The 144,179-nt window shown below is 33.8% G+C and overlaps 9 protein-coding genes, 4 long non-coding RNA genes and 2 pseudogenes across 24 annotated transcripts in view; 7 read left to right on the forward strand and 8 right to left on the reverse strand.

Annotated features, from left to right (window-relative positions):
- The first annotated feature begins 4,110 nt into the window (after positions 1-4,110).
- On the forward strand, positions 4,111-5,643 carry Ccdc58 (Coiled-coil domain-containing 58). Of its 3 annotated transcripts, none has more exons than XM_083038165.1 (2): positions 4,111-4,486; positions 4,805-5,643. In XM_083038165.1, exons 1-2 carry the CDS (start codon positions 4,484-4,486, stop codon positions 5,189-5,191), a joined length of 390 nt encoding a protein of 129 aa, XP_082894291.1. In that variant the 5' UTR covers positions 4,111-4,483; the 3' UTR covers positions 5,192-5,643. The 3 variants fall into 3 exon arrangements, with proteins under 3 accessions (XP_082894291.1, XP_082894288.1, XP_082894290.1); XM_083038162.1 differs by having other exon boundaries at positions 4,125-4,393; XM_083038164.1 differs by having other exon boundaries at positions 4,410-4,564.
- A 1,960-nt stretch (positions 5,644-7,603) lies between these two features.
- Positions 7,604-12,673, reverse strand: LOC145936212 (UPF0389 protein CG9231). Of its 3 annotated transcripts, none has more exons than XM_083038167.1 (4): positions 12,591-12,673; positions 10,885-11,033; positions 8,445-8,538; positions 7,604-7,927 (listed from the first exon to the last, which is right to left on the reverse strand). In XM_083038167.1, coding segments are annotated over exons 1-4 (432 nt in total). In that variant the 5' UTR covers positions 12,593-12,673; the 3' UTR covers positions 7,604-7,740. The 3 variants fall into 3 exon arrangements, with proteins under 3 accessions (XP_082894293.1, XP_082894294.1, XP_082894292.1); XM_083038168.1 differs by having other exon boundaries at positions 12,522-12,644; XM_083038166.1 differs by lacking the exon at positions 12,591-12,673 and adding an exon at positions 12,112-12,467.
- Positions 12,674-23,922: 11,249 nt separating this feature from the next.
- LOC145936574 (uncharacterized) lies at positions 23,923-25,115 on the reverse strand. Its single transcript, XM_083038857.1, has 3 exons — positions 24,667-25,115; positions 24,318-24,519; positions 23,923-24,231 (listed from the first exon to the last, which is right to left on the reverse strand). Exons 1-3 carry the CDS (start codon positions 24,751-24,753, stop codon positions 24,023-24,025), a joined length of 498 nt encoding a protein of 165 aa, XP_082894983.1. The 5' UTR covers positions 24,754-25,115; the 3' UTR covers positions 23,923-24,022.
- Positions 25,116-25,710: 595 nt separating this feature from the next.
- On the forward strand, positions 25,711-27,770 carry LOC145936298 (uncharacterized; annotated as a pseudogene).
- A 4,207-nt stretch (positions 27,771-31,977) lies between these two features.
- LOC145936321 (uncharacterized) lies at positions 31,978-32,951 on the forward strand. The gene is made up of 2 exons (XR_014425374.1): positions 31,978-32,547; positions 32,846-32,951. It is a non-coding gene; the product is annotated as an uncharacterized LOC145936321 (long non-coding RNA).
- A 303-nt stretch (positions 32,952-33,254) lies between these two features.
- Positions 33,255-34,000, forward strand: LOC145936320 (uncharacterized; annotated as a pseudogene). Its single transcript, XR_014425373.1, has 3 exons — positions 33,255-33,368; positions 33,569-33,725; positions 33,821-34,000. The product of XR_014425373.1 is annotated as an uncharacterized LOC145936320 (transcript).
- On the reverse strand, positions 33,918-36,541 carry LOC145936322 (uncharacterized). Of its 2 annotated transcripts, XR_014425376.1 has the most exons (4): positions 36,231-36,541; positions 35,529-35,900; positions 35,213-35,452; positions 33,918-34,611 (listed from the first exon to the last, which is right to left on the reverse strand). It is a non-coding gene; the product is annotated as an uncharacterized LOC145936322 (long non-coding RNA). The 2 variants fall into 2 exon arrangements; XR_014425375.1 differs by lacking the exon at positions 36,231-36,541 and having other exon boundaries at positions 33,931-34,611; positions 35,529-36,224.
- A 6,108-nt stretch (positions 36,542-42,649) lies between these two features.
- On the reverse strand, positions 42,650-57,735 carry Ltn1 (E3 ubiquitin-protein ligase listerin). Its single transcript, XM_083037862.1, has 9 exons — positions 57,505-57,735; positions 56,902-57,111; positions 52,882-56,825; positions 52,667-52,813; positions 52,406-52,536; positions 50,021-50,232; positions 49,747-49,938; positions 43,008-43,175; positions 42,650-42,931 (listed from the first exon to the last, which is right to left on the reverse strand). The coding sequence occupies exons 1-9, from the start codon at positions 57,547-57,549 to the stop codon at positions 42,872-42,874; spliced, it is 5,109 nt and encodes a 1,702-aa protein (XP_082893988.1). The 5' UTR covers positions 57,550-57,735; the 3' UTR covers positions 42,650-42,871.
- A 4,750-nt stretch (positions 57,736-62,485) lies between these two features.
- On the reverse strand, positions 62,486-64,409 carry LOC145936284 (uncharacterized). The gene is made up of 4 exons (XR_014425362.1): positions 63,951-64,409; positions 63,251-63,387; positions 62,936-63,107; positions 62,486-62,852 (listed from the first exon to the last, which is right to left on the reverse strand). It is a non-coding gene; the product is annotated as an uncharacterized LOC145936284 (long non-coding RNA).
- A 17,004-nt stretch (positions 64,410-81,413) lies between these two features.
- On the forward strand, positions 81,414-82,878 carry LOC145936533 (uncharacterized). Its single transcript, XM_083038775.1, has 4 exons — positions 81,414-81,432; positions 81,577-81,830; positions 82,356-82,515; positions 82,724-82,878. Exons 1-4 carry the CDS (start codon positions 81,414-81,416, stop codon positions 82,876-82,878), a joined length of 588 nt encoding a protein of 195 aa, XP_082894901.1.
- A 9,697-nt stretch (positions 82,879-92,575) lies between these two features.
- LOC145936314 (uncharacterized) lies at positions 92,576-94,792 on the reverse strand. Of its 5 annotated transcripts, none has more exons than XR_014425371.1 (6): positions 94,582-94,792; positions 94,072-94,183; positions 93,783-93,983; positions 93,446-93,664; positions 92,971-93,320; positions 92,576-92,719 (listed from the first exon to the last, which is right to left on the reverse strand). It is a non-coding gene; the product is annotated as an uncharacterized LOC145936314 (long non-coding RNA). The 5 variants fall into 5 exon arrangements; XR_014425370.1 differs by having other exon boundaries at positions 92,971-93,347; XR_014425369.1 differs by having other exon boundaries at positions 93,414-93,664.
- A 2,941-nt stretch (positions 94,793-97,733) lies between these two features.
- Positions 97,734-99,375, forward strand: Pig-f (phosphatidylinositol glycan anchor biosynthesis class F). Its single transcript, XM_083037815.1, has one exon. It carries the CDS (start codon positions 98,035-98,037, stop codon positions 98,731-98,733), a length of 699 nt encoding a protein of 232 aa, XP_082893941.1. The 5' UTR covers positions 97,734-98,034; the 3' UTR covers positions 98,734-99,375.
- Positions 99,376-105,712: 6,337 nt separating this feature from the next.
- LOC145936260 (uncharacterized) lies at positions 105,713-111,573 on the forward strand. Of its 2 annotated transcripts, XM_083038292.1 has the most exons (7): positions 105,718-107,256; positions 107,459-107,653; positions 107,767-107,853; positions 107,949-108,158; positions 108,242-108,435; positions 108,853-109,012; positions 109,142-111,573. In XM_083038292.1, exons 1-7 carry the CDS (start codon positions 107,040-107,042, stop codon positions 109,252-109,254), a joined length of 1,176 nt encoding a protein of 391 aa, XP_082894418.1. In that variant the 5' UTR covers positions 105,718-107,039; the 3' UTR covers positions 109,255-111,573. The 2 variants fall into 2 exon arrangements, with proteins under 2 accessions (XP_082894419.1, XP_082894418.1); XM_083038293.1 differs by lacking the exon at positions 109,142-111,573 and having other exon boundaries at positions 105,713-107,256; positions 108,242-108,322; positions 108,853-109,007.
- Positions 111,574-141,493: 29,920 nt separating this feature from the next.
- On the reverse strand, positions 141,494-143,452 carry LOC145936535 (uncharacterized). The gene has a single exon (XM_083038776.1). The coding sequence runs from the start codon at positions 143,450-143,452 to the stop codon at positions 141,494-141,496; it is 1,959 nt and encodes a 652-aa protein (XP_082894902.1).
- Positions 143,453-143,509: 57 nt separating this feature from the next.
- LOC145936536 (uncharacterized) overlaps positions 143,510-144,179 on the reverse strand; it is an 819-nt gene continuing 149 nt past the window's right edge. The window contains exon 1 of the mRNA XM_083038777.1: positions 143,510-144,179. This exon is cut by the window's right edge and continues 149 nt beyond it. Coding sequence (XP_082894903.1) covers positions 143,510-144,179 — 670 coding nt within the window.

A 144,179-nucleotide genomic window follows, 5' to 3' on the forward strand; every position in this document is an offset into this window, starting at 1 on the left:
GAAATTTCATAGAATTGTAGAAACACGGACCTTGTTTTGCACTAAAGTATTTTTTATTCCTTCATCTCTAGGAATTGGATTAAATTAAGTTAGTTTTGTTAGGGTAGGTGTGAACGGGGAGAGGGATTCCGCTCACACCCATCCTACGGATTTTCGCAATTTTCAGTATTTTTGCTTATAACTATGGAATCATTCAAAATTCACATGTACGACCTTGACACAATTATAGACCTCGTTTCGAGCCATAAGCACGAGAGATATGAGGTAAACTTAGCTTCGCGGGAAAAGTCGAAATCCCATGTAAAACAAAACAACAATAGACCTCGTTCCGTGAACTGTGGGTCAAATAACAGCGTCGGTCAAATATACTTGTCGGTCATGTGAACTGTAAGTCAAATAACTATGTCGGTTAAATATACTTGTCTGTCATGTGAATTGTAACCGTGTTATTTGACCTACGTCGGTTAAGTGTACTTGTCGGCCATGTTAATTGTCGATTAAGTGATATTGTCGGTCAAATGTATTGTCGACCAAATGGTGTCGGTCAAGTAAATTGTCGGTCAAATGATTGTCGGATAAATAAATGCGACCCTTGTATGTGACATGGGTTCAAATAACATTGCATTGTGTAATTTATTAAGAATTACACCTGACAATCCATACTTTTTTGTTGGCAATCAAAAAATATTTTATGCTTATGATACATGTCATTTATTTAAAGCAACAAGAAATAATCTATTATCACATACATATATTTTTGAGAACGATTTTACTTCTTGGACGTATGTTTCAAAGTTTTATAATTATGACAAAACGAAGGCAAATCGATTATGTCCTAAATTAACTGATTCTCACATACAACCGACAAACTTTGAAAAAATGAAAGTGAAGTATGCCGCACAAATATTTAGTTATTCACTTTCTTCTGCAATGTCTACATATGTATATTTTGGACAATTACCTGAAGAAGCTATGGGAACAATAAAATTTATCGAAAAATTTGATAAGCTTTTTGACATACTTAATTCATCAGGATTAAAATCAAAAAAAGAATTTAATAAACCGTAAGATACATTAGAACAAAAAAATTTTTTGCTAGAATGTTTAAACTTTTTAGATAATGTAATAGTTAAGAAAAAGACAACTGATGGGAAAGATATAACTAAATCTATAAAGTCGATCAAGGGTTGGAAAATAACGATAAATGCTATTATGTTATTGTGGGATTATTTGCATGAAAAAGGTTATCAATTTCTTTTAACCCGTAGAATCAATCAAGATGCTCTTGAAAATACATTTGGTTATATACGACAACAAAATGGAAACTGTATAAATCCAACACCAATTCAATTTATCAGATCATTCAGAAAATTGTTTTGTACTAGATTTTTTTACAATGGTAATCAAAATTGTGCTGCAGATTTTAGTGAAACACTTTTACAATTTCATAATTTCCATCAATTTGATAATGAAGAAGAAATTGATGACATATTATTAGAAAATTTGCTTGTCCAAAGTAAAGATCATCAAGAATGTGACATTTATGAACAAAATTCTATTCAATATATATGTGATTTTCTTATAAAAAAATGTCTTGAAAAACATTCTTGTGACGTTTGTACTTTATATGCTAAAAGTCAACAGCATATTGACGATAGAACATTATATACTCATTTTAAAGCTTACACTGGTAATACAGATACACCGTTTGGGTCATTGTACATACCGCCGGAAAGTTTTGTACATTTTGTTAGCCAAATGAACAAAATTTTTTATAAAAGATTCGAGGAATTTGTTATACAAAACAAAGTTCTAAACAAATTTATTGTAGAATTTAAAAAAATTAATTGTTCACATCCATGTAGTCATTTTCCATATAATTATATGATCCATTTATATGCGCGTATGAGATTATATTTTACTTTAAAATTTATGAATAGAAACTTTAAAAATAAAAACAATAGAAATAAATTACTTATTTGGCGAAATGAATAATATAAAAAATTATTTCTATTCTATTTTCTATTTAACAGAAAAAAGAATAGAAATGCTATTTTTTATATAATAGAAAATAAAAACATGAAAATATGTGTTGAGCATTTAACATAAAGAATTATAATAATTTTTTTTATATCTTTATTTTATACAGCAAATTTTTGATTTAATGAAAATTATTTATTTGACTAATAAAAGATGCATTTTTTTTAAGAAAATAAAACATATATAATCATAAATATCACATTTTTATTATTTATTTTTATTATTTGTTATAGCAATATAATACATTTTTATTTATGTTGGCAATATATTGGATATATATTATTTATATGTTAGCAACATTTGTAACAATAATAATGTTACTTTATAATTATCTATTAAAATTTATTTAAATTTAAAATTTTTTTGGCAAATAAAAGTGCGATAATGTGTAAAGTAGAAAATTAATTTTTCTATAAAACTGTATGCATTATCATCTGTGTTTGGCTCTTATTTGCCAAAGGATTAGAAAATTTGATTTTCACATTAGAATTTATAATTTTCGTTTTAATTTATTTTACTTTATATTTTCATTTATAAAAAAATTATAATTTGTAAAAATTAATAAAAAATTGATATATGACAAGGGTTTTCGATATTATTGATACTGTACTGCAACCTAAAAACATGGCGGACGGCTAAAAGATCGGCTGAAAAAGATCAAAGGTGCCGACGCTGTGTGTCCCTACTGTATACTAAGTATACTGTGACGTGATTATCGATCCTTGTCTCTCTACCGTGCGTCCGCGTGAGCAATGCAATGGTGTGTGTACGTGTACAGACATACACCACTACATAAAGTCTGGGAATTAGTTTCTCAGCGTTGGCAACACTGAAACCGGAGTTTCGCGTTGTCACCGCGCGAGGTCTCCAACATCAATTCGGAGTCTGCCCGGTCCGCCTGCCGACCCTTAAGGTGCCTTTTCATGCTGACGCTCGACGCTCATTTTTAGCGTCAAAAGACGTCACGTGACCAAAAATAAAGATACCAATTCGTCAATTTTGGTCACGTGACGTATTTTGACGCTAAAAATGAGCGTCGAGCGTCAGCATGAAAAGGCACCTTTAAGTTTACGGTTACGGCAATTCGTGTGCGAAGAAAGGCTGGATTAGAGAGGCCGTAAATTTTTTCCGTAACCGTAAATTTAAGGATTTAACCAATCACGTTGCCGAATCAAGCAACGCGATTGATTGAATCCTTAAATTTACGGTTACGGAAAAAGTTTACGGCCTCTATAATCCAGCCTTTTAATGCGGGGTCTACAATAGAGTCGCAAAGTCATAAGTCGTAAGATATTAACCAATCACAGTCGATTATTCTCCTCACATTCAACTGTGATTTGTTAAAAATACACGTTAGTATAAAATGATATCTTTGGAATGCTATTGAAACGCTTTATGGAAGATCAAATAGAAATTTTATAATTCCGAAAAGTCAAATACCACCCATTACTTTTCTAAACTAAAGGTATTAGAAGCGAAATCGGAAGAAAAAATCTATGTATAACAATATCACATTTCGAGAACAAATATGTCGCCAGAATATCTCTAAAGGCGCGGTCCCATGGTACGGAACGTATGCGCAATGCGGAATTGGCGGAACGAAGTTCGTCCAATCGCAGACATTCCGTCAATTGCGTTCCGCTGAAATGTATTTTCTAATGTCCCATGGAGCGGAACTCGCGAAAGCGCAACTGACGCTTGCCAATCAGAAGATTCTTTCCCATAGATCCTTTTGTTGTATCTATCGGAACAGTGTATATTATTGGCACACGCAGATTACGGTTCCACGTTTTCCGCTGCATGGGACAGTAGAAACACAAATTCATGCGGATTGGAATCACACATATATGCACTGGTCAGAAAATTCATACATAACCTTCGAAGCTGACAACTGTTAATATTCAATATGGATTCAGAAAAATTGTTATTATTTCCATGTTATTAAATAAATTAAAACATAGTTGGTGTATATTTCAAAAAAATGAATTACGCCGCAAGATTGTAAAATTATATTCATTTTTGCCTTTTTGATTGACACACACATATGCACAAGTAATTCCATACAATAAATGCGCATAAAATGAAAACTTGCGGACAAAAATCGACGGAACGAACGTAAAAAAGATTGAACCAATCACGAGCGTTCCGCCAATTCCGCATTGCGCATACGTTCCGTACCATGGGACCGCGCCATAAATGCCAAGTAGTGCGGCCAAAATTTTGCTTCAATATTATAGATTTGAAGCGAAAATAATATCAAATGGAACGTATCTATAGTTTTTATGTTCCTACCATTTCTAACCTAAAAATGGCAGCCGCGAGCGTGGAGTGCGGCGATTTTTTAGAATTTCAGGTATTTCCGAAAATATAGAAGTAACACTTGCATATTCTTATACTGCATTATAAGATAGCAAATATAGATATATTTTATAATATTCAAGTTATGGTAAATAAAAAATACTATCATAAAAGTTTTTGATTGTTATCAACTGGTAATTTTACATTTATATACTGTATGAAAAAGGTATATATTATGTATAACACAAAAAGATAAATATTAAATATATAGAATCTCTTAGCATTATTATGAAAATTGTCTCATATATGTATATATATATATAATTTATATATATACATATATGTATAATTTAGTATAATATACACACAATATATTACATTATTATATCATTTAAAATATAGAATATAAAATTAAAATATAAATAAATAATTATTTAGATATGACTATAGTAAAATTATATTTCAGGATACATTAAAAAAAATGCGACTGTTAGATGACAAAATAATTTATATGTTGAACACTACAATTCCAACGGAATCCTTCAAAGGCCAAGTGGATCCCACTGCGCAATGTAAAGACTTATTCCAACAAATAAAATCCGTGCATACACAAAGAGAACAAGCAATCACAAAATGCTTGAACATCGCTAAGGAAAAAATAATACAATTAAAAAATTTGAGAGACAATGGTGATGAGAAACCATCATTAATAAAAAATTTGAGAAAAGAACAGACTACATTGAGATTATTACAAGCTGAGCTTAATATAGAAGAAGTTCTTAAAAAACGTACAGTACAAGTTTATTATGAAAGATGCCGTGCATTTTACAAACCACCACATATGAACACATAGAGTTAATGAATAAGTATAACTGAAAATATATTGGTATAGGATTATATAATTGCTATAATATCTGAATTGTTACAATACAACATAGTAATTTTATAAATATTAATAGATATTAGTAATAATTTGTTTATCTCCAGAATTATTGTTATTTTGTAAAATGAAGATATACAATATATACCAATACTTTTACGAGCGAGAATTCTTTTTATTCTAATTGTACTATCTCAAGAATAAATAAAAATATGATAGATATAAATCATAGATTGTACACATTGTTGTGTATTTTGCAAGTAATTTGAGTGCTGAAATTGAGTAAATGAAAATCAAATATCCATAATATATAATACATACATGGTGATAAATAAAAAATGCCGAAACTAAACCGTTATATCTCTTCTCTGTCATTTTAAGTATACTTGCATCAGTTTTATGAACTAGAGACGTATCAATTTTATTCTAACTGCCATCGAAGTCATTGTATGCTATTAGTCTTGTGCAGAAAAACAGTTATTTTTTAAAGACTATATTTTCTTACATTAACTGATTTAACTCATTCTATACGTGTGCAGAAAATTATTAAGGTAAGATTATTGAAAAATGAGTATTACGATTTCATATTTTTTGTCAAAATGTGTTAAAATGAAGCATAAAATATCTCGTAAACCATTCGCTTTTCAACTATTCCACTCCAATAATTTTATACACCCAATATTTTGCGAGAAATCGATTTATGTAAAAAAATTATGATAATTCCGAATTATAATAGATTTCTAAATCATTAAAAAAAAATAATTTCGAAATCTCAAAAATATCTCCACCTGGAATAAAACTATGTTTAAGACAAGACGTTCCCCTCGAAATCCTACAACTTTTGTATGAAACATTTTTCGATGAAAGCCTTGGTTTTTGAGTTTTAATCCGAAAGTTAAAATGGGACAGCTTGTGTATTTACAGGGTGTTTTGAAAGTCTGGAAACGGTCGAATATCTTATAAACAATACATTTTAGAAAAAATGTTTCAAATAAAAATTGTAGGATTTAAAAATATCTATTCACAGATTTTATCATTTTGACCTCGGGTGGTGTTGTCAAGATAAAGGCAAGATCACCTTTTTTAAATCAAATTGTTATAATTTTTTATATATGTAAATCGATTCTCCGTAATATTCTACATAAAAAGTTATAAGGTAGAATGGTCAAAAAGCGAATAGTTTACAAGATATTTTATTTGATATAACTTTAATTTGATATAAAGAATCTTACATAAATTATGAAATATCTCGTAAAATATTCATTGTGTCCGATGATCTTACTTCAATACTTTTTACATAAAATAATGAGAGGGATCAATTGGTGCAGAGAAAACACAAAGTTGTTTTAAAAAAAAGTACGTAATTTACAACTAGCAGCTACATACTTTTTCTTCATCAGGAAATGAATATTCGACGAAATATTTCATAGTTTATGAAAGATGATGTAAAATTAAAGTATAAAATATCTCGTAAATTATTCACTTTTTGACCATCATACCTTTATAATTTTTTATACAGAATATTGCGAGGAATCGATTTATATGTATAAAAAAATATGGTAGTTCGATTTAAAATATTCAAGGTGATTTTGCCCTGACCTTGGCAACGTCACTCAAAATCAAAATGATAAAATTTGTAAATAGATATTTTTAAACTCTACAATTTTTTATTAACTTAAAGGCTCTCTATATTAATAAATAAATTTTTGTGACCCGTGCACATTATCAAAGTTCTAGAAAAAATTCGCTATAACGCACCAACATCCGCGTACGGCTCTTATAGCCAATTTATTTCTTAATATGTATTTACAATTTGAAATATTTCTTTCTAAAAGGCATTGTTTATGAGATATTCGACTGTTCCAAACTTTTAAAACAACCTGTGAATATATATATATATATATATATATATATATATATATATTATTAGTTTATTCCACGAAAGCATTTAATTAACAATTATTTTGTACAAATGGACGGAGCTTTGTTTGCAGTACAAAGCCTGTCGTGTTTACACGTAAGCCTGTCAATGACCTTCGATTTTCAAAGCAAAAAAGAAACATTTCGATATTATTTATTTCTATAATTTTATAACTTTAAAAGTCATCTCTTTAGCGAAGCGTTTGCGAGCATACTTCCAGAAGAAATTTTTCTTTGTTTTCAGATCCTAAATTTATATTTCAAGTTTGGCCATTTAACCCGGGAACACCCTGTATATGTGTGTATACATATAAACATTATATAATATATAAAGCAATTTGATAATTAAATTACACACAAGATGAAATTCAACTAAAAATGCTATAACAGAGTTCTCGAAAAATTAAATAAAAAAATTGATTTTTATTCCAAGTATATTATTTTAAAATATTAATAACAACAAAATAATAATAACAATTGCTAATATATTTAATTTATTATATATGTTTATGCTTTTCAAAAAAAGTTTATATATATTTGTATTATATCTATATAAATTCTAATTTATTTCTCTACACACATATTTTCCTATATTTATATATTTATTCATTTTTTTCTCGTAACATTTCCTTAAACCAATCCTTTCTTTGTTCAGTTAAAGTTTCTCCTCTTGCAGCTTGTCTTTTTCCAAGTATTACAGCACCTATACAACCAATTAAAGTGGCAACAATCATGTAATTACAGACCTTAATTCGTGCTTTACTCCTTGCAGCAAGTAAACAATCCACTCTGTTTAAGAAAATATTTATTTATCAATGATAAAAAAATTAATTACACAAGAAGAATAAATTAATATAAATTTACTTTTAAATAAATTAAAAATTTTTATTAGAAACGGGTAGTAAGAACGAGATGCGAATAGTATATATATATGTATAGTGCGTCAGTTTCAAAGAAGAATTACTTTCTCGTTAAAACTGATTCGTCGTGCATAGCGCATTAATTTTCTTTGTACAATAACAAGAAATTAAATAAATCATATATATATATAATTCGATATTTTATTTTTAATTAACCCCTCTGTTCTCACTAAAGAATTTTTGATAAAAATAATTTGTTAGATTTTTTTATAATTTTGCGATTGCAATGTTAAAATCTCAGCTTTAAAGAAAGACAATCAGTTTTGAATTTATTTATATTTATTTATTTTTATTTTGTTATTAAGTTATTTAATCAAATTTATATTTTAAATGTTTGTGTTTTTAATAGATAATTACAAATAAGAAAATATAAATGTAATACATACGTAACATCTACAGGAACATCTGCAATACTTGGATATCGTTTTACCCAAACCAACACTCTTTTATCAAGATTAGTCACACGATGCATGCGCGATCCTAAAATATAAAAACTATAAAAATATATATATATAAGTAAAATATATAAAATATTTAAGTAAAATTATATATACAGGGTGTTTGTTTATAAGTGTCCGAGCAAATATCTCGCAACTGATCAAAGTTACAAGAAAGTTTAATAAGAGAAATTTGCACGGCTTTGAGTCAGCTACAAAGTGCATGCAAAAAATTTTTTTTTACTCGTGACCTTTTCGAGTTATAAAGGTCAACATAGTTTTTTTAAATGGATACCTATAATTTTTTTTACATATTTACATAGTAGAGGTTATTTGCAATCAAAATCATATCTAGTAAAAAATTGCTACTATGCATCGTTTACGAGATAATCGACATCTTTAGTATGCAAGTAGTAAACTGGATTCTAAGGATTTTTGAATTTAGATTGATATTCGAAGAGGTGGAAAGACTGAAACAACTTTTTTATGAAACATTTATTAACCCATAAATTGCTCAAAATTTTGCCCATCATGTTCGATACAGCATTCGACGCGTTTTATAACATTTCTCATTGTTGACTGCATTTCTGCTGTAATGCCGATTTTTTTCTTTGGGGTTACATTAAGGACATTGCCTATGCAACTGTTCCTGAAAATGAAGAAGATTTACGACATAAGATTACTAGAGCTGTTGACGGCATTACAGCAGAAATGCAGTCAACAATGAGAAATGTTATAAAACGCGTCGAATGCTGTATCGAACATGATGGGCAAAATTTTGAGCAATTTATGGATTAATAAATGTTTCATAAAAAAGTTGTTTCAGTCTTTCCACCTCTTCGAATATCAATCTAAATTCAAAAATCCTTAGAATCCAGTTTACTACTTACATACTAAAGATGTCGATTATCTCGTAAACGATGCATAGTAGCAATTTTTTACTAGATATGATTTTGATTGCAAATAACCTCTACTATGTAAATATGCAAAAAAAATTATAGGTATCCATTTAAAAAAACTATGTTGACCTTTATAACTCGAAAAGGTCACGAGTAAAAAAAATTTTTTTACATGCACTTTGTAGCTGACTCAAAGCCGTGCAAATTTCTCTTATTAAACTTTCTTGTAACTTTGATCAGTTGCAAGATATTTGCTCGGACACTTATAAACAAACACCCTGTATACATATATATAACTATATTATACCATTAAAGTCTGTTGTCACCCTTATAATTCGCAAACGGCTCAAAATTATGAAAAACTGCGAAATACGTGTATGAACGTTTCGAGGGTCTACTCTTTTAAGAAAGTTGGAGGAGATGTCCTCCCCAAGGGGAGCGTATTTCGCGTATTTCGCAGTTTTTCATAATTTTGAGCCGTTTGCGAAATATAAGGGTGACAACAGACAGACTTCATAGAAACCCTGTATATAACTATATTAATCTATTTTCAATAAAATATTTTCTTTGTAATTAAATGACAAAGATAGTAAAATATAGCAGTTACTAGTTTTAAGAATACACAGATTATTTATAATATTACTTAAAGATAAAATTATTTAATTAAAGTTAAAATATTAATTGCTTTAATTGTTAGCTTTGTATTCTATAAAGTATTTATATTTAGTAAACCTTCCATTGACAGATGCTGATCAATTATGATCCATATCTGAATATTTTAATAAAACTCTTATAACTAACTTTTATAATTAACTGTTATGTGTACGTTTTTTGTATAAAAATATTTTATTAAAAAAAAATATTTTTCTTATTTTAATTGACACACACACACACACACACATTTAAGCACTATTTAACAAAATTTAAGAATAGTGTGTATATATATATATATACACACATATACGTACAGGGTATTAAAAAATTAGACTGATGAACTTTGAAGGAAAAAAGAAGACTTCGAAATAAACATTTTTTGTTAATACTTATAATTTTCTTTACAACTTACTTAAACGATAAAAAAACACATAAGTGGAAAAATTAAGTTCAAAACATATACATATAAAAGTGAATCATTCTTTTTATAGTAAATGTTCAAAAATTTCATCATTAACTTCAATACAAAGGTGACAAAAATTCAATACAAAAGCCACAAATTCCTATTTCATATCATGTAGTATAAAACTAAACGTTATAAAGAAAAATAGTATTAACACCAAAAAATGTTTATTTTGAAGTCTTTTATTTCTCCTCAAAACTTGATTTAATTTTTTAACACCGTATATATATAAAATTTAAATCTAAGACATGTATAAAAGAAATTTTATTATGGGGATCAAAATAGATCCAACTGCATTGATCCACCATCTGTGGTCATATCATCTGCTATTTAAAGATTAATTAGTTTATGTAAGAACTTATAAATCCTTTACCCAGAACATTAGTTTCCTTTATATTTTTATTGGTTCTTTGCTCAGAAATTTTATCTGTTTTATTAGTTTCTTGTATAATACTGCTACGAGTAAACCATCTCGCTTTAGTATGCATCTTGGCACTATAAATAATTTTTTTCAACAGCATCCTGTAAAAAAAGTAAGTATAATATAATAAGGGGAAAAACTATAAAACATTTAAAGTTTAATCAATTGTTATACATCATCACATAGTATTTTTAAAATAAATAGGTTAAATCCTTTAAGCTCAAGACATAAAGCCTTTTATTATGAGAAACTTATTACGATATGTAGATAGAATTGTGAAAATATATAATACGTAAAGAAATTAAAAAGTTTGTGCCAAGTATAAAGATTTAAGAATAAACATAAGAATATAAATAATAATAATAATATAAATAACGAAAACATTGAATTGAATGAATTAAAATACATTATTGTATATTACTAAATATTGCCATAATTTCAAGTCAATTTTTTATATTTATAAAAATCTTATTTAAAATGTATTTTTTAAACCAAATTTAATACTGTATTAAAAAATCACAATATATATATATATATACACACTGGGTGTCCAATGACTCGAGGTCCATATATTAAGGGCATGTTATTAAAGTCATTTAGAGTTGAAATTGTTTAATAAACTTATGTGCCAAAATACTTCCTAACAGAACAACTATTGAAAGTTGATATTTAAGAAAGTTGATGATTAAATAAATATTTGAAATATTTTCTGAGTCTGGTATTGTTTATATTTTCTGTCAGTCAATAGTTTATACAGAACAATCTCGCAATAGGGATGAACTTGTGAATAGAATTATGGTTGTGAGGCAATGCAAATAAGAAATTCTCTTAGCATGGTGGAGCGAGCTGTTAAATCACTGTTACGCAGAGTAAACTTTTGCATCTGCAAGGGATAATTTTGAATAGAATTTGTAATATATTTATAAATAAACAAGTTAAATTAAATGTCTTCTTTCCTTTTTCAAATATTTATATTAACTTTCAATGATTGTAGTACTGTTAGGAAGCATTTGCACAATGTTTATTGAACAATTTCAACTATAGATGACTTCAATAACACGTCTTTAATGTATGGACTTTGAGTCATGGGACATCCTATATACAGTATTTAGTTTCTCTGTACAATATACACTCAATAGTAATACACACAATATATACATAAAATCTTATAATTATTACATTATTCTAATCATTAACGTTACAATGCTATATTTTTCAAAACAAGCAAAAATGATTGATGCTTGAAGGCGCGGTTTGATGATAAATTCGCATTCATAATTACTGTGCAGTTATTATTCAACTGTGATTTTTAGGTTACTTATCTATTAATAAAAAAGATATTTATAAAATTTTGATGTGCCTGATTTCTGGTATCTTTAGAAATTGATATTACATTTTATTCTATCCTATATATGTTTTATGTTTATGTGTATTCTGTGTGTGTATATATATGTGTGTGTGACAGTGTGCGCCTCACACATATATAATTGTTAATAAAAGCTTTGTTCTTCAGAAAATATTTATTGCATTATTATGGAACTATTTAATGCATATGTTACATATATATTACTATATAGAGTTATACACACTTTGTACTCGATGATAGTTTATAATGAATAAACAAATCATATCGTGATTATTAATAATAATGTACTAACATATATTAATTAATGCTTCGTCTATTTTATATATAAACAACCTTGATTTTGACCATAGACTTATACAATAGCACAGAGACCCTCTAATAAAGGCCGGTATTCATAGTCCGTTCTTATATTTAAGATCGTCTTAAGACCTCGTTTAACCAATCAAATGCTCGCATAGCATCTCTTGATTGGTTGAACGAGATCTTGTAACGTCCCGTCATTTTCGCGAAACCATATTTTTGCGCGCTACTGTTTTTCCTGCGCCAATACTTAAAATTTAAGGATAATTAATGATTTTCCTCTTTACATATAATTGTTTAGACTAAAATCAAGCATTTATATTATTAATTACTAACCATACCAAATCTAGGGTCTCCAGTTATCTAGTTCTAACTAGCCGCTACCAGGAACTAGCGATCCGACCAATCAAACGTCATCCGAGACCCCTGAGCGTATACTTCAACTAACCAGTTATTATTAAATGAAACTAACCCTTAGCAATAAGAATATATTTTAATCATGACTAACCCACTTATATATGAATATTCAATATTAATTAAACAATATAATAATATTATTTATGGAATCAGAAACATAATAACTTGTCGAACTTTACTTAACAATTTAAGACTTATAGTAATGAGTTTTAGAAGTATTTTAATCACTGACAGAATTATTATGAGGAAGGTTCCATAAATCCTTATCTTGCGATGCATTGTAACGACAAGCCTGCGACAAGCATTCGATGAATTACTAAAAGTGTTCAAACACTTAATATTTTAAGATTTCATCCGCAATTATATTTACGAAGCCTTATTTCAGTCATTAAATGATTTCGATAACGAACCCAAGATTATTAAGATTTATTGAGTAAATTATTAAATGAAGAGACTTATAAATAAGGCTCAAGTGGATATAATTGAAGAGAATATTTTATTACAGAATTAAGTCAAACGAGAACAAGAAAGTCTCGATATTACGTTATGGAATCATAATTCTATAATTTAGAAATAACCTAATCTTACCCTATTGCATTAAACTCAAGTTTTATTATAAATTATCAATCATTAAGAATTCTAACTAATAATATAAAATAAATTATATAAGAAATGATTCCATAAAAGTACAAATGAATATTTGGCGAACTACAAGAAACTTTAACATGTATCTATGCGCAGACCTCTCTAAAATCAGCTCATAATCAGCAAGTAATTAAGTGCCGATCGTAGGTGACAAGCCGCTTCCGTCCGTTATCTCCCTCGCGTTATCGGATGCTAGCGTTCAAACCACAAAAGAATAATAAATTAGACACTTCTTGGAATCGTCGCTCCTCATCTCAAGCTCACCGCCTAACTTCGATATCCGGTCCAGATTATCTAAAACTCGTAAATTGATAGTTGACACCTAGAGCGTTCGCTCCTGCGGGTCACCGTATCGTGACCTCTTAGTACAATTTATTGTGACATATTCCAAGAAAACGTCTTTCTTAGAAATCCCCACCAAAAGGGAATTGCACACGACACTCAGATTTTTCTCGATTTGATGGGTATATAAACCCTTAATTCTTAACTTCATTGCGGCATACCATCATTATCATCTCACCGTAACTCTACGGCATCTCATTATCGAGATCCCACCGTAGCTCTACAGTACATCATTTCTGTAGCCTTACGATACTCTGTATAAAGTCACGCGTTTGCCGTCAACTGCGTCGACATACCCAATTTGTTAGTCGCGCATAGAATTATAAAGTAAAAGTTAAATAAAGAACTCTTGTGCTTCAAAACTCGAATACGTTGATTTTGCCAAACATCCCGCGACCGAGGTCCTAGAGAAGGGAAGAAGGCGAACGAGCGTATTACGATCCACTGCCTGAAGTTCACAGTCTATCACAAGGTAAGTACTTATAATTACCCAGACTATTTAACACGCCAATTTTAATTCTAAGTTACTATAGACTGACAATTCTCTTTCAATCACTACCTTCTCCTAAAACAAATAAACGAAATTCACTGTTAAGCATTGCATGCAGCTAACAGTTTCCCGTTGTCAATCAGTATTTATCAAATCAGAATCCAACTACCTTTTCATAATTATTCAAGGTATCAATATCAGAATTTAGCAACATTAACGTAGAAACAATACTCCTGGTATCACTCGGACGTCGTCCAAACCCGCATTTTACCTCTAGCCGTTGGACGTACCTTTCGTAGGTCCAGACGACTCTTTACCATTTCCCCAACTTCCCGTCGTTGTCGAGGCATCCATCGTACTTGCCCGACGACAACTCCTCATTACCTTTTCTCACCTAATAAAAATCGATAACAGGAGAAAGATATCGCATAAGGATTCTTAAACAGAATTCCGGAACTAATTTCACTCTGGACGTGGTCCAATCCTCATTTTACCTATAGTTGCAACGCATACTTTTACCGTAAGCACACAAGCAACTCTCTGCCTTTTCCCCTACTTCCCGTCGTTGTCGAGGCATCCATCGTACTTGCCCGACGACAAACCTCCCATCAACACCCTGCGTATCTCCATCGTCGACGAGGCATTCATCATACTTGCCCGAAGACATTCTCCGTACCCCCAGACCTTCCTTTTGAATTCATATTTAAAACCAAATGAATAGACGTATCGGATATTGATATCTCACTCCCTCTAGTTCCCCTTCATGTTATCTCACGATAATCCTTATCTAACTCATTATAAATATATTATTCTCATCATTGCCTCTACCAATTAATTCAAATGCTACCCAGATCTACTGAATTAGACGTCCAAGGATTAACAAACGATGATGCAAATTCAATTATAAACATAATTATCGGGCTACTAACTGACGTTTTAGAAGGAACTATTGATATCGATCAATTCATAGTCTGCTTAGATAATCTTCATATCCCTGGTGCTCAAATAAGCGTCGAATTCACAGACGATTAAATAAATATCAAATTCATTTTATTAATTAGCCCCTGAATTATTATTATCCAGATGAATAAACAACTTCAAGGCTTAATTTGCAATACAATTTACCAATTAATACTCAATTTGATCTATGAATATTTGAATGGTAAAATAACTTTCGATCAAGTCATAACTATTTTAAACGACATCGAAGATATCGCTAATAGATTCGATACTCCCAACTAGTAACTAATACCCCACTCCTGTGACCTACAACATTCCCTAGATCCGTAACTTCGGTCCTAGCTCTCGGCGTCCCAGAGGTATAGCCGGTGTAAGCAGGTTGCCTCACAAAAATAGAGAGCGCCCGTTTTCTCACTAGCCTAGGCATAGAGAGAGAAGGAAGATCACCCAGACGTGACAATCCAAAAACTTTGGTGGCAGCGGTGGGATTGCCTAAAGGACTGATAAGGATCCTCCTGTGTAAAGGTCTCAGGAATTAATCCTCTTTCGCGTTAAAATTCTAAAAATTTAAATCGAAAGTGAATAACGAGTGTAACTTGAAATTTGATCAAATTGTCGCTGACAAGTGTGGCAACAATTATCGCTGTCGCTGACGAAGAGGGTGGCAACAGACGATTATGATTGAATTTTCAATTATATTCAATTCCTTTCCTAAATGATTATCTTGATTTGAGATTCGACTTAGTTGTCGCTGACGAAGTGTGGCAACAACACCAACTGTCGCTGACGAAGAGTGTGGCAACAGTTGAGAAATAAGTTAAAATTTCAAATACATTTTATTTTCCCTCATGCCCAGGAAAGGCGGGCGTCGAGTTCAAATTAAAAGGATTAATTTCCAGATCAAAGAAACCATCTCCTCTTTCCAAAATCCCCTTCCCTTATTTACCAAATTATACAATTTAACTAATAATACAAATGACCCCGAACCACTATCTAACGAAAATAAGAGTATCGATTACAACCCAACGCCAATAGAATTCGAATGCAAATATCCTGATTACAAAACAATTGAACGTACAGATCCCCGTCGCAAAATCTATAAAATTCGACATCTATTCGGTCCCGATTAAGCGACCGAACACTGTAACTAATCTTATTAATATATTTTCTTTCAGCCTCTTATTTCTCTCTAAGGTAAGTGCGCCATGCCGACTACACGATCGCAAAGTTCTAATCCTCCCTCCGAGGCTGAGGAAGGTGTATCACGATCCGAACTTGAAATTTTTAGTCAAATGTTAACGGAAAAAGAAAAATCACTCAAAGAACAACACAAATTACTGCAGGAAAAGACAGACGAATTTAAAGTACTATTACGAGGACTTGAAACCAAAAAATCAGACGACCAGCATGACTCAATATTAACTACCTTAGTTGAGCAAATCTCTCACCTTAGTGCTTTACCCAGACAAGTAGAGATTTTAAATCAACGTATTAATAATAGTCTGACTTCTGATGCATCCAATCAAAGAAGAGCTCATTTTGATTACCTCCCTTCAGAAAACACTCATGCGACTAGCCCCGTCGACATACCTTCTCTGATCCGTTTTAAAGACGTAGTCGATTCTATCCCTAAATACGACGGACACAAAATGTCTGTTTTTCAATTTAGTAAAATCTGCGAACGTGCCCGCGAATTAATACCACAATATCACGAACATTACTTAGTGCAACTTATAATTAATAAATTACAAGGACATGCTTACTCCGCAGTAGAAGGAAGAGAATATAACTCTGTTTTTTCATTAACAAAACAGTTAAAAGCTATTTTCGGTCCAAATAAATCTGTAGATCAGTATCGCGGTGAACTCGCAAACATCTATATGAAACCTAACGAGGATATTTTCGATTATATAGCCAGAGTAAAAGAATTACGTGCAGCTATAATCGACGGAGAAAGCGACTGTTACGGAGAAATCGACGAATCCACCAAAGATACCATCGACCGTAGTGTTAGTACTAGTTTCGTTAACGGTCTCCCTACTGATTTGTTGATTAGAGTTAAATTAGAAGGAGCCTTCTCACTCGACCACGTCCTCGAGACTGCTATAAAATTATCAAAAACTCTAGAAGCAGAAAATGCGCGCAAACGGGCTACTTCCATGCATAGAGCTAACATTCCTCGCGCTGATTTCTCGAATAGATCCGGACCATTGCAACAAACAATAACTCATGATCCACAACAATCCTCTCTATCAAAATCATCACGAAATAATATCCCCTTTATAAAACCTCTTATCCCAGGACAACCCGGACCTAATTACCCTACCGAGAAAATCTGTCGCTACTGTAAAAACCCCGGACATCTTATTGACGAATGTCGCAAGCTCGCGTACAGACGCTCCCTCGGAAATAATTCTTCCCCTCCTCACCCTTCTACCAGTAACAATAATCAGGGAAACGCCCAGAGCGTTCCGGTAACAATTGGCGCCCGCCGGAACGATGCTCAACCGGGACGCCCTTCTCTTCTCCAACGCGCACCAGTTACTACAGTGCGACCTCTAAGCCCGACTCATACCTTATCACCAGTATTGGAAGAATAGAAGAAAAAGCAAAACCCCATAGCTTACCCACTGTTGTCCTTTCATCCCCAGACCTTCAGGGAGACTGCCTCTTCATGGTCGATTCAGGCTCTGGAGTAAATCTCATAAAACGACACTGTCTTGATCGAAAAATAAAAATTCGCGAAGAAGATGTCCTAGCTCTTCAGGGACTATCTTCAGAAGTGATGCCGACTTTAGGCTCCGTTGTTATAAATTTTCTTGGTCTCCCTACCTGTTTTCATATAATTCCCGATACCGTCACTTTTCCTCAGGATGGAATTTTAGGAAACACCTTTTTGAAAACACGCGCCGCTACTATCGATTATAAAAATCGATGCTTACATTACGACGATATTAGAATTCCATTCTCAGAGGCAAGTTTTCTCCGCGTCGGACCGCGATCCGTCTCGCCCTTTTTTATTAATATCACTAACCCAGATAAATCATACGGATATATACCTCGCTTCGTGTATAACAAAGATGTATATCTCGGAGAAGCTATAGTCTCTAATATTAACGGTAAAGCTTACCTACCCATTATTAATACCTCTGACCGTGCTTATCACGTAGAGGTCCCTTCTGCCGAATTAGAAGATTTTGACTTTGCGGATACGTCTGGATCCACGATCCCAGACGGTGTCGTCAAAACCCGAGGGAATGAGACGACCGACGGTCCTTCTTCTGAATGCAATGAAAAGGTTAGATACGAAAATATCACTGCAACCTTAGGGCACCCAGTGATTCATAATGATCAATTAGATTTTGAAGACAACTCTACCCAAGTCGTTGCAACCCGAGGGCTCGTAACGACTTCTCCTTTATATATTAATAACCCTTCATATCTCGAAGAAGTTCGCAATGACGAAGCTTCTCGCGATCGCACATCTGCTACTATGCAGCTTCTACGATTAGAACATTTAAACTCCGAGGAGTTCAATAATGTCAAATCATTAATTCATAATCATGCCGACAGATTTCATCTTCCTGACGATAATCTCGGAGCTACTAACGCCACTCAGCATTTCATACCCACTACTAATGAGATCCCTATCCATACGAAACAATATCGATTTCCTCCTGTCCACAAAGACGAGATCAATAAACAAGTTAATGAATTATTATCCAATAATTTAATCGAATATTCTACATCCCCTTATAATTCCCCCGTGTGGATAGTACCCAAAAAATCAGATTCGCAGGGAAATAAAAGATGGCGAATGGTCATCGACTATCGCGGTCTCAATGAAAAAACCATAGGAGACGCATACCCTCTCCCAAATATAACTGATATTTTAGATCAATTAGGATCCGCTAAATATTTCTCTGTTCTCGATCTAGCCTCCGGTTTCCATCAAATCCCCATGGCTCCTAAAGATGCCCCTAAAACCGCATTTTCAACTCCATACGGTCATTATCAATTTAAAAGAATGCCTTTCGGTCTAAAAAATGCTCCAGCGACTTTTCAAAGATTAATGGATAACGTTCTTTCTGGATTACAGGGTAATGAATTATTCGTATATATGGACGACATAGTTATTTACGCCAGATCTCTAGAAGAGCATGGAATTAAATTTAATAAATTGATGCAAAGATTAAGAAACGCGAATTTAAAATTACAACCCGATAAATGCGAATTTCTACATCACGAAGTAGCGTACCTCGGTCATATTATCGGAGATGACGGAGTCAGGCCCGATCCAAAGAAAATAGCATCTATAGTTAGATTTCCCCCTCCGAAAAATGAAAAACACATAAAACAATTTCTAGGATTAGCTGGATACTATAGACGATTTATCCCTCAATTTTCCAAGGTCGCTAAACCACTCACAGACCTACTAAAGAAAAATAATACGTTTAATTGGCAACAAAAGCAAATAGAGGCTTTCGACATTCTAAAACGCTCTTTATGCTCTGAACCTATACTTCAATATCCCGATTTCACTCTACCTTTCATTTTAACAACCGACGCATCCGGATATGCTGTCGGAGGAGTACTCAGTCAAGGGCAAATCGGAAAAGATTTACCTATCGCTTATACCTCCCGCGTGTTAAATAACGCCGAACAAAATTATTCTACTATCGAAAAAGAATGCTTAGCCATAGTTTATTGCGTCAATCATTTTCGACCTTATTTATACGGAAAGAAATTCACTATTATTACTGATCATAAACCCCTCGTATGGTTACATTCTATTAAGGACCCTTCCTCCAGATTATGGAAATGGAGAACAAAATTGGCTGAATACGAATACGAAATACAATATAAGAAAGGGAGTTTAAATAATAATGCAGATGCTTTATCCAGAAATCCACCTATTAATCTCGCCATTCCTCTATTCGTAAATCACGAGTATGATGAACCTCCAAACGAATCATTAGTCGAACCTGTTTCTAGTAACCCTAATATTTATTGCGAAGTTATTAAGACTCCTCCACCTAATCCACATCCTCAGGAACCTGACGTAATAGTAGAAGAATATTCCAGTGACGACGACAGCAGCGAAGACGGCGACAATAAACGAAGAACAGTTATTGACCTACGCGAAGGAGATCACATATATGAAGAAGTACTCCAACTCGCAGAACCACGGGAAACAGATTTAATTCTAGTAACCGAAAGCCGCGACTGTTTATTAAGACAAAAAGACGATCACGTAATTTTTATTCAAATGGATGGAACTCCTTATGATAACGGCGCTAAAGAATATCAACAAGCAAATTTACTACCTGTATATGAGAACCTCACGTTTGAAAGAGTAAATGTACAAACAGTTAAATCAAAAACATTAATATCCATTCCTATAAGATTAAATAATCGTTCGCGCTTAGAACAACAAACGTTAAAAAATTGTATGCGTTCCCTTTTAGATGCCGTAACCGAATTACGTTTAGCTTCCTTTAGTATCAGTAAAACTGATCGTTTCGACGATATACCATGGCGATACGTGATTAGTCAAATTCAAGAATTTTTGAGAGAATTACCCATCCACATTACAGTCTGCGAAAACTTAGTTCGAATTCCCCCTGCCGAAGAACGCGAAACGCTCATTATCGAGAATCATTCTTCCGCTCACGGTGGTCATAAAGGAGTAACTAAAACTTATAACCGATTAAGACCTTATTACCATTGGAACACTATGAAAAAAGATATACAGCATCTTATTCAGAGGTGTCGTCAATGTCAGTTAAAGAAATTAACACGTGTAAAAACAAGACAACCCATGGTAATTACAGATACACCTAGGGCCGCATTCGACAAAGTAGCTCTCGATATAGTAGGTCCTCTCCCTATAACAAATTCTGGAAATCAATATATATTAACTATGCAAGATTTATTGACTAAATATTCTGTAGCCGTTCCTTTAAGAGAAGCTAATTCTTTATCCATTGCTATTGCGCTCACTAGAAATTTCATTTGCATATACGGCGCTCCTAAAGCCATCCTTACGGACCAAGGAACTAATTTTCTCTCTGGTCTCATACGAAATTTAGCTAAAATGTTTAATATACAACACTTTAAAACTACCGCCTATCATCCTCAGTCTAACGGTTCTCTTGAAAGATCACATCATGTACTGACAGAATATCTTAAAATTCAGGTCCAGAAAGAGAGAGACTGGGATAGTCATATTAACATGGCAATGTTTTCTTATAACACTAGTGTTCATGAAGGAACTAAATACCCACCATTTGAGTTAATCTTCGGTAGAATAGCCCGATTACCCTCCGCTCACCCACCTGTCGAAGGAAATCTAGAGACTACCTATCGAGATTATCTGACTGATTTATTTAACAGAATACATGACACACAAGAAGACGCACGCAAAAACCTCATAAACTCTAAAGAACGAAGTAAACATTATTACGATCGAAAAGTTAACGAACAAAATTTTCAAGTAGGATTACGTGTATTTTTACTAAAGGAACCTGCAAAAGGAAAATTCGCCGACCAATATACCGGACCCCATGAAATTATAGAAGTTCTACCGCAGTGCAACGTCAAATTATTAGTCAAAAATAAACCCAGAATTGTTCACGTTAACAAGTTAAAAATTGCACATGTTGAACCAGGATAAAATAACATGTATCATCTTTGTTTACAGATGTTGGCAGCGCCAACGAAACATTATTCCAGGGCCTAAAGCAGTTATCCTCTTTAACAGCTCTCCATCGTCTGTGACTACGAACTGCCCCTAAGGCCCCGGATCAACTTCAGGTGGAAACAGTTCTCCTTTTTATCAACACTGTTTTACGGATCACCTGACATCTTTTATTAATTAACTAATTAACAAATTTTCCATTTCTAATAAACCATCTTAATTTCTGCTTAAATGCAGCAACCGTACTAAATATTTCTACTTTATACGCATAAAAAAAAAAAACTTTAACAACAATAAATACTAACGCTATACTTACTAATTGCAAAATGTGCATCGGGAAGAATTTTAAATACAACCCACATCCCTTGTTAAAGCACTTTCCAGAATTATATGAAATAAAATGCCTACGAATATCTGGCTACCAAGCTGAAGAAAGTGGCAATAGACTTTGTATTAAATGCTATAACCGCACAACCCCAAAGGGTTATAAACATATAATTGGTCACGGAGTTATAGACGGAGATATGAGCCCTGCCGACTGTCAAATCTGCAGCAGCGAAATAGCCATAGAAAAACGCTCTGTTTTACAATGTAACGATTGCTTTATCGCTTATATAGAATTCATGAACGCCTTTAAAACATACTATTCTAACAAAATCGCACTTCTAGTTCTGGACACTGCTACCCTGGATGTTCTTTACCTCTCGGTGTACGATAACAACACTGGCTTCGAAATTGAATTGAGAACCCCAACCTAATAACCAAATAATCTATTTACTAAAACAAAATCTATTTTCTAACATTTACATACTCCTATGTAACCTATATTCTAACCTTGATGAGTTATCTAGTCATAACTAAAACAATTCTATAAACGGTCTCTAGCTTAACATTTATTAACCAAATAAATCACTAATCTATAACAAAGTATAGAATAAATTATATCTTTATTATAACCTTATAAATACTTAAGTCTAAGGCAAATGCAATTCCGCGTAATTAACTAAAATTAGGAGATACAGTAAACTAGTTATACTACATTTCGTTAAACGTACAGTCTAAAACGTAATATGAAAATTATACGCAGCATTTAATCATTATTAGTGTTCAAATTTATAGAGATAATACATATATATATTAAATGATAATATATCGTTAAAATTATATAAAATATACTATACTTTAAGTAACGATAAAGTGTCCTATCTATTTAATCTTATATATAAAATGATAAAATGTCTCTTTATAGCTTCCTTCGATCTTACTACTATAATTATTCTGGCGAAACAATTACATTACGACAAATAACTAGTCTTAAGCAAATATGGCTGACAAATATCTGATTTATTTAATCTTGATCGTAGATAATAAAGTGCTCGTCCTATTTAATAAATAAAAAAAATAAAAAAAAATAAAAAAAAAAACAAAATATATATATACGATAATTAATACGATAATAATATAACAAAGTGCATTCTTAGCTTCTTACGAATCATATATATATGGATTTAAATCATAAGAATATATATATTTTAATTAATGAATCTTAATCATAAACAATAAAATGCTTCTACGGTGTTTCCTCTAATCTTACGAGTATATAAAGTACTTATGAAGGCAGTATGAAATAAAATAACGCAGTTTCTCGATAAGCATAATTTTAATAATTACGTAAAATACATACGATAATAATTATTATAAAGGAACTATTAAAAATATATACGAACATTTGCGATCGCGCGCGCGCTCTTCAGAATAACCTGAATCGATGACGCTATCAAGGCAGTTCTGAAACAATGCACAAAAATAATATAATGTCAAGCAATGAGATAAACCCAAAGCAAAACAAAGTAAAAGAAAGCTTACTTACCTAATTCTTATAGAATCCCGCTTGGCGTAAAACTTCTTCACGGTACTCCGCGTCTTCAAAATCATCGTACCCCGCGTCCTCACACCTCCTCACCGGCGCCGCGAAATCGATCATTCTCTGCACCCTTCTTTCAGCACGTAGTCTACTCATCTTCACTACGTTCTTCCACAAGCATACCCTCCACGGTGGTCCACAATCCCAGTCGTCCTCTAACAAACAAATAAAGGTTACATACATCGAATTATCAATTATATATTAACAAACCGCGTCATAAAAAAAATTTAAAAGAACTTACTGAGCATCTCATCGGTGATCAGAAATCTCTCTCTGAACAATCTCTCCTCCTCGCTCCATTCCTCAAATAATTTATTCAGGGAGAAAATATCATCCCCTTCCTCCTCCAGGAAAGCCTCCCAGCGCCGTCTCTCTTCGGCTCTCACTCGCCGATCTTCGCGATCCTTCTTCGTGTATTGATACACAGAAAGAATAACGTTGGGCTGAGAAAGAAAACCCTTAATTATTATATTTCCCTATCTCGATCGCCCCGTTCCAAATTATTAAGCAAATATCAAATATCATTAATATCAGAGGTAATAGCATTAATAATAAAACAGACTCATACACATTCATGAATAACTACTTACGTTCTCCTTATCAAACTCCATCACCAGAATTATCGGTAATCGCCTGATCACCACCCTCGTTTTCGAATACGGGACTTCAATTTCCATTATAAATTTTTCTTTTCTCACAACACTCTTACCACTGCAAAAACTAAAGTGCGACTGTACGATTCTTCTTCGTTGACCTGCACGTGGAAAACCATTTTCTTTTTCCTCCCATTCCCCCTCTACTCACATACACTTCTACCTATGATATGTTTACGACTTGACACGCCCTTTCTAACTTACCAAAGACGTTAAAACACAACCTTTCCCAGCGAAAAACTACACATATGGATGCAATATCAGACCCTCGCAGCTTGGCGGCCTGATTCAGAGAACTAGCAAAATACGAAAGCGTCCTCGAAAAAAATAATAACAAAAAGAGAGAAGAGAATTTTTATTTATCATTAAGCATCTATGTAAGTTAATATAGTATATATTCCTCGCTACGATAAGCTTCACCCTAAATAATTAACATCTACGCATTGGTTCTAACTGACCTAATTAAAGTAATTTTAATGAAATATATATATATCTTAAGTATAGAACGTACATATATACCCAAGTACAATTCTTATATCTTACTCAGTTGCAAAATAAAGTTATAAGACATATAGCATATATATATAAAAAAAAAAAGAAAAAAAATAATTTACATATTCATAATTTTAGAATAAAACGTGCATATAATCTATTATAATTCCATACTTTACTCGGTGACAAAAGAATACCTCATATACTATATATATATATATATATATATATATATATATAAAGAAAAAAAACCCAAAAAGCACACAAAAAATAATAATAATAAAACAATATATATATATTTACGTATAATTAGAATAAGAATATATATATATTCAATAATAATCACATATATATATATCCTACTTGATTACAAAGCTATAGGAATACAAACATACACATATAACCATAATTTTAAAGCAATATCACATACACGAACAATTAGATTAAGAATATCTATATATATATACTTCACTATGCATTATTACAGACATGTTGTCGTACTTCGCGATTCTCGTTCTCGTTAATCCGATTCACGCTCTTATTGGATTCGATTGTGGCGGACAACACCTGAATATTACTTCGGTATCGTTGCTCGATGTTGGAGAATGCAATCTTGATATACGGAAACCCAATTCGACTGACGTCTACATGCAACTCTTACAACTCTCGGAATACAATCATGCAGAAGTCATCCAGTGCAAGGTGGAAATATCACGGACAATTTACCACTGCGGAATGCACTCGCATGTCTCCATAGTCCATAACGGAAAGGCAGATTATATCCACGAAACCGGATATACAGTGTGCCGAAGGGCATTCCAAGATGGAACATTCTCTCTCGGAGATAGCAATATCATTCACGGACTAAGAGCTAATCAGACTACTTATCATAGTCTCACCTTAGCCGGACGCACTAATAACGACGGAACCTGCAAAGGCACTCAGTACTCCGACCCTTACGGAACCTGGGACAACGTCGTTGTTCAAGCCATCGTCAAGATCTCCTTGAGGACATCGCACGTTCCCGTACAATTAAACTCCGGAAAAATAATATTAAAATCCGGAACCATTTGTCTCTTGAGCGAAGGATTTTGCATCGATTCCGAAAACGGATACTCGTATTGGAAATCCTTGCCAACATCCGCTTGCAATTTCCATCAATATGACGTTCTTTATGAGGGTTTAGCAACTAAAATTACAGATAATTCAACTAACCCTCTTTCTCCGATTATTTATAGTCTGACTACGCAGGACGTCACGTTCGCACTTACGAAGACAAAAGAACAACCCTTGTGCGGATACACTTTATTTCGCACAGAGCACCCTAAGCTCTTTATCCTAGAGACAAAGCAAGGCGATACCTTCGCCAGCCGAGGTATCATCCCCGTGGACAACCTGGATATATTCACATATATGAATTCTAAATTCGTGTATGTGGAAAAACACATCCGACAACAAATGACTTCATTATATTATAATGTTATGCAACAAAAATGCGAATTAGAAAGACAGGTAATAACCAACGCCCTGTCTTTCGCTACTCTTCAACCAGATGAATTCGCATATCGCCTTATGAAAGGACCCGGCTATATGGCAGTTACAACCGGGGAAACTACGCACATCGTCAAATGCATACCTGTAGATGTTGTAGTAAGGAAAACAAAGGAATGTTACACGGAATTACCTGTAACCACCCGCAACACTTCCTTGTTTCTCACCCCGAAATCCCGGATAATTTCTAAATATGGAAATCAAAGGGAATGCAGTTTTGAATTACCAACTATGTACCGTATCGAGGATACATGGGTTCAATTTACACCTGAACCTCAAATCAGACAGTTACCTCCGCAACAATTAAAACCAATGACGACATTAACCTGGGATTATTTGACGCCAGGAGCCCTCGCTGTCAGCGGAATATACTCCGAAGAAGATATAGAAAAACTGAGGGATCACATTATGTTCCCCGCAGAGAAACCCGCTCTTCTAAATACAATTGCAAGAGGAATTACGGGATACTCCATTAACTCCGACGCTGTCTCCATGTATAATTTATTGGACGAAGCCTCTCTCAATAAAATTGCCGAGAGTGCCGCCTCACGAGTATGGACCGGATTTATTTCATTCGGATCAGCAACCGCTGGAATCCTTGGCATTCTAATAATTATTCGCATCATAAAAGTCTTCGTCGATACAGCTATTCACGGTTATGCCTTACATTCCGCCTATGGATGGAGCATGCATTTGGCTGGAGCCATTTGGAGCTCTCTCACTCATCTACTACTTCATCTCGCACGAGGACCTGTCGATAGGACCGATAATAAAAACCAGCCAAGGGACCACCGTCACCTTCTGCTCCTGAAGACCTCTCCAGGGAACCTACCGTAATCATTAATGGGTTTTCAAGACCAAATGATAATGCCTCATCCAACATCGAATCAGCAACTACTAATAATGTTTCTGATATTAATTCATATCAGAATTTAAGAGATCGTTTAAAAGATCTCGAACAAATTCCTTCGAATACATCGCAATTTGTTCTTAAATAAGGGGGGAGGTGTAACGTCCCGTCATTTTCGCGAAACCATATTTTTGCGCGCTACTGTTTTTCCTGCGCCAATACTTAAAATTTAAGGATAATTAATGATTTTCCTCTTTACATATAATTGTTTAGACTAAAATCAAGCATTTATATTATTAATTACTAACCATACCAAATCTAGGGTCTCCAGTTATCTAGTTCTAACTAGCCGCTACCAGGAACTAGCGATCCGACCAATCAAACGTCATCCGAGACCCCTGAGCGTATACTTCAACTAACCAGTTATTATTAAATGAAACTAACCCTTAGCAATAAGAATATATTTTAATCATGACTAACCCACTTATATATGAATATTCAATATTAATTAAACAATATAATAATATTATTTATGGAATCAGAAACATAATAACTTGTCGAACTTTACTTAACAATTTAAGACTTATAGTAATGAGTTTTAGAAGTATTTTAATCACTGACAGAATTATTATGAGGAAGGTTCCATAAATCCTTATCTTGCGATGCATTGTAACGACAAGCCTGCGACAAGCATTCGATGAATTACTAAAAGTGTTCAAACACTTAATATTTTAAGATTTCATCCGCAATTATATTTACGAAGCCTTATTTCAGTCATTAAATGATTTCGATAACGAACCCAAGATTATTAAGATTTATTGAGTAAATTATTAAATGAAGAGACTTATAAATAAGGCCCAAGTGGATATAATTGAAGAGAATATTTTATTACAGAATTAAGTCAAACGAGAACAAGAAAGTCTCGATATTACGTTATGGAATCATAATTCTATAATTTAGAAATAACCTAATCTTACCCTATTGCATTAAACTCAAGTTTTATTATAAATTATCAATCATTAAGAATTCTAACTAATAATATAAAATAAATTATATAAGAAATGATTCCATAAAAGTACAAATGAATATTTGGCGAACTACAAGAAACTTTAACATGTATCTATGCGCAGACCTCTCTAAAATCAGCTCATAATCAGCAAGTAATTAAGTGCCGATCGTAGGTGACAAGCCGCTTCCGTCCGTTATCTCCCTCGCGTTATCGGATGCTAGCGTTCAAACCACAAAAGAATAATAAATTAGACACTTCTTGGAATCGTCGCTCCTCATCTCAAGCTCACCGCCTAACTTCGATATCCGGTCCAGATTATCTAAAACTCGTAAATTGATAGTTGACACCTAGAGCGTTCGCTCCTGCGGGTCACCGTATCGTGACCTCTTAGTACAATTTATTGTGACATATTCCAAGAAAACGTCTTTCTTAGAAATCCCCACCAAAAGGGAATTGCACACGACACTCAGATTTTTCTCGATTTGATGGGTATATAAACCCTTAATTCTTAACTTCATTGCGGCATACCATCATTATCATCTCACCGTAACTCTACGGCATCTCATTATCGAGATCCCACCGTAGCTCTACAGTACATCATTTCTGTAGCCTTACGATACTCTGTATAAAGTCACGCGTTTGCCGTCAACTGCGTCGACATACCCAATTTGTTAGTCGCGCATAGAATTATAAAGTAAAAGTTAAATAAAGAACTCTTGTGCTTCAAAACTCGAATACGTTGATTTTGCCAAACATCCCGCGACCGAGGTCCTAGAGAAGGGAAGAAGGCGAACGAGCGTATTACGATCCACTGCCTGAAGTTCACAGTCTATCACAAGGTAAGTACTTATAATTACCCAGACTATTTAACACGCCAATTTTAATTCTAAGTTACTATAGACTGACAATTCTCTTTCAATCACTACCTTCTCCTAAAACAAATAAACGAAATTCACTGTTAAGCATTGCATGCAGCTAACAGTTTCCCGTTGTCAATCAGTATTTATCAAATCAGAATCCAACTACCTTTTCATAATTATTCAAGGTATCAATATCAGAATTTAGCAACATTAACGTAGAAACAATACTCCTGGTATCACTCGGACGTCGTCCAAACCCGCATTTTACCTCTAGCCGTTGGACGTACCTTTCGTAGGTCCAGACGACTCTTTACCATTTCCCCAACTTCCCGTCGTTGTCGAGGCATCTATCGTACTTGCCCGACGACAACTCCTCATTACCTTTTCTCACCTAATAAAAATCGATAACAGGAGAAAGATATCGCATAAGGATTCTTAAACAGAATTCCGGAACTAATTTCACTCTGGACGTGGTCCAATCCTCATTTTACCTATAGTTGCAACGCATACTTTTACCGTAAGCACACAAGCAACTCTCTGCCTTTTCCCCTACTTCCCGTCGTTGTCGAGGCATCCATCGTACTTGCCCGACGACAAACCTCCCATCAACACCCTGCGTATCTCCATCGTCGACGAGGCATTCATCATACTTGCCCGAAGACATTCTCCGTACCCCCAGACCTTCCTTTTGAATTCATATTTAAAACCAAATGAATAGACGTATCGGATATTATCTCACTCCCTCTAGTTCCCCTTCATGTTATCTCACGATAATCCTTATCTAACTCATTATAAATATATTATTCTCATCATTGCCTCTACCAATTAATTCAAATGCTACCCAGATCTACTGAATTAGACGTCCAAGGATTAACAAACGATGATGCAAATTCAATTATAAACATAATTATCGGGCTACTAACTGACGTTTTAGAAGGAACTATTGATATCGATCAACTCATAGTCTGCTTAGATAATCTTCATATCCCTGGTGCTCAAATAAGCGTCGAATTCACAGACGATTAAATAAATATCAAATTCATTTTATTAATTAGCCCCTGAATTATTATTATCCAGATGAATAAACAACTTCAAGGCTTAATTTGCAATACAATTTACCAATTAATACTCAATTTGATCTATGAATATTTGAATGGTAAAATAACTTTCGATCAAGTCATAACTATTTTAAACGACATCGAAGATATCGCTAATAGATTCGATACTCCCAACTAGTAACTAATACCCCACTCCTGTGACCTACAACATTCCCTAGATCCGTAACTTCGGTCCTAGCTCTCGGCGTCCCAGAGGTATAGCCGGTGTAAGCAGGTTGCCTCACAAAAATAGAGAGCGCCCGTTTTCTCACTAGCCTAGGCATAGAGAGAGAAGGAAGATCACCCAGACGTGACAATCTTAAGACGATCTTAAATATAAGAACGGACTATGAATACCGGCCTAAGAGTCTAGCCAACAGATAGAGTGAAAGTATATGAAAAGCGCGTTTCGTCCATGTTTATACAGAATCCTGCGAGAGAGAGAGAGAGAGAGAGAGAGAGAGAGAGAGAGAGAGAGAGAGAGAGAAATAAAGAGCAATATAGACAGGGACTCTAGATTTCACTTAACACGAGTGTGACATAAATAGGCTGCGTTCGGAAACGTTACCCGAGTGCATTCCCTCTCTTTTATATCACTACTCTCTCAGTGATATAGAAAGAGAGGGAATGCACTCGGGTGACGTTTCCGAACGCAGCCATATATGCGTTTACACCTTGAGTTGAGTTAAAAATTGTATAAAAATAACATTTATTAATAGAAATACTGTAAAATTTATTTGGGGTGAAAAGTGGCCCCGCATACTCAGTAACTGGCTGGTATGCGGAAGGTCCCGGGTTCGAATCTTGTTCGAACCAATACACCCCATATGCCTGCTTGGAACTGGTGGAAGAAAAAGGAGATACGGAGTCGATGAGGAGAGGGGGAGCAGGATGAGCTAAGGGAGTGGAGGAAGGAGGAAGAAGGAGAAGGAAGGTCGGACGAGTGACGAAGGAGGATAGGAGAGGAATCGGGATAGAGGTGTTCAGGAGGATGATGGAAGGAGGAAAAGGGAGGATGCAAGGAGTATGGAGGAAAGGGAAAAAGAGGCAGAAGACGGTTAATGTGTATTGGTTACTGTTACTGTAATGGATAAGTGGTATATGTATGATATGGTAAAGAGAAGGGGAGATTGTAAGAGGTTTGGGAACGCTCCTCGGAAAAAAGCGCCTTGTAATCCTCAATTGGGGCAGCAATAAAATTATCTAATCTAATCTGTAAAATTTATTATTATAATCAATATAACATTCAAAATAGAGTAATTAAAATTTGAATATGAGCGGGAGTTGCATAAACATGGCAGACCAATCAAAAGTGGCCCCCTGATGGCCAGACTTTTAGGGCGCAGTCCCAAAGAGTAAAGAAATACAGGAGGGAATGTACCGGTGGTGGGGCTAGGCAAATCGCTAACGGAAGTACGTCATCTTGAGTGTCCACTTTTTTGACGTTTATTAGCGTCGTCTGCAGCTATAGTTGTCGGAGCCTGCCATGGACGTAAGAATATCTGGACGGAACGCAATACTGGGGGGGTGAAGCACAAAGGGTGAAGGGAATGAAATGTCTATTGACACGGATATGAGGCATCTAAGATGGCGGCGGCGGATAATTTCACGGAATGTTATCGTTGTGAATGTGTATAATATCTCAACACAGATGTCTATACAAATCTGTGTGTCTCGATTAACGTCGTGCGACGTGAAAATAGACGCTAAATCTGAGGCATCTAAAATGGACACAACCGTAGACCTCTCACCCCTCAGGAACTACTCCCCGCGTCTAAAAGGGTACTTTACGTTCCGTCCAGGTATTCTTACGTCCATGGAGCCTGCAGACACGTGTGCGTCAAAATATTATTTTATGTACAACCATTGTAAAAAAATAGTGAAATAGAGCATCATGGTGCATTGTCAGGCCTGTGGCATAACAATAACAGCGCGAAATTATGGGATAACATTTCACCGGTTAGTAATTGTTATCAGTAATATAATAACAAGAATTTTATACCTACTGTTCTAATTTTCTAAATAAATAGTAATAAAAAATTTTTCGATCTATAAACGCTTTTTAATCTATTAAACGCTATTAAAACCTATTTATAGTCTGGCTATGGTTGTCTTTTATTTTCTTGATTCTCATGCACGAGATAACTCGCTGATAAAAATTACGAATAAAGTATAATTTCCAAAGCAAATTATTTCGGAAATCATACTTTACATAACAAATTGCTTTCTAATTACCGTAATTTTGAGGTTCTTCCAGTATCTCCGAAAAGCCATTCAATATTGCCGCCCATAAGCAGCCATTTTGGGCTGTGTTCAGATTTTTTACTCCGGGTGCGTTCGGTTTGGGCGCTCACGCGCTGTGAGCGCTCAGGATGAAAACCCATGGACTGATATTTTCCGTGTAATGGCTCCTGCAGACCAGCGCGATGACGCGACGCGCGACGCGCGATATCCAATGAGCGTACAGCTTTTCCGCACGTCATATCCGTCGCACTATAGAGTGCGACGTCGCAATAAAAGTTGACCAAGTTTGAAGATTTGTCGCGCGCGACGAGCGACGAGCGATCAGAGTACTGCGATTCTGTAGACTTTATTTTAACATGTCAAAATAAATGTGCAACGACATCGATCCGTTAACGATAGTGACATTGTCGTTAAAAATCATAGAATTGCAGTAAATGTAATTGTGATGATATATATCAGCAATGGCACAAGACTATGAAGATTGTGAATACCTTGAAGATATAGATGAGTTAGAACTTGAAACGGAAAATATAATTGTAAGTATAAATAATTTTATTAATCAATTTACAGGATTAAGTTAATATATCACTATATACGTAACTAATAACATGCATGTTACATGTAACGTACATGTTAGTTACGTATTATATATACCAATTATGTATCTGTATTTGCTGGGAATACTTGTTTTACAACAGTTATTTTAAATAAATATATTTGAATATAAAATTTTCAGCCTGATGATTCTTTAAAACTTAAGTCACAAGTATTTGAAGAAATTTTAATATTAGAGGTGCAAGAAAGACCATGTTTATGGGACCAAAGATTGGATATTAAAATGAGAGGAATGAACCTAACTCGAAAAGCTTGGGAAGAAGTGGATCGAGCTCTCAGTATGTATATTTGTTTTTTTACATTTTATTTGCCATAAGTTTATAAATTGTTACATATAACTTAATATATTATAATGTCATTTCTTTTTAAAAAGATGCAGATCCGAAAATTTGTCAAAAAAAAATGGAAAAATTTGCGAGATACATTTCTGAGGAAATACAAAGATGAAAAAGGTTATATTGCAAGTGGCAGTGCAGCTACAAATAAAGTAATGACTTGGAAATATTATAAGCAAATGGAATTTTTAAAACCTACTACAGAACACAGAAGGTAAACTGAAAATTTTGAATACAATAAATTATATGATATTGGGCATGTTCCGATATACACTGCCAGTATTAAAAATCTATAGTTTACGTTATGTATATTATAAATTTTTAGTGCTGGGGCAGTATATCGGAACATGCCTATTATATCTTATAATTGAATTGTATGATAAATGAGATTCAAAATAAAAGAGTTAACAAATTCATGTAGAGATAAGTTATGTAGCAAGAATATTTTTATCATTCTTTCTAGAACATTCAGTAATGTACAGATAATCAAAGATGAAAATGAAGAATTTTGTACAAAAAAGAATACAGACACACAGATATGGATAGAAGACAGAACTTCCCCGTTATTAAGTAAGAGTTTTATATTAATTAATTTATTATATATTAATTATATTAAGAGTTTCATATTTGTTTTTTTATGACATTACTTTCTCTCTCTCTCTTTCTCTCTGTGTGTTTGTGAGAGGCTTGTTACGATGTTACTATTATTACTTTTTTGTTTCTTACAGTTGTGCAGGATAAAAGGAAATCTATCAACACATCACCAATGTGTCAAACTTCGCCATCCAGTCGAAGTTCAACTCCTTTGTCTTCTATGTCATGCAGCTCACTAAAAAGAAAAAATTTTAAAGAAACTATTAATATTACTTCTCCAAAATCTAAAAAGACACGTACAGAATATCCTGATAGATTTGAATCGTTTATTATGGAACAAGTTGCACAACCTCAAAGTGAAGCAGCCATGTTTTGCAATTTTCTTAAAACACGATTGGAAAAATTAAATCAACAATACTATTTAGAAGCAACACATAACATTATGAATGAACTTATGAAACTCGAAACACAAACGGAAAGAGAAACGTCCGCCAGAAAATAAATATTTAATTTTCGCTTTTTTCTTTAATAAAATAAAAATATTTAATAATTTAACAAAAAAAAAGTACAAAAGGAAACTAAGTGCAATTAAGTGCAACATAAAAGATTTTATATTTTTTTATTTTATTAATAAAGATAAATTTTTTTAATTTAAATATAATAAGTTTCGTTTAATTTTTAATTAGTTTAACTTCGTAAATATTTTACTTTTTTATATTCTGCCTGTAAATTTAGAAAATTAACTTGGCACTTTACGAACAAATTCAATGAGTAAACAAAAAAAATAATTGCAATAAATGTAAACAATATAAGATAATAAAGATATATATACTTACAAAATTCTCTGTTTTATCTGTATTTCTTCATCCTCTATGAAACATTTGCATTTCTTTTTCAGCTATTAATACCTATATTAATTGCTTCGCATATTTAACTTTCTGTGGATCTCCTGTTATTCTTAAAGGTTTTTCTTGTTCCTGATGGCCCTTATTGAATAATTATTTTAGCTCCAGGTTTCTTTTAAAGTTGCTTTATGGCATCCTCTTTTTTGTCAATTATTAGACCAACTTTAGGACCTGGAATCATTAACTCAATAAATGTTGGATGTCACATTCCGCTACTGATTTTAGGAATTACTTCCTTGCTGATTACCTTTTGCTTTTCCTTGTTTTTGATTATGTTTGCTTCTTTGATATTTATAATATATACAATATGTATAATTTATATTATAATGTTATTTACACTACCATCCGTGGCATAAAACCTATTGCCATGGAACTGCTCCTTTATTTAGGAAGTAATTTTTGAAATCTTTCCTTATACCAGCTGCAAAGCGAGAGTGAGTATTACTGCCGTCGTTTTGTAATGGTGCTATGCCAGAATTATTTTGAATCATGTTTCTCCATTCCCCACGAATAGGTTCCTTATTACAAAGAAGTTCATCAGCAAAACCTTTGCTACAATATCCAACTTTATCCATACAATAATTATGTAAAACCACACAAGCTTTCACGATACTTTCGGCTGTAATTAGGGATGTATTAATCGGTTTTGTAAAAATATACCATCGTGCCACCATAATGCCAAAAGTATTTTCTATCACTCTTCGTGCGCGACTCAACCGATAATTAAAAAAGGCAAATGTCAAATTTAGAGCAATTGAATTATATGCTAAATATGTTTTCCACAAATTTCAATTCATCTGATATAACATCACAATCATTATCTGATATAACAAGTTTTGTATAAAATCTGCAGTTTTTTTGCTGGCAAAAATATATAGCACACAGTTTTAATACATGCTCTTGACAGATTTGGCTATCTGGGGATATATCAGCAATATTATATACTAACCTTAATCGTACTAATAATTCGACTATAATTAGAATGATGAATAAAATATTGTTATTATATATACTGTTACTATATTTACACACTATATACACTGTTATTATTATATACAATATATATACACTATATGTACATACACGATATGTATCATATAATTAATGATACTATTTTTATTTATTAAAGATTACACGGTTATTAATAATGATTATACGGACACAAGATTATAAGGTTAGGTCTCGTAATCGCGCATCGCGTTTATGTGAATAGGTAGAAAATCCTATTCTCGCGATTCGTCGCATATCGCGCATCGCGTGTCGCGCCATCGCGCTGGTCTGCAGGAGCCATAACGCGTACCGCGTAACCAATCAGAGCCGTTCCACGTTTCCTTTACGCGGAATGTTCTGATTGGTTACGCGATACGCGTTACGCGGAAAATATCAGTCCATGGGTCTTCATCCTCACGCTTATAAGCGCTGTTTTCAATCGTTCGGTTTGGTATCTGGGGCCCTATTCTCGAATTACTCGCAAACTTGCGCATACGCACGATTCGAGCGGTCTAAGTTGCAAATACGCTCTTTGATTGCTATTCTCGAACAGAAGATTCGTGTGCTCGAAACTGAGGGTGAAAACCCATGCAGTGGAATAGCAGAACGCGGAACCAGCGGATCGCCAATCACGGAATTATTCCCATAGAGCTCGACGAAGAGTTCTATCGGAATAACTCGGTGATTGGCGATCCGCTGGTTTCGCGTTCTGCTATTCCGCTGCATGGGTTTTCACCCTAATGGCATAACCTAACCTAACTGAGGCCATTATTAAATAAAGACACGGCGCATTCTCTCTTTATGGGTACTTTCCGATTCACGCGTTATGTGTATAAATAAACGATAGAAAATCTATATACATAACGTGAATTACATTTTTTTTCACTTATTTATGTGCATCATGCGTGAATCGGAAAGCATGACACCGTGTGTATGTCACTAGTAAAAAATAAAAAGAGGTTAGGGTTAGGGTTAGGTAAGGTTAGGTTAGGTGCAAACTTTTGGAGTTGAAAAATATGCTTTAATAGAAAACGTAATCCCGTGTAATTTAAATTTTAAAACATATAACACTTATTGTTTTAAAATTTAATAATTAAAAATAATATATATATTGTATATATATGCATGTTTCTTAGAAATCTTAATATGTTTGAGATATCTTTAAGATGTATAATAGATATCTTTTAATAATGGTCTTCAAGACATCTTTTAAAAGAAATCTTTTAGATATCTTTAATATGTCTATTACAATGTTAAAGATATCTTTTAAGATGTCTTTTCGAACGTTTGTAGATATCTTTTAGAAATTCTACAAAGACTCTTCAACAAAATCTTTTAAGACATCTTTTAGATGTCTTCTAGATATCTTTTAGAAATGTCTTATAGTAGATGTCTTTAATAAGACATCTTTTAGATTTCTACAAGACCTTGATGTTATTTGGGTATTTAATCTATATTTTAATAAGATGTCAAATAAAGACTTTTATATAACATTTATTAAATATTTATATATTTCAAAAAAATATATATTTATAAATATTTATGAATATTTATCATAAATATTGTGTGCTGTCTGGAATGTTACAAAACCTGCTGACATAATTTGGTAGCAAGTCAGCAGCAGAAACCAAGTAGGATTTGTATAAAATTATCATAGCAGATTGGCGGCAGAAACCGAGCAGGATCTGCTGGGAATCTGCGCAACGCAGTTTGATATCAGATTGGCGGCAGAAATCGAGCAAGGTTTGCGTGCGCACAATCATGACAAATTGACAACAGAATCTGCATTTTGCAGTTATTTAATAGTTCCTTCGCTTACCGCTATGAGATGTATTTTCTCGCAATCAAATTTCTGTTAAAAATATACATATAAAGTCTGCAAAAGTCGTGGCTTATTAATAAAAAAAAAATCAAAAGTATATTTCTATCAGTTTTAAACTAATTAGAATCAATAGGATAAATGGAAAATTATCCATTTACTTCCTATACAGGGTGTTCTAAAAAGGTGCGGCCAAACTTTAGGGAGATATTCCTCACACCTAAAGGATGAAAAAATGTTATATAAACATAGGTACGGAAACGCTTATTTTAAGAGTTAGAGCTTCTTTCCGGAATATGCGACGAATGAGGGACCTTATCTGCCAGGTAAAAATCAGAAAAATATTGACCTTTAATGTTATTAAGGGATCATTTTTAATGTTATTAAAGGTCAATACTTGTTATTCAAAGTCAATATTTGTTGTTCTGCCAACTTCAAAAGATGCGCATCCCTTGAAGTTGGCAGAACATTGTGATCACATTTTAATTCAGTTCTGTACTGTATATCATCCGTGAAACAACCCATACAGCATCAAAACCAAAACATGTCTGAAATCAAGACATAAGACATCTTTAAGACGTCTTTAATACGTTTTTAAGACATTTTATGACATAGGCCGGTATTCAAAGTCGGTTCTTATATTTCAGAATGTCTTAAATACAATCTTAAGATGTGATTAACCAATCACAGAGCCGTATTTGCATCTTAAGACATTACTTAAGACGGTCTTGAAATAAGAACGGACTATATATGAATACTGGCCATAATGTCTAAAAGACATCTTAAAGACGTCTTATGTCCCGATTTTAGACATATTTTGGTTTTAATGCTGTATAGGAAAGTTTATTGTAATTGTACAAAATCACAGCCATGGTTATGTACATACACAAATGCGGAACTTGCAGACATGCATTTTATTTATGGCTTGGCAGATAGTAATGGCCGGAACACGCAGCATTTATACAACCGTGTATTCAGGCGAATGGTGGACATTTTCAACATTAGTTGTAATCGTATTCACGGTCACTTAAAAAAAAATATAAATAAACCTACTCATTAAACGATTGTCGTCAACAAACAATGATTAATCCTAAATTGTTTCTTGTAAGTAATACAGTCAACAGTATTTTCAACATAACTCCTGAAATAAGCGTTTCCGCACTGATGTTTATATAACATTTTTTTCATCCTTTAGGTGTGAGGAATATCTCCCTAAAGTTTGGCCGCACCTTTTTAGAACACCCTGTATATTGATTTATTTCCTATTCATTTAAAGCATAAAGCAAGAATTTAATTCTTATATATAAATAATTATATTTTAAATTTTAAAAATTAATTTATTTTTACAATTTATTTCATTATTAAAATTTAATTAAATTGAACATTTGTTATATGAGATATAACTACAATATAACATATATGTATATGTTATACATTAAATGTCATATTTATGAAAAGAAAATTATAATTAATCGATAACATCTTATGCATCTGTTATATTTATTTAAAAATATTCAATTTTATTAATATATTTATGTTCAAATTGCAAGAAACTGCAGGTCCTGCTCGATTTCTGCCGCGAATTTGCTGTCAGATTGTGTTTGACAGATCTGCTCGGTTTCTGCCGCCAATCTGCCATCAAACGTATTGTGCAGATCTGTTCGATTTCTGCCGCCAATCTGCTGTCATGTTATGTCAGCAGAATCTGTTGACAAAACACAAGCTCAATGCGGACGCAGTTGATGTCAATCTGCCGCAATACTCTGATTGAATTTGCTGCCAATCTGCTTTTTTAATTATCTCAATACGATGATTTTTCGCAGAGTTATTCGCATTTAAAATAAAAAGTTGCCTTTTTATTCAAATGTGAATATCTCAGCGAAAAATTATCGTATCGAGATGATTAAAAAAGCATTTTAAGGCTCCTGGGTGCTCACCGCGGCCATATTGGAATCGTGACGTCAGAGGCGAGAAAACACACGCTAAAATGTTTTAGATGCCATTTCTAAATAAAAACATATTTGCATAAAATAACACTTAAGATCTCTTTAATACACTTCTAAAAAACGCCGAAAACTATTCTTTTCCCTTGACAGTCAACAACCGTAAAATGATCGAGTTATTAGACTTTGACATGCGGAATGACTGTGCATGTGCAAAGACAAGACGGACTGTGGACCTCATAATATTACATTTTACAGCTGTTGATTGATTATAAAGGGAAAATGATAGTTTTCGGCGTTTTTTAGATGAAATTTTTTTAATGAAAAGATATTTCGATTAAACAGCACTTCAGATGGCTTTAGCACACTCTTAAAAACCCCCGAAAACTATCCTTTTCCCTTTATAATCAATCAACATCTGTAAAATGATCGAGATATCAGACTTTGACATGCGGAATGACTGCGCATGTGCAAAGACCAGATGGACTGAGCTTCATAATATTACATTTTACAGCTGTTGATTGATTATAAAGGAGAAAGGATAGTTTTCGGGGTTTTTTAAGAGTGTGCTAAAGCCATCTGAAGTGCTGTTTCATCGAAATATTTTTTTATTTTGAAATGGCATCTAAGAAATTTTAGCGTGTGTTTTCTCGCCTCTGACGTCACGATTTCGACATGGTCGGAAAGGAGCCAGGAGCTTAAGTGTTATTTTATGCAAATATGTTTTTATTTAGAAATGGCATTTAAAACATTTTAGCGTGTGTTTTCTCGCCTCTGACGTCACGATTCCGACATAGTCGACAAGGTACCAGGAGCCTTAAAGAGGAGACTCTGTACTATCATATGCTTTTTATCCCATTAAGTTACGACATTTGACTCACGCCATGTGCCGTGGCGAACTCGGACCACTATTTTTCAATTTTGCATGCTCTCGTTTTGTCATCCGCCATTTTCAATAAATTTATCTCGCAACATTAAAATGAATAGATTCTTGAAGTAGAGATTCCAAGCTTCATTTTCGTTTTTTATAAACTTTTCTATCTTTATTATTTACGAAGTTATTGTCATTTGAAATTTGATAATTTTTTCCCAAATTTTAAGTGTACCGCTTTTTTTGGAGTGAGTGTATAATGTCTGATTGCTGGAAAGCATATAACTATTTAGAAAATGAAGATTTTATACATTATACAGTCAATCATTCATTAAACTTTGTTGATCCAGATACCGGTACGAAATTTTAAATATAAAATAATATTAATAAATTAAATTATTAAATGTTATAATTTTAATATTAGGTGCACATACCCAAAATATTGAGCGACTTTGGCGTGAAGTTCGTGCAAATATATGGTACAAGAGAAAAATACTTAATTGGATATTTGGCTGAATTTATTTTTAAAAGAAAATTTAACATAAATGAACGAATTGTACAATTTTTTAAAATAATTAGTGAATTATATCCTCCTACTTCAACTTAATTTATATTTTTAAAAATTATTAATAAATTCCTGAAATTTAAAACAGAATAATTTTAATATTTAGACAAATATTTTCTGCTTTAAAACACAAACTCTCATATAGAACTTAAATTACAGCAGAGAATTTTTGTTGAAGCAAAAGCATTATGAATAATACGATATTAAAACTATAATTTACCTTTTTAATATTTTTTTGACGTGGATTAAAGTTTAAATCCAACATTTCGTTAAAATACACGTTAACTATAAACACGGCTACGTCTCTCTTGTCCAAATTCCTATAAATTTTTAAAAATATTCAATAAATATTATAATTTAATTAATTTGTTAATTAAGGTTAACAAAATTACTTTATGATTTAAATAGGAAAATCTATCTTTGATCTCTCGTCTTCTAGTTTTTGTATATGACTTTTTTAGAGTAAAAATTAAGATATCGTGCAAAAATTCTTCCGAGATAGCGTTTAAATAAGCAAAATTAATTAAAATCATCTGATTATGATCGTTCAAATTTCGATCCCAAAACATTTCTCTAATAAATTTAGGCCATAATTTAATATCACCAACTACGTCTTGAACTGCAAGCCACGGATTATTATTTATTTGTTCGACTGAATATGCCATTTTCTTTTAATTTATAAATTATGACATAAATATGTTGGTATTTTAAGTGACAGGCATTACACTATTAAACATGCGCAGAAAATGAAGCGGATCTTACAGCCATAAATTATCATTTTTGTACTTACCGACATCATAAAATTTTTAAATTAAATTAAAAAAAACGGTACATGAGCGACAAATTTTCCTTCTCCGAATATATTCTACACATCCAAATACACCAATTTTTAAAATTAAAAAAAATCGGAGGTGAGAGCGTTATACTGAAGATTTACCACCTTATATGTCGATGAGTACTATATATCGATGAGTACGCTGCATGGTCACATGCGTTTTGGTTATTTTTCGCTAGAATGTGCGAAATTTAAACGCAATGATATGTATATGTTATTATTATGAGATGCGAATAATCGTCTGATGCTTTCAGTGCAAAATAAGATCTATATTTATAAAATTTGGGTTGAGACATTGAAAACCGAGTACGATCGGTAAAGAGTATTCAACAATGTTTATTTATTATATTACTTTATACTTGTCGTACATTATGTTATTGTCGTTGACATTTCTTTTTAATTCTTATTAAAAATTCATTTATAATTAATATATAATTTTAATTTTTATATCATTATAATTATATATATATAATTTATTTCACATACTCTCTTTCTCTTTCATTGCTTTTAATTTGTGTTTTGTACTGTCAATTTTGTTTCTACATATAAATATCTTATCAAATTAAATTAAAACACATTTCTGCAAATCGGGCAAGTAGATTTTTGACTTGTATTGAACCATTTATACTGAAATATATAAAAAAATAACATATATAATAATATTACTATTATAAATCTCTTTAAATTAATAATATGTACTTACCAAACAAAGAGTGTGAAATTTCTTACGACAAGTATGGCATGATAGTTTTGGTATTTGATATGTGTTAATATGAAAAATACTAAAGCATATGTAACACTCTTCGACGCCAGCAAATTTCTTATCCAAATTACGTTTCCACATTATAAGACCATCCCAAACCGAACCATTCTATAAAAGAAAAAATATTTCAATTTTAATGTTAGACCTCTGTTGTAGATTTTATTTTTATCGAAAAGAAAACAGCACAAATATGTGTGGAAAAAATGTCTGGATACAATTAGAATACATACACACATGCACATATGCGCGCAAATTTAAAATAATTTAAAACAAACTTAAAATTAAAATGATGTAAAAATAAATTTAAATCAAAAATAATAAAAAATAATAAGTATTATATATAAAATTTATCACAAAAGAATCTTTTTTTAAATATAATCCATAATATCAATTCCACAAATAAAAAAATAATACTGATAATGAAATGATAAAACTTTAGATAAATGTTAATATCAATATAAAAATTGAAGTAAGAAATGAGCTAATAATTGTTAAGTACAGAAATATTACTTTTGCTGATGATAGTTCAATTCAGGAACCGAAACGTGTATATTTATAAAACGCCTAGCTCTTAATAGTCCAGTTTCCATTAGTTTCCACTAGTTAGTGTTATATATTAAATACCAAAGCCTAAAGCTTCGTTTTTTCTTAAATTTTATTTTCATAATATTTCAAAGTCTCACATCTCACGGATGAGCGCCACACAATTCAAAGCATTATTTAAGGATATATTTTTTATAACACGTTAAAAGGAAAAAATACTCATGATATATAAGTTAATGTCAATAGCGACTAAACTTTGATTTAAATTATAAAATGCACAAAATTTAATATACGAATTAGACTTTCAATAACACCTTGCTTTCTTAAACACAATTATAAATATGATAAATATGATTATATTATAATAAAGTAGTTTCATATATTTATTTTTAAACTAGTTATTCTTACATAAATTATTTTTAAGTTATCTATTTTTAAATAAATCTATTTTTAGCAATTCTATTTTCAAACTTAACAAAGAATTTTTAATAAAAAAGTTTTTTAAAACTATGTTATTTTTATTTTGTGCATAAAAGTATTGAGATCATTGAAAAACGAATATTTTATGAGATATTTCATATTTAATGTAAAGTTATGTCAAATTAAAGTATAAAATATGTCGTAAACCATCTGTTTTTGACTATCCTATTTTTAAACATTTTATTCAAAATATTGCGAGGAATTGATTCATGTAAAAATAAGGTAGTTTCACATAAAAAAACTAGATTGATTTTTAAATGACCTTGAAAATGCCATCCAAGGATAATTCTAAGTCAGATATTATGTCCCCCTCGAAACCTTACAACTTTTGTCTCTAATACATATTTTTATATATAACTCCTGATTTTCAAATATTTGCCTGTTAAGATTAATTAAAATGAATCATCCTGTATACACATGTACAGGAGGGTGTATCATCTAAAGTGTTACAAGCTGTTTTCTCCGCCACTACTAGAGATATTAACTTATTAATATTATCCAGATATTAACATTTATTTTTAAATGGGACAAGGTGCCTGAAAATTTGATAAATAAAAAAATGTTGAGAGCCTTTAAAGAACAAAGGGAAACCTCCCTCATTTTTTAAAATGGAATCATTAAAATTTTTTCATATAAATCAATTTCTTGCAATATTTGACATAAAAAGTTATAAGAGTAAGATACCCAAAAAGTGAATAGAGAAAAGATTGTAGTATACATTCCGTGTAATTAGGATATTTTAATGTTGCCACATTGATATATTTAGTCTTTTACTTTTGTGACAAACTATGTGTGTATGTATACATATACATATATACAAGGTATCCCATTTTATTTTTGACAGTCAAATATTTCGATATTATGTAATTTTAGAAAAAAATATGTCAAACAAAATGGCTTTAAGGAGGACATACGATAGTGGCGAAGATTTGACCTTGGATAGTCGTTTGAAGGTCACATAAAGGTCAACTTCAATTTCTTAAATGGAACCTATTATTTTTTATTGCATATTCTTGTAGCTTATCTTAAGAGCTTTCCAAAACGACTTCAGTCGACTTAAGTCGTTTTTAAAAATTCGCTTATCACTGTGTTACAATTCATCTAAACAATAAATCTGTTCAGTTTCGCTAATTTCCTAACTATTTTAAGGTCTTAAAATAATATTTTGTATTGCGCGATTTCAACGGCGCACCGTCACCAACGCGCCAATAGTGCGCTGTCGATGTCATTGCGCGTTAAGTTCACACAGTTAATCGCTCAGATTTCTGTATATAATGTATATGAGCCGTTTGCTCGAAAAACGACTTAAGTTGACTTAAGTTTTTGCACAAAAAATTGAATTAAAGATTTAACTGTATGGTTCGAATTATTAAACATTATGTACCTCAGCTTTTATATTTTTTAATATAGAAGTATACTATTTAGTAATGATTTATTGCCATAAAAACAAATTATAAGGCAATATAATTGTTTTTACCATGGATTACATAAAATATGAGTTAAGTTGTTTTTCTGACGATCGACTACAACAACATGTAAAACATCTTTTGACGTCCGAAAAAACTATTAATATATAAAAGTTGCTTTTTGGCATCAATTTCAATTACACAAAATAAAACATTAATTAATTTAAAAGAAAATTTTGTATCTCGATGGACAAAAATTTATTTTATTCTATATTACATTAATCTACTGTAGTTTTCTTGAAAAAAATTGTAAAACTTTTTACAAAGAAGTCCCATACCATTTTGCTAAATTCGAAATGATTGTGTTATTAATTAAAATATCTAAGTAAATAAGCGGGTGGAATCGGTATGTAAGATGAGTTACTTGTTTACGTCTCTTACAATTAGTAATGAAAGCATTATCTGAGCGAGAGGTGGAGTCATGCAGCGAGCGACGAGCAATGTCATCGTGTCGAAAAATATGATAATGCTTTCATTACTAAGAGACATAAACAAATATACTATCTTACATGCTTACCGATCCCGGCCTACCGATCACTTGCCACATGCAGATTAATTATATTAATATTAATTATTTTATTAATATATTAATATATTAATATATTAATATATTAATTATATAATAATTAATATTATATATTAATATTAATTATTTATATGTTAATATTTATTATTTTATAATTATTTAAATTATTGGAGACTACTTATTAGGCGTACAAAAAATTTTTGACATTTTCTTTGTAACAATGATAAAGCAATTTAAATTCAAAATATCTATCGCCATTTTGTTTTATATATGGTATTGATTGAAATTAAGAGAAATAATGTATTATTTGTCGGAATAACAATCTCAAATTTCATTCAATTACATAGTGGAGAAAATGCAACAGGTGAACTTCACGTTCGACATTGCATTATTTAAGAGTTTCAACAAGGAAAGAATATTGTAAAAACATGCAAATGAATTTGTTCTTTTCTTAATAACAATATTATGTTGTATGGTTGTATTAATATTGCATATTAATTTAAATAGGGTAATTTTGACCTACGTGATCATGAACAAAGGTCTTCAAAAGTGCAAGGGTTTTATTATTATAAGTGTTAGGTTTTATTCAGTAAACTGTTTCCAACCCTTTACGAAAAATGGAAAAAAAATCAGGAGGAAAATTGATTGTTGCATTAACTAAATTAGAGAAAAATTTCGAAACCTTATTAGTACACATCTAAGAATAATAATAATCATAATAAAAAAAATTTAATTGTTCAGATTTGTCTTATATATTTATTACAATTACACTACTAAAAAAAGTAGAGAATACTCTTTTCATACATTAAAAATTAGATTTTTTTCAAACCACTGAAATTAAAAAGCATTTTGAAGCTTGAAGTTTCAACTTCAATGGAACCAATGGTTTTAAAAAAATTATTTATCTTCCATGTTCTGTTTTAAAAAAGAACACATTATTTTGTATCTTTAAATTACATATTTTTGAAACTCTGCAGTTCGATAAAAAAATTTCTCTCGAAAAATTTTATTCAAATTCCATAAACTTCAAAACGCTATTTTTTAAAAATTTTTAATGATTTTTTTTGAACGAGTTACAGATTTTGAAACTAAATCTGTATTTCTTTAGAAATGATGTTGATACTTGGCGAAAAATCATAGTAGACAAAAAATTAAAAAAACATTATTGTGAAGCTTAAAAAGTTTCAACTTTAACGCGCTATCGGTAATTTATCGTTTTTTTATTTTCCTTGTTTTGAAAAATACAGATTTAGTTTCAAAATCGTATAACTTGGTCAAAAAAAAAAAAAAATCGTAGGAAAATTAAAAAAAAAACGTTTTGTAGACAAAATGTATATATAGTTTATGGAACTTAAGTTGAATTTTTGAAGAATTTTTTAAATTTAATTTTTTATTTAACTGCAGAATGTAAAAAATACGTAATTTTAAAGAACAAAATGTATTGCTTCTTAAAGCACAGAACAGGGAAGATAAAAAAATTTTTAAATCACCAATAGCGTGTTTAAGAGAAACTTCAAGCTTTAAAATCCTTGTTTAATTTTTAGTCTATAAGAGATAATTTTTTGCCAAGTTTCAGCGGTTTGAAATAACCTAATTTTTAAATAGCTTAATTTTTAATTTTGAAAAGTGTTCTCTATTTTTTTTAGTAATGTATATTTTTACGATAACCGTTCCATAACCGTTTTTTTAGTAGAACCGAAACTGTAAACCGTATTGAAATTTTATTAAATTTATAACACCGGAACCATAACCGGACCGTTAAATTATTTTCGGTTTACGGTTCTTTTCGGTATTTTTTTCTGTTTTTGCGCATATGACGGAAATGTCATAACTGTCTCCTCGAAGTGCAATACAATTATAATTATTTTTTAAATGTTCTGAAACGTGTATGTATTATCGCAATAATGATAGCTGTGAGGATATTATATTTTCCGTTTTATATATACAGGGTGTCCGGTAATAGTCGCATCAACCGTCGTGTGCAGGTAGAACTAGTTAAACCGAGTAGAAAAGTCCTTTACCATTTTGCGATATTTTCAATAATAAGAGAGAAATAAATTAAAGAAAATCAGCCAATTCGCGCGATGATAAGCGTTCGGCGAGAAGAGACAGCCCACTCGGGGGTCCAGAGTTAGCGCTACTCGTATGGAGTTACTGTCTTTTGTAAAGCGCTCCTCCCCGCTTCATCGCGCGCTTAGCAACCGTGTAACATTATACTGTTTCTTTTCGCCGCATGCTTAGTAACGACATAAAACTGGGCTGTCTCTTCTCGCCGCCGTCACGCGAATTGGCCGATCTTTATTAATTAATATCTCTCTTATTATTGAGAATATCGCAAAATGGTAGAGGACTTTTCTACTCGGTTTAACTAGCTCTACCTGCACACGACGGTTGATGCGACTATTACCGGACACCCTGTATATGTATATATATATATATATATATATATATACATATATAAAGTATATATAAATTATATTACTTTAAAAAATTATTAATTTTTATGACATATGAAAATATATTTATATATGTACCTATCTATATTATATATACCTATATTATATATACCTATATCTATATTATATATACCTTGTTTAAAAATTCGACTGGCAAATCACATCTTACATATTGTTATTTACACACCTGGACCTAATAATGGTGTTGATTGAAATTGTTTATCAAGGCAGAGAAAAGTATAGAATCGAAGGGTCTGAATAGCTCAGTTGGTGAGAGCAGTCGCCCGGCAAGCGAAAGGTCTCGGGTTCGATTCCCGATTCAGCGACTTTCGGATCTATATTTTTCTCGCCTATAATTTTATAGGGGGGTTAGAGGGGAGTCGGGAAATAAATCTCGAATTGAGATTATTCCCAAATAAAGTCTTATAATATAAGAATTAGTCTTAGTCAGTGTTGGTCAATAAAATCTTAAACCTTGTTTAAAAATTCGACTGGCAAATCACATCTTACATATTGTTATTTACACACCTGGACCTAATAATGGTGTTGATTGAAATTGTTTATCAAGGCAGAGAAAAGTATAGAATCGAAGGGTCTGAATAGCTCAGTTGGTGAGAGCAGTCGCCCGGCAAGCGAAAGGTCTCGGGTTCGATTCCCGATTCAGCGACTTTCGGATCTATATTTTTCTCGCCTATAATTTTATAGGGGGGTTAGAGGGGAGTCGGGAAATAAATCTCGAATTGAGATTATTCCCAAATAAAGTCTTATAATATAAGAATTAGTCTTAGTCAGTGTTGGTCAATAAAATCTTAAACCTTGTTTAAAAATTCGACTGGCAAATCACATCTTACATATTGTTATTATATATACCTATATCTAAATATATTTTCATGTATAATATGAAGTGTTGTTTATTTATATGTCAAAAATTAATAATTTTTTAAAGTAATATAATTTAGAAATTAATTTAATTAGAAAAACGAAAAGTAAAAATTTTAAAAAACCGGAACCGTAACCGAAAAAATCATAATTTAAACGATTTCGATTTTTTTATTTATCAAAAAACCGAAACTGGAACCGGAACAGTTATTAAATATTTTATTAAACCGTAACCGAAACCGAATCCTAATTTTGTTTCGGTCCGGATCCCTGCATGGCATCGAGCACACTATTATGTTCCTTAATAATAAATTTATTGCAATACTTACTTGATGTGTGAGAAATATAGAGAGTTGCATATGACAGTTTCTCCAGTTTGCTGTACCACCAACATGTTGACCAGGTTCTACCTTCACTGTACCTAAGGGATGATTTGATGGTAGCACTATACTTAATTCCAGTTTTGTGTCATCCATTTGATACAAGGCTACTACTTCCCTTGCTGTTGGATGCACTTTTATCTGTAAAAATATCACATAAAATTAAATTATCACATAAAATATATAAAAATATAATTCTATAAGTAAATCTTAATGAATATACCTGCATATTTTCAACATTAATTAATCTGTTATTAAGAAGCTCTTCTTGACAAAGCATAGGGCTGATATAATGACTCGTAATCTTGTCTACTATTGCACTGACTTTGCTATCAGCTGTACTCAGCCATTGTCGAACTAATACTGGCAAATGTCGTAAGCAGTTTGTATATAACCAACATACAATATGATCTAATCTCCATTCTGTCCAACTTTCTATATTACAATAATGAAATTAATAAACCGATAATGTATAATATACATACATACATACATACTTATTATACAGAGTGTAACTAAACAAACATATGTATACGGAGCACACACTGTCAAATTCTCTGACCAATTTGAAGACAATTTTTCTTCAGTGAAAATGTCAAGGCACCAATAATTTTCAAGTTATCAATGATTAAAAAAGAAGAGCTTCTCACACACAAACTAAACTTTGTAAAGTTAAAATATTAACAAAACTACATCCTTCAGTTAATTTCAGGTAGAGTTCACTTTAAAAGAATTTTAATTTAAGGCTTATTGTTAGTTACAAATATACGAGATGGCAAAAATTGGAAACATGCAAAAATGATGATCCTCGACATTTTTGCTGAGAAAAAATCATTTCCAAATTGGCCACAAAATCTGATGGTGTGCTCCATATATGTTTTTTCAGTTACACCGTGTATATATATATTAATTAGTATAGTCAAATATTGCTGAAACTATAGCTATAACAAGAAAATATTTCATACAAGAGTTAAAAGATTTCAAGGGGAAAAAGTTGATAATCTTGAATTTTGAGGTCATTTTCTAAGATCATTTGAAAATCAACCTAATTATTTAGGAACGCGATTTATATAAAAAAAATATATAATATAATGGTATTCCATTTAAAAAATTAGATTGACCTTTAAATGATTTTAGTTTAAATTCAAGATTACTAATTTTTCCCCCTGAAAACCTTTAACTTTTGTATATGTTTTTGTTACAGTCGAAGTTTTTACAATATTCAATTATATTAATTAAAATAAGACACCTTGTATAATATAGGATCCGTTGACGTTATTTTCACTTCGAAGAGTATAATGGACCAATCAGGGCAAAGAATCTTACACTTTGAAGTGAAAATAGCGTCAAGTAGGACGTATTTATTATCTTTACAATGACTAACAAAAATAAAAAGTAATCTCATGTATGAACTTGGTTTGCTTCATACAGTTGAAAGAAAAAATATATTCTAGATTTTTTCGCTAAAATTAAAAATTTATTTATTAATTACACGTTTTTAATAAAAAAAATAAATTTATTTACTTAATGTATAATGTATTTTATTTTTAAAAAATCATGCATTTAAGGCTCCTGGCTCCTTGCCGGCCATGTCGAAATCATGACGTCAGAGGCGAGAAAACACACTCTAAAAATTCTTAGATGCCATTTCAAAATAAAAAAATATTTCGATGAAACAGCACTTTAGATGGCTTTAACACACTCTTAAAATACCTCGAACCCCGAAAACTATCCTTTTTCCTTTATTATCAATTAACAGCTGTAAAATGTAATATTATGAGGCCCAGTCAGTCTGGTCTTTGCACATGCGCAGTCATTCCGCATGTCAAAGTTTGATATCTCGATCATTTTACGGTTGTTGATTGACTGTCAAGGAAAAAGAATAGTTTTCGAGGTATTTTAAAAGTGTGCTAAAACCATCTGAAATAGTGTTTAATCGAAATATCTTTTCATTAAAAAATGACATCTAAGAATTTTCAGCGTGTGCTTTCTCGCCTCTGACGTCACAATCTAATATGGCCGCGGTGAGCACCCAGGAGCCTTAGGGTCATTCCACAATAGGTTGCAAATACCCCCGTTACCAGTTGACAGTTGCGGATTGACCAATTAGCTGACAAGTTGCTTTGCTCTGATTAATCAATTCGCAATTGTCAACTGGCAACGAAGACATTTGCAACCTATTGTGGAATGACCCTTAAGGGTGATAAACATTAGTTAAAGTGATATTAATATCTAAATTTTAAATATGCTGTGAGTTTGCAAAATTTAATTCAAAGTATACCAAGATTTCAAAAAATTATTGGGACTAAAAGGAAGTCATATAAATTATTAATTAGAATATTTTTTTTTTTTAATTAAAATGCTATATTACTTTAACTAGCTTTTTTATTTTATCACTCTTAAATGCATAATCTTATACAAATAAACATAACACATTATACATAAAAAATTAATTTTTTTATATTAAAAATGTGTAATTAATAAATTGTAACGAAAATCTATCTTCTTTTTTTCTAATAATACTATATGAAGCAAACGAGTTTTATAAATAAGATTTTTATTTTTACTCATCATTATTGTGTATATGCAAATTTATAATCAATATTACCTCCAAAATTAAATGATGGCATAGTAGTAAATGTTTCCAGTAGTTTTCCAGTTTTATTTTTACTATCCTGTAGTATTTCCACGGGGATTAATTTGAAAATATTATTTAACAGACAAGGAAAAAGATCATCTCTAAAATTTATGGCATTTGTTAAAAATATGTACAAATATCATGTAAAGTTATTAGTAATATTAGTAATTAAATTAAAATATCAAATATATTATATGAAAATAAATAGTGTATATCATGAACTCTACTTACTTCAATATTTCAGCATATTGATAACGTAAATCATTATGAGCATCTGCACAGATATCTAGCACAATTGTCCACACTAGCAAATATCCTAATGTATATGTATAAGAATCTGTAAACGGTTGGATTGTGCAGCTTGTTGTATCACATAATCTAAAAAAAATAATAATATAAGAAACATCTTATTAAAAATTATAAAGCAACTTATTAAAGGAGCTTACTTGAACTCCATAAGCATTGTATTCACAATATTTTGTGTACTTAATAGTACTACTTTAAATTTCATAATATTAAAATTGTTCGGCTCGAAGTTGTCAGATTCAATAAGAACTTTATCGCACTGTACAAGTTCCAATACCATATGTTTTAATGCGTGATAAGCACTCAATTGAATACTAGGTATAGAAGATTGTAATAATTTCAGAGACAGGTTTAACATCTCGTTGAAATTAATTGTCTCGGCATGTTTGTTATATTTTTTGAATAAAATATTTTTGTCAAGAATACTAATTGATTTTCCTAAATAATCTAACGGTATGATAAATTTTAAAGTAACTGTATCTTGATTGCATAAATCCACGCAAAACATCCAAATTTTGACGATATCACTATGTATGGGACTAGCAAATATATTTATCCATTCATCCAAGAGTGCAGGAGGTAATTCCGGAATTGGTTCTTGCTCATGTTTGTTCATTGAAGTTTGAATTGCGTGATATAATTGGCAAACTGCTATCATTAATGTCATTAATTTAATATCAGTGTATTTAAGGTGAAAATTAGTAAGTAATAATTGTTGCCATGTAGTGAGCGATATCAAAATAAAATCCCAATGTTCATATTTTAACTTTGATGGAACTTGTTGGACAAGTGTCGTAAGCAATCTTATAACTTCCAATAGCAAACATAACTGATTCCATGAAATATCAGAAATATCGTGGCCCAGAAGTGCGACATCTTTTTTATCATATAACATAAGCTTGTCTATGATAGTAGGATAATCTAAATTATCATTTTCGCGACACGTCACAATTCTTGTGACAATTAGTGTATGAATATCGTTGCTTGTTAATAACGGAATATTCTCTGGCATCCAATAATCCCTTAAGATTTGAATTGCTTGCACGTATGCTTCTTCATCGTATTCTCCTTCATTATTTTTGCAATTTTCATAGCATTTCACAGGATTATCATTCATTTTAAATTTAACATAATGTGTACGTATCATATATGGCAACATATATCCATAACTCAATTGATTTTTTTGTATATGAGATGGTACATCGCTATGGATATTTTCCTCAAAATATTTTTTTAAATTTATAAAACTGCCTATCAATAAATCATGAAGTTTATTAATATCATTATAATGTTTAGAGGCTTTATAATGTTTAGTGTATATTTCCGCTATACTAGCCACATATATGATATTTATTAGTATCTCTGTAATTCCTGGTAAATTTATATTGTATAATTCAAAATTTTCTTTTGAATCTGAAAATGTGTCAACATTTGTAATATCAAAACTTCTTAATCTTTTATACAAATTATTAAGCAAATCTGTGGTAAATAAAGCCCACAATAAACAATTTGTCATATTATCCGAAATTATATCGTTCGTTATGTCAATGGACATACAATGCTCAAAAATTTGTATCTTTTTCTCAACATTTGATATATATAAGTTGCCTGTTACTACTTCACCATATATCGCAATTGTAGTTGCTTCTGCAATCCATAATTTTATGTCGGACGTTATTAGAAATAATAGAATGGTTTCATTAATACAATGAGAATTTGCATTATCATTATTAATTATAATTTCTAAAACATCAGTTGCCAAATCTACTAATATATACTTAACATGACACGTATTGTATATTTTGCTCCAGATAATAATTGCACATCTTTCAATAAAATCGTTGAATTCCGAATCGGATAAGATCTCTTTACTTCTTACAAGTCCTTCTTTCCAACTATTGCGTACAATATCAGCAGTTACATCATCATGTTCTCGAGTGCATAATTCAAAAAATGTTTTCAATATCTGTATAGCACTCGATATTATTTGCTTTTGATCCCATATTAAAGCCATTAGCCTCGTAATAAATGTAATCAATTGCATAGAGCACGTGTCGTCCGTTCCATTTAATGAATCGCAAAGAATTGACACAATCTCATTTGCTCCTTCTTCATTTATTAATAAGTCTCCAGTTGATGAAGTTTCAAAAGCTAACAAAATCAGATTCTGATTTTTTTCCAAATTATTGTATTTGGGTGAAGCAATTTCTTTGGCTACGTCGATCAGTAGCTTTGTCACGCTAGTTTGCATATACCATTTCTTGATTACATAATCATTTCTATTATTTTTAGATAAACTACAATATATTACATTCTTCGTTATTGCAATGTCGTTTAACTCGATTAATGATTCGAAAACTTTATTCTTCTCTATATTATCTATATATGTAATAAAATAGAATATTAATTCAATAATTTGTTCCATTATTACTGAATTTTCCAATAACAAGTGTTTCAAGTTGCTATCATAAAATTTAAAGAAATCCTTATCGAACTTAAATGATTTTGAAAGTGCTTCGAATAATTCTCTACTTGCAAATTGTTTCATAAGTTTATTCAGCTGTCCGATACATTCAACAGATTGCTGATTATTGATATTATTAAAGTAAATTGTACAGAGTGCATTTACAAACTCGCAAAGTTCTGCGTTAAAAACTGTATCTGTATAAATATCAACTTGTACCTTTGACTGGTTTGCAATAGAACTACTTGAATCGGAAAAGTTCACGTTTAATTTCTTACGGGTATGATCTGGTAAATTCTTTAAAGTTAATAAGAATTCGATTTGAGAATCTTTTGTATCTAGAGTATGCGACATTGCAATCTCGCTTGGTATGTTTATGAGCTTGACGAACAACAATCTCAATTCGATCCAGAATTGCTGCATTAAAGAAACGTATGCTTTATATTCCTCATTAATACGACTTTTACTCCAATATCGTACTAAATGTGCCACTTCAATAAAACAAAATTGTTTCACAGAAATTCTATCCGTTGTACATGCTTCTATAAAGGGCATAAGCTGTTCCTTGAGGAGACGAATGCACAAATCTACATTCTTGACATTCATGAGAATCGAATAACGTAGACACTCGACAAAAGAGGTGGTTATAGCTCGCGCTTCCGAACGGCTCATCTGTACACTTTTCGTAAAAAATCCCTGACGCATATTGTCAAAAAAATTCATGTACAAATTGTCGATATTGGCATTCAGCTTCGAAAATTGACTGATAAAAGGCAGCAAATTCGGATAAACAGTGCTGGCGCAGCACTGGCCGCCAGATCGTAAAACTTGCCATAATTTCGGCAATACGAGTTTATCGATATTCACGATGAGATACCAATCGTCGATTTTAGTTATAGCTATGAGCAGAGATTCCCATACAGCCGATAAAATTCCAGGTTCAGATTCATCAAGGCTATTCATGATAATAGTCATCATTCTTTTCTTCTCATTTTGTAACAATTTCTCTGCATTTTCCATTATGGATGTCAATACATTGAAGAAAGCTATTTTTATTAGAAGAGCATCGTGATTAGCCAATTTCCAGAACTTTGAATTGCTCAAAATTTTGTTATGTATTTCCAAGGTCTTGTCCATCTTGTCAAATGACACTTTTTTGAAATAACAACTATATCCTTGTAAATTCACCACCAATATTCTCTGATATTTGGCTTCCATTTCCTCTTTAGTAAGAGATTTTTGTGTCGATAACGTTTGAGCTGTGTGTACAGTGATATTGTTATCAATGTATGCTAAAATTTCACACTGATAATGAACAATTGCATCAATTATCTTTCCTGATGGAAAAGTATTATTGAAAGAATTAATAGCAGCCGAAGCTGCTGGAGGATACGTGTCATATTGAGAAATAAACCAAGGACCAATCAATTGTTTTAAGTATGGCGCTATGCCTTTGCCTGTACGCTTGGCAACTGCTGCATGTGCTAATTGTGCAGCTTCTCTTACTCTGTGATCTATATCAATAGATAAAGCGTAATATAGTCGTGGCCAAAAGGACAACATAATTTCTATTGTTGATAATTCATCATCTTGACATAAGGTCGCAAATTCTTGCAATGCCTGTACATAACATACTTTTATCAGTTTATAAACTTTTTATGCAAGTTAATCTATTTTAATAAATCAAAATAATTACCTTGTACTTTGTCGTAGCATCCTTTTTATTCATTTTTTTTAGTATTACTTGAAAATTAGAATCTACACTGTTTATTTCCACCTCATTTGAGGAACATAAAGATAGTCCAGGTAAAACAGGAACATATCCTCCATCTTTAACAGCTGAGAAACCAACCAAATTGGGTACCGTTGTTCCCAAAAGTTCTGCACTGCGACTACTATTTGATGGCTAGAAAATGATTTTCTTGAAGTCTTTCATGAGATTTTGGATTTATAAAAATAAAAACTAATATAAAAAATATCATTAATAATGTAAAAGATAAATATTGTCATAAATAATTTGTTTATGTAATATATAACATAAATTTTTATTCGTATGACATATGTCACATGCCATAATGACATATTTTAATTAATGACATATATTAATATATAATATTTTAATGACATATATTTTTATTATATCTATAAATATTCATTATTGACATGTATCAATAATGAATATTTATAGATATAATGCCTTATATATTACAATCATCCATACATCACGTTTATAATCATGTACAATTCATATCACATTTAAATGTTTCTTTATCTCTATATAAGTATAATTAATATTTACCCGTGCATTGTTTTTGGTTCGTTGTGCTTGCTTATTTTTACCCATGTTAAAAATTTGATGATCTTTATTGATTTTAATAACACTGGATGACTTTTCTTTGTGCTTCCAACTTTGAGAGTTATCTCACGCAGCGTTGCCACAGAGAGAACTTCTTCTTCTTCTTAAAAATTATTGGCAACAGGATGGCAAAATGATCCACCCATCAAGCCATCCACAGAGAGAAGACTGAGAGACGTCACGGCCCGGTTTTAGGTGATCCCAGAAAGCGATACGCCCTCTGTGGACATAGAAAACGTGGACATGAACTACATAGCCAATGTCCACGAATGTTCTCAGAGGGTAACGCATAATGTCCACAATTTTGGTTGAGATCCATGCTAATGTGCACGAAATGACGTATATGTACAGTGGTGGTCAGTGAGGTTGCGGGACATATTTTTTTTTTAATAAGTTTATAAATGTGTAGTAAAATTTAAGATACAAATCTTTTCATGTGCTTATGCGTAAATATGAATGATCATGATGTCAAATTTGCGAATAATGCATAAGTACATGAAAAAATTTGTATCTTGAATTTTACTGCACATTTATAAACTCATTAAAAAAAAGTGTTGCAACCTCACTGACCACCACTGTACATATATGTCATTTCGTGCACATTAGCATGGATCTCAACCAAAATTGTGGACATTATGCGTTACCCTTTGAGAACATTCGTGGACATTGGCTATGTAGTTCATGTCCACGTTTTCTATGTCCACAGAGGGCGTATCGCTTTCAGGGATCACCTAAAACCGGGCCGTGACGTCTCTCAGTCTTCTCTCTGATACAACGAACGAGAGATAGCCTCACTCATTACTCTAGATAGCCTAAAACCGCCATCATTTCTGCCAACTTAAGTAATCTAAAGGCCGGTATTCATAGTCCGTTCTTATATTTAAGATCGTCTTAAGACCTCGTTTAACCAATCAAATGCTCACATAGCATCTCTTGATTGGTTGAACGAGATCTTAAGACGATCTTAAATATAAGAACGGACTATGAATACCGGCCTAAAATCACAAGAAAAAAGCGGTATTTTAAATAATTTTTACGTATATTCATCACATGTTGTGCACATAATACTAAAACTAAATGTTAAACCTGGAAGAAATATTAAATTAAATATTAAATAAATATTAAATATTAAAATTTTTTATTTTTTAAGTAATGAAATTTATAATTATATTAAATTTTTATCACAGATACATAATATTTTTATATTCTATCTATTATATTATATATCTATATATTTATATATGTATTTATCTTCAATATATAATCTATCTATTTTAATTTTATATTTATTCCTAATTTTATTTTATTTTATTTTATTATTTCCGTCTTTATTATTGCTTTGGATCTTAATACTTTTTTTCCTTATTGCATTGGATCGTAACACTTTTTTTCCTTATCGTTTTAAATTTCTTCGGCACTAAAAAGTGTTAAAACTTCATCGAGCATCTTCTCTTCATCCAATATTGATTTGTTAATTGGGGCCTGCTTCCCACATAACATCGAAGTCTTGTAGATATCTAAAAGATATCTTATTAAAGAAATCTTTATGACATTTCTAAAAGACATCTAGAAGACATCTTTTAGATGTCTAAAGAGATTTTGTTGAAGATGCTTTGTAGAATTTCTAAAAGATATCTATACGCGTTCGAAAAGACGTCTTAAAAGATATCTTTAACATGTTTGTAATAGACCTATTAAAGATATCTAAATGATTTCTCTTAAAATATGTCTTGAAGACATTATTAAAAGATATCTATTATACATCTTAAAGATATCTCAAACATATTAAGATTTTTAAGAAACATGCATATATATATATATTAATTAAAACCAATGTTTTAAAACAAGTGTTATATGTTATATAATTTAATAATTACACGGGATTACGTTTTCTAAAAGTATATTTTTCGACTCCAAAAGTTCGCATCCTTTTTTTTTTTTTTTTTTAGCGATGCGGCGCTGGGCGGAGGAATGCGTTTACGCATACCCATGGGGCCGGCCTCCATGGGTTATGTGGGACTCATCCAACTGCGACTCCACGCCCCAAGTGGTTGATCGGAGCTAGTCTCTGATCCCCCACGAGGGACAACAAGCCGCAGCTGGCCCTACCCACTAAACCTCCGCCCGGGTCCACAAGCAGACCCCTTCTCCGTGTTAGCTGCTTTGGAGGAACTGTTATGCACATCTCTTCCCCAAGAACAGCTCGGATGCGCTGATGTTTGCGCTTTCACCTCCTATCTATTGATGGTACCACCCTATCCGTAGCTTGCTCTACATTTTCCCGCCTCTATCCACAGTGATCCAACACTGCCAAAACAGTGATGCATCACCGAAACCTCTACTACTTGCTCAGAATTTAACACTGAGCCATCCCTAATAGCTTTCTAAAGAGAGAGAGACCCGGTGGTCCCTCTAACGAGAAGACAACCCGAATAGACCCCCGATTAGAATGCATTCCCCCCAGAATGATAAAACTTGCTCAAATGTGTTTGAGCCATCCCTATGCTCCACCTTACTATTGTATGTAGGGAGAGTCCTCGTCACTACTAGAGCTGGAGGGTTCCACCAGCGCCTCTCGCGCCTGTCTTTCCCGCTCCACGCTCTCTTTCTTTCTCATCACGACCCCAGCAAACTGGGACATCGCCTTCCAGGCCTCTTCGCTTACGCTAATGGCCCTCACCACCGTCCCCAAACTTAGATCGTGTCCAACGATCCTTGTAAGGTCATCCCTTTCCGTGGACCACGCTACGCATTCCTGCAGAGTATGCTCCGCCGTATCTACCTTGTTCCCGCAGTGTTCACATATCGGGGAATCCATCCTCCCTATCCGGTACAGATAGGAGGCAAAGCACCCATGACCCGTTAATAATTGGGTTAGATGGAATGCTATTCCCCCGTGTGTCCTGTCCAGCCATGCATTGAAGTGTGGAAGGACGGCGTCCCTAGTGTGGATGCCTGCTATTAGCGGGCGTTGCAAGTGGATCGCCCACTGTCGTCGCGTCAACAGGGCCTCCGCCTCACGGATTTCCTTTACCGAGTGTTCCGACCATTCGCCTGAACTTCTTAGGTCTTTGGTCCTTAGGAACACCCTCTTTCTCATTGCCGCCAACAAGTGTAAGGGCGGGATTCTCGCCAAAGTGGACGCCGCATCTAGAGAAACGGTCCTGTAGGCGGAGATAACTCTGATATTCGTGATCTTCATCAACCTGTCCAGCTTCTCTCTGTTTCTCCTTGATGATGTTAGAGAGTCGCACCATATCGGTGCCGCGTAGAGGGCTATAGAGAGTATGACATTCGCATATAGTTTCCTCTTGATCTCCCTTGGGCCTCCTAGGTTCGGCATGAGTCTCCCCAGGAATCTAGCCACTTTGGAGACTTTTGTCTCGACGTAGTCGAAATGCTCCCTGAAAGTTAATCTGTCATCCAGGATGACACCGAGGTACTTTATGGAGGTTTTCGTTTGAATAACCTCGCCTCCTAAATTCAGCGATGGAAGCTGATTGGGTCTCCTCCGACAAAAAAGGACCGCTTCCGTTTTTTGTGCTGCAACAGATAGTCCGAGTCTCCTTATGCGATTCAGAACTAGTCCAGCCTGCAGGTTGGCCCTTGCCGTGGCGGTTTCGACTGTGTCTGCTGTCGCAAGAATAAGGGTGTCATCCGCGTAGCATACGATTTGACACCCATATTCCGTGCCCTCCTGAAGGACGTAGTCATATCCTATGTTCCACAAGGTTGGCCCAAGAACCGAACCTTGTGGAACCCCCGCAAGCATTTGCTTCCTCGCCAGGTTGCCCTTGCCGTCGATATATTCAACCGACCTACCCAGTGAGAAATGAACAGTAAAAATGACGTCGATTCAACGTCTTTTCCACCAAAGAGACCGGTTGATATAGACGTCTATATATTAGTTAATTAGACGTTTATGTGTCCTTCAAATCAGACCTCTATTAGACATTTATTTAAACGTCTATTAGCCGTATATAAAACGTTGATAAGACGTTTTTAAGACGATTATTAGTGGCTTATTAGGCGTTTATTTTAATAATCGATATACAATATTTTTTATCGTTTAATTTGATAAATTATTGTCACACGGAGAAGTACTAGATTAGTACTTCGAAGAACTTTAGAGATATATAACTTTAGATATATTTGGGTTTGTATAATGACAATATTTTATAAAATTATTATAATTTATATACTATTAATAGTAATTACAAACCCAAATATATCTAAAGTTATATATCTCTAAAGTTCGAAGTACTAGGTACTTCTCAATAATTTATCAAATTAAACATTATTTTAGATTTTAACACAACCGTGACGAGCAGATAAAATCAATTCAATCTTGCAATTCCAAAGAAATCATTTCATATACTTGTAAATATTCCATTATATAATATATGTAATTCCATTTTCTCTCTAAAAACTAATGTCAATGTGTGTGATGAAGTTGTCAGTGAGTATAAAATATTTTTAATTACATAAGAATGTTATTAATTGCACATTAAAACTACATTTTTTATAAATCTCAGAAATTATATATATAACAAAACTTCATAACTATACATAGATTATTGTATTTCTTAAACAGAATTGTATTTTCTTATTCTTATACATACCTCGTATATTTTGACATAATTAACGTAACATTTAAAAAAATAAGATACATTTGGAACAATTATTACATTAGTCTTCTTTAATATTTTTTACAAACAAAAGAAAAATTCATGTTATTTTTAAATAAAAAAAAAATTTTTTTATGAAATCTAAATGAAATTAAAATTTACACACATAAATTTCAATATTTATATAAAAAATAAAAACTTTATTACTTATAATAAAGAATCTTATTGCAATTAATTATATATATATGTATATATATATATATATAAATGATTTTATCAAAATATTTTACGAGAAAATGAAAGAACAGAAAACTGTAAACAAAAATAAATGAAAAATTTTTTCAGAGCATTAACGATTACGAATAAATGAAAAATTTTTTTCAGAACATTAACGATTACGAAAAAGAATAATACATTTCTAATCTGTTTAATTTAAACTTTTTGAAAAAACAAACATGTTGAAATCTAGAAAGGTTTAACCATGCGCGCTCGCTCTCTCTCTCTCTCTCTCTCTCTCTCTCTCTTTATTTCTGGCTTGTTACTAGAGAGTGCATCAGTCAATCGTTTCCTGTTTCCGATTTGGAGCTTGCTTGAGCCAATTTTGACATGCTTTCTTAATTTTATTTATGTCACAGTTTTCTTTTTTGTTATACATCACAGCACCTAAAAATAAATACAGAATTTGAGCAATATAAAGTTATAACTATATTAAACATATATAAAACGTAATAATCGAAATAATTTACCTTGTATCAGATCCCACAGATAACATTGTTCTAGAGGAATTTTTGCAGAATTCGGATCAATACCTTTAAAATTCATGTTCTTTGCTAAGCAGTTGTACATCAATTTTTTCATTACTGTCATTGTTGCCTTAGTTTCAACTAGATCCGTGCCATAACAACTGATATATTTTATCTGTAAAAGTGTAAAAGCAAAAATATACATTGTATTCAAGTTGTGGACAACACAAAAAAAGATAAGTTTATTCAGAAAAGACATATATATTTGCATGATTTGATTTTCATGAAAAATTAAGTTTATTAAATTAAAAATCTTACCTCTTCATTAGTATCCATTGATTAAGTTGGAAAGCACGCTTTTTCTCAAAAAATTGTATAGTTTTCTTTCGTTTTGGTTGTAAAAATAATTTCCACCTCCGTTGAAAATATTTTAATATCAATATAATAAAAAAGCACTAAAAAAATACATTTCTTTAGAATATACATATACAGGGTGTCCCATAAATCGCGAACCACCCGTCAGTTGCAGGTAGAGCATGTTGAACTGAATTGAAAAGTCCTCTACCATTTTGCGATTTTCGCAATAATTAATGAGAAATAAATTAAAGAAGATCAGCCAATTCGCGTGACGACGGCGAGAAAAGACAGCCCAGTTTCATATCGTTACTAAGCATGCGGCGAAAAGAAACAGTATAATGTTACACGGTTGCTAAGCGCGCGATGAAGCGGGGAGGAGCGCTTTACAAAAGACAGTAACTACATACGAGTAGCGCTAACTCTGAACCCCCGAGTGGGCTGTCTCTTCTCGCTGCACGCTTATCATCGCTCGAATTGGCTGATTTTCTTTAATTTATTTCTCATTAATTATTGAGAAAATCGCAAAATGGTAGAGGACTTTTTTTACTCAGTTTAACCTACTCTACCTGCAACTGACGGGTGGTTCGCGAATTATGGGACACCCTGTATATCATTTTTAAAAATTTAATAATTAGCAAAAATAAAATTAATCAAGACATACCGTGTTATCATTTTGTCAGCCATATATTTTCTTTGTATACGAGTATTTGCGTACAAGATGCATGCGTTACACGCACAGATTTGTGGAGGTTATAACACACAATACTTGCAAGAAGAAAGAATTGTAAAATTAATTCTCCGCCGCGTGATGCCGGAGAATTGAATGCAAGTATTGGCAAATACTGCAGTATCCTCACTCTTACTACTGGCAAAAATAGCTAGTATTGATCGATGGCAATAACACAATAAGGAAAAGTCTTTTACAGTTTGCCGCCGGCGATCCGTAGTATGCGCGGATCAGAATAAATATATACAACTATTTACACAAACTATTTACAAAAAACTATTTATACATATATACACAAGAGAAATGAAAGAGAAAGCACTGGCCATTACGACAAAATCCCGCGGATACGATAATCTTTTTAGCCTTGAGCTTTTCTCTCGACGCAGCGACACATGTGACTTCGTCTTAGCCATTGCAATCGCTCTACGGATATCATGCGCTCTATGTTACACTGCGCATACGCGAGCGTCATTTGACGCTAAAGCGTCCAATCGTTAGCGAAGTAGCACGGCGCACGGGATGCGTGCGCAACCAGAGTGCGCGCAATTTCATTTATATTAATTATATAATTATTATTTATTAATATTAATTATATAATTATTATTTATTAATATTAATTGTATAATTATTATCATTAATTATTTATATTAATTATATATATAACATTTTATTATTATTAACTGTTTTATATTTTTAATTATATTTAAGATTAGATATAAAGTAGACGTCGAATATACGTCGTTTCGACGTCTTTTCAACCAATCATTTTTCACTAGAAAATTTGCAGAAAAGCGTTTCTACATTCAATAGAAAAAAAATTTTTAAATAGTTGAAAAGTGGTTTAATTGGATAGATGACATAAACATCTAATAGTCGTCTTTTCGACCAGTTATATTTAAGTATTATATTTGTTCTTAAACGTTGTATATTATAATACAAATTAGAAATTTACGAAGAAAACATCCCTATATAGTCAATAAAAATAAAATTTTCGATTGGTTGAAAATTAGTTTAACTTAATACTAATTTCAACCATAGACGACATAGACGTTTAATAACCGTCTTTCCGACCTGTCACTTCTCACTGGGATACAGAACAGATAACTATCCATCATCCTACGCAGGTACTCTGGGAAACACTTGCGTTGGAGAGAATCTCTAATTACCGTCCACGGCAACGAATTAAACGCGTTGCGGATATCTATACTGATCGCGATGACCACACCGTCTTCGTCAATTGCCTCCGATATGGCAGATTGAACCAGCATAAGGGCGTCGCAGGTGCTCCTTCCCTCACGAAACCCGAATTGATATTCCGAAAGTTGATGCTCCGGATTATCGTCCATCCATATGTTTAGTCTCTGAACCAGGATCTTTTCGAACACTTTGCCAAGTTCGCTAAGAAGGCAGATCGGTCTAACCTTTGGGAGTTCCTCTTCAGTGTCTCCCCCCTTGGGGATTAACACAAGTATAGCTTTCTTCCAATCCCTCGGGAAGATTCCTTCTTTCAGGCACTGGTTGTAGCATGCCGTTAGATGCGGTATCATCTCCTTGGGGAGTTTCCCCAAAATCTTAGATTTAATCCCGTCAGGGCCGGGGGCCGTGTTGTTACCAGCCTTATCTTTGATCACGTCCGCTACTTCACGGGGCGTGATAGCCCGCTCTTCTTCCCATTGCCATTCGCGCCATATGAGCGCTGGGTTTACTTCATGTCCGTCCGGGAATAGTGACTCCAGCAACAGTCCAAGAACGCCCTCATTCAACGTTTCCGTTAAGCTCGGGGTGGATGAACGCAGCTTTCTTACCACAACTTTGTACGGCAAGCCCCATGGATCCGATTCAATCGTGTCCAAGAGTTCTTGCCATGCCGTGAACTTGGCCTTATTAATTTCGGCTCTCAGTTTCCTTCTCGCTTCTCTATGTTCCGTCCATAGCTGCTCCGTACGCTCTCTGGATCTGTTCCTGATTTTAGCACGAGTCCAGGCTCGACGTGCCGTCAGAGAGATCTTACGCAGCCTTGCAATGTCGGCGTTCCACCAATAGGACTGTTTCCTCGAGGGCTTCTTTCTAGTCCTGGTGGTTGCAGCATCACTCGCGTCGTGTATCACACGTTTAATCCATCGAGCCGTTTGGTCGGCGGAGCGCTCTTCTTCTTTTGGCGGATCTGCACTATTCCAGATGACCGCGGCTTGGAATATGTCTACGTCCAACTTATTCCAGTTCCACCTTGGATATTTAAACCCTCTTCTCTTAATCCTCGGTCCGACTTCGTTCGTGGGATGTCGACCAACCTTCATCATGATATATTCATGATCTGAGAGAGACTCTATGCTTGTCAGGACCTTCCAATCGTGAATGTGGTTGTTTATGTCCGCGGTGGACCACGTGAGGTCGATGATAGACCACCCCTGTGGTCTTATGCAGGTGGGTGTTGAGCCAATGTTGATCAAGCGGAGATCGTGTTCAGCGGCCCAATCATCAATCCATTCACCACGTCTGTCCGTACGAGGTGAACCCCATTGCGTCGACTTTGCGTTAAAGTCACCGCAGATGAGTGTTCTACCTTCTAGGAGTCTTATCGCCACTCCTATCTCGTCTAGAAAAGTGAGGAAGTCCTCATTGTCGCAGTTCGGTGAAATGTAAGATGCGACGACATTTATTTTGCCGTGCCTTACCACCACAAAGTCTCGCGCTCTATACACCAGAGAGCATATCTGAATGTCGTTCACAGGCCTCCAATGAATCGCAGCGAGTCCGTTCGTACTACCAAACCAGTAGGGACTTTCTGGGATGTTGCGCGGCTCCGAGATTGCACACAGTGCAATATCCAACTCTACCATATGCTGGGCAAGCAGATGTTGGGCTTGCCAACTTCTCATCAGATTAGATTGCAGGAGGTTGTACATCTTCCGCTACTATCTCTTCGGGCCTCCGTCCCGTTTCCTCTGTGTCCATTGCTTCGGGAGCTTGCTGGGATGGACTAGATTTCGCCTTAAAGTCCGCTTTGCATAATGCAGTGCCGACTCTATGATTGGGGTCTTTCCCCTGCTCCGAACACAAGATGCAACGAACCGGGTTCGTGCGCGTAAGGGCTGGGTGCCCGTCGGTCCCGCATCTATAACAGGTTCGGGTCCTATCCATTGTCGAAGTGCATTTGATGCGTAGGTGGCCATGACCCCAGCACTTAAAGCATTGGATAGGTCTGGCTTTAAGCATCTCAATGCGGGCCACCGTCCATCCTATTTTTATTTTGCCACTCTGGGATGCCTTGTTTGCTGCCCCCAGAGGGCATTGCGCCCAGACTGTGAATAGGCCGTTGGTCATTGGCCGTATAATGCCCACCTTGACTTCACTCGGCATACATCCACCGGCTGCTGCTATAATATCGGCAACCTCATCTGGCACCACTGAATCATCGAGTCCGATCAAGCGAATCTCTCCTTTGATGACCGGACGCGAGACTACCGCAGCTTCGCCTAGGATGCCACAGACCTTCTCTCTTAGGAGCTCGGCCTTGTTGGCCTTATCTTTCCCTGGCACTTCGATCAGTAGTCCACCGCTTGCCGCATGCCTGATTCTCGTTTTGTCTATATCAAGCTCTGGGAGCTTGATTTCATCTCTCAATTTCTTCAATGCCGCCGCGTACGAAAATCCTTCTGCGGTTCCTTTTATCGCGACCGCTGCTGTCCGTGGGGGTCTTCTCCTTTTCGCCGCAAGGTCTGCCTTGCCTTCCGTCTTCTTGTTCTTATTAGCGTTAGCGGAGGGGGCCACAGGCTGTTGTTGCTGTTGCTGTGTGGCCTTCTTTCGCTGTTGCTTCCTCTTCCTCTTGTTTTCAACCTTTTCCCATTCCATAGGATTAGGACCTTTCTCAACGCCCGACATCGGCGGTTGGCTCTGCGTTTGTTGAGCGAACGTCTGTCTGGGCGGAGCAACTTGTATGTTGCTAACCACCCTTAGTTTAGTCTTCGGGACATTCGATGGAGCTTGAGTCTGGACCGGAGGACCTTGTGACTTTTCCTTGATCGATTGTCTGAGTTCTCTTCTTTGTGTGGTAAGTTCCACGATTCGTCTGGATAATTCAGCATCCATGTCCTGGAAGGGTTTCAGTGTGCTTCTCTCTACCGCCGGGATTGGAGTAGATACTCCCTTCAGCGGAGGACGCATTACTATGTCGTTCATGGGGACTTCAAAGTTGGCGTGATTTATTCCAGCGCCGCCGTCTTTCCTCTCTCTCGATTTAGATTTCGAGCTCTTTCTCTGAGAACTCTCCATCGGAGAGGTAGCCTTCTCCGACGAGTTCACTCCTTGGCCACCATAAATGGAAGCCTTCAGGTCCATCACAATTTTCTGCAAGTCCTGGAGGTCTCGTCTGAGTTTGTTCGTCTCTCTCTTTGAGACGGCCAGTTCCGCAGCCAATTCCACGTTCCTCCTTCTGAGGTAGCTCGGGTCACCGTTATCCTCCAGTTTCTCACCGAGAACCCTTAGCACGTTTTTGATTACGCTGACTCTTTTTCTTATATGGCCACTAAGCTCGCCTTGGTAGCTGCTATTGACTCGACACTTGTCGATATCCTCCAGCCACTCCATTGCGGATGCGCTCACCTGGGGTGCCGGCTGAACGTACAGTTCATCGACGTTCTCTGGAAGAGGACGGAGCGATTGTGCAACCGTGGGCTCATCGGCAGCCCTTCTCCTTCTATTAATAATCTTTTTCGCTGGTCTTTTCGCAACGTTCCTATTTTCCGCCTCTGAGCAGGACACCGATGGAGCCTCAGATTCGGACACCTTCGACGGCGAACCAGCACCAAGGTTACTTGGTGGGGCGACCCTCTTCTTAGGGGTCCTCTCGACGTCTGCGACTAAACCCGCCGATCTGAATAGGCGTGAACTCCTCCTTATTAGTGGAGTCGAATCTTCCGTGTCGCTGTCCCGCTCCACCTTCTTCCTTTTGCCCAGAATTTGGGCCGAGGAAGATGCCACTGAGACTCCGTCCACCTCAACCTCCATCTCCTGCGACGAGATACAATCAAGACCGTTGGCCGCAGAGTTCTGTGTCTCCTCCATGGGCACGGTATCGGATCGCATTCCCCGTCCCAATTGCTTTGGGTCCGGTGACCGACTCAACCTCCGCTGTAGGACAACAAGGGACCGAGCCAGGGATGTATCCTCCCCATCGGTTCCTTGCGCCGTGGTTGTTAATACCTCCTTCGCTTTTTCGCCAGCAGGCGGGGCCTCCCATGGCTCACCGTCCGGCAACCAGTCTTGCAGGACTGCCTGCACAGTGATTCTAGCGGGATCGATACAATCGGACACCGCTTGCGCGTTGATTTGCGCTGCCTCCCTCTCCACCACATGCTCCCCAATTTTATTTTCGTTAGATTTGTTAATGCTCATTCCAAAGTTTCCCACTCCTTGCCGCGGCTCGACCGGCCGGCGTATCTCCCACCGGCCGGGGGACGACCCGAAACATGACCGGAATCGCTCCCCAAGCCGGTGCCCCGGGGACTCCCGGGGGGCCGGCTTATGCCTCTGGCCGGGGGGAATACACGCACCCCGGCACAGGGCTCCGAGCCCCTTACTGGCCCACAGGGGTTTTGACGTCCCCGTGGGTTTTCAGGGGTCCCCCTCCTCCGACAAAGGGGGCACCGCGACAAGTGGCGCTACCCGGGGGGCCCCACGGACGGTTGGGGTGAGGACGCCGCTCCCCGTCCACACCTTGCCCGCCGTGGCAGCCAGCCGTCTCCCCACCGGTAATCACGTCCGATGGAAGGGACAACGCCTCTCCCAGCCGGCCGGTTCGGGACGGGAAACGGTCCCGACCGGCCAGGAGTACTACGCTCACCGCCGGGCCCCGCCTCGGAATATGTCCGCGTGGCACCCTCCGGGCGATGCCCCTTGGGTAACCCCTCCGGGCAAAGCCCCTCGGGTAGCCACGCGTGGCCTACTCCGCCGTTCCGGCCCGAGCTCGGAGTACGTCCGAGAGGCCCGGGCGCGGGCCCAACCACAGGGACGCTGAGACGGGGACCCAGGCCTGGAGACCCCCAACCAGCACCCTGTGGCTCCTCTCGTCGCCGGGCCCCGCCTCGGAAACGTCCGAGCGGCCCCGGCGACCGACCACCGTGACTCCCTCCGGGCGATGTCCCTCGGGAAAACCCTTCGGGCAAAGCCCCTCGGGTAGTCACGGATGGCCACCCATCCCCGCGGCCCCCGCCGCAAAAGCACCCACCCCGAGACCCCGGGGGAATACCCCCGGGAGAAAAACCCCCGAAAACACCCCCCCGAGACGACGGAACAGGAACCCCGCGGCCGAGGCCGCAAACTGCATGGAGGGAGGACAGCGCCAAAGGCGCCGTGCAATGTCCAACCCCTAACGGTGCCATGCCACCGGGCGTTTGTATTCAAGGTCGCCATCCTCTACCACATACGAGCCGAAGCTCTATAGGGGAAGTGGGCCCCCTCCTCCCAACATGGGAGGGCTCCCCGAGACTGGGGAAACTCCTCAGAACTCGGGGAGTTGATGTACCCGATGTTATTCGGGTACGGGATGCTGTTGGCACCCCTTGCAAGACTATCCTCTTGCAAAGGGTGAGCCCTCTCGCCACGGCAAGGCCGCATCCCACGAGAGGGCCAAAAGTTCGCATCTAACTTAACCTAACCTAACCTAACCCTAACCTTCTAATCTTTCTTTTTATTTCTCGCTGGCGGACACACAATATATGTCTAAGGTGTTGTGCTTTCCGATTCATGCATGATGCGTGAATGAATGACAAAAGTGTGTTATTATGTGGAAAAGTGATGTAATGTGTAAAACTGTGCGAGTGTTCACAATGTGCTAAGCTCGAATTGCCGTAAGATATCTTCTAATTGTGCGGATCAATTATCTCTGCGAGGAACGACTTTCCTAAGATGAGTAGTGTGTGACTTCGATTGTTCCTTTTCTTTTAATTAAATTTTTATTGAATGCTACATGAAATTATAAAGAATATTTTTATAATATATTCATGTAATATTTATTACATACATAAAATAATTTATTTTAAACTACATTATTCTGTTACATATTTGAGGTTATGTAGTTGTAATATTTTCTTTTCAGTCATAAGAATGATGAGGAAACTAGGATATTCGACTTCTTCGAGTTATTATTTAGCACAACTGCCATTTGATCCAAAAACAGGTCATACTATTTATGCTACTTATAAGGGGCTGCACACAATAAAAGGAATAAGGAACAGAGTCTAAGAAACAGAAGACAAGAGCAGAGAATAAGGAACAATTCAATATGAAACATATGCAATGTAGTAACGCAGAAAAATTTTTTGGTCTATTTATTCCTGTTGCTTACTCCTTTTATTGTGCGCAGCCCCTAAAGACCATTCTTGTTATTACTATTTATTATACATATTATACATATTATACATATTATACATATTGTATAATATGTACAAACATCCAGAGAGTCATTTTTCCTATTAAAATTTTTTTATGTTTATACATATTATACAATATGTATAATATGTATAAACATAGAATATATAAAAATTAAAAAATATATTTTTAAAGGCGATTAACTTTAAGAATTTTTAAATATTGAAAAGATCAATTATTTTACAACTATCATATACATAAAAATGCAAAATAATTCCGTGAATAAATTAATGTATCCTGTAATAAATCAATAACTAATATATATATATATATATATATATATATATATATATCAGGGACCCGGACCAAAACCGATAACCGTTCCATAACCGTTTTTTTAGTAGAACAGAAACCGTAAACCGTATTGAAATTCTGATAAATTTATAACACCGGAACCATAACCGGACCGTTAAATTATTTTCGGTTTACGGTTCTTTTCGGCATTTTTTTCTGTTTTTGCGCAAATGACGGAAGTGTCATGATAACTGTCTCCTCGAAGTGCAATATTATACAATTATAATTATAAGAGTATTTTTGTGTCGCCAGTGAAGAATAAAATTAAGCAATTATTGTAAACGACCCAACTAGCTTAATTGATCTTTATTAATTCGATATCATATATAAATATACAGACTACGTTTCGACCTTTGGTTCAGGTCCTTATCAAGTCTAAAATTAAAGGATAATACTATATAGAAGGAATCATTTTATAAAAGCATAGCGCAAACCAAGTTGAAAACAACAATTATTATAAAGTAAATGATTAAAACATACCTTACTTAAATTTTTTTTCTTTTTTCAACATGTTACAATTCTCTCTGTACTAAACGTTTCGTATAGATGGTAAAAAACGAACTAAGTTAGACATCCTTTATTATTCTATCATAAATAGGGTTTAAATTCTCTGTGTCTTTATGTAGGTTAATCGTGTTGTTAAATTTTTTTATATAAAACATTTCAGCTATCTCTCTTTTCCTAGTATGTGTTTCACGATGTAAAATATTAAAGGTTGTCCATTTAAAGTCATGTAAATATTCATTTCTATGTTTGCTTATAACGCTTTGGTTACATCATTAACAACTTACAATTAGTCGATCACGCTATTTTGTTATCTGATGAACATTTCCATAATAAGAACTTACATATTGTTAAGGGAATCTTGTCTAATAATTGCTAAAGCAAACATAGAAATGAATATTTACATGACTTTAAATGGACAACCTTTAATATTTTACATCGTGAAACACATACTAGGAAAAAAGAGATAGCTGAAATGTTTTATATAAAAAAATTTAACAACACGATTAACCTACATAAAGACACAGAGAATTTAAACCCTATTTATGATAGAATAATAAAGGAAGTCTAACTTAGTTCGTTTTTTACCATCTATACGAAACGTTTAGTACAGATGAGAGAATTGTAACATGTTGAAAAAAGAAAAAAATTTTAAGTAAGGTATGTTTTAATCATTTACTTTATAATAATTGTTGTTTTCAACTTGGTTTGCGCTATGCTTTTATAAAATGATTCCTTCTATATAGTATTATCCTTTAATTTTAGACTTGATAAGGACCTGGGGCTCGATTCTTGAATTCATTCGCAAGAGAAACGTATGCGCAAATTCGGCTCTTACAGAAAAGTTGCAAGTTGATTGGCTAAAACCCATGCGATAGCCAATCAACTTGCAACTTTTCTGTAAGAGCCGAATTTGCGTATATGTTTCTCTTGCGAATGAATTCAAGAATCGAGTCCCTGAACCAAAGGTCGAAACGTAATCTGTATATTTATATATGATATCGAATTAAGAAAGATCAATTAAGCCAGTTGGGTCGTTTACAATAATTGCTTAATTATAATTATTTTTTAAATGTTCTGAAACGTGTATGTATTATCGCAATAATGATAGCTGTGAAGATATTATATTTTCTGTTTTATATATATATATATATATATATATATATATAAAGTATATATAAATTATATTACTTTAAAAAATTATTATTAATTTTTATAACATGAAAATATATTTATATATGTATCTATATTATATATACCTATATCTAAATATATTTTTATGTATAATATGAAGTGTTGTTTATTTATGTCATAAAAATTAATAATAATTTTTTAAAGTAATATAATTTAGAAATTAATTTAATTAGAAAAACAAAAAGTAAAAATTTTTAAAAACCGGAACCGTAACCGAAAAAATCATAATTTAAACGGTTTCGGTTTTTTTATTTATCAAAAAACCGAAACTGGAACCGGAACAGTTATTCAATATTTTATTAAACCGTAACCGAAACCGAACCCTAATTTTGTTTCGGTCCGGATCCCTGATATATATATATATATATATATATATATATATATATATATATTGATTACTGATTTAGAGAGATAGATTTATTACTGGATTAATTTATTTACCGAATTTTTTGCATTTATATATACAATGTGTTTGTAGTTGTAAAATTATTGAAATATTTTCAATATTTAAAAATTCTTAAGTATCGCCTTTAAAAATATATATTTTTAATAATTTCTATATATTCCAATAATAATAAATATAAAAAAATAAATATATATACCGATAGACTTGAACTCGAGTTTTCAGGGTGATAGACCGAACACCTTGCATTGAGCTATTTATATGTTATTCATAAGTTCTTTATATTATTCTTTATGCAGCTGATATTTTTATACAGTAACATCAATAAGAAATCAAGATAACACATACTTGTCAATCACATATATATATATATATATATATACATATATATATACATATATATAAACTTATAAATATTTTAAATATTCTTTCTAAATTATACATATAATAATCCCTAAAAAAAATATATATTTTAATATTTAATAAATCATTATTCTATAATTTGAGATACATAATATATGCGAGATACGGCATACAATAAGATACAATTATTGGAAGATATTGTTAGGAGCAAGATCTAAGATATCGTTATCCTCGTTTTACATATACAGAGAAACAAAGGTAATACGATAGCCGGTTCTTGTTGACATTATCTTTCAATAATCGCATCCGTGTGCTCAACATATTAGTATTTGTGCCTACATGGACGCTACTACATACGCGATGCAAGAGAGACAAAGACAGAACGATTATCTCTCTCCTTGTCAAGCTGTCAGTATGTTACCACGAAAATTTCCCCAGTTCCTTAGATCTAGTGAGAATCGTATCGTCCAGATTTCTCATCAAATAAGTGACATAGCTTCGTGATTTTTTTTTAAATATATTCTTTATATAATAATGCAATCCGCTAAAGAGCCCGATTTTGCATTTTTGCTCTTAAAAATTTATAATAAATTAAATACGGACTCGCGGCTAACTCAACCTTACCCGTTGCTAACTGCACATTTCCTCAAGTTTATTAAAAAATTTTATTTTCACCTTTTTTTAATAAAATAGCTCTTTAGCTGATTACAGTCGAGCTTACTGATTAAGAATATCGTAAATTTAATGAGATTCATTCAGTATTTTGGCTAAAATCTGGATTATACGAATCCGTAATTCCCGGCCGGCCGACAGGCGTCTCCACCGTGTCGCCTGCCGACCCTTAAAATAATGTGATAATTTATGTTATTGTAATTTATTTAATTTATCTTATTTATTTGAATCCGCGGAAAAGACCTTGCACTTTCTCAAGTAGTTCCTTATATCTTCTCTCTATTCGCACCATACAAATTTGAACAGTATGTTATGGGTTATTCGTTCCAAATAGATTCAGATTTTAATAGTAACATAATGATTAAATTACTTATTCTAATAATGATAATAATTAGAAAACTTATTTTTTCTAAAATACATCTTTAAGTTGATATACGTCAAGAATAACTTATATATGGTTTCACTTTAATATTAGATAAGAGATAAAATTAAGAGATGTTTTTCCTTTAAAAATTTTAATATAAAATTATAAATATAATGTGCAATAACAAACAACGTTAATATAAATTTTGCAGTTACATATAAAAAAATCTATTATACATTAATGTTTGTTGGTAGATTCAAAACATATTTACAATGTCATTTGATATTGACATGTCAGAGTTGATCGTTTTTATATTTTGTTGAGTCATTCGCTTTCGGTTACAGGATTTCCTTTGGATTAGAGGAACGGTACGACGAAAATCGTTCATTATCAGTGCAATTATTCACATTTGCAGACTGTGAAAGAAATCTGCGATAGTATACTGTAAGGGGAGCAAAGGTCCAATTATTGCAGAATGTAGCAAATTAATCAAAACCACATTTATTCGGAAGGTATATTTCGGTTACACAGAGCGCCGATCCGTCGTCGACCAATCTTAACTGAGGAGTGTGCTCGAGACGTTCTCGGGCTCGCTATCTAGGTGGTTGTTTATCGCAAGTCAAAAGACCCGTCGTCTAACGCTAGTGCTCTTGAAATCGAATAAGGATCGGCCGCCTGCTTACAGCGCTACGTCAAAGATAAACCGATAGTGACGGCTTTCTTCGCTTACGCATCATAAGGGAAGACCGCGGCGTTGAGCGGTCGCCTAAATAACTCGTCCTTAGACCTTTGTATATTACCGCGATGTACATAGCTTTCGTCATTCCGCTACAATTCGGCCAGCCTGACCCTTAATCGTCTCGATTAAAACTAGAATTGTTATAAAAATAAAACACAAATGACAAACTAATTGTACGTAAAGTAAAAGAAATAACGATGCTTATTTTAACGTAAGTAATCGCTTAGTATCTGATACAGAACTTAATTAAAGATTATAAAGAAAATTCTTTTATGTTATCTTAAATCTATACAGTGTTATCCTATACTTAATTAACATGGTTTCCATAATCGCATGTTCGCCGCCTCCCATGTACCGCAGTAGGGAGTATTTGTTAACTGGTGGTCTTCGACGTCGGTTAATACATAACGATCGTTTCTTAAAACACGGCTTACTTGATAAGGTCCTTTGTAGCGCGGGATTAATTTTTGTGATGCCCCGGGCGTACAATCAAAATTTCGGACCATTACTTTATCTCCTACCACATACTTCTTCGGATCTTTATGTTTCCGGTTATAAACGCGTTTGTTCGTCTCTTGATTTTCTTGAATTCGCTCGCTCGCTTGTTTGCGCGTCTCTATTAAATCACGGGCTACGTCGATATGTTCGCCTGCTTCTAACGCGTCTAACAATCCGTCCACCATATTTCCTCGTTGGCGTACCCCGAAAAGTAATATGCTCGGGCTTTCATTCGTGGCCTTCGAAATGGTGTTGTTACAGGCAAATTCTACGTCTTCAAGGACGTTAAACCACTGAATGTTTCGCTCATCTGCTAGTTTCGCTATCATAGGCAGTATTGTGCGGTTGTATCTTTCGACTTGACCGTTCGCTTGAGGGGAGGCAGTGGCGACCTCAATGTGCTGAATATTGTGCTCGTTTATGAATTCTTTAAATTCGCGGGACGTAAAACAGCTGCCTCGATCTGACACGATACGTAAGGGTCGACTGTAATGCCTGAAGTAAGATCGGAGATTCTTTATGACCTCGGAAGTGCTTGTGTTCTTGGTAGCGTACAATTTTACATACTTAGTAAACGCGTCAACGACTAAAAGGATATACTGTGCTTTGGATGACTTCGATCGCGACGCGGGCGATAAATGATCGATGTGTAGTGTGGCGAACGGCACGGTACCCTTCGGTATACTATGCAGTGTTCCCTCAGGCCTTCCCGAATTAGGCGTGAACGCAATGCACTTCAAACAGCTCTTGATATGTTTATCGACTTTCGATCTTATCTCCGGGAACCAATAATTATTTAATATATTCCGGGTCGTTTTCTCAGAACCGACGTGGCTCATTTCGTTATGATACTTATGAATGACATTAGATTCTAGCATTGCCGGTACATAGAACAATATTTTTCCCTTTTGCTTTCGGTATACCAGCCCATTCCTCATTTCAAAAAACTTGCCTTCCGAGTGTTCTAATTCTGTCCGAATCTTTGAAATTAACGGATCGTCGCTTTGGCATAAAGAGAGGTTTTTATCAAACGAATTATCCTCGACAACTAATATCTGACGACTCAGTGCGTCAACGTGCAACATACGCGAGCCGGCTCTATGCTCCAAGACATAATCGAAATTCTGCATCTCCAGTACCCATCGCGCTATACGCGGATTCGTCTCTTTTTTATTCAGCGTCAAACTCAGGGCCTGGCAATCGGTAATTATTTTAAATTTAATTCCGAGTAAGTACATGCGGAATCGTCGGAGCGCATAGATTATCGCCAGCGTTTCCAACTCATAACTATGATATTTCGATTCGACGTCCGTTGTTCTCTTTGAAAAATAAAAGATTGGGTGTAACTTCCGGTCCAATTTCTTTTGCAACAAGATCGCGCCGAAACCAACCGCGCTTGCGTCGCAATGTAGTTCGGTTTCGCTTTGTGGAGAATATATACTCAAGATAGGCGCGTTCATTAAACGATTTTTTAGCGACTCGAAAGCCCGGTTCTCCACTTCTCCGAATTGAAAATCGGCATTTTTTCTAGTGACGTCATACAACGGCTTAGCCACAATAGAAAAGTTCTCTACGAATTTTCGGAAATAGGAGCATAGGCCTAGGAAACTTTGCATGTCTCGAACGCTTCGCGGAATCGGGAAATTCTCCACTGCCTCAAGGCCCCGGTCCGTTGGGCGAACACCTTTATCAGTAATTGTATAACCTAAATAGTCTAGTCTTGTCTGCAAAAATCGACATTTGTCTAGCCGTAGTTCTAATCGGTTCGCGACAAGTAATTCGAAAATTTTCCGCAACACCCGAAAATGATGCTCAATGGTTTCCGTAGCAATAAGAAAGTCATCTAGATAAACTGAGATATCTCCCATGTTGATTTGTTCTTTAAAGATCTCGATGACATAACGTTGGAATTTGAGGGGGGCACCCTTCAAACCGAAAGGCATTCTTACGTACTCATATTGTCCAAACGGCGTAACGAACGAGGTATATTTAACCGATTCCTCGTGCATTTTTACGTGGAAAAAACCGTCTTTAAGGTCGAGTGTAGTAAAATATTTTTTGCCCTCTAACAGATCTAATTGGTCCTCGATCAGCGGAAGCGGGAAATGATCACGCGTAGTAACTTTATTTAGTCTCCTAAAGTCCACGCACATTCTCAACTCTCCATTCTTTTTCTTCGTCAATACAATAGGTGACGCGTATTCGGACGTACTTTCTCTGATAATTCCTTTCGCGATCAGCTCATCTAAAATTTCTCGTAGTTTACCTTTTTCATAATACGAAAGCTTACGTGGCTTGCAATAGAACGGTTCATTATTCGTAAGGGTGAGCGACATGATATTTTCCACTGCCGGCCGTGATGGCCTCGGGGCATTTATATAATTCGCTTCTAATAAATCGCGCGCTCGTTGCTTCACCTCAAATGGAAGATGGTCGTTAACTTGCATATCATCCACCGACATACCGACATCTCTATCAAGATTAATATTCATAATATCGATTATTTCTCGATCGCTGCCTATCGATAATTTCGCCTTTTTCATGAAATCGCGTCCCAATATAATCGAACTTTGCATTGTATCATCAGGGACGACTCGCAATATTATCGCGTACTTCTCGTGTTCAAAAATAATCGTAGCCGCTATACAGCCTATCGTTCTTAAATCGCTACCATTTATACCGACAAATCGATCCCGGTCTATCTCAACGGTTATACATTCTCGCGGGACATATCGCTCTTTTACGAAGGAAATAGGGCTGCCTGAATCAATCAACGCGTCAAAACTAACACTAACGGCACTGTCCTTAGTACTTATCTGAAGCTCGACCTTCCGTTGAAAATCGTCGCATTCTATCCGCTCGCGCGCCAGACAGTGAACGCCTTCCTTGGTGGAATCCTTGACAAAATCGCACTGGGCTGCTCGGTGTCCCAATTTGCCGCATTTGTAGCACGATCCTCGCTCTCGTTTAGGTTTCGTGCACTTCGCCGCGATGTGACCTTCCTCGTTGCAGTTGTAGCATTTCCTGGGGCTCGTCTCCTTGGGCTTCTGCTCCTTGCTCTGCAGCTTGCTCTTTCCCGTCGTCGTAGCCGGTTGTCGGAAAGCTCCCTTCGGGGCCGGGACGTTCGCAAATGCTTTCAGCATCTCCTCTGTCGACTGATAGCACTGTACTCGGGCTTGCGTGCGTAGCTCCTGGCTCGGTATACCCTCGATGATGTAGCTAATCGCCTCGCCGCCTGTCACCGGCACTTTATTTGCGAGGGTCATTTTGTCGTGGAGGTAGTCCGCAAAGGTCTCGCCTGCGTTCCACATTCTTGCTTCCAATTGGCGCCGTAACATCAGTGGATCTGCTTGTTGTGCGTACATCCTTCGTAGTTCTCGGAAAAGGTCGTTACAACCTAGCTCGACGCAGTCGATCCTTGAGTGATACCACTTGAGCGCCTTGCCGGATAGCTTGCTACATATCAGCGCTTTCGCCTTGTGATCGTCTAATTCGTAGGAAGCGAGCAGCATCTTCGCCTGCCTCTCCCAGCGCTCGTAGTCCAATTCACTACCGTTGAATTCACCGATAAGATCCTTGAGGTCCTGCCACTTTCTTACACCAGCTCGATCGAGCACGTTTCCTTCCCGCGGTGGCGTCATCCTCGCTAACTCGAGCTCCCTTCTCAAGAGTTCGATCTCGCGCTCTGCTAGATCTCGCTCCTTCCTTAACAGCTCGATCTCTCTTGCCGACGGGACGACGTTCTCGACGCTCGTCCCTGGCCGGGGCTCGTCGTCTCGCATCTCATGCGCTCTGGTCGACGCCGGTTCCGTCGCTTGTAACTCCTCGGGCAGAACTCCTGCGTCTAGTAATCGCTTCATCAACTCGACCTTCGTGCCCGTCGTCGGCAGATTTCTGCCCTTTAGTATCTCCTTAAGGTCGGCGACCGTTGGCGTACTCATCGTGGTCTGTCGTTTGAAGCAGTGTCACACTCGTAATTACTAAGCCGCTTTGCTTAGTCTATCGTAAATAGGGTATCGCAGTCTCGTAATCGCAATCACCCTCGAAAATTTCAACATAAACACGTAAGGGCACTCATAAATCACACACATAAAGAACTTCTTCCGGACACGCGACTTCGTACCGGACTTCGTAACATCGGTAAATCACACACATAGAGAACTTCTTCCGGATACCGAACTTCGTAACATCGGACGCACACAGGTGAATCCCACTTCTGACTTTGTAAGGGGAGCAAAGGTCCAATTATTGCAGAATGTAGCAAATTAATCAAAACCACATTTATTCGGAAGGTATATTTCGGTTACACAGAGCGCCGATCCGTCGTCGACCAATCTTAACTGAGGAGTGTGCTCGAGACGTTCTCGGGCTCGCTATCTAGGTGGTTGTTTATCGCAAGTCAAAAGACCCGTCGTCTAACGCTAGTGCTCTTGAAATCGAATAAGGATCGGCCGCCTGCTTACAGCGCTACGTCAAAGATAAACCGATAGTGACGGCTTTCTTCGCTTACGCATCATAAGGGAAGACCGCGGCGTTGAGCGGTCGCCTAAATAACTCGCAGCGTCCTTAGACCTTTGTATATTACCGCGATGTACATAGCTTTCGTCATTCCGCTACAATACTAATTAAAGCAAATATCAGCTGTAAATTCTGCGACGTAAGTATACGACGATATAAATATACAGTTTATATAGGATATTATAAGCCACTTTTTGAAGCATTTCTTACGTCTCTCAGATCACAATTTCTGTCACAAACAATGATAGCAAATTATTTGAACATCTTTAATCTTACTATTTGTTAGTTAATTAATATTATATTTATTGTTATCAAAACAATTTATTGTTATCAAAACAGTTACATATTTTAAATGAAATATTAATAATAATAATAATTTACATAAATTTTTCGATTATTTGATAACTCTTTAAAGAAGACATGGCTTATGATACATCCTGTATAATAAATATAAAATGTGTCTATTTTACAATGTGTGTCTATATTTACACTTATATATTGTTATACTTATGTTTATATCTATATTTTACAATAATTGCATAAAAAACTAATAAAATGAATATAAATAATTTTTTTATTTCAGATGCTTTACATGAAACAATAAATATTTTACGTGAAGACATTGAGCAATTTAAAACTGAAATGAGACGCGAAGCAAGTAGAAATAAAACAAAACTTCAAGAAATACTTACCATTTTAAGAGAACGATTTCCAAGAAATGAACAAAATGAAGAAATAACGATGGATTTAATGCCTGATTTTCCATTGACATCCGTTGAGGAATATATACAATTCGATGAAAGATTAAAAAATGATGAAGCAATTCGTAACTGCTTTGTAAGTATACTTTTTATATGTAAATGTTGAATCTGTTGAAATGAAATATCTTAGTCTATAATGTTTAAAAAAACTTGTAAAGTTTCAAGAAGTTTAAGATATTTTTGGAAATCCTTATAAATTTTATGAAATATATAAAATATTCTGGAAAATATAAGATGTGAGAATTTTTTTATAATAGAAATTACATTTAAATAAATAAATAATTAATGAAAAAAGGATAAGAAATAATAATACGAACAATAACGACAATTTTATAGCATATAATATATATATATTTATACTGAAAGTTAGTTTTCGCTGTTTTATTTATAATAAATAAATTTATAGTAAAATTAAAGTACAAGTGCAACAAATATTGAATAAATATGAATATAAATATACGTATATAAATAATAAATTTATGAAGATATCCAAGAAATATCTTAAATTTTTTAGAAAAATTTTTTTTTAATTTATAGAATATAGAAGACTTATATTGAAAATAAGTTTATCACTAATAATATATGACAATATTCTTTGCAGTACAAGAAAATAAAGTATATTGGTGGTGATACGGTACAAAAAATGATTTCCAATATACTGACAACCTGCATTACATTTGAGGTAGGACACAAGTTATCTTGGACTGCTGCAAAAAATACTGTTGCAATTGAAAAGTCTACGTTTGCAAATACTATAGTTGGTAAGTGTACTTTAATACAAGATTATTTGTTTTTCAATTTTTATTTATTCGCATTATTTTGTTATTTATATTCTTTGTGATGTACGTGACACGTATAAAAATTATAACTTATTATTAACGATTTTTTAAATACTAATATTATATAAATATAGTGTATTTTCCAATATATTTATTCACTAATATAAAAATGTGTATATATTATCCACAGGGGCTGTGATTAATACAAAAGAAAAAACACCTGATTGCTCCGTTGCATTGATTGTAAAACATAAGAAATTGGTTGCAACATATGCAGGTGATAAAATGCGATATCGGATGAAAAAGATGCAAGGAGAAGAAAGAAACAATGAAAATCAGCATTAATATTAGATAGCTTAAATATTAAGCCCCTTGCATAATATCAGGCAACAAGCAATAGGAACAGGAAATAAAAGATATTTACCATAAAGAGCAGAGAATAGATATTATTTTCTGCTCTTATTGGTGAATATCTTTTATTTCCTGTTCCTATTGCCTGTTATTGCCTGGCATTGTGCAAGGGGCTTTAGAGAGAGAAGGATATATATATATAGACTTGTGTATTATATATATATATATATATATACATATATATATATAGATACACATATATATATTTCTATTAATAATATATATAATAATAATTAGTATTAATACGTAATAATATTTTGTATGTGTAATATTTCTATGTAGTTTTAAATATATATTTCCATGTTTTCACATTAAAATAGTGTTCAAGTTTTTTCAAGAAAACAATTTTAACATATATAGCATGACAATGTTAAGTTTATTAATTAAAAGTTGTTGCGAACAGTTATGCAGCAACTATTAATTAATAAACTTAACATTGTCATGCTATGTGTTATTTATTTTTCCAATATAAATTTAGATCTATTTAGATATCTTGAAGACATCTAGAATATATCTTATAAGTTGTCTAAAACATAACTATTAGACTTCTTTTAGATATCTTGAAGACATCTATAGATATCTAAAAGATATCTGAAACTGTTGCATAAGACATCTTTTAGATTCCTAAAAGATATCTTTTGGTACAAAATGAAAGACATCTCAAGATATAATAAGATATCTTTTAGGAATCTAAAAGATATCTTTTTGTCTATCTGGGTTTGGAGTCTCGTATATTTTCGAATTGAACAATTCATACATCTTCGGACTGGGCGTGAAGGAAGTACAACAAATGTTTGTTACATTAAAATGAATTCGAATCCTTAAAATTGCTGTCAGCATTGCGAACTGCATTTTGTTTCTAAATTTTGTTTTCACTGCGTTCATTACGGAAAAAACTCTCTCAACGACTGCATTACTTATTGGTAAAGATTGCACTTTTAAGACAAGTTGAGCCAACTCTTTAAATTGCTGACGTTTGCTGGCATATTTAAAATCATAAACGTTGGACCAAAATTTGCAGGTATCAGACATTATTTCTTCTGATAAATAGTCACGCCAATTTATGAATCCGATGTTACGAATCTGATTTTCAATTAATTATAGTTAAATTAGTTCCATCATCGAGTAATTCCAAGGGTATATCATTAATTGATGGCTTCGTTGCTGTACACAATATTTTTTTGGGTGTAAATCTTGCTGACATTTTAAGTATTAAAAAATTATTTGGCATACGATCAACAAGTTGTTTGCACAGAATGATCAGATAATCGTTGCATCTTTTTTGCACCTCATTCAAATTTTCTGAGTTGCACTTGCATGACAAACGTTGAAATTCTATACCATAATCAACTTCTTTCAATGACTTCAAAGCTAATGGATTATTTAATATTTCTGTGATGCATGTCACATTTTCAGTTGCTTTTATTTTTTCCATAAATAATGGTTTTATAATACGACTAGACGCTGACAATATGAGTGTCCACAATGCTTCATATAATTTATAGATATCCTGGTTTGAGCTTTGAAAAAGAACATTTACTTCATTGACATCGTGTAGAATTGATTTTAAAAAAATCAAATACAGCTGACTCGTCGGGTCGTCATAGATCATTGCCAATTGTCTTGCCGTATAACATCTATTATCTTTTCTAGCTGCAACCATCTTAAAGTATGTCTTTAGCTCAAGCCACTGATCCAGAATACGAATGACTGCACTTTCCCAAGCTAACCATCGAGTATCAGAAAGTTGTATTAAAGCTAACATTTTCTTGTCATCATTATTGATTAAATTAAATAGTCTTTTATACTCCTCAATTCTTTTAGGACTGCTTGCAAACCAATTACGTGACTCTCGTATTAAAAATTCCAAGCTTGAAGGTAGAACATCAGACGCCTTAGAGCTACACAGATGCAAAGAATGGCATATGCATCGAATCAAAATTAAATGTGGCAAAGGGACGTTGTCTCTTAACAAAGTAAATAGTGAATGATTTTTTCCCACCATATTACTTGCTCCATCGGTTCCAATGCTTATCAAATTTTTTATAGAGAGGTTGATGTTTTCTAAGTAAGAAGTAAGCTCTTCATACAAACTTAAAGCAGATGCATCTGTAATCGTAATAATACCCAAGAAATGAGTAATAATATTTTTCTGTTTTGGACTGAAATATCTAATACATATTGCCATATGTTTTGCAACAGAAACGTCTGTTGATTCATCTATGATGAGAGAATACGGTCTATCACCAATATCTTCCACGAGTTCATTCAATAAAACAGGAGAAATTACATTAGTAATTAGTCGTGAACATTTTGTACGATGTAAACGTATTTTTGCTATTTCACTCTTCTCTCCAAGTTTCACGATCATTTCGCTTAAATGGTCAATACTCCTCACTGCACAATGAGTAGCTACGAAGGCAGATAACTTGAGTTCTGATGCTTTAATTGTATCGCCAACTATATCGATTCCGAAAGAAGAAATCTTGTTTTGATTCGTAAAGGATGCAGCAAACCGGCGATGTTTTGCTGTCTCTTTGTGATTTTTTAGATCCGTTTTATGGGCTCGTAATCCCGTTTTACAGAATGTGCAATACGCTTCTTGGGAAATTGCATTCAAATTTGGATTTTTTGTTAACCATGCTGAAAATTATAGACAAGGGAAAATAGAAAAATATTGGATATATAAGTAAATTGGATAGAGGTTATGATAAGTTTTATTTTATGGATAACAATTATTATTATATCATACCTGAAAATTCCGGCAAAGATTCCCAAGATAATTTATAATGTTTCTCATATTTCCCGTGTTTACCCATGGAAATTATTTTAAATTCTACGCGTCAACTATAAGAAACAATGTGGACAATCACATAAATAAAAGTTCCTATAAGGAACTCTAACCTAACCTTGCAACCGCAGGTACGAGTGGAAAGGATGGCCACAGCTACGACCAGCAGGGAGCCGGCGAATCCACTCAAACATCAGCCAAGCCCGTCTACGGAGGTGAAGACGGCCGAAGGGGTCCCGACAGACCAGATCCGGGACCTGGGAAAGAGGTCAGCCGCTGCCGACTTTTTCTGAGGAGGCGCAGGCGCAAGGAGCTCGCTATCATGCGGAGTGGGGGCTCGGATATATAGGGAGAGCCGAGAGAGGGATCGAGGCTCTTGCTCTCGCGACCACCGACGTGGAAAGACGCATGAGTCAGTCGTGCAATATTAACCATAGAATACTTTATTTTATTTGTGCGGAATATTTTATTTTGTTTTGGATGTGACGGGAGAGATTTATTTTATATTAATTTTAAATAAATATTTTATATTTATAATATAAAATCGAGTGCTCGTTCATTTATCCATAAACGAAATCCTGTGCGTGGTGACGTCTTCGGTGAATCCTGGACAGGTCCTGACGCATAGACTGGAAGCTGCCACATCCTGGTGGTTCCTGAAACAATAATTAATACGATTAATTATTAACAAAGCGTGTGACGCGAGTGTTGCGTCATTGCATATGACGAACAAAGGTGACAGTTGGATGACGTCATCTTGTGCCTTTGTCTCTGACAAAGGAAGCTACGCAGTAATCGCGAGCAGTGAAGCAGTAAAGGTGCTCATCTGTAGAAGGGGTTCTCATCCTGGGGATCCAAGGTCTTGTCTGTAGACAAGGTAAACCAAGCAGCAGTGGTGATCATCTGGAGAAGGGGTTCTCATCCTGGGGATCCAGAGGTTTTGTCTGTGGACCAGGTTGACTACGCAGCAGCGGTACTCATCTGGTGAAGGGGTTCTCATTCCGGGGATCCAGAGATCTTGTCCGTGGTGTAGAGAAACGGACTGACGACCGTGTTAAAGGTAGGAAAACTACCTAAACAACATAACTCCCGAACTCTCAAGACCCATCGTCCGGTCACAACCTAACCTAACCCACCAACCAATTAATTTGAAAATTTGTTATTGAACATATGCCGCTCTTTACGTGCTGCTTAACGAAAAATGGCGACTTCCGCCAGATTGTCATAACTCTACTTATAGGGGCTGGATTCCATAAAGCGCATATGCGCGCATTTTCTATAGTAAACGTACATGTCAGAAACAATCAGCGCCTCACGCGTGATAAATCATATATGAGACTCAGTCGGTATCATGGTATTATTCACGCATAGTTGCATAGTATACTTAGATAACCATAATAATGTAAAAAATGAAGGAAATGACTAACAAGCCTAAAATCGCTTACAAAAAATTAAAGATAGCCTATTTGGGCTCTAACATTAGAATTTGAATAGCCATAGCACTTTTTTAATAGCCTAAATGGCGATAAACGGCCTAATCTGGCAACGCTGATCTCACGTATGACATAACATGTAGACCTTTTTCCTTTCTTTTATTTATGCTAGATTATTCTTTCTTTGCCGTATATATAAAGTTATATATTATCTTCACAATTATAAGTTCTTTTTTAACAAATTCCAAATATAATCAAGTCTGCTCGTTCTTATTTCACTCAATTCGTGATTTTTTTGGGGGGGGGGTATTAATGTGCCATCAACCAAAGGTTTGTTCTTTATTGCTGAACTTTCTGCACTAGTGTACACTAGTGACACCAGAGAGAAACATGAGAGCGGCCACCGCGATTCAGCGGACGCGTGTACTAATGCGCCCCCTGAGAAAGTGTATATAAACTACGTCGTTACGCTCGGTAAAAAGCGTGGTAAATGGTTCGAATCCGTGATATGGTTCATATCCGAACTACTCGGATAAGAACCGAGTTGAGAACTAAACAGATGAGTCAGACAAGGACCAACAATCCATCGCTCTGGCTTTGTCTCACCAACGATGAGCGTCTCGTGGACTCGTGCGGCGGCAGGCACGAGATTTCGCCTTTCGCGCGTAGCGTTCCACGTAATTCGAGAAGGACAAAATTTTATGACGTTAAACTGGGCAATATATAAAAAATTAAATATATTAAATATAATGTGTAAAATCAGATTATAAGTTAAATAAAAATTATATCCAGTTTCCTTAGTACATTAAAAAAATTGTTTTCTGACAGTGCATATTAAAAAAAATTGTTGAATTAATTTTGTTTTACATGAATAAATATTCTAATTTGCATAAATAATAAAAAAAAAGTGTGAGTGACGGGAATCGAACCTGACTCACAATCAGTAACGTGATAACCACGGACTTAAGTGTACGTACTACGAGTCAAGTTCAATTCCCGTCACTCGCACTTTTTTTTTATTATTTATGCAAATTAGAATATTTATTCGTCAAAACAAAATTAATTCAACAATTTTTTTAATTTGCACTATCAATAAAGCGTTTTATTATTTGTTTCATTTTATATTAAATATAACGTGTAAAATCAGGTTATAAGTTGAATAAAAATTATATCCAGTTTCCTGAGTAAATTAAAAAAATTGTTTTTTGAAAGCGCAAATTAAAAAAATTGTTGAATTAAATTTGTTTTACATGAATAAATATTCTAATTAGCATAAATAATAAAAAAAAAGTGCGAGTGACGGGAATTGAACCCAACTCGTAATACGTACACTTAAGTCCGTGGTTATCACGTTACTGATTGTGAGTCGGGTTCGATTCCCGTTACTCGCACTTTTTTTTTATTATTTATGCAAATTAGAATATTTATTCATGTAAAACAAATTTAATTCAACAATTTTTTTAATTTGCGCTTTCAAAAAACAATTTTTTTAATTTACTCAGGAAACTGGATATAATTTTTATTCAACTTAGAACCTGATTTTACACGTTATATTTAATATAAAATGAAACAAATAATAAAACGCTTTATTGATAGTGCAAATTAAAAAAATTGTTGAATTAATTTTGTTTTGACGAATAAATATTTTAATTTGCATAAATAATAAAAAAAAAGTGCGAGTGACGGGAATTGAACCCGACTCGTAGTACGTACACTTAAGTCCGTGGTTATCACGTTACTGATTGTGAGTCAGGTTCGATTCCCGTCACTCGCACTTTTTTTTTATTATTTATGTAAATTAGAATATTTATTCATGTAAAACAAAATTAATTCAACAATTTTTTTTAATATGCACTGTCAGAAAACAATTTTTTTAATGTACTAAGGAAACTGGATATAATTTTTATTTAACTTATAATCTGATTTTACACCTTATATTTAATATATTTAATTTTTTATATATTGCCCAAAGTTTAACGTCATAAAATTTTGTCCTTCTCGACGTAGTTCATGTCCACTTTGTCAGGGGGCGCATCAGTACACGCGTCCGCTAAATCGCGGTGGCCGCTCTCAGGTTTCTCTCTGCTTAGAGTCGAGTGGCAGAAGTCGCCACAGACGCGTGTACTAATGCGCCCCCTGAGAAAGTGTATATAAACTATGTCGTTACGCTCGGTAAAAAGCGTGGTAAATGGTTCGAATCCGTGATATGGTTCATATCCGAACTACTCGAATAAGAACCGAGTTGAGAACTAAACAGATGAGTCAGACAAGGACCAACAATCCATCGCTCTGGCTTTGTCTCACCAACGATGAGCGTCTCGTGGACTCGTGCGGCGGCAGGCACGAGATTTCGCCTTTCGCGCGTAGCGTTCCACGTAATTCGAGGACAAAATTTTATGACGTTAAACTTTGGGCAATATATAAAAAATTAAATATATTAAATGTAAGGTGTAAGATCAGATTATAAGTTGAATAAAAATTATATCCAGTTTTTTGAGTACATTAAAAAAATTGTTTTTTGAAAGTGTATATTAAAAAAAATTGTTGAATTAATTTTGTTTTAGATGAATAAATATTCTAATTTGCATAAATAATAAAAAAAAAGTGCGAGTGACGGGAATTAAACCCCACTCGTAGTACGTACACTTAAGTCCGTGGTTATCACGTTACTGATTGTGAGTCGGATTCGATTCCCGTCACTCGCATTTTTTTTTATTATTTATGCAAATTAGAATATTTATTCATGTAAAACAAATTTAATTCAACAATTTTTTAATTTGCACTTTCAATAAAGCGTTTTATTATTTGTTTCATTTTGTATTAAATATAATGTGTAAAATCAGATTATAAGTTGAATAAAAATTATATCCAGTTTTTTGAGTACATTAAAAAAATTGTTTTTTGAAAGTGTATATTAAAAAAAATTGTTGAATTAATTTTGTTTTAGATGAATAAATATTCTAATTTGCATAAATAATAAAAAAAAAGTGCGAGTGACGGGAATTGAACCCCACTCGTAGTACGTACACTTAAGTCCGTGGTTATCACGTTACTGATTGTGAGTCGGGTTCGATTCCCGTCACTCGCACTTTTTTTTATTATTTATGCAAATTAGAATATTTATTCATGTAAAACAAATTTAATTCAACAATTTTTTAATTTGCACTTTCAATAAAGCGTTTTATTATTTGTTTCATTTTGTATTAAATATAATGTGTAAAATCAGATTATAAGTTGAATAAAAATTATATCCAGTTTTTTGAGTACATTAATAAAATTGTTTTTTGAAAATGTATATTAAAAAAAATTGTTGAATTAATTTTGTTTTACATGAATAAATATTCTAATTTGCATAAATAATAAAAAAAAAATGCGAGTGACGGGAATCGAACCTGACTCACAATCAGTAACGTGATAACCACGGACTTAAGTGTACGTACTACGAGTGGGGTTCAATTCCCGTCACTCGCACTTTTTTTTTATTATTTATGCAAATTAGAATATTTATTCATCTAAAACAAAATTAATTCAACAATTTTTTTTTAATATACACTTTCAAAAAACAATTTTTTTAATGTACTCAAAAAACTGGATATAATTTTTATTCAACTTATAATCTGATTTTACACATTATATTTAATATATTTAATTTTTTATATATTGCCCAAAGTTTAACGTCATAAAATTTTGTCCTCGAATTACGTGGAACGCTACGCGCGAGAGGCGAAATCTCGTGCCTGCCGCCGTACGAGTCCACGAGACGCTCATCGTTGGTGAGACAAAGCCAGAGCGATGGATTGTTGGTCCTTGTCTGACTCGGTTTAGTTCTCAACTCGGTTCTTATCCGAGTAGTTCAGATATGAACCATATCACGGATTCGAACCATTTCTACGTTTTTTACCGAGCGTAACGACGTAGTTCATGTCCACTTTGTCAGGGGGCGCATCAGTACACGCGTCCGCTAGATCGCGGTGGCCGCTCTCAGGTTTCTCTCTGCTCTAAGTCTCTAGCGTGCGAACCAATCGGCAAGCGATTGCCGATATTTGCGCGCGTCTCTCTATAACTCGTCGGCGCTTGCGCGCGTCTATAACTCTCTCGCGGGTTTTCGCGTGCGGATCGTTTCCGCCTTCCAAGAGATTACATGTGCTTTGTCTCTCGCGTGCGAACCATTGTACTGGTCGGAAGTCTTAATAAGTTTTGTAAGTGCGTGCTTAGTCGCGGCTTAATTATTACATCCTGTTTCTGTCGTTAATACCATTCACTCATGTCGTCAATTAACCTGCTCATGTCGTATCGAGCTTCTAGTAGTTCCTACAAACATTGTATCTCGGAAATTTGATATATTTGTTGATTAATAATAAATTCTGTTATACGTTAATCAGTGTGACTCAATTTATTGCGCGTGGTCGTAAGAATAACCTTCGGTGTTGGGATTCTATTCTTCTTAGAATCGCTACACGTCCGCTGAATCGCGGTGGCCGCTCTCATATGTTTCTCTCTGGTGACACCAAAGCGTTCTTTATAGCTCCGGGAACTTAGCCGGTCAACTTCGACTTAAAAAATTTTTTTTTTTTTTAATCGTTTGTTGGTCGTTTGTTGGTGATTGTTGGCCTAATTACAACGTTTGTTGGTTTTTAAATTTTTTTTTAATTAAAAAAGAAAAATTAGCGTTAAGTTAGCCGGAAAAATCTCATTTTTAATAAAAAAAACGGTCTAATCGATGCGTAATCGTCTGCTGATGATTGTTGGTCTAATTTTAGCGTTTGTTGGTTTATTATTAGTCTTAAAAACGAAAAATTATCTCACATTGAAACCGCATCTGCAGTAATCGAATATGATTGGTTTATTGCTTACGACTTAAGACTTATTTCTATAAATGTAAGGCTAACATCTATAAAACTGGCTATGAATACGGGCCTTAACATACAAATACACATATTATAGCAATTGTTAAACATAAAATTATTTGTTTATAGACACTATAATATTTATTAATATTTATTTTAATTATTTAAAAACTTGAAACTATTTTTGAAAATTTTCCACATCTTTATATATTATTTATCCATATTTACTATTTTTTTATAAAAATTTATTTTTTTGAAAAGCACCGTTATATGATGCTCAATCAAATTTTTAAAAATCTTATCTAAAATCTTAAATTGTAAAAACAGCAGTTGATACAAAAAAAATTGTTGAAACCTCTATGTTTGGATAGACAGATACACACATATGATATGCAAAGTTTTAAGTCAATATATATATTTCTACATATAGATTTCTAAATTTGATTGTATCAATATTAACAAGGGATTCCGTTAACAAGGGGACCGTTAGTATTGAAGAGTAGGATAACTGGTTCTCAAATAGTAGGGTTTGATGAAGACATTTCATTTACATCAATATCTAACATAAATAATCAAATAATATATTGCTTTATTATATAGTTATTTACACGTGCAACAAACTTCTTATTTCATAATATATACAATATTTACAATATGTATGATACAGAAATGGAATTAGTAAGATTTTGTAAAATGGGTGCAACCTGTAACATAAATTATAAAAGAATATATATCAAAAAATATTCCTAGGTGCAATTAGCATGTTTATATTAGTTCTAAGTAATAGAAAAGAAGTATGCACACACGCACACATTAAAACAATCCAAATATCATAAATAATAAAAAGATTTTCAATATTTGTCAAAAATGAAAGTTTACGTTTAAATGTGTGCATACATTTTAGTTTTATTAATTAAAAAATGTAAAAATATATATATTATTTTTTTATACATACTTTCTGCAACTGAAGGAAGAATATTAAAATCCAAATATTTTGTGCGACTGAAGGAAGAACGTGAAAATCCAAATATTTTCTGCGACTGAAGAAAGAACATGAAAATTCAAATACTTTGTGCGGCTGAAGGAAAAACTTTCCTGTCTCTTGATAGATAGCATTAATATCAGCAGCAAAAATTATATCTGGCTGTGCTACATAATCCTCAACATCCACTTCTTCGCTCAAATTTATCTTTGCATAATCGTAGAAAAGATCAAACGTTTTTTTGTCGACGATCGGATAGCGGAAGTTTAATCTTGCGATCCAGTCGACTAGGACGAAGCTATACGGGATTCAATATGTCCATTCTGGAAGAATATACTGAAATAATAAAACTAAAGTACAATCTTAATATACATAAAAATATGCTTAAAGATCCAAGGAAATTAAACAAGAGTTACCAGCTCATCTATTTGTTGCCATAATGACTAACATTATTGTCTGATCAAAACCATCCATTTGATTTGAGTAATTCCAGGAGAATACGTTACACTTCTTGATCTGCTACAGCTTGAGTGTCAAATCTTTTTGTAGCAATGGCATATATTTCATCAACAAATATTATGACTGGTGAGTTTTCTTTAGCCAAACGAAACACGTCTCGTACCATTTGTGGTCCTTCGCTCAAATACTTTTACACAAATGAAGGAAGCTGGAAAAAATAGAAAATAATAGAATTTAAAACACAAAATCTGTTTGTTATTATTCTTCCATGCGATTAGTTTAGATATATTCTGAGATTTTTTTTAACAGTATATTTAAATTTGTACCAGTAGTATGTCTAGCAACTGCTTGCGCCAACATAGTTTTTCCACAACCGGGTAGTCCGTACATGAGTACATCTCACAGTAGATCAATGCCAATTTGTTTATACAATTCGAATGAGTAAGAGGAAATTCTATCGCTTTTCTGATCTCTTGTTTTTGCATCCATTCCACCCATGTCACTGTACTGGATATTTGGCTTCTCACCTGTATTGCAAATATATCTTGATATTTATAATTTTATCTTATTTAAATTTAATCTAAATGTAATCAAAATATTCTTAATAATTTTTACCTGTTTGTAACATTCAAATGCTGGGATTAGCTTCTGGTGGCAGCACATCGATTAAAACATTGCTATGCTTATGAAATGCTACACAAATTGCTGTGCAACGCTACTTAAATACCTGTAACAAACATTAATATATAGATGATAAATAGAGAACAATTTATAGAGAACTATAGTGCACGTTACGTGCATTATAGATTTTCAGTAAAATTTTCCTCGAAGAAGACGTTTTGGAACGTAACCTTAGTGCTAAACGTTTCCGAGTAAACGCAAATTCTTATGTAATGCAGAAGTTAATTATACATCTTATAAGGATTTGCGTTTCAAAAAAGCGTGTTCAATATGTCCGGTCTCGTCCAAGACAAAGAATTTTGTTCGACTCTAGAAAATTCTAGAAAAAATTGTCCAGACAACTTACGTCTTTCTTTCTTCTATATCTATATCTATATTATAGAATTTGAATACTTTTTATGTTTAAACTAAATAATTATATATATATAAATCTGCATTAATTACCTTAATCTCACTCGGTCTCTCGTTCACAAGGATGCGATTGCTTGGCACAAAAAGACAGTAAACACCACCATGTTTCTTGATCTTCTTTTCGCGATTTCCTGCCGATGTTAAGGCCCGTATTCATAGCCAGTTTTATAGATGTTAGCCTAAGGGCCTGAGCAGAATAGCTGACTTACAAGATTTGAGACAAAAGACAGTATTGTGCGTTAGGGCTTGAGCAGAATAGCTGACTTATAAGATTTGAGACAAAAGACAGTATTGTGCGTTACATAAGACAAAAACAAGGGCATAAAACATTGTCTTAAAGTTGTAAGTCAGCCATTCTGCTCAGGCCCTTACTTAAGACAAAGATTTAAAATAAAAAACATTGTCTCAAATCTTATAAGTCAGCTATTCTGCTCAGGCCCTTACATTTATAGAAATAAGTCTTAAGTCGTAAGCAATAAACCAATCATATTCGATTACTGCAGATGCGGTTTCAATGTGAGATAATTTTTCGTTTTTAAGACTAATAATAAACCAACAAACGCTAAAATTAGACCAACAATCATCAGCAGACGATTACGCATCGATTAGACCGTTTTTTTTATTAAAAATGAGATTTTTCCGGCTAACTTAACGCTAATTTTTCTTTTTTAATTAAAAAAAAAATTAAAAATCAATAAACGTTGTAATTAGGCCAACAATCACCAACAAACGACCAACAAACGATTAAAAAAAAAAAAATTAAAAAAGTCGAAGTTGACCGGCTAAGTTCCCGGAGCTTATACATATATCATATATATATATATATATATATATATATATATACAGGGTGTCCGGTAATAGTCGCATCAACCGTCGTGTACAGATTCCTGGGATCATTTGGAGACGATTTTTCCTCAGCGAAAATGTCGAGGGAGGTCATTATTTTTTGCATGTTTTTAATTTTTGCCATCATGTATCTTTGTAACTAAGCCTTAAATTAAAATTCTATTAAAGTAAACTCTACCTAAAATTAACTGAAGAATGTGAATTTATTATTATTTTATTTCCACAAGGCTTAGTTTGCGAAAAACCCTTTATTTTCAATCGCTTATAACTCGAAAATTATTGGTGTCTCGACATTTTTGCTGAGGAAAAATCGTCTCCAAATGATCCCAAGAATCTGCACACGACGGTTGATGCGACTATTACCGGACATCCTGTATATATATATATATATATATATAATATTATACACATTATTTTTGAAATGACATATAGGAAATGTAACAAATTTAAAAGCCAAATTTCTCTCTCTCTCTCTCTCTCTCTCTCTCTTTCTCTTTTTCTTCTTTTCTTCTTTCATATCTCGTAAACAAGCATTGAAATCTCTCTCGAGGTTTAATATTTCTTATTTTACTTTTCTGGCTTGTTTTATTTATGTGACAAATGGCTTTTGTTTGTACTAAATTTTTTATATTTTTTATTTTATATTTTTGAATGTAATTTTATTAGATTAATAAGATTTTTGCGATTAAAATGACATCAATTATAACATAAATTGGATAATTTTTCACTGAACAAGTAATTCAAATTACATATTTAATTAAAAATTATCCGATTTATGTCGTGTTTGATGTCATTTTAATCGCTAAAATTTCATTAATCCATTAAAATTATTTTTAAACCGATAAAATGCAAATTAAAAGTTTTAGTTTTTATTTAAAAGATATTTACATTCGTGAATTTATTGTAGATAAGGAAAGGTTCTCGATGTCGTCGAAGGCAGAGCGAGAACGAATAAAGAGCGAGCGAGATGACGTATCATCAAAAAGTTCCGAAGTCTCTCTCGCGAGGCTCCCTTTATCTATAATCTTTCATATCATATGACATGTTACTATAGAAAATAAAATTTGTATAATTCGCAATTTATCGGTTTGAAAATAATTTTAATGGATTATTGAAATTTTTGCGATTAAAATGACACCAAACACGACATAAATCGGATAATTTTTAATTAGATAAGCGATTAAAATTTTAATTATATCTAATTAAAATTATATCTAATTAAAAATGAACCGATTTATGTCGTGTTTGGTGTCATTTTAATCGCAAAAATCTCAATAATCCATTAAAATTATTTTCAAACCGATAAATTGCGAATTATACAAATTTTATTTTCTATAGTAACACATGTCATATGATATGAAAGATTATAGATAAAGGGAGCCTCGCGAGAGAGACTTCGGAACTCTTTGATGATACGTCATCTCGCTCTTTATTCGTTCTCGCTCTGCCTTCGACGACATCGAGAACCTTTCTTTATCTACAATAAATTCACGAATGTAAATATCTTTTAAATAAAAACTAAAACTTTTAATGTGCATTTTATCGGTTTAAAAATAATTTTAATGGATTAATGAAATTTTAGCGATTAAAATGACACCAAACACGACATAAATCGGATAATTTTTAATTAAATATGTAATTTGAATTACTTGTTCAGTGAAAAATTATCCAATTTATGTTATAATTGATGTCATTTTAATCGCAAAAATCTTATTAATCTAATAAAATTACATTCAAAAATATCAAATAGAAAATATAAAAAATGTAATACAAATAAAAGCCATTTGTCACATAAATAAAACAAGCCAGAAAAGTAAAATAAGAAATATTAAACCTCGGGAGAGATTTCAATGCTTGTTTACGAGATATGAAAGAAGAAAAGAAGAAAATAAAGAGAAAGAGAGAGAGAGAAATTTGGCTTTTAAATTTGTTACATTTTCTATATGTCATTTCCATAATAATGTATATAATAATATATATATATATATATATATATATATATATATATATATATAATATCTGAAATATATGACGTGGAAAATGTGTGTATATATATATTATAAATTTAAGAGCTAAATTTTTCTTTTTAAAAAATACTGTGAATAAATGTTTTTATTATTTGAAAAGAAACATCGTCATTTCGAAATATATACATGTACGATATATATTTAAATAATTATATATATATATATATATATATAAATATTTCGTATATACTCGTATATACATATATATACTCTAAAATGATTTTTTTTTAAATTACATTTCTCGTGTTACTATTTACATGTATTATTTTATCATCTCTTACAATTAGATTTAGTTACTATTTCTCACTCCGGCCGCAATATTACTGAGAGGGCGCTAGTACACAGCGCTCTTTTTCCAGTCACACTAACTCCCGTAAGACCATCGGTCTTTAATAGTACCTCGTCAGTGACTATGTCAATGGGATAATATACAGTTTGTTGTTATCTGGCATATAGGCGTATTCCCTTAGGAAGCCTAATCTGCCATACAAGAAGTTTGTTGTTATAACTTTTTTCAAGTTATGTGAAAGTATTCTTTATAAAAAAAAGTCGTAAACTACAAGATTCGAACAAGAATTAATCCTCCAATAAATTATACGGACATTGCAGCCAAATGGGTGTTGGAAATAAGACGGAACAGAGATTATTACTATCTTATTGTTCTTTCACTTGCATCTATCTTTCCGGAATTTTGACACTAGTGAAATACAATGATAATTTATGCAATGTCGGTAAATATAAATTTTTACCCGTACTACTGATACTAATGTTTGCTGAAGTGATAAAATTATTATTTCCTATGCTTCAAATGGAGGCACCTATTATTATTAAAATTGAACAACGAAATTCACCAAAAATCAAGAGATCCTGGACGAAGAACCTGAGAGAGATCTTCAAGTTCTCGCTCACTGCATTTGCATTGTCAATCGTTTATTATGTAATGATTGTCTTGTTTGGTGCACCCATAATGACTGATCATGAAGAAACAACAATGCTTGTAATCACATTGATTATTTTAACTTTTGTCGCTACCAGTCTACATTTGGGAGTGGATAATGCATTGGATGTTTTAATGGGGTCTTATTTTCAAAAGAATAATATCCTTTCAAATGCTCTAAGGACCAATATACAAGCGACAATATTGGGCACATGGCTAGGTGCTATTGTGAGTCCTTTGGATTGGGATCGTCCTTGGCAAATTTGGCCAATTCCTTGTGTAATTGGTGCACTGCTTGGCTACTTAATCGCCCACTTTATTACTCTTGTCAAGATGCTTCCTGCACCCAAATTACATAGAAAAGTTCATCGATGATAATAGAACTTGTTAAAAACTATTACATTTACATACAACTATTATTAAAAACTTGTTAAAAAGTATTACAAGTTTGCAAATAAAAATTAAATAAATTGATTATATTATAATTTGAAATATGTAAAGTTATATTGAAGATGGTTATAAATGCATTAATGTGTTATCCGATCCATATATAAATTCATTATATTATTATTTATTGACAATTGTGATATATGCACATGCATTAACACACACATACACACATATATATATATATACACATATATCAAATTTTGTAATCCTAGTAAGTACAAGTAATGAATTATGTTTTATAAGTTACATGTAATAATATTTATAATCAAATTTCTTAATGCTTTCTCCGTATATTCACATATGCATATTTAAAGAAATTTCTAAACAAAGGTAAATAATAAAATATAAGATATATATTGAAAAACATAACACTGAATAAGAAGCGATTTCTCATGTGCAAAAATAAATCGAAAGTATAAACTGAAATTTTTTGTACAAAATTTCTATTTCCAAGAAAATGAACATTAATAATTGAAAAATTTATATGTTTACGCTTTTTTGAACTTGAATGATCTCTATATAATGTGACCTTGCGTTATATATTATCAAATTGCTCTCAACAATGGCTAAAAATATGTACGAAGTATACATTTTCTGTATTGAAAAAATATAGTTTATTTTAACATTAATTTTACATTAATTTTTCTTCAGTAACTTAAATTGTCTTACAATTATTTTACTAAATAAAATGTATTATTATTTCTACATGTTAATAATACGATTATTTTTATATTAAATTAATATTAATTATAATTTCTATATAAGTAAAAATATTTAAATATATGTTGTATACTATTTACATCGTAAGAAAAGTATTCTTCCAATTATCAACACTGGTTTGAAGGATCTGTCAACAAAATACGAGTTTAGTACAAATTAATGCAATCTGTAATATTGTATAATTCATAATATTTTGACCGAATCTGTTAACAATTTGTTGGCAAATTGCTAGTAATTTGAGCAAGAAATTAGAAAACTCACTTAAACTTAAAAAGCATAAATATGTTAACATAATGCCAACAAATTGTTAACAGATTCGATCAAAATATTATGAATTATACAATATTACAGATTGCATCAATTTGCACTAAACTCATATTTTATTGACAGATTCTTCAAACCAATGAGTGTTGCTAACTAAAAAAATATTTTTTTTATGTTGTAATTAGTATACACAACATATATTAAATATTTTTATATTATATAGAAGTTATAATTAATAATATTTATATTTTAATTACAAATAGAATATTTCTTTCACTAAAATAATATTAATAATTGAACTTTTATTATATAAAATTTTCAATAATATTTTATCTAATAATAAATATAGATTATAATATGATAATCTATATAATAAGATTATAATAATAAGATTATATTATAATTTATATCAGGGTTGGCATGTTTTAAACAATTTGTTTAAAACTGTTTAATTAAAACATGTTTAAAACAGTGGACACTGTTTTAAACATTTTTGTTTTAAACAGTTTTAAACTACTGTTTAAAACTGTTTAAAACATTGCAATTAAAACATATGATTATTTGAAAAAGAAACTGTAAAGAAAAACAAAAACAAACAAAAACTAATAGACGTGCAAAACTAATGTTGCAAAAAGGTTTTTGTTTTAATTTTTTTAGTTTTTTATCTATATTTATATGTAACATATAGATATAAAAATATAAATATAAATAATGAAATAAAAATACTAAGATAAGTATTATTTTAACAGAATATTTATTTTTGGATATTAAATATATTAAGTAACAATCAATATAATTGAATATATTAAAGACTACTTATAAATTATAAAGCTATCTGCACAAACTATTAAAATCTAAATTATAACACATTGCATTTTACATTTTATCTATTGCAAATAATTAAATAATGTTATTCCTTTAACTAAAAAAATAATAAACATTTAAGTACGAAAAAATGAACGGTAACAATAACATATTGAAATTGGGAATTGCATTACAGTCATTGCATATTGGGTATTTTTTTAATACCTACTTTTATAAATTTAATTAAAATTAATAACTCAAAATAAAATAAAGAATATATAATTTTATATATTAATAAAGAATTATTACTCAACTAACAATAAGTCAAACGTTACAGTATTAACATTTTCTTTTAACGCAAGCCACCATGTTATCGGTTTAACATTTTTAATGGATTCCTCAGAAAAAAGACGCGAGTGGTCGAACATTACATTACGATTACGGTTACATTACATTACGATTACAGATCAAAGCTATCAAGTGTTTTTTTTGCTTGTTTAAAACATGTTTTTTTTGTTTAAAACATGTTTTTTTCTTACTTTACTTAAAAACACGTATAAAATAAAAAAACATGTTTTAAACAAAAAAATCAATGTTTTTTGTTTAAAATGAAAAAAACAAGTTTTTTGCCAACCCTGATTTATATTGATAATATACACTCGTCAACAAAATTAACGCATATGTATTTTAAGTCAAAATTTCGCATAATTTCAAATAAGCATAACTCCGCTAAAAATGATCGTATTTGAAAAACTTTTTTTTCAAATACTGTCAAGCTTGAAGGGTCTACTTTAAAAACCATTCGTCAGATTTTTAATTTATCCTCCTCCCCCGTACGCCACTGCTTCAAAAGTAAGGACGTGTTTTATCTCTAAAAAATTGCGTACTTTGACGCACTCCACGGGGTGGAATAAATTTTTTTCGCAAATCTTATAACTATCGTAAAATGTAGACTTTTTACTACAAATTTAAAAAAAAAGCAAAGTTCGTACGATTTTTTTTCGCGGAGTTATTACATATGAAAGTTACCCATACATTTTTTCCATTTAATGACTCCAAACCCTCTCTGCTGTGTGTGTGTGTGTGTGTATGTGTGCGTGCGTGCGTGCGGATGCGTGCGGGCGTATGGTTAGGAGAGGGAAATGTAGGAATGTTCTCATTCAAAATTGTGTGTTCCCGCCTCGTCTTCAGATTACTTCTTCTATACGTTCACGCATATTAATGCATGCTCTAACTGTTGTTTAAGGAATTTGAGCCCAAATTTACACGCACGCACGCACGCGTGGGCGCACACACACACACACATACACATACACACACACTATGCGCAAATCCAACCAGCAACCTCGTGGTGCGTGTCGGGTAATACTAATGCTGGCGGTAAATGGAAAAAATGTATGGATAACTTTCATATGTAATAACTCCGCGAAAAAAATCGTACGAACTTTGCTTTTTTTTAAAATTTGTAGTAAAAAGTCCACATTTTACGATAGTTATGATAAAATTTGCGAAAAAAATTTATTTTACCCCGTGGAGTGCGTCAAAGTACGCAATTTTTTAGAGACAAAACACGTCTTTACTTTTGAAGCAGTAGCGTACGGGGGAGGAGGATAAATTAAAAATCTGACGAATGGTTTTTAAAGTAGAGACTTCAAGCTTGACAGTGAAAAAAAATTTTTCAAATCCAATTATTTTTAGCGGAGTTATGCTTATTTGAAATTAGGCGAAATTTTGACTTAAAATACATATGCGTTAATTTTGTTGACGAGTGTATTATCACTTTCTTCCTAATATATACTCTCATCATTTTTATAAATAACGTACAATAAAAAGTTTGTTAAATAGATTATAATACGCATATAAAAATAGAAATTTGTATTATTTAAGTCTGAAAGAAAAGCATTGCTGATAAAGTTTTTGATTATTTTGAAATAGTTTTATTTTAATTACTTTATTACGCATTGTATATATAATTTCATTTTTAAATAATAATAATTAAAGTAATGACAGCTTAAGATTTAAAATACAATATAATATTTTAATTCATCAAGTATCAAGAATCAATGTTACAAATACTAATTTATCAAAAAATTTACTTACATGTTCTATATATATATAATGTGTAAGAAACATATCCATATATGTCAAAAATGTGCGTGCGTGCGTGCGTACGTCACATATATGTAAGAAAACAAGACACAAAAACGCACACACATACTGGATTATAGTTTATATTTATGTTTGATTATATTATATATTCATATATATATATTATACTTACATACAATAATATATTATATATTTTACTAGAACAACACAAGCGCGCGCTACGCGCGCGCCATTTCTCGATTTGATATAAAAAAAAGGATATTTTTATATAAAATTTGTTTAACCATGATTAATATTTTTTGACAGAAATTAGCTGATTGAAGCATTAATTTGCTAATTAAATTTTAAAATACAAATATAAATATGTTATAATACTATAAACGCGAATATTTTTTGACAGAAATCAGCTGATAACTGTCAAAAAATATTAATCAAGTTTAAAGTACTATAACATTTTATTTAAAGCATATTTCTATTTTATAATTTTTATTACATACTATTATTTTTAAAATATATAATAAAAAATTATGAAAGGTTTAGCTCGAAATGTAAAACATGATTGGATTGAAGGCCTTTAACGAGCAAATAAGACAAAGTTTTAATTTTATTGATGTGAGATTGACAATTATTTTACAGGGAACGTTTCGACGCTTACTTGCGTCTCTTCAGCCGCAAACATTGAATTTAATATACATGACGTGTGTGTGTTTCATACGAAAATCATTACTTAGCAGTAAGAACGCTGGTGTTAACGCATTGATTTAATGAGGACCGTTGTCATGTTCGGAAAGTCCTTTGAATATAATTTTACAGTGTGATTAGTTTTTTGAGTTTGTTGGAAATAATTTTTTTCTTTTCTTCTTGTAACTCACCGGTTGTGTGTATTATCTTTGTTATAATAGTGTAATGACCATATGTCAAGTCGAACTTCATGATAGTCAAACTTTAAAAATTGTATGTCACATTAATAAGAATTTTATCGATTATTTTTTGTATCCGTTATTTTGTATGAGCAAGTGTTATTACAGTCGAACGGTCGTAGACAATATGATTGTTGTGTACAAGTATATGACTTTATATATGGTAAGAGGTAGACAAAGAGACAAATAAACATTTGGGAGTCAATTTTTTAAATTATCGAACAACGGGAAATACGAATCGTCTAAGATGTCCATGTCCTCCATTATATTGAGTCCATTTTCTTGTTTTTTTATGTGTATAGATTCCGAAATTAATCTTTTATAATAGTTGGTTTCATGATCTAATATTTTAATATTATCCCAATCTATGGTGTGTTTTTGATCTATTATATGCTGAGAGATTACGGATTGTTTGGAAGCGTGATGTTTTATGTTGGATCTATGTTCGTTTATTCTTGTTTTTATCTGTCTTTTCGTCTGTCCCACATATGATGCATCACATTCTTGGCAATTTATTTTATAAACGACATTATTGTTATTTTATGGCGGTGTAGAGTCTTTATGTATCTTAATGAATCTATTGAGTCTGTTAAAGCATCTATAACCCATAGTCAATTCGGAGCCTCTAAATGAGGTGCATACTTGTTCGGATAATTGTTTTATATATGGTATTACAATGAATTTTTTATTCTTCTTTTCGTCTGTTTCGTTGTTCGTGTTCTCTTTTGGTGGATTTAGTTTAGTCGCGATTAATTTCTTTATTCTTAATTGCACGTACTTGTAAATAAACTCTAGGGGGTAGCTGTTGTTCAACAACGTATTGATAACTAATTTTATGTTCTTTTCGTGAAACTGCGGTTGTGAAAGTAGAAGAGCTCTGTCGATCAGGTTGTAAATCGTGCCTATTTTGTGACAAGTCGGATGGTTGGAGAGGAACGACAAATATCTGCCTGAATGTGTCTTTTTTTGAAACCAGTCAATGGTTAGTTCATTCTTTTCGACTATGATTAAAACAAGAATAAACGAACATAGGTCCAACATAAAACATCACGCTTCCAAACAATCCGTAATCTCTCAGCATATAATAGATCAAAAACACACCATAGATTGGGATAATATTAAAATATTAGATCATGAAACCAACTATTATAAAAGATTAATTTCGGAATCTATACACATAAAAAAACAAGAAAATGGACTCAATATAATGGAGGACATGGACATCTTAGACGATTCGTATTTTCCATTGTTCGATAATTTAAAAAATTGACTCCCAAATGTTTATTTGTCTCTTTGTCTACCTCTTACCATATATAAAGTCATATACTTGTACACAACAATCATATTGTCTACGACCGTTCGACTGTAATAACACTTGCTCATACAAAATAACGGATACAAAAAATAATCGATAAAATTCTTATTAATGTGACATACAATTTTTAAAGTTTGACTATCATGAAGTTCGACTTGATATATGGTCATTACACTATTATAACAAAGATAATACACACAACCGGTGAGTTACAAGAAGAAAAGAAAAAAATTATTTCCAACAAACTCAAAAAACTAATCACACTGTAAAATTATATTCAAAGGACTTTCCGAACATGACAACGGTCCTCATTAAATCAATGCGTTAACACCAGCGTTCTTACTGCTAAGTAATGATTTTCGTATGAAACACACACGTCATATATATTAAATTCAATGTTTGCGGCTGAAGAGACGCAAGTAAGCGTCGAAACGTTCCCTGTAAAATAATTGTCAATCTCACATCAATAAAATTAAAACTTTGTCTTATGTTATTTGCTCGTTAAAGGCCTTCAATCCAATCATATTATTTTTAAATTTAATTAACAAATTAACGTTTTGATCAGCTGATTTCTATCGAAAAATATTAATCAAGGCTAATGTATTATAACATATATTGCTATTTTTATTTTTGTAACATATTATTTTATAATTTAATTAGCTCGCTATATTAATACTTTTTAATATATATATATATATATATATATATATATTAAAAAGTATATATATATATATATATATATATATATGGGGCATTCCATGTGAAAAGGATCCACCTAAAAATAAACTGCTTGGAATTTTTAAAATAATCGTGAAAACCTGTTAGTGCACATATTGTATGAGGTTAAAGCTTAAAAAGATAAGTATTATATGCCTTACAGCCAAGGTATTGGAAATAGAACGTTTTAAGAAATTTTTCTTCCTTTGGTATTTGTAGCTAAAATTACAAAATATACAAAATTTTTGTAGACATGATTTTTTAAGGATTTTTTCCGTACTTTCAGACGAAAAAGTTAATTTTAGTGAAAAAAATTTAATAGTATGAAAAAAATCGCGATCTGGCGTTATCGGGTAGCAGGATGGTTCCATTTTCAATCGCGTTAAATATGAAGTTATATTCGGAATTATGATTTATCAGCCATCAATTCTGATTGAATATGGTCAACATTTAAAAACAAGAAAGTAACTTAAAAGAAAATAATTACTAAGTGACTGCAACCTAATCTAACACGCCATTTATTTGTAACCTTACGAACTTTTGCAAACACCTAATATATATCATTAATACCCAGGTAGCAAGCACACGTCATTTTGACGTCGAATACTAGTCATGTTCGTACGAATGACGCCAAGTGACCAAAAACTGACGTCATATTTGAATGACATTATAATGACGTCATTATTTTACGTCAGTATGACGTAATATTTAAGTCCTACATTCATTATATAATGACGTCATTATGTAGTACGTCAGTATGACGTAATATTTAAGTCCTACATTCATTTTATTTGGTGTCAATCTAAAAAAGGATGCCATTTATTTAAACAATTAATATAAATATATAGATATAGGCATTTAAGAGCCGAACGCAAACGTACAATTTTTATAGGTAGATCCTACATATTAAAATAAAAAATATATATATGCGAATATTTGCAAGCGTACGTCATATTGACGCCGAATGACGTCATTAGACGTAAAAATAACGTCATTTTGACGTTTAATGACGTTAGTTTGCCACTTGAGTACAATCATATCGTGTCGAAGTAACAAAAGCAAATAGAAAGCGTTTGCAACACTTGCGAGCATAAAATGTCTTTTTTTTTGGTAAACAATAAAAATAAAATAATGCCACGAGCATTGCGAACGTAAAGTACGTGAAACAGATCACGCGCATGCAATCGCGCAATCATTTATCGCGCATGTTCTGTTTGCTACATCGGCGCGAAAAAATTATCAGTCTCATTGTCAGGTTAGGGTTAGGTTCACGTGCTTTGTGTAAATCCTGCTTGTTCAGACGCAAACAAAAAAATTCCGTATAAATTTTTAATTATTTATTATACATTATATATTTTCTTGATTATATAGTCATTACTGAAATGACTTTTGTTGGAGTCGAATTTATTATCAGCGATAGTGATAATGAAGCATCAATTGCTTTAGTACATTGTTCATGGTTAACGCCACGAAAAAAAGAGGTTTGGTGGCCTCCGTATAAAACTGGTGCACAATTTAAGAAAGCACTCTTCCGCGAAGAAAAGCCAAAAGATCAAACATGGACATTATACGGTATTAAACAAATACTTTTTTCTTGTGGTACGTATACAATATATATATTTATGTATGTGTGTGTGCGTATTGAGTATATTGAGTGTATTGAATATATTAATTGTTTATTTAGTTAATATTATTATATATTTTATATTGTGATATTTTTAATTAACAAATTTTATTGCATAAAAAATTAGGTTATGTTTATAAAACTTGAATTTAACTATGTTATCTTTGTTAATTATAGATGAATATCAGAAAGCTAGTAAAAAACTAAAAAAGTGTGAAGAGTTTTCTGATGTACAGTCTTCTACAGTGGAAGATAAAGAGCAACCAAAGAAAAGACAGTCAAAACGAAATTCTAAATACATATCTACTAGTGAAGAAGAGGATGATGAAAGTGATCATTCTTTACGTCGACCACCAAAGATTTCCACATTTGGTAAAAATATTTTTCAATTAGAAATTAAAATTTTTAATTAATAATTATAAATCTAATTTTATCTTTTTGTAAATATTGGAAGCATTTTGTTATCTAAGCATTATTATGTTTAGCACATGCGCTACAAGATAAACATAAAAAATCTTTAACATCAATGCCATCATCAGTATCTATGACATCAAAAGACCCACCAGAAACAGGTATAAAGAAATAGCAAAATATTTAAAAAAAATAAAGCACCATATATTTTTGAAATTTTGTTTTCTAATTTTTCTTTAAATTTGTTATATTACAGTATCGCAACAAGACATAAATTCAGATTCTTCTGATATTCCTGCACACAATACTCCTAGTAGGAGATTAAAAGAGATAGATTTTTTAAATAGAACCACAATACCATCACCATCTTTAACTGTTTCCACAAACATCAGTTCTCGATCAGAGTCTGTAAATTCAACTCTTATTAATGAAGCGAATGGAGTACCATATTTTCGTAGCCTTACTGGTATGTCTTATTATTATTCTATATAATAAAACGATATTTTTTTATATACTAGAATGGTTGCCTATTTATATTAAATTTTTCAGAACAAATTTTTACTGAAATAAGAAAAGTGCGAGAACAAGTTAAAGAAATGTATGGAATATTGAAGCACTCCAACACTCAAGGTGGCATGCTCTCTATCCCAGATAATTGTCCTGTTGAGTTTCCATTGAAAACACGCGAAGAATTGCAACTATTAGAAAATTATTTTAGCTCCCGTGAAAATAAACACACTGTGGTATATATACAGGGTTGGCCATATTAGGTGGACCCATTTATTTAAAAGAAAAACATGAAAAAAAAAACACATTTTTTGCTGTTCAAGTGAAAAATCATTTAGCGTTCGATTGGTGGTTGCTCCATAGCAAAAATCTCCTAAGACTGACGCTTCGAACACGTGCTATCATTAGTCATTATCACATTCCTTGTCAAAGTTACAGTGTTACCAGATGGGTCCACCTAATATGGCCAACCCTGTATTTATTTAAATCACATGTTTTAACATACATATACAGACACATACTATTATTATACTACTACTACTATAACTACTACTACTACTACTATTACTATGTATGTGTATGCATGTGTTGTGTATATGTACATATATGTGTTTATACGTGCATTGATGTTAATTTTTTTTATTATTTTACAGTCATTGTTCTTCTCAACATTAGGAGGTGACACTACTACTGCGAGAACTAATAAAATTTTAAAACACGTTTTAACTAACGAACTTGCGAAAGATTTTAACTTTGCAGGACACAAAAATAAGGAAGCTTTTGAGAAGCTTTCTTTGAAGACTGTGATAATCCGTAAGTTTGACAATATTAAATATTTTACAAAAATTAATTAAAATTAATAAAAAATAAAATTTCTCTCTTGATATAATATATAATTTGTTATAAAATAAATTGTTTAAAATTTTTCTGTTTTGTTTATAGGCGGTGTGCAAATAAAATCACCTTCAACCACAGAAAAAGATATTGAGGATGCAATCAAAACTTGGTTAAAACACGCTTCTGATAGATTAAAGGAAAGTTTGAAAAAAAAATAACAAGAAAGGTTATAAAATTTAAATATTATATTCTACACGTATGTATTACTTTTTATTTTTATTTTGTCTATTTATAAATTAATATTAATTTTATTAATTTTATTTTTTAAGTTTGCTTTATTTATTTTAATAATTGGTTATCAAAACATCTTTTTTTCGTTTATTTGCAAAAATTTATCATTATGTTAAAAATTAGACGTAAACGTAAAGAATTTGTTGGACGGCGCCAACAATATCGAAGAGTAACGCAAGCTGTAAACAAAATATTTGCTGCTAATGTTTCTAATAGAACACCTTGTAATAATTTGAACCTATCAAACGAAATATATAATGAATCGTTAAATGATTTAGATACTAATAGAATTACAAGTACTAATAATGAAACGAGCAATACTGAAAATTTTGAAAATGTTATTGTCTCTTTAAATTTTCAAAACGATAACTATTTAACCATTGATGCCGTATCTAATTTTTCTAATAAGGTAATAAATAATTCTTCTGACACAGATATAAACAGTAGCTTAGATAATCAAAGTAATTTTATGTATGAATTAAGGAAATGGGCCATTGAAAGACACATATCACATTTAGCTGTAACAGATCTTTTGCGCATACTTTCCCCTTATCACCCAGAAATACCATTAGATTCCCGTACATTATTGAAAACTCCAATTTTTACGCAAATTAATAAATTAGAAACTGGAGAATTTTGTTATTTAGGTTTGAACATAGCTTTGAAAAATGTATTGTCACAAAAGCATACCCAAGAATGTTTAAAACCTGGTGAAACATTAAAAATCTGTTTTAATGTAGATGGTATCCCATTGTTTAAAAGTAACAAATTACAACTATGGCCTATTCTGGGACTTATTAAAAATTTTCGTAGTATTCCATTTAGTATTTCAATTTTTTGTGGTACGTCGAAGCCTAAACCTTTAAATCTTTTTTTAAGGAATTTTATAGATGAATTAAATGATTTATTAGAAAATGGATTTGATTTTAATGGGAATCACTTTAAAATAGAAATTCATAGTTTTATATGCGATGCTCCTGCTCGTGCTTTTTTAAAATGTACAAAGACACATTCGGGATATTCTTCATGTGATAAATGTGTTGAACCTGGAGAATATTATAAAAATAAAGTTGTTTTTACAAGTGAAACAGCTCAAAAGCGCACAGACGAATCTTTTAGAAAACAGATAGATGATGATCACCATCATGGCCCATCTCCTTTAATAGATTTACCTATAGATTTAATAACATCTTTTCCCACAGACTACATGCATAACATATGTTTAGGCGTAATGAGAAAGCTATTAAATACATGGATTGGAGGTCCACTAAACGTTAGATTACCTAACAGAAAGGTACAAGTTCTCTCACAACGTCTCATTAATTTACAGCCATTTATTCCATTGGAGTTTAATAGAATACCACGGTCATTAAATGAGCTAGCGTATTGGAAAGCCACAGAGTTTAGAACTTTTTTGATTTACATCGGTCCTTTAGTTTTAAAAGATATTGTAGACAAAGCTATTTATGAAAATTTTCTATTATTGCATGTTGCTATTTCTATATTAATATCACAAAAACATATAAATAATTTTGGAATTTCATTCGCACGAGAATGCTTACTAACTTTTATCAATCATTGCAAAAATAAATTGTACGGTCTAGAATTTGCTGTTTACAATATTCATCTCTTAACACATATATGCGACGACGTAGAAATTTATGGTCCTTTAGATGAATATTCTGCGTTTCCGTTTGAAAATTATCTTGGTCAATTAAAAAAATTAATAAGATCTTCTAATAATCCATTACAGCAAATACATCGTCGAATTCAAGAAATAAATTGTTCTTCCTTAGAAATAAATAAATGTAACTTAAAAGAATTCAAAGCTAAATATTTTGTTGACATGGAACATAAAAATGGACCTTTATTAAACAATAATTCTTGTCAATGGTACAAACAATATAAAAAAATCAGTTTTACAAATTTGTCATTTTCTATCAATCGCTACAGCATTGCAGACAGTTATTGTAGTTTGAGTAACGCAGAAGTAATAGAAATACATAATATTGTAAAAACAACAAATGGTGATATTTTCGTTATTGGAAAATATTTTATTAAACAATCACCATTATATCTATATCCGTGCGACTCATCACTACTTAATATATATATTCTCAAAGATTTTAGTAATCTCAAAATATGGCCTATTAGTCTCATTAGCAGCAAATGTATTGTAGTACCTTATATTGATGATAATACTTATGTATGTTTTCCAATCATACACAACATTGATTAATATTCTTTTATTATTAATTTTTAGTTTAATATTTGTGAAAATTTATTTATTTTAATTTAGCAATCATAATGTGCAATGCATATTGTGCAATTTGAGATAGCTATTAATATAATCACAAATATACATTATTATTATTATGATTCTACAGTTTAATAATAAGTTTTTATATTATATACATATATGACTATTATAAAATAAGTTTTTGATAATTATATTCGTACATAATATATTTAAAAAATTTCTGTTTATATTAAAATTTGATAATTAATAAAAAATTTATATATATACATATATTTACATATTTTATCCAAGTTTTATATATATATATGTGTGTGTGTGTATGTGTATGTGTGTGTGTATATGTGTGTGTGCGCCGCACTTATTAATTGTTAATTATATTAAAACCTTGCGTACTATAAAAAAATATTAGGAATCAATATTAAATATTAGGAATAAAAATTATTTTAAAGTAAAAAATTGAATAAATCTTGATATATAAATTAGAGTATAAAAGTCTTATTAGTCCTCTATACTCGAATTTGTATTTTTATAGCAAAGTTTTTTCGATTTTATTATTTTAAAATAATTATTCCTAATATTTAATATTTATTCCTAATATTTTCTCTATTGTGCGCAGGGTCTAAGAACGTCTTAATAACGTCATTACATTAATCAGGAAAGACGTCATGAAATGACGTCAAAATGTGGTTCTAATAACGTCATTATATTAATCAGGAAAGACGTCATGAGATGACGTCAAAATGTGGTTCTTTTCGTGACGTCAACAGTCTGTGACATTAGACCGTCATTTTTACGTCATAAAAACGTCAAGTCATGACGTCACAAGTAGTCAGTGACTGACCAATTTGAGACGTCAAAATGACGTGTGGTTGCTACCTGGGTATTGCTTCCTCATAGAGGAAGCTGTTTTCGTAAAAAAAATTTTTTTTACATTTCTATGCCAATGTGTTTAGAATGTTTAAAAACATCGAAAAATAACATTTTATAAAAATATCCGTATGTGTGTGTATATGTATGTATGTGCCCACCCATGTTTTTTTAAATCTAAAAATATCTCTAAAATTATTTGACTTACAGCGCTCCAATTTGGCATACAAGTAAAGTAGAACAACATTTTTATTTACTGTTATTTTTATAAAAATTCATACAGTGTTTTATTTTTTATAAAATTTTGAATTTTTTTAGAAATGTCTGTAGTTGCTCTAACTTCCGTAAATTTTAAGATATTGGGATAAATTTTTTTATGTAAATAGACTATTATTAAAGGATTGTTGGTATTGAATTTGACAAGAATCGGTGAAAGGGTTTAGTTTTTATAAAATTTTGAATTTTTTGAGAAATATCTGTGGTTGCTCTAACTTTCGTAAATTTTAAGATATCGAGATAAATTTTTTTACATGAATAGACTCATTAAAGGATGGTTGGTACTGAATTTGACGAGAATCGGTGAAAGGATTCGATTTTTATAAAATTTTAGATTTTATGAAAAATGTCTGTGGTTGCTCTAATTTCCGTAAATTTTAAGATATTTGGATACATTTTTTTTTAGATAAATAGACTATTATTTAAAGATGTTTGGCAATGGAATTGAGTTTGACAATGATCGGTGAAAAGATTCATTTTTTATAAAATTTTGAATTTTTAAGAAATGTGCATTTTTATTTTTTGCAAATTTTAAGATATCGAACTAATTTTTTTTTACATGAATAAAATACCAATATTTGGTATTGAATTTAACAAGGATTGGTGAAAGTTTATTTTTTATAAAATTTTTAAAAAAAATTTATGTGGTTATTTTATCTTCTGTGAATTTTGAGATATCAGACAAATATTTTTACATAAACTTTTTTACATAAATAGAGTATTATTAAAGGATGGTTGCTATTTAATTTGACGAGGATCAGCAAAAGTTTTTTTTTTATAAAATTATCAATATCAAAAAATGTTTATACATGCTTTAACTTTCGTAAATTTTGAAATATCGAACTTATCGAACTTTTAAAAATATCATTAAAGAATTGATATTTAATTTAGGGAGAATTTTTAAAATGGTTTATTTTTTAATTATTTTAAAATTTAAATAATTTTTTGAAAGTTCTGAATAAAATCACATTAAAGCATGATTGATATTAAATTTGTTGAGAATTGGTCAATTTCTTTTAATTGTAAATTGACAAATTATACAACATTCAGAACACAGTAGCATAGAAATCTTTAAAAAAATTTTAAGAAAATATTTTTTAATTATATATAGGGTTTGCTAGTATTGGAAAAAATTGTGTAAATTTCCATTTGCACATTGCTTCCTCATAGAGGAAGCTTAACTTGCCATAATTGAAAAACAATATCTTAATGAGCAAAATAAAATGGTGAAGAAGCAATGTGCAAGTTAAGCTTCCTCTATGAGGAAGTCATAATTGAAAAACCATCTTAATTAGCGAAATAAAATGGTGAGGAAGCAATGTGCAAATTTCCATTTGCACAATTTTTTTTTCGTGATGCTAGATCTCGAAAAGCTTTTTCCGCGTAATATATTTATTTAATTAAGAAATAATATATTTATTAAATTATAATAAGAACAGAAGTGAGACATAAATCCAAATTAACTATTAAGGTTTAATCGTAGCGATCTTTAAGGACAATAATTATTTTCTTAATTAGAGTCACAAATATATTTCGTCCGACACTTTTCGATGATTTAAATATAATTCGAATTGCGAATGCGCAGTAGAAATGAGTTTCTATTACCGCGATATATGTATATAGTTACGCATAATTCATAAAAAGATCGTTGTCTACACTCAATCGCGATCGATATCAGAAAACTAAAATTATTAATTATTAATTAGTTTTCAAAATTAATTTGTAATAACATATACTGATTGTGAGATAGATCTTGAAACGCATTTTTCGCAAAATATATATTCATTTAATCGAATAAGAATTGAAGAAATATAATTATTATATTAAAATTTAATTATCAAATTACATTTTATTAATACTTTTTGATAGAAATCAGCTGATTAAAGCGTTAATTTGATAATTAAATTTTAAAATAATATGTTATAAAAATTAAAATTATATAATACATTTTAAATAATATGTTATAATATAATACTTTAAACTCGAATAATATTTTAGACAAATATCAGCTGATTTCTGTCAAAGAGTATTAATCGCGGATAAAATACAATAACATTATTTAGAACATATCACTATTTTAATATTTTTAACATATTATTACTTTAAAATTTAATTAGCAAATTAAGATTTCAATAAGCTGATTTCTGCCAAAAAATATTAATAGAGAAAAAAGATATTAAAGGATCGTTGCTCTACGATCTACGACTTACAGTTTGTTTAATTTTTGCAAACGAAAAACGTTCGAAAAACGTTTAAATTATGCATGCAAAGATTAAGTCCTATATCAGGCCTAGAACAATTTCTGTAGACGCGTTTTGAAGGTCTTTTCGAGAACAACAAAAGGAACCCACACAAAATATTCTAGGCCTTATATATAGGTATCCGTCCCCGCCCCCCGCCGAGTTCCTCCTTCAGGGGAGGGTCTCGGCGGTGCCCCCGGGCCGATGGTCGAATCCCGCTAAGGGAGGGAACTGCGGCCTGGGGGCACGGGGGATCACAGGGGCTCAGTTAAAGAGCCCCATTGCGCGCGATCCCCCCGGGAAGGGACGTGGCAATGGCGGCCCTCTCACCGGTGCCCTAGAGCGCCGGTGGGAGGGCACCACTACCTGCGGCGAGGGTTTCCCCCCTTCTGGGGGGAACCCTCGGGAGAAGAGCTTCCGGAGCGTCGGCCGAATCTCCTGTCCCTTTAGGGAGGGAGAGGGAGCCCCGTTCCGGAGGCGGGGGGTGGCGGCTCGAGCGGGAAGACTCGAGCCGTGACCCCGCCCCCCAAACTCTTTGGGAGGGCGCGGCGTGGGGGTGGTGCCCCCCTGCGCCGCAACCGGGAAGGACCGCAAGAACATTCGCGGGGGGGAGTATCTTCCTTTCGGGGAGGATGCTCCCCTAGAAGGTAGGGCCAGGGGATGGCAAGATGTAATGCTCCGGCAGTTCCTTGCCATCCTCATAAGCGCCAGCGAAGGCACCCGCTGTGGTTTTAGTGCGGTAGGTCTTGGACCCCACCGCCGATCCATACGTGGATCGGCGATGGGGGACAAGGAGTCCCACATAACCCTCATCCCCTACCCGGGGGCTGAGTGGTACCATGAGGTTTCCACAGCGCAAAAAAAAAAAAAAAAAAAAAAAAGGCCTTATATATAGGTCTTAATTTTTGCAATCAAATTTAAACGTTTTTAGCGAAAATTAAGGCCTGTATAAGACCTAGAACATTTTCTGTAGGCGCTATTTGAAGGTCTCTTCAAAGCCTACAAAACGAGCCCACAGAAAATGTTTTAAGCCTTATATAGGCTTCAATTTTTGAATTCAAAGTTTAAACGTTTTTCGCGAAAATTAAGGCCTGTGTAAGTCGTAGAATATATGCTCTACAACTTACGCAGGCCTTAATTTTTGAATTCAAAGTTTAAACGTTTTTTTTTTTTTGCGAAAATTAAGGGCTGTGTAAGTTGTAGAACATTTTCTGATGGCGCATTTCAAAGATCTCTTCAAGGCCTACAAAATGAGCCTACAGAAAATATTCTACGATTTATAGGCCTCTTTTATAGGTCTTGAAGAGACCTTTAAAACGCGCCATCAGAAAATGTTCTACAACTTACACAGCCCTTAATTTTTGCAAAAAAAAAAAAACGTTTAAACTTTGAATTCAAAAATTAAGGCCTGCGTAAGTTGTAGAGCATTTTCTGAAGGCTCATTTTGTAGTTCTTGAAGAGACCTTTAAAACGCGCCCAAAGAAAATGTTCTAGGCCTTATACAGGCCTTAATTTTCGCGAAAAACTTTTAAACTTTGATTGCAAAAATTAAGATCTAGAACATTTTCTGTAGGCGCGTTTTGAAAGTCTCTATAAGACCTACAAAACGAGCCGATAGGAAATGTTCTAGGCCTTATAGAGGCCCTAATCTTTTCAAGTTTAAACGTTTATCGGGAAAATTCAGCAAACTATAAGTGCTGTAGCAACAATCCTTTAATATTTTTTTCTTTATTAATATTTTTTTACAGAAACCAGCTTATTAAAGCGTTAATTTGCTAATTAAATTTTAAAGCAATAATATGTTAAAAATATTAAAATAGTGATATGTTCTAAATAATGTTATTGTATTTTATCCGCGATTAATACTTTTTGACAGAAATCAGCTGATTTGTCAAAAATATTATTCGAGTTTAAAGTATTATAACATATTATTTAAGATGTATTATATAATTTTAATTTTTATAACATTATTTTAAAATTTAATTATCAAATTAACGCTTTAATTAGCTGATTTCTGTCAAAAAGTATAAAACGTAATTTGATAATTAAATTTTAATATAATAATTATATTTCTTCACTTCTTGTTCGATTAAATGAATATATATTTTGCGAAAAATGCGTTTCAAGATTTATTATCTCAGTATATGTTATTACAAATTAATTGTGAAAACTAATTAATAATTTCATTAGTTTTCTGATATCAATCGCGATTGTGTGTAGACAACGATTTTTTTATGAATTATGCGTAACTATATACATATATCGCGGTAATAGATGTCGAAACTCATTTCTACTGCGCATTCGCAATTCGAATTATATTAAGATTATCGAAAAGTGTCGGACGAAATATATTTATGACCCTAATTAAGGAAATAATTATTGTCCTTAAAAATCGCGCTACGAAACCTTAATTGTTAATTTGGATTTATGTCTCACTTCTATTCTTAACTTAATAAATATATTACTTCTTAATTAAATGAATAAATTAAAAAATATTAATATAGCGAGCTATCTAAATTTTAAAATAATAATGTGTTATAAAAATTAAAATAGCAATATGTTGTGAATAATATGTTGTAATATTTTATCCTCGATTAATATTTTTGTTACAGAAATTAGCTGATTAAAACTTTAAATTGCTAATTAATTTTTAAAATAAGAATATGTTATAACATTTAAAATAATAACATGTTTTAAATAATGTATTATAATTTCTTAAACTCGATTAATATTTATAACAGCTATCAGCTGATGTCTGTCAAAAAATATTAATCGCAGATAAGGCATTATTAACATATTATTTATAACATTATTTTAATTTTTATAACATATTTTTATTTTAAAATTTAATTAGCAATATAATGCTTTAATCATCTGATTTCTATCAAAAAATATTAACCAAGTTTAAACAAACTTTATATAAAAACATCATTCTTTTTTATATAAAATCGAGGAATGGCGTAACGCGCACTTGTTTTATTCTAATCTTTTTCTAAAAAAGACATTAAGTCGATTCTCGCAAGTATTTTTGCCTCTTTTCCGCCAAAATATTAATCAAGTTTAAAGTATAATAACATATTATTTAAAACATTATTTTATTTTATTTTATTTTGGATTAACTATCAAACTGCTAACTGCTAACCCTTGCGATGACAGCCTTTCGATGCTAATACGAATATAATACACAACGCGTATGTCAAAAATATTAATCAAGCTTAAAGTATTATCACATATTATTTAAAACATATTATTATTTTATTTTATTTTATTTTAGACTAATTGTCAAACTGCTAACTGCTAACCCTCGCGATGACAGCCTCTCGATGCTACGAATATAACACACAACGCAAATCGACAGAGAACCAATCAGCATTGCGGAAAAGAGGCAACAATACTTCGAGACTTTCGAGAATCGACTTAACATGCACTTTTTAGAAATGGACTAGCACGCAGCGCACGCTAACGCGCGCGCTCTCTTTGATCATTATTTAAATAATATAAAAAATCAAACAAATTAAATTAAATATTAAATGGTCAGTAAACGATTAGTGATGATCTATTCTAATTGATTTGGGATCAACCTAATCAATTTAACTTCATCTTTATGCTTGTTTGAGTGCATTTTCATCAAAAATGCTGCTCCAGCTTGATTATTTCGTTATTCAAGTTATATAATAAGCATACCGCGATCTATCGTCATATATAAAAATAAAAACTTTTTCTTTTACGATGGATCAATTTTAACACCTAATGCGATTTGATAGTATCCAACTATGCCCAAAAATAATTTTAAAATCAATTCCATCTTGCATAATTAAAATTTACCCTTAATTAGTTGAAGATTATGATAATTGTTTCAGGATAAATATGATATAACTTGAATAACGAAATAATCAAGATGGAGTTGAATTTTTAATGAAAATGCACTTAAACATCCACAAAGATAAAGTTAAATTGAATATATTGATCCCAAATCAATAAATAATTAATCAAATATTAATTAAGTGAGATGGGATTGATTTTTAAATATTTTTGGCATGTTTGAATACTACCAAATCGCAGGTGTCAAAATAAATCCATTGTTAAAACAAAAATGTTTTTATTTTTATATGGAACGATAGATCAATAGGCGTATCATATAACTTTTGAATAACGAACATAATACATAATAAATCCAATGTTAAATATTTTATAAAAATGCACTCAACATGCACAAAAATGAGGTGAAATTGATCAGATTCACGCCAAATTAATTATCATAATTGATCAGCCAATTAAGGGTGAATATTAATTAAGTAAGATGCATTTTAATATTTTAATATTTAAAGACGCGCCAAAAATTTTTCGTTTGCATATTTCAGTACTATATTGTATGCAGAAAATTTCAATATCAAACACATATACGAGCCTATAAACTTTCATATATAAATTACATAATATAAGTACATGCCGTAGAAGGTCTGCGGCGACAAAGTGTCGAATTTTAATATTTAAATATTAATGTACAGCTCTAATAATGAAACGAAGTAGGAATGGGCATATAGAGAGCTAGGCGCGGTAAGTGAGGCGAGATTGTTGAGGCAAATCAAAGCCTATTTATCAAATTTATTTAAACGTTTCGGTCCAAGATTGGGCCTTCTTCAGTGATCTGTCAAAATAGAAATAAATAACAGTGAGTAGGTCGAAATGTCGCATATGCCCATTCCTATTTCGTTTAATATTTAAAACGCGCAAAAAATTTTTCGTTTGCATAGTTCAATACTATATTGTATGTAGAAAATTTCAATATTAAACACATACGAGCCTACAAACTTTCATATGTAATTTACATAATATAAGTACACGCCGTAGAAGGTCCGCGGCGACAAATAAGTGTCGAATTTTAATATTTAAAGACGCGCCAAAAATTTTTTGTTTGCTTTTTTTTAATACTATTTTGTATGTAAAAAATTTCTATATCAAATATATATGAGCCTACAAACTTTCATATATAATTTACATAATACTAGAACAACACAGGCGCGCGCTTCGCGCGCACCATTTATACTTTTACATTATATAACACGGACACAAATAATGCGATCAATTACGCGGTAACTTCTCTCGTTATTTTATACAACGATGCGGTGCAACTGGGAACTTCGACTTATGGCTCCGGCAGCCAGCGCGATTTCGTGACACGCGACGCGCGATATCCAATGAGCGTACAGCTTTTTTCGAAAGGCTCGAAAGAGAGAGATAGTACAATAGATTTCAGAAGAACAAACCACTTAGTTATTAGATTTTGAAATTATATTGAAATACTTTTGAATACATTCACCAAAACGTTACTGAAATGAAGAAGTGATACGCTACGTTATATTGTTAGCTTGTTTAGTGACGTTTAAGAATTAAGAGAATTATGAAGCAGAATTTATCACATTGAAAGGTAATTTCATATTCTAGGTTTTAATTATACATAATGTTGCTTAAATGAAGAAATGGTATGCTACGTTATGCATTTAGCTTGTTCAGTGACGTTAATGAAGTTGAAGAAACATAAAGCAGAATTTATGCTTCACGTCTGGGGTAAGAGCAGTTAATGCGTTCGACATCTTTGTTATTTTTCAAAAGTGAGATTTTCTTGTCATTAATATTTTAGATTAAAAATGGATGTAGTAAATTTTGAAGTGTACATAAATAAAAATACGACAATTACAATACAAACCGATCAAAAATCGGCCGAAAGAGCTAAGAAAGGTTAGTTTAATATACATATATTTTTTAGAAATTATTAATTTTTGTATAATTTATTGTACAAAATATTTTTTATATTTTTATTTTTTTAGATAATGCTTATTTACAAGAATTAATAAATAAAGAATTAAATAAACTAAATATACAAACAGCAATAATAAAGGATTCTCAAAATAATGAATCAAATGAAAAGGAAAATAATTTTGAACAATTGTCACAACATGAAAATGAAGGTATATGATAGCATTTGCATACACTTAATAAAAGAGATCTCTGTTATTATTACTACTTATATCTCTAATATTCTATAATTTTTTTTATTTATATAGAAAGAAGTGTTTTGTCATGGGGGGAAAATGACACGCATCTTCTCATCACATTATACAAGGAAAATGAAAAAGACTTAAAAAAAGGAAAATTGAGGCAGGGACAATTTTGGGAAAAGATTGCCGCAGAAATAAATAAAGTTAATCCTAACGTAAAAAGAACTGCAATTCAGTGCAGCAATAAAATATCTTGTTTAAAACGCACGTACAAAAAAATTAAAGACCACAATAACAAATCTGGCAATGATAGGAAAACTTGGTCATTTTACGAGGTACTTTAAACAATTTTTTGATTTTACTAATGCTATATAGTGGTATTTAAAAATGACATTATATTTATAAAAATATGTTTTTAAATAGGAGATGGATGAGCTTTTTGGTAATCGAGCATGGGCCACTCCAAAAAGTCTAGCTTCTGAAGCTGGTCCAAGTCAACTTTCATCATCCGCCAGTTCAACATCGTCATCACCAGTTTTTACAAAATCGTCTAACATTAAAAGAAAAAGAGAGAGTCTTTTAGAAGAATTAGTAAGTGAAAGCAATATTAATCATAAAGAAAAAAAAATACGAGAAGAGAAAAAACTTGAAATGTTCGATACATTTAGAGCAGAAAAACTTAAAATGCATGAAGAAAAAATCAGCATGCAACAAAAATTACTGGATGTTATGACAAAATTATATTTCCAAAAAAAATAAAAGTAATTTTAAGTTACTTTAATTATTTATGTATTATACTTATATAGTTTAATAGTTTTGTTCCAACAAGTTTAGATTTGTACTTAATATTTTTCAAAAATAATTTTAATTTTTAGTTATAAAGCTAAATAAGATTTATTTTTAATTAATTACAAAAATGTAATTGGATTTAATTATGTTGTATTAGTAATTAGTCGTACTAAATCTAAAGCATTTTTATTTTTATTAAGGTAATTTTAAGTTTCTTTATATGTATTAGTCAAACATATTTTGTTTATTAGATATTATAACTAAAGCACAAATATGTCTTTTTCTATAAATTGAAATTTATTCAAACTGCAAGACTGCTCATTATTTTTATTGTGTTTATAATGTGCAAAAGCTTTATTTTTTGTTACTTTGCAGTTTATTAATTGTTGAAGCTTTAGTTTAAGTATATAAAGTAGATAAAATGCTACTGAATTGTGATCTCACATTAAAAAGTACAAACATAAAAAATTAATCACTTAAAATAAAATATATATATTTTTATATTAAAAATTGTCATAAAAAATATAAAATATATGTAAGGTTTGTAAAAAGATGTTTTATTAATAAAACAACATCCAAAATTAATGTTATTTATTTTAATAAACAGTACTCTAAATTATGGTTCTTGTAATAAAATATTATTAGTAAAAGTTTCCATAATAACTATTCTAAATATATATAAACAAGATTTCTATACACATTTTAAAAAAATATTAATATAAAGTTTATTAGGATATAAAAATAGATATTAATACAATGTCTATTTAAATATGACTATAATAAAGTTAAACAAAATATAAAATAAAATATAATTAAATTAATCGCATTTGCAAATTATTCATTATTGCTCTACGTTTCGCTTTAGCAGCCTCAATATTTGCATTTTGCACATTTTGTCTCCATGCAAGATGAGGTTGATTACCAATATTTTCTGCATCATTTATTAAATCGTTCATGAAATCATTATGCAAAATGCAAATATTGTGTAATACACAAGTAGCAATTACATATTCAGGAATTTTTTGTATATCTACTAGAGATAATCTATCGAATATCCTTCTCCATCTTGTTTTTAATACCCCAAATGCTCTTTCAATCGCTATGCGAGTTGATGATAGACAAAAATTAAAATTCACTTCTTCTCTAGTAAGATAACCATTATTTTTAAATGGTACCATTAAATTTAAGTGGATGGGATATGCAGTATCTCCTACAATATAACTTTCATTCGGGAAGTAGATATCCGGTTGTTCTATATAATCATTTATTTGAGAATTACGCAACACTCGAGCATCGTGTACACTTCCAGCGTGGCCTACTAACACACTTGTAAATAATAATTTTTGAGTGCAAACTGCCTGCAAAATAAATTGATTATTTAAAATTATATAAAGAACTGCATAATATAAATATAAATATACAATACAAATTTAACAAATATACAAACTATAACATATACATATATGTGTATATATGTATATGTTAAGTTTAAAACAAAATTAATTTACCTGAAGATGAATGGCAGAGTATCCTTTGCGACATATATAATCATCACCATTTTCTGTAGGCTTATTGATTTCAATGAGAGTGCCGTCAATAGCTCCAATGACACCATGTAATCCACTCACATTATCAAATTCATTCATTACTTCAACAGCTTTTTGTCCAGTTGGCCATTTAATAAATTGATGTACAATTTGGAAAAGAGCAGCTGTCATTCTTCTCAATGAACGAAAACAAGTAGCTTTGCCAACTCCAAATCTATCACTCACTGATCTGAAAGAAAATTAATTTTTATATTCATTGAAATTACTAATACAATATAATGTCAACAAATTATTAAGAAGATGTACCGAAAACTTTCAGGTGTAGCCATAAACCATAGTGACATTAATAATTGCTTTTTAGCTGGAATTGTTTTATTCCCAAAATTGCTGTTTTTTTCTTCTAATATTGGATCAATAAGAAGCAAAATTATTTCGAAAGATGCTGGGTATAATCTATTAACAAAATTTCATTAGTTTTATAATCTTAATATTTATATCTTATTTTATATTGCAAATAATTTTTGTAATTTACGTACCGAAAGTGTTTTTTAAAATCCTCGGCATTTAATTGATCAACTATTTCAACATAATTTTGAACTTTTGGTATTTCATTTAAATCAGCTCTATCCTCAACAATTGCATTTAGATTTAATAGGTCTTGTTCATCATCGCTTGAATCCGAAAAAAGAAATTCTGCAATTTCACTATCGTCACTATCACTATTTTTAAAAAAGTTCATGATTTGCAGCATTTTATAAAATTATTATATTGCAATCTTGTTAAAAATGAAATCAATTGACTGTTTATATCGAGCTATATGTACGAGCTGTTACGTGTTGCACGAGCAGGTTAGATTACAGGTTAGGTTTCCTGCGCATGATGCATTTTGCGGAACGTTCGAGCATTGCTCGCAGAAATGACACGCACAATGTGAATTGCGGAACGCAGCCGATATTGAAAGGTAATTTCATATTCTACGTTTGACCTGTACATCTCTTGGTTCACCTTTAAATCTATGATACACACACAAACACAAACTCACATAATATATATAAATTATTGTGAATTATTTAAATTGATATAATATTAATTTCTTATAATATATATATATATATATATATATTCTGTAAATTATATATATGTATATATACAGGATGTAATAAGAATGGACATATCAAGCGATTTTTGATGAAAATACGCATTTTCTTGAAAAATGTTTCATTATTAAAGTTATAAGGTTTTAAGTAACGTATTATATAAGCATTATAATTCGAAAAGCACTGATGAAAAAAAATACTTTATTATAGTTTATTGAAAAGCTTTCGAGGTAAGCAATACGAATATGTGCAATAAAAAAAGGAGGTTTTTATTTAAAAATTTAATATTACTATATAATTCATCACTTAAAACTTTACAACTTTGGTAATGAAAAATGTTTCAAGAAAATGCGTATTTTCCTCCAAAATCACCTGATACGGCCACTCTTATTACATACTGTATACAAACATATATATTGTATATATATATATATATATATATGTATATATGTATATAAATATATATGAAAAGAAATAATAATTTATTTTGATATTTTTTAGCTGTGTAAAAAGGAGTTCTAAATATATATTCAAAAACTTCTGGATGCATTTACCAAAACGTTGCCGAAATGAAGAAGTAGCACGTTATGTTATGAAGTTACCTTGTTTATTGATGTTGAAGAAATATGCAGTCGAATTTATGACAATGAAAGGTAATCTTCAGGTTCACTTTTAAATCCGATGTTTTACGACATATTATACATACAAGAAAAGTTCAAGAAATATGTAGTAGAATTTATAATAATGAAAGGTAATCTTCTGGTTCACCTTTAAATTCGATGTTTTACGCCATATTATACATGTACGATTGAATGATTATTTGTTAGTTATTAATTTTTTAAAAATTTAGATAAAAGCTTCAAACAAACTTTATACTCACACATGTGATTATTTAAAACTAAAAATATAAATATTTTTGCATAATATTAGATAAATATATTAAATTTAAAAAAATTTCTAATTAATATCAATTGTACGCGTATATATTTAACATGATTATATATAATTTTTAAACCAGAGTATATAAATATGCCTCAAAGTCATACTGATTTTGTTATGTAATGCATAACTTGAAGTCTTGCAACTTTTGTTTAAAACATTTTTTTTCTATGAAGAGAGAGAGAATCACATTAAATATACCGGGTGTTTCAGGAAGAATAATTAAAATTCTAGAACATAATAAATACGTTATTTTAGCAAAAAAGTTTCTATAAGCATATATTTTATTCTGGACGTGGTTATAAAAATACGAGTTCAGTCTTAAGAACGAATACATTTATTTAATAGAAGCAAATTCTTTGAAACAGTTTCATTATATGAAACAATTAAATTTTTAGCTTACAATTTTGAAAAAATTAATTTTAATTAATACCCATCAAACACAAAATTATAACTTACAACGGACTTTTCTTCCTACGTCTTTTGACTCTCTAAACATTTGTGGCCAATAGTAGGCGACTGCCAGACGCTGATACGTTTTATCGATACCGAGGTGGCCGGATTGGGGAACATCGTGTGCTTCGTGTAACGCTTCCCCCCTCAATTCGCAAGGTAATACTAGCTTCCACCTATCCAAATCCTCCACGATCTCCGAAATAACCGGTTTCGATCTTAGGAAATACAATCGCTCGTCTAGGACCCTCCACTGATTGTAGCGCTCCGGTTCTTCTACTACTTGTACGTATCGTCGCTTGTACCATTTATCCGTACTCTCGGTATCCGGGGTATCGACTATTTCGACCGGCGCGATCAAAGTAACATTAACTTCACCCTCATGGCTTCGCGATAAGGCGTCAGGCACACGGTGTAATGCGCCTTTCCTATGTACGATCTCATAGTCGTATTCTAGCAACTCGAGGGCCCATCTCGCTAGTCTGCCAGTGGGGTTTTTTAAATTATGGAGCCATCTCAGGCTACTGTGGTCGGTTACGACTGTAAACCGGTAGCCCTCTAGATACGGTCTAAATTTCTTAATGGACCACACAACGGCTAGACACTCCTGCTCGGTAACGGAGTACTTTTTCTCGGGGTCCGCGAGGGCTCGACTCGCGAAAGCGATCACTCTCTCCCCCTCCCCAAAAGATTGCGTCAAAACAGCTCCTATTCCTACCGAGCTGGCGTCCGTTTGTAATACAAAAGGTTTTTCGAAATCCGGACATGCTAAAACCGGGGCCGTTGTGAGGTGTTCTTTAATGGATTGCACCGCGTTAGACTGCTCTATCCCCCACTCCCATCGCTTATTTTTCTTAAGTAGACGGGTCAATGGTTCCGTAATCGTGGCTAACTGGGGTATGAATCTGCGGTACCAAGAGGCCATTCCTAGGAAACGTCTTAGTTGTCGGAGGTTTCTCGGTATCGGGAACTCTACAACGGGTTGCGTCTTTTCAGGATCGACTGTGAGTCCTTCCTTTTGAACGATAAAGCCAAGGTACTTTATTTGGGATTTGCAGAACTCGCACTTCTCCGGATTGATCGTCAAACCCGCAGCAGTTATTATTGCTAAGACTCGCTTCAGCCAAACTAAATGCTCCTCAAAAGTAGGGGTCGCGATAACTATATCATCCAAATATGCGAACGCGAATGGTTCCATCTCCGGTCCGATTAATTTATCCAACAATCTCTGGAACGTGGCCGGGGCTCCGGTGAGCCCATACGGCATCCGTGTGAATTGATACAGCCCTTTACCCGGTACGCTGAACGCGGTGATTTCCCGACTTTCTTTCGCTAAATCTGGAAGTAGGTCTGACTGAGATCGAGGGTCGAAATGTAATGTGCCGCTCGAAGTTTATCCAAAATACTATTCATGTTAGGCAGAGGGTATGCGTCTTTTTTCGAAATTTCGTTTACCTTTCTAAAATCTAGACAGAATCGGTACTTCCCGTTAGACTTCTTCACCATCACCACTGGGTTTGACCATTCACTGAACGAAGGCTCAATTATATCCGCGCGTAACATCTTATCTACCTCTTCGCGTATGGCTTCCTGTATTCGCGGAGAAACTACATAGCAACGTTGTTTGACCGGCCTATTAGATCCGGTGTCGATACGATGTTCTGTAAGTGACGTTACTCCCGGATTTTCGCTCGGTATCGGAACGGTCTCTTTTAAAAATTTTTCAACTTTTCTCGTTGGGTGATGGTGAGTTCGGGTAGTCCGCTGCACGTATAAGTGGTTCCCCCGGTAGAATCGAACTGATGGCGGACGGTAGGCTGTCGCGAAAAGAACCACTCGGATCTTGCTAAATCTAACCCTATTCCGAACTTGCACAAAAAATCCATCCCGACAATATAGGAAACCGCTAGATCCGGTAGCAACCCTACCATAAGTTTATGCTCGACGTCGCCTAACCGGAGGGGTACTTCGCAAATTTCGCCGATTCGCGCTATTTGACCGTTGGCTGTCCTTATTTTTCCGTCTCGGTATCGCGATACGGGTATCTCGAGGGATCTGATTAATCGAATCCCTTCACTCCCGACGAGCGTCCTACTAGAACCTGAATCTACCAGGGCGGTCAACGGTTTTCCTCTTATTTGTATTTTAAAATACTGCAATGGCGGAAACTCGGTATCATCCAACGTAACGTACGATTGGATGCCTGCCGAATTTACATTTTCGCGGGTCTTCTCCACTGGAGTCGTTAGAACCCGTTCTACCGACTCCCGTTTCCCGAACAGTTAGGACAGGTACGCAGCGTGTGCTGGTTCTTCCCACACCAATAACAGTGGAGATTTCGCGCCTGCCTACAGTCTCGCGATCGGTGTCCCTTCCCCTCACAGTTCCAGCATTTTAATTCGGCTAACCGGGTTTAGGCTCGGAATTGGCGTCTGATATCACGTTCGCGGAGGGCTTCCCTCCCGTCTCGGTAGCCCCGCCTTTCGCTCCTCGTTGTCTCGGTAGGGATATTCCTGCCGCGGTAATTGTCTTAGGATTTTTCGAGGTCCGCGGTGCTGCGCGATAGGCAAGTTCCGGGAAGATAGAACGCGTCGCGACCGGTGGCTTGTCAAGGTCGTAGCATTCTTCCACCTGAGAAGCTAACGTTTCCAACGAGCGAAAGTCGTAAATCTCGGTACGGCGCACCGCGACGCGCAATATCGGTAGTATATTTCGGTGGGCGTAGTTCAGTTGCTCGCCTAGATGCCAGGTGGGGTCTAGGCGTTCGAATAAAGCCTGCATACAGGTTATATAATCTACCATCGGCTCATCTTCCCCTTGTTTCCGGCGCATTATTTCATCCCTCAACATGAACTGAAAATTTGGACAACCGAAACGTGAACGCCATGCGGCCTCAAAGACTCCCCAAGTATGCCAAAGATGTTGGTTCAATCGGAACCAGTGAGCCGCGGTGCCCGATAGAAAGAATGGTAGACATTTAAAAATTTCCTCATCGTCTAAATGAATTAATTGGCGACCCTGCTCTATTTTAATTAGGAAAGCTTCCGCCTCTCCATCCCGGGCCCCGGAGAAGTTGAGGTTCCATTTCCTCATAATATTATACGCGTCCATTCCCGTATTTGCCCTACCGCGAAGTAGTCGTGGGTTAAGGGCCCTTCGCAACTCTGGAGGTGTCGGGACCTCCACCCGTATCAGGGGTCGTCTCGGTATCTGCCTAGGCTCCCCCCCGACCGCTCCCTCTTCCTCTTTCGGTTCGTCTTCGGAGGAATTATCGGATATTTTGGGGGTAGACACGTGTTCCTTCCCGGCTAAGTTCGCGGCCTCGAATCTAAGCAGTCTACTCCGGAGAGTGGGGAGAATCCCTTTTACTGACAATTCCCTAGCCGCGAGTTCCTTCTTTAGCTCGTCCACCTTAAGAGCGCATATCCATCCCAGGCTCTCCTTAGTGGTCATTGTTGCGAAATATCGCGAGAGAAAGAAATATTGGCGATAATCAACGCGTATCTCTCGTTATTAAACCCAGCACGGACGTCACCGAGCGATAAGCGACGGGACCAGTACGCTTTCAATATATTCCCGTCCAGCGGGATCGCCGAGTTCCGACTCCCAAATAAATATTACTTCCCTATTATGTGACCTCGCCAACCCAACGCGACTCAATACACATCAAATTCCGCAACCGCGATGTCGATTGTTTAGTTTCAAAATATAAGGAGGCAGCTCCTCTGTCTCGAGCGTCTAATTATTACGGGAGTATCCTTGGTGATTCATTCAAGAACTTTCGATAACTCACACTTCATATAGTACCCCAAAAGAAATTATGATGCCTAACCACTCCAATGTATCCGATCAAGTCGGAATGCTCACGAAAACTGTACGCGCGGGGACACACCGAAGGAGAGAGAAAAAAAAATCGGGAGAAAAGAAAATATATAATACCCGAAAGAATCCTTCGATTCCACTTCGTTTCTAAATATTTTATTACTAAAGATAAGATTCATATAACAGAAAAAAAAAGATTATCGAGTGAAAAGATGTAAAGTTATTCCAAACAGAAAATAGAAATAAAGAGAGAGAGAAAGAAAAAAAAATATATATCCTTTAATTATCACGTCCCCGTTAGGCGAATATTCTTGTCGAAAATTTTATTCCTAATACTATACAATCTCCGACATCGCAACGACTTTACTCGAATACTCTATATAACACACCGAGTCGCAAAGAAAACGTATAAGGATACACAATATTATGGTATGTAACCGATACGCGGTGTTTACCGTGTCGCGCGCGAGCTTCAATGGAATGCGTGCTCGAGCCCGCACAGCGGTTCTCCGCCGCGAGGGAGAAACAATGTATACACGATGGCACTCTAAATTCGGGGTTCATCCGTCTCGGCAATAACCGTCTTACCGGAAATTTTTCCCCCGACTCAGAATATCAATCAAATAAATACATACGAAAAATACATAAATAACACATAAAAAGAAAAGAAAAGAAACGAGGAAACAATAAAGCAAACGGAAAATGTTCTGGGGATATGGAACGGCTGTGCGATGGCGATAGCCAACACAGAGAAATCTCCTATCTCTCTCCTGACCTCTCTCCTTATCTCCGTCGCTTGAGCCAATTCTCAAATTGCTTAATTCACCGAGGTAAAAAAAATACTTTTCCCTCGTGCCCCACGTTGGGCGCCAAATTTGCAACGGACTTTTCTTCCTAGTGCCGCGCAACTTCGTCACTTTTCTCGGTATCTCTAAACACAAAATCCAACAGATTTCTTGGGCGCCAGGTACGGTCAGGCCGCACCACTCAAAATAACGCGATAATTAGTTCTACAATAGTGACGGCTTAAGCTCGGTAACTCAGTTTACTAATTGGCAGAGGGGCGGGATTCTCAATGCGGGGAATCGTACTCGGAGCTTCGGAGAGAAGGAGAGTCATTAACTCAGTAAATCGAAATACTTAAAAATGTAGAGAAATATATTTCATATCAGCGAATGAATGGATGCTTCATATTACTAATTTACGGCCTGGCAACTCGGTAGATCCTCAACACTCGAGGTCTCACCGGAACAGTCGTGATTCGATATATATCGCTACCGAGGGGAACATATCCCGTATCACATTTCAATTGAGGAGGCGAGGGGAGAAAGACCTCTCCACATTACAATACTTAAAGACTTGACCCGAGACAATCAGAAGGACGAAACTCGATACTTAATTAGACTAACATTTATATACAAAATTCTGGACTGTCGACTCGGTACGGCTCTCCACGGAGAGAGAGAGGCTGCGCAGTTCTTACATTAATGGCGAATCTCGGTACGGGCCTCGCGTTTCGGACACTCTCGAGTGCTCGGTAACGAAAATAAGGAACAGTAATCTCGATAACAATCTTATCTGTTTTATGAAAACGCGAGTCCCCGCCGAGTTCGCTCTTACCGAGATTTCGAAGTGGTGGCCTTACAATATACTGAGGTCCGTCGGTGTCTCACGTGGTTCGCACGCCGCAGTCTCGTCGAACAGTGTCTCGACTCTGGGCTCGCGGTACGCCGGTAGCCGGCGCCTGTGGCGCTGCGCGCGCCGCCGATAATCGATTCTTGATTCTATTTCGACACTAGTCGATCCTTGCGGGCCTCGTTGCCCCGGTAATTTCGAAACCGCTCTCGGTACGTTTCGGAATGTTGATGCGGATAATATGGCTGCTCGCTGTACGTCCCGAATAACTGCTTTTCTCCTTCTCTAATGGCTGTCGACTTGCTGAGGGATTCGCCGAGAGGTGATCAGTCTCCGACGGTTCCGCTTTCTTCGGGACGATGCCGGCGGCCCCATTGGAGTAGCCATCCTGGTCTCGAGATGTCGGTACCCTTTTATGTGTTCCCCCGCTTAGTTCCTTCCGCTATCCGAGGCTGTAAAACGTATTCGGCAGTAACGGGCCCTTGCTTATTTATTCCATCTATTTTACAATAAATACCTTACTTGACCGTGCGTTATCCGGCGTCCCCGAACGCACCGCTTCCACCCAGGTCGTCCACTTTCGCTGTAAATCCGCCATCCCACGATGGCTGCTCCCTTTGGTACATTTGGGTCATCTCCGATCACTCACTTCAACTCGGTAAATCTAAGGTTCTTAAATAACTAACGGCGAGTCGACGAAGGAAAGTTCGTCGCTCACCGACCAAAATTCGCCCTCTCTCGACCCTTCCTCGGCCGGGCCGTGCCGGCCCTGTGACGGGCGTAAAAACGTCACGTCACAAACTGCTATATAACACGTAACTAACGTGCATGTAACATGTAACATTGTGGTTATATTGTAATTATAACCCAGATAGCACAAAAAGATTATCTTCGGCATCCTACAATATCGATGAGTTACTGTGCTATCTGGGATATAATTACAATATAACTACAATTTAACATATGTTATATCACAAAATGTTACAACTAACTAATTACAACTAACGTGTATGTTACATGTTACATGCACGTTATATAGCATTATATACTTGTTATATAGCAGTTATAATTTGTGTTTGTGTGCTGGGTATTAATTAATAAACAATAACATTTTGAAATTCTTGTTCTCTTTATTCTTGTTTACTTTTCTTGAGACACTAAAAAATATTCTAATAAATATATATATATATACAGGGTGTCTGATAATTAACTGATCAACGCTTAATGGTAGATTCCTGGGATCATTTGGAGATGATTTTTCATTAAATTAAATTCTACTTGAAATTAATTAAAGAATGTGATTTTATTAATATTTTATTTCCACAAGGCTTAGTTTGCGAAAAACCCATTATTTTCAATCGCTTAGAACTCGAAAATTATTGGTGCCTCGACATTTACGCTGATGAAAAATCGTCTCCAAATAATCCCAGAAATTTACCCTTAAGCATTGATCAGTTAATTTCCAGACACCCTGTATATATATAAATGTTGGAAAGTCGCCGATATTGTACCGGCTCCTAAATTGTACCATTTTTATATTTTATAAAATCTGAAGGCCTAGCGCTATCTCTATATTATACGCGAGGTTCATCTAACGTCATAAGGTTAGTAGATGGAAGTGAATGTTTGGATACGAAAGCATCTTATAAAAAAAACCTTCGGATTTTATAAAATATAAAAATAATATAATTTAGTAGCCGGTACAATATCATTATTTTATATCATTATTTTATATCATTATTTTATTATTTTTACATTTATTACTTTTAATGATATATTTTTTACCTGTTGTGGCGAACTTTCTTCAATTTTATTTTTTTTTAATGAACGATTGACATTAATTATTTTAGTCAAAGACATACGTCCCTCTAATCTTATAAAATCGCTTAAATTTTGTACTAAAAAGTACGACGGATCAACTGTAAAAAATTATTACACAATTATTATACAGGGTGAGTCTTTTTAATTTTAACAGGTGAATATTTTAAACTATGGGAGATATGAAAAAATGTTTCAAACAAAAGTTGTTTGACTTTGAGCGGGACATAAATTGGTGTCATTGGTTTGACCTTGTATAATTATTTGAAGGTTACGTGAAGGTCACCTTTAATTTCTTATATAAAACACCCTATTTTTTATTACATATTCTTGTAGTATATTTCGAGAGCTATCCAAAACACTATAATAAAATATTTTTCTCTTAAGTACTTTTTGAGTTATAAAGCTTGAAAGTTACAATTTTTTGACATAAAATGTAAAATATTATATTGTTAAATATTTAGTTTTCGGTAATCTTACCTTAATACTTTTATGCACAGAATAATGAGACTAATCAATTGTATAAAGAAAACACATAGTTGCTTTAAAAAATATAGGTTGCAAATTACATACTTTTTTTTTAAGCAACTGTGTTTTCTTTACACAATTAATTGGTCTCATTATTCTATGCATAAAAGTATTAAAGTAAGATTACCGAAAACTAAATATTTCACAAGATATTTTATTTTTTATGTCAAACTTCAAGCCTCATAACTCGGAAAGTACATAATAAAAAATAATTTAAAATTATAGTGTTTTGGAAAACCTTCGAGATAAGTTACAAGAATATGTAATAAAAAATAGGAGGTTCATTTATAAAATTGAAGGTGACCTTCACGTGAACTTCAAATGATTATACAAGGTCAAACCAATGACACCATCTTATGTCCCCCTCGAAGTCAAACAACTTTTGTTTAAAACATTTTTTCGTATCTCTCATAGTTCTCGAAATATTTGCCTGTTAAGATGAAAAAGACTTACCCTGTATAAATATAAAATATATGTGTATTTTTTAGAAAGGGATATAATTTCGAAAAAGAAAAGAAGTAATAACATATAATTATAAAAAATCTATATAAAATAATATGCAGTTACATATTTCTACATGTTTTATATGTGATATTTTTATGTAAAATACATATATTTAGCCTCAATATATATTCTCTTTAATATATCATTTTTTTTTCTAAAAATGATATATTAAGAAAAACAATAATTAAAAAATAATTAGAAAAAATAAAAAAAAAATTTTTATCAGTAAAAAATAAAAAAAAAATTTAAATTATACAAAATTAATAGATAAACGGGCTAATAAGAGCCGAGAAAAAAAAGAAGAAACGAACTTAGAGTTAAAAAATTAATTTATTCAAACGTTTCGGTCCCTGATTCGGGCCATCTTCAGTAAACTGTACAAACATAAAATAAAAATAAAAATAAAAATAAAAAATAAAAAATTGAAAAAATGGCAAAAAATTATTTAACAAAAAACGGTGAGGAGATGGTAAACAGAAATGTAATATAATTCTAATGAAAAGGAGGACCAACTTGAGATAGAGAATAATTAAAATTAAAGATAAAAACAATACGTACATAAAAGAAAGAAGAATGATTCAAAAGATGCATAAGGATCGTGCGGCAAAAAACGGCTCATCGTTACCAAACGGAAAGAGAACGTTTGTAAATGCATATTGTTGCAAACCTGTGTTGATTAAGGAAAAGTTGATCGAACTAGCAAAGAAACACGAAAGAAAGAGGCAACTTACCGATGCTAAAAAACACAGAGGCCTACGGGAACGTACATATAATCGCCCTTGTTAAACGATACATCGCGACTGGTCTTTAAATGGAAAGATGAGATCGAGACAATAATATAAACACAGAATGAGGTCGACAGGAAACAGATGATAAATGAGCGCCCGCTTCGCTTTAGATATTATACATATTTTCTATCATCGGGAAATATATATGGTCTAAACGCTCCGTGTCATTTTGTAAATTGATGCTATTTTTTTGTAATTTAATGTGAATCATTTCGGACACGAGTCTTTTCCCTAGAATCGGCTCCTCATCCAGGATCTCCACGCTGTTCCAATCAAACTCATGGTTTAGAAGTCTATTGTCTGTTATGACCGAGCGCTGCGTCGTGTTTCTATTGATGTGGTTGCGGTGTTCGCTTGTTCTCGTTTTTAGGAAACGGCGCGTTTGACCGACATAAGAAGCGTCACAATTATTGCAGGAGATCTTGTATACAACGTTCGTGTGAAGGTCTTTCGGCAAGCTATCTTTATGCACTTTAATAAACTTGTTGAGCTTATTGATACCGGTATATGATATTTTTGTATCCAAGTCTCGAATTGCACGACTAAATTGCTCGGAAATGCCAGGGACATACGGAATGTTAAAGAAAGTGGTTGGAAGCTGTTCTTTTTTGCTTGTGTCATTATTACTTAGAGAAGAATTATTTTTCTCCTTAAATTTCGCGAACAGAAATTTCAATCTTTCGTTAATTGTATCAAAGATATACTGCACTGGATACCCATTAAATTATACAGTTCTTTACATATAATTATAATTATATAAGGAAATTATAATATTTCATTTATTTATATATATATATAATTACACATAAACAACTTTTTTTTAACTTATTTCTTTTTTTTCTTTATACAAGGTGATTCAAAACAACCGTTTGTTTTTAAAATATCGTATTCCTGACTGAATTCGAAGACGATTTTTCCTTTGCCAAAATTTTATCCGAAACTTAGTTTTCAAATTATATAAGGAAATAGTTAGCGAATTACGGCACGAGTACGGGCGGTAGGCAGGAGCGGTGCAACTCATTATCCGACGCGAGCGATTACGCGAGGCTCTCGCTGCGATCAGCTGTTCGCTACACGCGATGTGTATGTGTTTGTGTCACACCTCTCTCTCTCTCTCTCTCTCTCCCTCTCTTCCCCCTCTCTTTCTCCCTCCCCTTTTCTCTCCCTCCCCCTTCCCTCCCCCATCTCCCCCCTCTCTCCCTCTCTCTCCCTCTCTCTCCCTCTCTCTCTCCCCCCTCTCTCACTCTCTCTCTCTCCTGCCTACCGCTCGTACTCGTGCCGTAATTCGCTAACTATTTCCTTTTATAATTAAAAAAACTAAGCTTCGCATAACATTTTGGCAAAGGAAAAATCGTCTTAGAATTCAGTCAAGAATACGACATTTTAAGGACAAACGGTTGTTTAGAATCACCCTGTATAAATGCGAAAATTATTCTTCTACCATTTTATTTATTTTTTTGTATATACTCAGAGAGTATATTAGAGAGATTAGATTAATATATTGATATATTTATGTACATTCATATATGTATATATTTACACAGTGTGTCTCTAAAGATATAGTTATAAAAATTTAAGGGCATGTAAATGTTTTTTTGAGTAAAATATGACTATAATCTTCGATTATCAATTGCTAATAAATCATAGACAATCAACAGCTGACTAATGTTGAACAATTAAAAAATTTTAACAATTACTTAAATGTTTAATAATGTAATTGAATTTGAAATGTGTTAATTTAATGTTTTTTAAAAATTTGTACGTTCAAAGAAATAAATGAATTTATCGATAATTTCTTAATAGTTGATAATTGAACGTAAATTTATTGACATTTTTTATTCACAAAAACATTATTAAGAAGCCCTTAAATTTATGATTATATCTTTTGGAACACTCTGACCCAAAATTTGCGAAATCAAAATATTATAGCAAGAAAGTTAAAAATTAATGAGATTGAAATTAATAATAATAATAAATATTTAAATATTTTATACCTGCATTTTGCATCTCGCCAATTAGTTTAATTTTTTAACCTTTTGTAAAATCACATTCATTCTCATTGAAGTTTATTATGTGTACTTCTAATTTAAAGTTCCCATCAGTGATGGATCCACATCCAATTTTCTTGTTTAAATTATTTTTGTAAATTGGCCCGAAATTAGACTTTATATAGCCTTCTAATGCTATAAAAGAAAAAATATATAAACATATATACAAGGTTAGTCTGATAGAAAGTTCACCATGTTTTTCTCGAAAATGGTTAAAGATAGGGGAAGATATAGAGAAGAATATCTATTATCAAAATTGTAGAGTTTAAAAATATCTAATTACAGATCTTATCACTTTGATTTTGGATGGCGTTGCCAAGATCAAGGTAAAAACATCTTGAATTTTTTAAATAGAATCACTATATTCTTTTTATACAAATCGATTCCTATAATATTTTGTATGAAAAGTTATAAGGGTAGGATGGTCACAAAGTGAATAGTTTAAGAGATATTTTATATTTTAATTTGACATAATCTTACATTAATTATGAAATATTTCGTAAAATATTCATTTACCAAAAATCTTACCTTAATTTTATGCACAAATTAGTTGCTAATTGCAAACTACATATTTTTTCTTGAAAATAATTATGTGTTTTCTCTAGACCAATCAATTTCTCTTATTATTTTGTATATAAAAGTATTAAGATAAGATAATCGGAAAATGAATATTTTAAGAGATATTTCATAGTTTATGTAAGATTATGTCAAATTAAAATATAAAATATATTATAATTTATTCACTTTTTATATAATCATCCTACCCATAAGTTCTTATACTGAATATTACGAGGAAGCAATTAAAAAAAAAAATATATATATTGTGACGTTGCCGTCACGACGCGCGTCCCACCAGCCGAAATCGCGGGGCAAGGGCCAAGCGGCCGCGCCACGCGAGAGAGAGAGAGCACGAGAGCCACCGATTTTCCCCGGAGAGACGGCTTGCGATACCGAAATTATATTATTAATTCGCGTTTATTTTTATTTTTTTTTATCGTACACGGAGCGTTGTTGAGAGGACAGAGTCGAACAACAACGGCGACGTAGAGAGCATCAAAAACATAGTCGGCAACCTCGGAGGGACATAAAAACCGTCCGGAGCCACCGTATTTACGAAAATTGAGAAGTCGGCCGATTCAGCATCATTCATGCTTGTACGACCACAACGAAATTCAGTGAACCACTTGTGAACCATTCCATGCGACGGAGCAGAGTCCCCATAATACTTTTTTAGCTTTTCTTCAGTTTCCTTAATGGTTTTTCCACGCAAAAAGTAATGTTTTATTAGCACACGAAATTCACCTTTTTCCATTTTAGCAAAAAACACAAACTTATCCGCTTTAGAACGCTGTCAAAAAATTTCTATTTGACAGATCAACTTGAAACTTGGTGTGTATACTTAAATAAGATGGTAAATATCAGAAATAAAATTAGATTGTGATTTGAGTGCCATATCTTGTAAAAGTCACTGACTTATCGAACTGCCCTCGTATAATACAAGGTGTTAAGATATAGATAAGGATCGATGCACTCACACAAAATTAAGAGACGTTTGTTCTTGTGAAAGACACTGAGCGTTTATTAGATAAACCTTTTAATACGAGTAACAAATTATTCGAGACAATTCGATACGAACAATCAAGCTATAGACGCGCGATGATACTCGGAAGAAAGTCGATCAAGGACTGATGATTTAAACAAACCGAACGACCGAGAAAGTCGAATTTGTTAGATATAGCCGCGTAGGCTGATATTTCGAGTCAGCTGATTGTCGCCGAAAAGGGATGGCGAGAGACGCGTGCGGCGAGACGCGCGGCTTTGGAAAAAACGCGTAAACACGAGAAACGGATATATCGACGATGCGGTGACTTCGGCGAAAGCTATTTATAAATGAAAAGAGACAGAAAATATAGGACGAAATTACACTTATTTCGCTACTAAAGAAATTGAAATCATCGCTTGCTTAAATGCAGTTTACGACCGAAAATGATATGAAATACAGAAATAGAATTAAGTATTAACATTACCGCCCGCATCAGGGGCGTGACAGGCGCCGCTGATTAATTACGAGAAATGAAAATGAGTGAATGAGATATAATTACAGTGAGGATGAATGCTGACAATTGCAACGGAAAGAGCGAACACGTAATAAATGAAATAAAACAAGAAAGAAAGAGAAAGAGAAAACCGAGTGATCTCAGTTCGCGATGGGAAGCGGACAGAGTTTCACGATCGGTCTTTTGAATACAGAAGCTGCTGTGCGGACTATAACGACGCGTACGCGACCGTCGGAACCTGGATGCAAATCGGTTATGCGGGCGAGAGGCCACTTGGCAGGTGGATAGCGCTCGTCAAGGACAAGGACGAGATCTCCGATTTGAAGTGGCCTGGTCGATAGATGCCATTTGTTCCTTGTCTGCAAGCGTTGTAGATACTCCGTGGACCATCGAGTCCAGAATCTGTCCAGCATTTGGCGCAGGAGTTGCCACCGTGATAGGCGAGAGATCGGCACTTCGTTAAGAGGCGACTCTGGTAGGACGATTAGAGGTTCGCCAATAAGGAAGTGCGCTGGCGTAAGGGCGCTGACATCCGCAGGATCGTCGGAGAATGTTGACAGTGGTGTGAGTTGAGCACTGCTTCTACCTGAGTAAGAAGAGTGCTGAATTCCTCGTAGGTCAGGATGGTATCGCCCAGAAGTCGTCGAAGATGGTATTTTGAGGATTTGACGGCGGCTTCCCATTTGCCTCCGAAATGCGGAGCGGAAGGAGGATTGAACTTCCACTCCGTTCCGTCAGCGGCGAGTAAATTTGCGAGCTCTGCGGCGTTCTTGGATGCAGAATCGAACAGACGTCGGAGTTCAGCGTCAGCTCCAACGAAATTTGTCCCGCAGTCGCTGGATAGAATGGCACAACGTCCTCGTCGGGCGATGAACCGTCGATACGCTGCTAAAAAACCTTGTGTGGAGTAATCCGTCGCGAGATCAAGGTGAACAGCAGAGGTGGAGAAGCAGATGAAGACGATTAAATATGCCTTGTATGTTCTAGACGCTCGGCCTCGCCAGGTGCGAAGCGTGTAAGGTCCAGCGTAGTCAACGCCGGAATGCAAGAATGGGTGCGTCGGTGTGACACGCGATGTGGGAAGAGAGCCCATCATCTCCTGAGCGGTGGCCGCTCGATGTCGAGCGCATCGGACGCAGCGGTGGATGAATGAGTTGACGGGAGAACGTCCTCCGAGTATCCAGAAGTGCTGTCGCAGAGTAGTTAGAACGACCTGAGTTCCGCCATGCAGAGTTCGATGGTGAATATCTGCAATGACAAGTCGTGAAAATGAGGAATCTCGCGGAAGGATGGCAGGATGTTTTCCATCAGGATCGAGTAACGCATTCTTCAATCGTCCGCCGACGCGAAGAACTCCTTCAGAATCGACGAACGGAGCCAGCTTGAGAAGTGGATGCGTGCTTGAGAGTGACGTTTTCGTTGAGCAGATTTCGAGCTCGCGACTGAAGTAAGCTCGTTGCGTGTTCTTGACCCAAAAGGTTCGAGCTCGAATGATCTCTTCAGGGTGTAGAGCTCGTGAAGACTGGTGATTGGCCTTCTTGAGGATGGCGACGCTGCGCAGGATCCATGCGGTGATGCGGAGAAGGCGCTCAAAACTGGAAAATCGATCAATGAGATCCCAGCATGAAGATGTTTTGCTTACCGCAGTTGCGAGGACTCGCTGAGACCGCCTTTCTTCGAGGTTGATGGCGTCGTCGATTGGAGGGGCGGTGGATGGCCACCCCACTGAAGGTTCTTGAAGCCAGGCAGATCCACGCCACCACAGAAATGTGATTGCAACGCTTGGAGAGAGTCCGCAAGAGACGCAGTCGGCTGGATTTTCGCTGCCGGCGACGTGATGCCACCGAGCATCTGGAACGAGCTCCTGGATGACGGCAACTCGATTGGCGACGAACTCCTGCCATTGTGAAGGATGTCCTCGTATCCACGCCAAGGTGACGCTGGAGTCGACCCAAAGATGAGCAGGCACGTGTTGCAGATTGAGAATGCTGCGGATGCGAGCAAGCAGACGAGATAGAAGAACGGCTGCTGCAAGCTCCATGCGAGGAATGGTCTGCTTCTTGAGAGGCGCCACTTTGCTTTTAGCGACGAGAAGAGTGACCTTGGCGTCCGCGAAGATCTGAATGGTGCGGATATACAGCACTGCGCCGAGAGCGTCTTGCGAGGCATACGAAAATCCGTGAAGCTCGAGACCTTGAATATGAGACGATGTGCCGAGCCATCGAGGAATTGAATATTCAGAAACTCCTCGCAGATCCTCGTCCAATCGAGTCCATTGCTGTGCGAGAGAAGGAGGCAGCGGATTATCCCAGTCTTTGTTCAATTTCCACAGCTGTTGTATGAATATCTTGCCGAGAATGGTCACAGGAGCGAGCCAGCCAAGTGGATCAAAAAATTGCGCTACCTTGAAGAGAATGGATCTTTTGGTGAGCTTGACGATCGGATCAGAGCGATTGATGTGGAATTTGAAGCAGTCCGATGCTGGATGCCAAGTGAGACCTAGAGTTCGAGCTTCTGACTGAAGCTCCCGAGGTGAAGAGCACGGTGGTCCGAGATGTCATGAAGAATGTCGTCGTTATTGACTGACCACTTCTGAAGCTTAAAACCGCCCGCCCTGAGGAGCTCGGTTAACTGACGAGCTTTAATCTGTGCGTCCTTCGGAGTGTCCGAACCTGATAGCACGTCATCCATGTAGATCGCCGTCCGCACTATGTTGGAGGCTTGCGGATAGACGCGTTCTTCATCCGTGGCGAGTTGCTGAAGAACTCGAAGAGCGAGATAAGGCGCACATGTCAATCCGTACGTCACGGTAGTAAGCTGATAGCTGCAAGGCGAATCTGAGGTGCTCCAGAGAATCTGCTGATAACGCCGGTCTTCAGAATGTATCACAATTTGCCGATACATTTTTTCGATGTCGGCGGCAAAGGCGAAGGCGTGCATCCTCCAGCGTAGGATGACTGCATCCAGATCTAGCTGAAGTTTCGGACCTGCGTGTAGACACTCGTTTAGTGAGACGCCAGTGCTAGTAGGGGCTGATCCGTTGAAGACCACACGTAACTTGGTGGTCGAGCTGGTCTCGCGCAGAACTCCGTGATGTTGCAAGTAGATTGGCGTGGAATCGCATGGAGAAGTGGAAGAGATTGGTGTCATGTGACCCAGATCGGCGTACTCCTGCATGAAATCCGAGTAGAGCTTCCCGAAGTCCTCGTCCCGTCGAATGCGCTGACGAACTCTCGCGAAAGACCGTAAAGCCGATGAAAAGGACTCGCCCAGGCTGGAGGCCGCTGAGCGAAAAGGCAAGCGAACGATGTATCGCCCAGTCTCGTCCCGAGAGTGCGTGATGCGAAAATGATTTTCGCAGGCTTGTTCATCTGGAGTGAGACGGGGAGTGATGGATGAAATGATGTCCTCTTGGCTCCAGAATTTCTGCAGCGCGTCATGAAGATCCACATCTTGCCGCTTACAACACGAAACTCTCGAAGGTAACTTGGATGATGATGACTTGGTGTTGATAGACCCTGAGACAATCCAACCCAAGGTTGTATGTTGAGCTACGAGCGAGTTCAGCGATTTACGTCTGACGTCGCCGAGAAGCAATGAGCCGTAAACATCGGATCCAAGGAGGATGTCGACGGGGCCTGGTTTAACGAAGTCAGGATCAGCCAACTGCAAGCCTTCCAAATGGTTCCACGAGGCCGTCACTTTGTTGGATTGTATTCGACCGGCGGCCTTCGGAAGGACGAAGGCTGAGACAGACAGCTCCGTTGAGGGATCATAACGAGATCGAAGCTTCAAGGTCACGACACCTCGAGACGCTCCGATGTGGTGATCGCCGACACCCATGATTGGTACCGAAGCACGAGTTCGAGGAAGGCGTAACAACTGCACCAGTGACTCCCGAACAATGGAGATTTCGGATCCTTGATCGAGAAGTGCTCGTACCTTGATGCCGTTTCCTTGTGAGTTGATCAGCGTGACGTATGCAGTGGGTAACAGCACCTGAGAACACGCTGGATGAGCAGCAGCGGTATGAGCATGTACGGCAGTTGAGCTTGAAGCTCCTGAAGACGGCGTAGTGGCTGATGAGTTCGCTGAAGACGTACTTGAAGAGGTGCCCGCGATCGATGAGACCTGGGAGGTCGCAGCGGTGTCGCGATGCAGCAAGGTGTGATGCTGGCCTCTGCATCTCCGACATCGCTTGAGAGATCGACAGTCGTTGAGCTTGTGTGAACCGAGACAATTAAAGCAGAGTGATTTTCGAGTCACGAGGTCTTGTCGCTCAGTCATCGTTTTGAATGCAAAGTCCGGACACGATGCGACGTAATGAGAAGCACCACAGCAGGAACAGCCAGGTTGGTTGATGACAGCGGCGTGAGAGCGAGCTGACGTCTTGGATTTGCTGCATAACTTCTGCGATGAGACGGCCGTCGGGAAAGAGCGAGACTGCACGGATTCCATCGCGCGGATTCGTCCTTCCAGAAAGCACTCAAGCTGCGCGAAAGTTGCGAGTTCGTGCTACGTTCCTTGTTCGAGTTCCCAAGCTTCGAGAGTTTTTGAGTCAAGACGCCGAGTGATGAAATGTACGATGATGAGGTCCCATTGGTCCGTAGGGACTCCGAGAGACTCCAAGGCTCCTAGCACCTCCTTGACCGTCGAGAGAAGTGACTTAAGCTCAGAGCTTGATTTTTGTGCTATCGGCTTGATGTTAAATAGCCGGTCGAGATTGATCGTCACGATCGCGCGTCGATTCTCATATCGAGCTGTTAGCGCTTCCCAAGCGCGCGAGAAACCTTCCCCTGTCACGGGGATGTTAGCGATGTAGCGCGCCGCTTCACCGGTCACTTGCGATTTCAAATAATGCAGCTTCTCTACTGCTGGTATGTCCTTGTTGCAGCTCACCATGGACTTGAAGAGATCGCGAAAGGACGGCCACTCAAGATACTCGCCGGAGAACTTCGGCAGGCTAATCTTCGGCAACGCTCGACACATGCTTGACGCAGACTTAGAATCCTGGACGTTATGCCGACGAGTCGGAAGAGAATCTCGAAGAACCAGGATACTCGCACGAGAATCGTAGTAAGCCTCTTCGCAGGTCGTATACAATTCACTGGTAAAATAAATGTGCTTACGAGTTTCTTCTGTCAGAGCGCCAACAAGCTTATCATGATAATCTTGGAATCGCTCC

The sequence above is a fragment of the Prenolepis imparis genome, unplaced genomic scaffold (assembly GCF_030444845.1).
Source record: "Prenolepis imparis isolate NDT839.2.m4 unplaced genomic scaffold, iyPreImpa1.0 SCAF_5, whole genome shotgun sequence".
Classification (NCBI taxonomy): Eukaryota; Metazoa; Arthropoda; class Insecta; order Hymenoptera; family Formicidae; genus Prenolepis; species Prenolepis imparis.

Bases quoted from the DNA above. Each gene is read 5' to 3' on its own strand.
- Pig-f (XM_083037815.1), top strand. From the start codon at position 98,035: ATGGGTGTTGGAAATAAGACGGAACAGAGATTATTACTATCTTATTGT.
- LOC145936533 (XM_083038775.1), top strand. The intron at 81,831-82,355 runs GTAAGTATACTT...TATTCTTTGCAG, and splicing joins AAGCAATTCGTAACTGCTTT to TACAAGAAAATAAAGTATAT. The intron at 82,516-82,723 runs GTAAGTGTACTT...TATTATCCACAG, and splicing joins GTTTGCAAATACTATAGTTG to GGGCTGTGATTAATACAAAA.
- LOC145936574 (XM_083038857.1), bottom strand. From the start codon at position 24,753: ATGGAAATTGAAGTCCCGTATTCGAAAACGAGGGTGGTGATCAGGCGA. The intron at 24,520-24,666 runs GTAAGTAGTTAT...TTTCTTTCTCAG, and splicing joins TGGAGTTTGATAAGGAGAAC to CCCAACGTTATTCTTTCTGT. The intron at 24,232-24,317 runs GTAAGTTCTTTT...TTTGTTTGTTAG, and splicing joins GATCACCGATGAGATGCTCA to AGGACGACTGGGATTGTGGA.
- Ccdc58 (XM_083038162.1), top strand. From the start codon at position 4,301: ATGGAACGTATCTATAGTTTTTATGTTCCTACCATTTCTAACCTAAAA. The intron at 4,394-4,804 runs GTATTTCCGAAA...ATTATATTTCAG, and splicing joins GCGATTTTTTAGAATTTCAG to GATACATTAAAAAAAATGCG.
- LOC145936260 (XM_083038292.1), top strand. From the start codon at position 107,040: ATGACTTTTGTTGGAGTCGAATTTATTATCAGCGATAGTGATAATGAA. The intron at 107,257-107,458 runs GTACGTATACAA...TGTTAATTATAG, and splicing joins ACAAATACTTTTTTCTTGTG to ATGAATATCAGAAAGCTAGT. The intron at 109,013-109,141 runs GTAAGTTTGACA...TTTTGTTTATAG, and splicing joins TTTGAAGACTGTGATAATCC to GCGGTGTGCAAATAAAATCA.
- Ltn1 (XM_083037862.1), bottom strand. From the start codon at position 57,549: ATGGGTAAAAATAAGCAAGCACAACGAACCAAAAACAATGCACGG. The intron at 52,814-52,881 runs GTAAGCTCCTTT...TATTTTTTTTAG, and splicing joins ACAATGCTTATGGAGTTCAA to ATTATGTGATACAACAAGCT. The intron at 50,233-52,405 runs GTAATATTGATT...ATTGTAATATAG, and splicing joins GCCATCATTTAATTTTGGAG to AAAGTTGGACAGAATGGAGA.
- LOC145936535 (XM_083038776.1), bottom strand. From the start codon at position 143,452: ATGGAATCCGTGCAGTCTCGCTCTTTCCCGACGGCCGTCTCATCGCAG.
- LOC145936212 (XM_083038166.1), bottom strand. The intron at 8,539-10,884 runs GTAAAGGATTTA...TTTATATTTTAG, and splicing joins AAAGGAAACTAATGTTCTGG to GATCGCGCATGCATCGTGTG. The intron at 7,928-8,444 runs GTATGTATTACA...TTTCTTAAACAG, and splicing joins GATGTTCCTGTAGATGTTAC to AGTGGATTGTTTACTTGCTG.